Source organism: Mesoplodon mirus (assembly GCF_964341445.2).
Source record: "Mesoplodon mirus genome assembly, chromosome: 9".
NCBI lineage: Eukaryota > Metazoa > Chordata > Mammalia > Artiodactyla > Ziphiidae > Mesoplodon > Mesoplodon mirus.
The window spans coordinates 79044747-79188925 of NC_138985.1; the positions used below are offsets into that span (position 1 = coordinate 79044747).

General features: G+C 36.0%; 1 protein-coding gene and 1 pseudogene across 2 annotated transcripts; one reads left to right on the top strand and one right to left on the bottom strand.

Annotated features, from left to right (window-relative positions):
* Positions 1–6262: 6262 nt before the first annotated feature.
* SAMTOR (S-adenosylmethionine sensor upstream of mTORC1) lies at positions 6263–94360 on the bottom strand. Its single transcript, XM_082631830.1, has 5 exons — positions 94140–94360; positions 79658–79799; positions 62560–62730; positions 25907–26021; positions 6263–9483 (listed from the first exon to the last, which is right to left on the bottom strand). The coding sequence occupies exons 1-5, from the start codon at positions 94297–94299 to the stop codon at positions 8854–8856; spliced, it is 1218 nt and encodes a 405-aa protein (XP_082487956.1). The 5' UTR covers positions 94300–94360; the 3' UTR covers positions 6263–8853.
* Positions 10092–11740, top strand: LOC309810080 (protein-L-histidine N-pros-methyltransferase-like; annotated as a pseudogene). Its single transcript has one exon. The product of its transcript is annotated as a protein-L-histidine N-pros-methyltransferase-like (transcript).
* Positions 94361–144179: the final 49819 nt, after the last annotated feature.

A 144179-nucleotide genomic window follows, 5' to 3' on the forward strand; every position in this document is an offset into this window, starting at 1 on the left:
CTACACAGAGTAAAAAGTGGAAGTTCTTCTTCAGGACTTTGCCAAAGCCACTCCCATTCATAGAGGAAAACCGTATTACTCTCAACATGTTGGCTGTAGACTCTACTTCAAATCATAGCAGGTAGGGGGGGTGGGGGGAGGGTTGTTAAAGATGGAGGCACCTGTGCATCAACCCCAACCTCCTGAATCAGAGTGGCATGGAAGTGGGACCTAGGAAGCTGCACTTTGATCATTCTTAATCATACTAAAATTTTGTGAGTCATTGATCTTATCCTCTTTCCAAGTGTTAATAAGAATTCTTATACAAACATATAATTCTGTTCTTTGGTTATTATATTCCTACTACTGTTGTTTGACTTGCTTTTTTTTAAATTTATGTATTTTTAATTTATTTTTGGCTGCATTGGGTCTTCGTTGCGGTGCGCGGACTTCTCATTGCAGTGGCTTCTCTTGAGAAGCACAGGCTCTAGGCGCACGGGCTCAGTAGTTGTGGCTTGCAGGCTCTAGAGTGCAGGCTCAGTAGTTGTGGTGCACGGGCTTTGTTACTCCGCGGCATGTGGGATCTTCCCGGACCAGGGCTCGAACCCGTGTCCCCTGCATTGGCAGGCGGATTCTTAACCATTGAACCACCAGGGAAGCCCAAAATATGTATTTTTTAAAGCCACTAAGTTTATAGCAATTTGTTACAGCAGTAATAGAAAATTAACACAGCTTGTAATTGTATCTGTGTGCTCTCCAAGTTTGAATTAACTATAACTGAAAGTTTCCTCTTTCTTTTTGAACTCTTGAGTTCTTTTTGAATGCTTTGGAACAGATTTTAGAAAATATCATTCATAGAAGTTTGATAAAACTCACCTGTAAAACTACCTGGTTTAAAGGTTTCTCCTTTTTAAAGGAGAAAATATTTGACTCAGTTTTCAATTTCTTTTGTGGCATCCCATTTTCTACCTTGTATTATAATCTTCATGTATTTATTTTGTCTTTCCTGCTAGACTGGAGGTTTTTTGAAGGCATAATCTGTCTGATTTATCTTGGTATCAGAACTCAGAATGTAAAAGTATGCTTTGCATAATGTAATGCAAACACTTGTATGCATATCTTATTCAACTTTGCATCCCCACAGCACCATATACAGTGCCTACTCCTTATGAAACTAGTTTCAAAATTATATAGTCAGTCAGACAACCACATTTATTAGGCACCTCAGGTAATGTGGTGAAGGAACATAAGATTTGAAGTTAGACCCAAGTTACATTCTGGCTGAGCCACTTTTCTATCTATGTAACTTGAGACAATTGCTTAATATTTCAAAGATTATTTCCTCACTAGTACAATAATAATAATGATAATAGTACTTACTTTGTAGGCTTGTTCAGAGGATGAAAGGCTTGTTGAGGCAATGTTTGTGGAGTGCTTACTTAGCATAATACCTGATATGCAGTAGTTTCAATAATGCTTGTTATTGTTATAATGACTATTGAAAGGATTTTTTTTAGAACTGAATGGCATTTTTTAAAAATGTGTCTTTTCTGTGGCTCCTGTTGTAATTTTCTAGACTGTTGTCATGTCAAAAGTGGGTACCAAGTCTCCAGTTTGTTCTTGTGTACAAGGCCTTTGCGGTTCCGGAGCTTTAGTTGGTTTTCAGACAAGTACTCTCCATGAATGAGGTTACACTCATAACTTGGGATGTGATAGAAGCAACAGTAGGTGTGCTTTTGTAGAGCTAGAGAAGTCGGCACTTTAGCAACTGAACTATGTTTCAAAGGTTTTCTTCCTGTTTAATGCTGTAATATCCCTAATCCCTTCCTACTCTTAAATAAATTGGCGATTCTCCTAGTTCATATTAACTGCCATCATTTATATTTATGGAAACTCCTTCGTGCTTAATGATTAGACAGTTGAATCAAACATACTGAAGTGGTTACCCATCTTTATGAAATCATATTTTAAAAAGACAAGACAATCTTGTGTTGAGATTTGTTTTGTGGTTTCCATTGAAACCTTGCAGGGTAGGTTATAACAAACTGGGTATCTTCTATGTCATTTGCTGGGAATTCATAGGGGAGAAAATCCAATATAAAATTAACACTATTTAACTTGCTCAGTTGGTTCTAAGGAATGGATATCAAGATCTTGAATCGAGTGGTGATGGTGGCTGTGAAATGGTTAATGTGTGTGGAAGGCACAGAACAGGCAAGACTAAGAGAAAGTAACAGGGCTTTTAAAGCCTATTTGCTAAAACAAATAATACTATGTGTTATATCCCTACTATGTGACAAGATTGTGTTACTTGCTTTATATAAATTGTTTTTAAACCTATCTTCAACACAGCAAAATGTGTGGATTAAGAAATAAATCCTGAGGAAATTTTCCCAAGATGTCATAGTATTTAATGGTGGAAACCTATCTGGATATAAAGTCATTGGGCAGTAGTTGGAATAATGTATCCCTTACACAAATTAAGAAACTGCTGGAGTACCACTTCTCTTGTGGAGCTGAAAGATATCAATTAGCTAAATCTTCCTTTTTATTATGTAGTAAAGGTAATGATGGCTTACAAACTTAAATTATTTTATTGGCAATGAGAGAGAGGTGGGGGTTGGATGTCACAGAGACATGGTGAGAACGGATCTGAGATTAAGATACAAGAAATCTAAATGGGTAGGAGTAAGCAAGCGGGGGGAGGGGGAGAAATTACTTAGTATTGATCTAAGCTACATTTTATACAAACCAATTTAGACTTTTCTGAAGTATAAATTGAGCTATATGCTGATTCTGAGAATACATTAAGTAATAAACAATATAAAACAGACCTAGACCTTCTCCCCTCCCCACCCCCCAAAAAATTCATAAACTAAGTATTGGTAGTGAAGCTGTGTCATCTCGCTTGCATTCTATAAAGTAAAATGAATTCATCTGCAAATATTTATTGATCACCTGTTTGTGCAAGGCACTTTTCTCAGCTGAAGATACAGAATAGGATGGAAGAGGGCCTTGCCCATATATATAGACAAACAAGGAAAAGGATAAACTTCAGGTAGAGTGATGCAGAAACTACTTTAGATTATGTGGACTGGGGAGATCCTCCTGAGGACGTGACATGCAAGCTAAGATCTGATAAGCAAAAATCAGCTAGCCATGCAAATCCAATATAAGAGGGAGAAATTCTAGGCAGAGGGACTAGCTGTTGCAAAGGTGAGCACAGGCTTGGTTCTCCCTTGCCCCACCCCCAGGGGGTTAACATTGAAGGTGAAGTAGAGAGTGTAGGAGGTTGAACTGGGAGAGGCAGGAAGGGGCATCATTTATATTTGGTACTTCCATGACAGATACCCATATTTAATTGCATCTAGATTGGTTATGAACAGTGTGCCATAATCACATGAACAGATTTCATTGATATGTATCACCAAATGCAGCAGTGCCAGAATATACTATTCTTCAATTTTAAAGTTTTTCTTGTTTCATATTAATGCAAATGTATTTCTTTTTTTTTCTTGTTACATTGTTAGCTCTGAAGAGCACAACAGACACCTATTCCTTACAGTACCTAGGCTAGTGTAATAGTGTAGTAATGAAGCCTCAAATGATGAATCAAGCAGGACTAAAGAGATGGTTTGTGACATTCTAACTCCCATTCTATAGCTCATTCCAATTGGCATCATTCTCCAGGCCACTGGGGTCCCTCCTACCTTGATAATACTTCTGGTCACACAAGATCCAGACCTTTTCCTATCAAAATGTTAACTTTTATTAAATTCCCAGGTCTCTATTTTTCCACAGTAACCTGCACTCTGGTACTTTAATCTGTGCTAATATTTCAATGGGGTCGAACAACATAAAAGCTCCTTTTTACAGTCAAGCCATTAGACCCTCTTTCTGCCTCAGGTCTGTTTCCTAAGCATCTTTCTACTTGCAGGCAGGCTCCAGGGATTTAGCTTGCTTACCTCTCTTCCTGCCAGCAATTATGCATCTACTTTACTTCTAGGCCTGGCTTTGGGAATGTTATCTCTTAGATTCCTAGTGAAAAAAGGCCTGTGGTGATTTAAAAACTATAATTGTTTCTGGATGACTTTATCTTTCCTACATATTTTAGCCTGTCTCAGCAAACTCTCTCCAAACAGGGGATATGTTACAGGACAAGAGTTTGAGGGAGAACTAAATTAATACTGGCCATGGCCATGTTTGTATTCTTTTTCCTTGGTAGAAGGCAATGGGAATAGCTGGAGTGGCATTAGTTAACTCTAGGAAAGATTTGTAGGTCTAGGGAATAAATGTAAATGACTTACATGTGGATTCCATAATAGCCTCATGTAGACTGTATCTGTGACAAGTCATATTCTTCTAGATATCTGATTCCCCCCACACCAGCTCAAAGGTATATGGAAAGAATGTTATTAGGAGATTATTGATTTACTTGGTTGTGTCTGCCTTCAATAGATAAGACATACAAGCAATAAAAATGCATGTACATTCTCCTGGCTATTCTCTGTAAAGAGGTGCAAATAGGCCCAGTGCCAGGAAATGCTACCAGGCATTGTTTTGTCTTTTGAGTAATGCTTCCTACTACTTTTATCGTTTACATGGGTATTCCAACCCAACAATATTAACAAATTTATGTTTTACAGTCTTATTGACAAATTCAAGAAACAATCCTGCAGTCAACGCCTATGACCTAATTTTTTGTATTTTCCTGTAAGTTAAAAAACATAGGTACCATCTTTGGTACTACTGATGGGCCCAATCTTAGAAATTGTTAAAATCTATAGTGCAAAACAGTTATCAATATATTCAATTACTAAAGACAAGCAGTGACATGAATAACAAGTGCTTTATATTATTGCAAAAAGTGGAATAGCTATTAATTGAGCAAAGGTGTTCTGTTTAAAAATAAAATTCACAGTTGAACACTGCTTATGTAGACTCAAAGTTACCACTCAGTAATGCCATCTGTAACAAATTCTTATCTGAAAAATACATACTAAACTACCAAGCTCATTCTGAAACAAATTTGGGATAAAACATACATTCAAACTTGAGTTTAAAATAAATTAAGAGATTCCAATTATTAAGGTTTGAATATAAGACAAAATAGGGTTTAGAAAACCTAATACTTCTCTCCTTTTTATAACATTTAGAGGTCTTGTTAGCTATTGTAGCATGCTTGTTTATTTGGGTATTATGTAATATAGGCCACCACTAATAATTTTGGGGAGCTTTGTGTTCAGTTGATCATGGACATGAATTTTTTATTGTGAACTATCATGCAAGTTACTGCAAATCAAGTTTTTGGAACAAATAAAATAATTATAATACAAACATTCTTTGTAATAAACGTTTGTATTATATGTTTTTTGGGACTAGTAATTTAGAGGTATTTGTTTTTCACCTTTGCTAACAATTCCCAACACCAAGAAGGAGCCAGATCTTAAGTCTACATTCTACTTACCTAGTATGTGGACTCTTGAAGAGGAATACCATTGCAGCACTGTGCTCAGAAAGTGTGGGAAAATGGAGCAAAAGCTCAATTCTATTTTTTCCCTGCCTTTAACAATCAGAATTTTTTTCAGTTTGCACTTTTCTGGAGGGATGAACAATACATCCCTCGTATCTACAATGTGTTTGTGATTTGCTAAACAGTTTTTGTTGTGTTTAAAAATTTTTTTGCCTCCTGTTCTATTTAGCAAACAAATTAAGGAAGTTAAGCAGGAGCAAAGGTATAGGATCAGTAGGCAATCATTCCTAGATACAGATGTTAACTGCATGTAGAATGCTTGTCGTCTTCATCAGATCGTAAGTTCCAATGAAAGCAGGGGACTGTGAACACACCAAACCCTGCTGTTTCCCCAGCATATTGCATATTTCCCCAGCATATTAGAATTCAAATATCTGTTTAATGAATAAAGAACTCTTTCACATCATGAGAAAGCCATCTGCTGCCCTAAAATAACTGATATGCTTAGGTAAATTATCTTGGATGTAATTAACTTTCAAGGAAAGCAGGGTATGATATAGTTGACATATAATGAACTAGAATTTGTTTGTTGTCCTTGTTCGTTGGTAAATAGCATGATAATGGGTAAGTCACTTGAGCTCTCTGGATCTCAGTGAATGACTTTATGAAATTAAGGGACTGGACTAGATGAAACCAGATAGAAAATTCTAAGTCATTTAAGTTTTAAATTGCTTCCCAATTCTGAAATCACTTAGTGAGATTAGGTCAAGACCACAAAACTTTCAGTTCGTAAATAACAGACAAGGCATATTAGAAAATTTAAAATTTTTAATAAATGTGCTTTGTTCACAAAATGTGAAAAAATACAACAAACACAAACATACATTTTCAGGTAAGCCACCTCCCACCACTTGGCAACTACCATATAAACCACTTGATCTAGTCATAATCCTGAAGAAACCAAGCAAATGATCATTTATTTGTTTTTGAAACATCAAATTATTTTGGAGAATACTGTTGTGAATGTGACAGGAGGCCCCTTAACTTCTTCATATCCAAACAAAATCATTCTCAAGAGTACCCATACAGTATTAAAGGCTCTAATAACTTCTTGTGTCATTACATATATAATCTGGCACCAAGCCACATGACTGCTTATATTTTAACATTTATATGTTGAATTGGCTTTGGTGGAATATGTATTAGTTTAAATCCTGCGCCAACCTAATTTTGAAGATGAATTTACAGTAGTAACAAATGAGATTTATAAATCCAAACAAATTTATACTAAGTGAGAGTATAGGTTTTTATAAAGAGATTTTTTTCTTTAAAGTACTACTTAAAATACATCATGCACACTTTGGAGCATAAGCAGAATCAACATCTGTAAACAATCAGAAGAATTTATAGCACCAACATTTTAGCTGTAACACATGGGCTAACTCCAAGGTCATATATCAATACTTACACCAGCCTCTCAAAAGCACTGTTTTCATTTACTTTCAAAGCACTTTTGTTTGGTATGTTGCTTTTCTTTGCCTTTAAGATAGCATTTAGCCAAATCACAGAAAACGGACCGTATGGTAAAGGAGGTACTAACAACACACATTTCTATGTTACCCTGAACACAGTGTTTTTTTTCTTCTTTTGGGCGAGTTACAAGACTTGACCTGTAGTTCTTAATTGGAAAGAAAGTCCTAATTATTCCTTATTATTAAGTAATCTTATGCTATTGAAAGTAAACGAAAAACTTCAAGTTACTTCTGGCAAATTTGAGCAACCAATATTTATTGCATTTACTCAACTTTTAGGTTAATTACAATCTTGTTACTTTCATTAATTTAGAATGTGAAATTTAATTTGAAATATTGGGTATACACACTCAACCATTTATATCTTAAAGGGTAAATTTTTTATTTCTAAATAAAGTTTGACATTCAGAGTTAACTACAGCAATTCACAATAAGCACAAAAACACTTTTATCAGAGTAAAGTTCAGTTTATGAATTTAGGATCAACTATTGAAAATGCAAATTTCCTTTAAAAACGCACACACACAACATTAACCATGAAATCTGAAACTGTGATATTTCAGTGCAAAAACCTCAGTATGAGGTAATTTTAATGTAATAACCACTTGAAAAAAAATCCACACAGTGGCACTCTTAAAAATGATAGTTTACATGACAATTGCTGGCTGACAAGACAATGTGGACTAAATGTTCTTAGCCATTTAAACTAATCTTGTCTTGTTGGACATATATTTCTCCTTAATCATTTGCTTCTGATTCAGAAACACAGAAAGGCATTTATCAATGTGGAAAGGGAAAATTCCCACAGCCAACTAATGGTTCATATATTCAAAGAAAAATTTCTTCTAGGATTTAGATAGAAATTAGAATACCGAAACATCAAAACCATTTTATGAGATTACCAGCAGAGGGTTAATTTAAAATTTTTCTATATAATTCCAGACTTGTAGTGCAGCACCTCCTTAATGGAAAGGTGAGGACCCTATTAAGGTTGGTCTAGGTAGAACATAAGCTCTCTTACAAGTGCAAACCCTTTCACAAATGTGTTTCGGGTCAGTATTGAGTATTATATTGTTCCTTGCTTAAATAGAAAATTTTGTAAATGAAACCTAAATGTAAAAAAGTAAAAGTGAATTCTCACCATTAAATATACTTAACACCAAGGCCCAAATCAACAAGAAAGATATGAAAACTCTATTTTGGCAATGGTGTTTACTGTACTATGCTAATCAAATTAGAATACATACTTTGGGGGAAATATCTCCCCAATGTCTGATGCTGCCAAATGAGCAAGCAAGAAAGAATAAGAATTATCAATTCCAAAAAGTTTGGGGAATGTTCAATCATCAGACAAAACTGAGCCAAAATGGCTTTCTATAACAGGTAACAATTTAGTTAGAAAAAAGAATAAGTGCATCACAAAACTACTAAACCAATCTATCTCTGTCACATTTAACTTGTGAGTCATCAAAGTGCAATCTACAGCTTTCTACATATCTTAGTTTCTCATTGCAATGGTTTAAAGTCAACACTGAAAAGATGAAAATAAGAAAAATACATAGCAAATTATGCTTCATTTTTCACAATAGCACTAAAGAGAAAAAGGTACCTTTCTATAATATCTTAGTGCTAAATGCTAAAATAACAGTGGTTTCTGCTATGACAGGAGTCACTCTACGTGAAACTTTAAGCTTTCTATATAAGAATAAATTTTAAAATCCAGAAGTAGAAAAAAATAGCAAACTCTGTAAACCTTTGCATTTCTTCTATGCAAAGCAGGTTTTAAGTACTGAGTTCATGTTAGTATTTCTGATTAGTGTAAGCAATTAAGTTTACGAGTCTGGACTGAAAGGGCCTTTTGCTTTTATATTAACTTAAAAGTAATATGGGATCTTCTAGCTCATAGAAAGGAATAGAGCTGGATTGACTTTCTCCAGAATCTGAGTCGTATGGAGCATCAGGGAGCTCTGTGAAACCATATGCTAGCTGTTCATCTTCTATATCTGATCGAACGTAGCAGGAAGGGTTAGAATATTCCTCATCTTCTATACTGTTGAAATCTTGAGGAATATATAACATCCCTGGGTAGTTCCTACTAACCAAGTCACTTGTGGTTTTTAGGGAGGTTTTTCTAAATGCCATCAGATGCATATGTGAAAATTTTGAATACTTGAAACGTTTAAAGCCCAGGGACTCTATAGCAATCTTCCAGCTTTTCATCATCATAGCGTGACGGTTCTGATGGGAGGAATCAGGTGTGATGATAAGCAGTAAACCATTTAACACTAACAGTTCATGGGCTTTCTTGCAGCAAATCCATCGCTGGTAAGGTGATGGAAAATAGGAAAGAAGGAGAGAGAAAACAACCACATGGAAAAGTTCTCCAGGAAGAGAATCAATAGGGTTTTTTAGCTGCTTCAAAAAGGCATCTATAGCATCCTGTGCAAGCTGGAGTGGTTGCTGAAGCTGCAAATTCAGGAAGTCACATTTATACACACTCTGCAGAAAGGGAAAAACAAGAATTTTAAGATTACCTCCACCTAATTACATAAATTTTAAACCAAGCTATTTAATTGCATTTCTATATAATTCAAGCTTTAATTATGTACCTTTCCCTTATAAATATTCCACTTGCACAGACTTATTCAACCAAAACTTTTACTCAGAAAAATCTCAGAGTAATTAAGCCCAAAGAATTTCTGTCATTATTTTAAAAAAATATTTCTGAGTAACACTTAATTAAAAATTAGAAATAATGTTTAAGTATATATATTTTAAAAATAATAAGAGTTTATTTAAAATCTTATTTGGGTAAGAGCTTACAGGGGCGATTTATTTCTAAACTTAGTCATATTTATATTCACTTAAACATTTATAGTTACCAAAAAACAGGTTTATATAAAAATAACTTTAAATAAGAAATACCATGAAATAAAGATGAATCTAAGAAGTCAAAGAGGATAATGAAAGCAGTTATAAATGTATAAAAGCAAAATACCAAAACTTTTTAAGGTCATGAAAAACATCTTTTCAACCATTAACTTTAACCATCTCAAAAGTAATTTTAATAATATATTGATTCTATTAAATAGCGAATCTCCGGCTTGAAACAAACTATGTATTAAATTTAATTAACTGAGTCAAATGACCATGAGATACACTACAAGTAAAGAAACAAACAGCACTGTATCATTTGCTGAATATTAAAACTCTATGGAGACCCTCCGCCTCTGCCCTGAAGGGGCTGGATGGGCGAGTTTGGCGCGATGGCTCGGTCCTGGGCGGCAGCGGCAGCGGCGGCGGCGGCGGCGGCGGCGGAGGCTGGAGATGGCAGCGCGTCCTCCTCCCTGCCCCGGCACCGGCGGTGACCGGAGCGAGTGGCCGCGGCCCCCGATGAGACTGCTAGCGGGCTGGCTGTGTCTGAGCCCGGCGTCCGTGTGGCTGGCGCGGAGGATGTGGACCCTGCGGAGCCCGCACACCGGCTCCCTGTACGTGAACATGACGAGCGGACCGGGGTGGGCTGGCGGCGGCCGCAGGAGGCAGGAAGGACCACCAGTGGTTTGTGTGCAACAGAGAGAAACTATGCGAATCACTCCAGTCTGTCTTTGTTCAGAGTTACCTTGATCAAGGAACACAGACCTAAACAACAGCACTGAGAAATCGGGCTGGCTATTTATCCAATTATATCACTCTTTTGTGTCATCTGTTTTTAGCCAGTTTATGTCTAGAACATCTATCAATGGGTTGCTAGGAAGAGGCTCAATGTGTTTTCACCAGATCAGTTTCAGAGACTGCTTAAAATTAATCCAGACTGGAAAACCCACAGACTTCTTGATTTAGTCGCACAAATCATGAGCCCTCATTCTGAAGAAATTTATGCCACTGAGCTGTCTGAAACTATAATATGGCAGCTTCAGAAGAAGAAATACAGAGTGCTTGGCAGAATACAGGGTTCCAGTATGATATCATCAGCTGCTTGAATTTGCTGGACCGCTGTGATCAGCCCCCGACTTTGTTAAAAGGTATCAGAAGTGTCTTGGAACCAACGAGAGGCAGGGTCATCCTTGCTCTGGTCTTACCTTTTCATCCCTATGTGGAAAACATAGATGGCAAGTGGGATAAACCATCAGAAATTTTGGAAATCAAGGGATAGAACTGGGAAGAACAAGTGAATAGTCTGCCTGAAGTTTTCAGAAAAGCTGGTTTTGTTACTGAAGCTTTCACCAGACTGCCATACCTGTGTGAAGGTGACATGTATAAAGACTACTACGTTCTGGATGACGCTGTCTTTGTTCTCAAACCAGTATAAACATGTGGAGGTTGAAGTCTTCAGAGCCCACCCCAAGAATGTATGCTCCGGAAGAGGGTCTGTATTCTCAATTTTGTGAAGGGAGGACGTTTGGGGACTGCCATTCTAAATATCATGCAGGAATTTTAAAAGCCAAAATACTGATTATTTCTTTGTAGTGTGTAAAAAATGTTTTTGAAAAACAAAAACCCAACTCTTTGAGGATTTTTATTAACTCTTTACTCTGTAATGCAGGTCACACTCCGATTATGGGAGATATATGTATTTTTTTGAATTTTTGAATTTTATTTATTTTTTTATACAGCAGGTTCTTATTAGTTATCCATTTTATACATATTAGTGTATATATGTCAATCCCAATCTCCCAATTCATCACAGCACTCCCCGCCCCCAGCCACTTTCCCCCCCTTGGTGTCCATATGTTTGTTCTCTACATCTGTGTCTCTATTTCTGCCCTGCAAACCGGTTCACCTGGAAGATAATTTTTTTATACTTAACTGCAGTAGGGACTCATTCTCAGGCAAAGCAACAGTCATGACTTCACATGGAACCAATAAATATGGATTGTCTTTAATAAAATGAAGACTGGCAATAAAGCTGTCCATCCAGTTGCAAATACTGGTTATAGGATATAGCCACTGATACTCTTTTATGTTTAGAAATTCTATTATCCAAAAAATGTTTTTAATCATGCTAATGAACTTTTTTGGAGATGGAAAAAAAAAAAAAAAAAACTCTGTGGAAATAATCCAGAATAAGAAAGCAGTTTTAAAATTAGATAAAAATTAGTTACCCTTATATATAACAACAGTTAATTAATTACCAAAGATATGAGCTTAATACCTTAGTCCCTCAGTTCTGTTAGTGTGTAGACAAGCTGGTCACATAAGCATCTGGACTATCTATTAGGAAATGCGACACAAAGTTCTACTACGTGGAACTACGTGGAAAAAGGTTGTTTTTCTTCTTCCTTTTGCTCCTTTTGGGGTAGGGGGATAGTATAACTGATGTACAACCTGAAGTATAACTGACACACAAACATTTAAAGTGCACACTTTGGTAAGTTTTAACATTTATACACTCATGAAACCACTACTACAATCAAATTAATGAATAGATCCAACACCTGCCAAAGTTTTCCTGTGCCCCTTATATAGTCCCTTCCTTGTACCCTCCCTGTTTTTCCCCTGCCATTAGGCAATCATTGATGTGATTTCTGTCTCTATAGATCAGTGGGTATTTTCTAGAATTTTATATAAGTGGAATAATACAGAATAATGTACTCTTATTTTCATACAGCACAATTATTTTCAGATTAATCCATTTTTTTGCTTGTATTGATAGTTTATTCCTTTTTAATTGCTGAGGTAGGCTACTATATTAAGATAAACCTTTCATAGATAACTTGGTTGTTTCTAGTTTTTGGCTATTACAACTAGAGCTGCTATGAGCATTCCTGTTTGTCTTTGAATGGACACGTTTCATTTGTCTTGGGCAAATACCAAGGAAGGGGTGGCTGGATCATATAGTACGTGCAAGTTTAGCTTTTAACGAAACTTCAAAACTATTTTCAAAAGCACTTATACTGAGTTTTACATTTCTACCAGGAGTTTATTGCAGTTCCAGTTCCTCCAAATCCTCATAACACTTGGACTGGCCAGGCTTTTAAATTTTAATCATAGTCACAGGTGTGCAGCAGTATATTGAAGTTTTAATTTGGATTTTCCTAATGAGTAGTGATGTTTACCTGGGTATCTTCTTTGGTGAAGTGTTTGTTCAATTTTTTTGCATAGTGAAAAATGACTGGGTTGTTTTAAATGTTAAAAACCTATTTTCTTATTGAATTTTGAGAGTTCTTTATTCTTCATCCAAGTCCTTAATCTGATATATAACTTGAAAATATTTCTCTCAGGTTATGGCTTGTCTTTTCATTCTTTTAACAATGTCTTCTTTTTTTATTGAAATATGGTTAATTTATAATATTAGCTTCAGGTGTATAGCCCAGTGATTCAGTATTTTTAGAGATTATACTCCATTAAAAGTTATTATGAAATGGCTATATTCCAGAGTGCTGTACAATATATCCTTGTTGCTTATCAATTTTATACACAGTAGTTTGTATCTATTAATCACATACTCCTATCTTGCCCTTCTTCCTTTCCCTCTTCCCACTGGTAATACTAGTTTGTTTTCTATATCTGTGAGTCTGTTTCTGTTTTACTATATACATTCATTTGTTTTATCTTCTAGATTCCACATATAAGTGATATCATATAGTATTTGTCTTTGTCTGACTTATTTTACTAAGCATAATATTCTCTAGTTCCAACCATGTTTTTGCAAATAGCAGAAATTTCATTCTTTCTTTATGGCAGAGTAAGGTTCCATTGTGTGTGTATGTATGTGTATATACCTGTGTGTATGTGTATATATGTGTATGTATTTTCTTTATCCATCTGTTGATGACACTTAGGTTGCTTTCCTATCTCGGCTATTGTAAATAACGCTGCTATGAAAACAAGGGTGCATTTATCTTTTTGAATTACTGTTTTCATTTTCTTCTAATATATACCCAGGAGTAAAATTGCTGGATCATATGGTTGTCTATTTTTAGTTTATTGAAGAACCTCTATATTATTTTCCTTAGTAGCTGCACCAATTTACATTCCCACCAACAGTGTACAAGGGTTCCCTTTTCTCCAAATCCTCTCCAACATTTGTTATTTGCAGACTTTGAGGACAGCCATTCTGAGGTATAAGGTGATATCTCATTGTTGTTTTGATTTGCATTTCTCTAAATTAGCAGTGTTGAGCATCTTTTCATGTTCCTATTAGCCATCTGTATGTCTTCTTTGGAAAAACGTCTATTCATGTGTTCAGCCCATTTTTCGACTGGGTTGTTTGTTCTGTTGATATTGAATTGTATGAGTTGTTTATATATTTTGATATTAACCCCTTGTCAGTCATATCATTTGCAAATATTTCCTCCCATTCTGTGGGTTGTCTTTTTGTATTGTCGATGATTTCCTTAGCTGTGCAAAAGATTTTAAGTTTAATTAGGTCCCATTTGTTTATTATTGCTTTTACTTCTTTTGCCCTAGGAGACAGATCTGAAAAAATATTGTTACAATTTATGTCAAAGAGTGCTCTGCCTATGTTCTCTTCCAGGGGTTTTATGGTATCATGTCTTATGTTTAAATCTTTAAGCCATTTTGAGTTTATTTTTGTGCATGGTGTGAGGGCGTGTTCTAACTTCACTGGCTTACATTCAGCTGTCCAACCTTCCCAGCACCACTTGCTGAAGAGACTGCCTTTTGCCCATTTTATATTCTTGCCTCCTTTGTCATAGATTAATTGACCATAGGTGTGTGGGTTTATTTCTGGGCTCTCTATTTTGTTCCATTGATCTATGTGTCTGTTTTTGTGCCAGTACCATGCTGTTTTGAATACTGTAGCTTTGTAGTATAGTCTAAAGCCAGGGAGCATGATATCTCCAGTTTTTTTTTTGTTTTTTTCTTTCCCAAGACTGCTTTGGCAACTTGGGGTCTTTTGTGATTCTATATGAATTTTAGGATTAATTGTTTTAGTTCTGTGAAAAATGTCATGGGTATTTTGATATGGATTGCATTAAATCTGTAGTTTGCTTTGGGTAGTATGGCCCTTTTAACAACCTTAATTCTTCCAATACAAGAGCACAGGATATACTTCCATGTTTATGTGCCATCTTCAATTTTCTTCATCAATTTTTTATAGTTTTCAAAGTATAGGTCTTTCACCTCCTTGGTTGAGTATATTCCTAGGTATTTTATTCCTTTTGATGTGATTTTAAATGGGACTTTTTTTTTTTACTTTCACTTTCCAATAGTTCATTACTAGTGTATGGAAAAGCATAAGATTTCTGTATATTAACCTTATATCCTGCAACTTTACTAAATTCATTTATTAGTTCTAACAGTTTTTTGGTGGAGACTTCAGAGTTTTCTATATAAATTATCATGTCATCTGCAATTAATGACAGTTTTACTTCTTCCCTTTCAACTTGGATGCATTTTATTTCTTTTTCTTGCCTAATTGCTGTGGCTAGGACTTCCACTACTATGATAAATAGAAGTGTGAGAATGGGCGTTCTTGTCTAGTTACTGAATTTAGAGGAAAGACTTTTAGCTATTCACAGTTGAGTATGAAGTTAGCTGTGGGTTTGTCATAAATGGTCTTTATTATGTTGAGAAATGTTCCCTCTATACCAACTATAAGGACAGTTTTTATCATGAATGGATGTTAAATTTTGTTAGATGCTTTCTGTGTCTATTGAGATGATCATGTGACTTTTATCCTTTTGTTAATGTGGTGTATCACATTAATTTGCAAGTATTGAAATATCTTTGCATCCCTGGACTATATCCCACTTGATGATAGTGTATGATATTTTCAATGTATTGTTGGATTTGGTTAGTTAATATTTTGTTGAGGATTTCTGCATCTATTTTCATCAAAGATATTGGCCTGCAATTTTCTTTTTTGTAGTGTCTTGCTGTTTTTGGTATCAAGGTAATGGTGGCCTTGTAGAATGAATTTTGGAGAGTTCTGTCCTTTTCAATATTATGGACTAGTTTGAAGACGAAAGGTATTAGCTCTTCTTTGTATGTCTGGCAGAATTCCTCTGTGAAGCTATCCAGTCCTGGACTTTTGTTTGCTGGGCATTCTTTTAAATTACAAATTCAGTTAAACTACCAGTGATCAGTCTGTTCAAATTGTGTTTATTCTTGATTCAGTCTTGGCAGGTTGTATGTTTCTAGAAATTTATCCATTTCTTCTAGATTGTCCAATTTGTTGGCATATAACTGTTCATAGTATTCTTTTATTTTTCTTTTGGTATCTCTGTGGTATCAGTTGCTATTTCTCCTCTTTCGTTTTTTATTTTGTTAATTTAGGTTCTCTTTCTTTCTTGGGTGACCCTGGCTAAAAGTTTATCAATTTTGTTTGTCTTCTCAAAAACCAGCTCTTGGTTTCATTGATCTTTTCCATTATTTTGGGGGGTTTCTATTTCATTTATTTCCTCTCTGATCTTTATTATTTTCTTCCTCCTGCTGACTTTGGGCTTTGTTCTTCCTTTTCTAATTCCTTTAGGTGGTCCACGATTAGGTTGTTTGAGATTTTTTTTCTTGAGGAAGGCCTGTATTGTGATAAACTTCCCTCTTAGAATTGCTTTTGCATCCAATAGATTTTGGGAAGTTGTGTTTCCATTTCCATTTGTCTTGAGGTATTTTCTGATTTCCTCTTAGATTTCTTAATTGAACCATTGTTTTTTTTAGTAGCATGTTGTTTTAGTCTCCCTGTTTGTTCTTTTCCCATTTTTCTTCCTGTAATTGATTTCTAGTGTAATACTGTTGTGGCTGGAAAAAATGCTTGATATAATTTCTATTCTCTTAAATTTGTTGAGACTCGTTTTGTGGCCTAGCATGTGATCAATCCTAGAAAACATTACACATGCACTTGAAAAGAATGTGTATTTTGCTGTTTCATGATGGAATGTCCTGTAGATATCTATTAAGTCCAACTGGTCCATTCTGTCATTTAAGACCACTGTTGCCTTACTGATTTCCTATCTGGGTGATCTGTCCACTGATGTCAGTAAGGTGTTAAAGTCCCCTACTATTACTGTATTCTTGTCAATTTCTCCCTTTATGTCTGTTAGTTATCTGCTTTATATATTTAGGTGCTCTTGTGTTGGATGTATGTATGTTAATGAGTGTAAAACTTCTTGTAGTGATCCCTTTATCATTATATAATGCCTTTCTTTGTCTTTTGTTATACACTGTTAAATTCTATTTTGTCTAATATGAGTATTGCTACCCCCACTTTCTTGTCATTGTATGAAATATCTTTTCCATCCCCTCACTTTCATTCTGTGTGTCTCTTATAGGTAGCATATAGATAGGTCTTGTTTTTTAGGCCAATCAACCACTCTATGTCTTTTGATAGGAACATTTAGTCTATTGGCATTAAACTGATTATTGATAGGTAGGTACTTATTGCCATTTTATTACTTGTTTTCTGGCTGTTTTTGTAGTTCTTTGTTCTTTTCTTCTTTTGTTTCTTCCCTTGTGGTTTGATGAACTTTCTTTAGTAGTAAGCTTGTGTTCCTTTCTTTTTAATTTTTGTCTATCTATTTTGTTTTTTTATTTGTGGTTACCACAGTGTTCATATGTATTGACCTATAATATATCTACTTATTTTAAACTTACAGTCATTTAAGTTCAAACACATTCTAAAAGATCTACATTTTTAATTCCCCACCCATTTGTGTTTTTTTTTTTTTTTTTTTTTTTTCTTTTTGCGGTATGCGGGCCTCTCACTGCCGTGGCCTCCCCCGTTGCGGAGCACAGGCTCCGGACGCGCAGGCCCAGCGGCCATGGCTCACGGGCCCAGCCGCTCGGCGGCATATGGGATCCTCCCAGACCGGGGCACGAACCCGTATCCCCTGCATCGGCAGGCGGACTCTCAACCACTGCGCCACCAGGGAGGCCATTTGTGTTTTGATGTCATATTTTACATCTGCATGATTCTCCCTTAACTGTTTATTGCAGTTACAGTTGCTTTCACAACTGATTCTCTGTCTTTACTATATATTTGCCTTTCCTAGTGGGATTTTCCCTTTCCTGTAGATCCTTACTTCTTTCCACTTAGAGAAGACCCTTTAACATTTCTTTTAGGGTAGGCTTAGTACTGATAAACTATTTTTCGCTTGTCTGGGAAGTTCTTTATCTTGCTTTCTATTCTTTTCCTTTTTAAAATTTTTTTATACAGCAGGTTCTTATCGCTTTCTATTCTAAATAATCGTTTTGCTGGGTATCCTAGTTTGCAGGTTTCCCCTTTCAGCATTTTGAATATATCATGCCACTCCCTTCTGGCCTGCAAAATTTCTGCAGAGAAATCAGCTGATAGCCTTACAGGAATTCCCTTGTATATGACTCTTTGTTTTTCTCTTGCTGTCTTTAAATTCTCTCTTTAAATTTGCCATTTCTATTATGATATGTCTTGATATGGGTCTGTTTGGGTTCATCATTTTGGGACCCTCTGTGCTTCCTGTACCTGGATATGAGTTTATTCTCTTTCAGATTTGGAAAGTTTCCAGCCATAATTTTCTCAAATACATTTTTGATCCTCTTCCCTCTTCTTCCTCTGGGACCCCTATAAGGGGTTTAGCCCTATTTGTGGACTCTCTGTTATATTTCATGGATAATCTTGACACTAATACCACACTGTTTTCATTACTATAACTTTAAAATAAATTTTGAAACTCTCCAATACTATCCTTTTAAAAAGTTGTTATTCTAGGACCTTTGGATTTCCACACAAATTTTAGAATACCTTTTTCAATTTCTACAAAAAAACCTGCCAGAATTTTGATCAGGATTGCACTGAATCTATAGATCAATTTTGGGAAAATGGATGTGTTAAAGATATTGAGTTTTTCCACTAATAAACACAGTATATATCTCTACTCATTTAGGTCTTCTTTACTTTCTCTTGATAATTTATAGTTTTCAATATACAGGTTTGCCATATATTTGTCAGCTTTATATTTCATATAAATATATGTTCATATATTAAATACTTCATATTTCTGATGCTATTACAAATGGTACTATTTTTAATTTCTAGTTGATTGTGGCTAGTATATATGAATTGATTTTTATATGTTAATCTTATATGTTGCAACCTTGTTAAACTCACTTACTGGTTCTAGTAGCTTCTCTGTAGATTCCACAGAATAATGTAATAGATGATCAATGTCATCTGTGAACAAAGACAGCTTTATGTCTTATTTTCCAATTTGGATGCCCATCATTGCTTTTTCTTGCTTTCCTGCACTGGTTAAAACCTCTAGAGAATGCTGAATAGAGATGGTGAGAGTAATCTTATCTTGTTCTTTTTTCAGTTTTTATTGGAAAAACATTTTTCTTTCACTATTAAGTATGATGTTAGCTGTAGGTTTCACTTTTAGTGTATTACTGTGATGAAAAAAATAAGTGGGTTTTTTTTTATGGTATATGTAATTTTATTTTTAACCATTTTTAAACTGAAGTATAGTTAATTTACAATGTTGTGTTAGTTTCAGGTGTACAGCAAAGTGATTCATTTATATATATATTCTTCTTCAAATTCTTTTCCATTATACATTATTGCAAGATACTGAGTAGAGTTCCTTGTGCTATACAGTAGGTCTTTGTTATTTATCTATTTTCTATATAGTAATGTGTATATGTTAATCCCAAACTCCTAACTTATCTCCTCACCAAACCCATCCCCCACTATCCCCTTTGGTAACCATACATTTGTATTCTGTCTGTGAGTCTGTTTCTGTTGTGTAAATAAGTTCACTTGTATCATTATTTTTTAAGATTCTACATATAAGTGATATTATATGCTATTTATCTTTCTCTGTCTGACTTCATTTAATATGATAATCTCTAGGTCTATCAATTTTGCCACAAATGGCATTATTTCATTCTTTGTTATGGCTGAGTAATATTCCATTGTGTATATATACCATATCTTCTTTATCCATTCATCTGTTGATGGACAGATAGCCATGTCTTGGCTACTGTAAATAGTGCTGCTATGAACACTGGGGTGCATGTATCTTTTCAAATTGGAGTTTTCTCCAGATATATGCCCAGGAGTGGGATTGCAGGATCATATGGTAACTCTATTTTTAGTTTTTTAAGGAACCTCTATACTGTTCTCCATAGTGGCTGCACCAATTTACATTCCCATCAACAGTGTAAATGGGTTCCTTTTTCTCCACACCCTCTCCAATATTTATTATTTGTAGACTTTTTAATGACGGCGATTCTGACTGGTGTGAGGTGATGCCTCACTGTAGTTGTGATTTGTATTTCTCTAATAATTAGTGATATTGATCATCTTTTCATGTGCCTGTTGGCCATTCATATGTCTTCTTTGGAGAAATGTCTATTTAGGTCTCCTGCCCATTTTTTGATTGGGTTTTTTTTTTGATACTAAGCTGTATGAGTTGCTTGTATATTTTGGAGATTAATCCCTTATTGGTAGCATTGTTTGCAAATATTTTCTCCCAGTCTGTAGGTTGTCTCTTTTTGTTTTGTTGATGGTTTCCTTTGCTGTGCAGAAGCTTTTAAGCTTAATTAGGTCCCATTTGTTTATTTTTGTTTTTATTTCCATTACTCTAGGAGACAGATCAAAAAAAAATATTGTTGCGATTTATGTCAGAGTGTTCTGCCTGTGTTTTCCTCTAGGTGTTTTATAGTATCTGGTCTTATATTTAGGTCTTTAATCCATTTTGAGTAGATTTTTGTATAGGTGTCATAGATTATTTTTTTTTAACATTAAACCAATCTTACACTCCTAGAATAAATCAAACTTAGCCATGATGTATTATCCCTTTTGAAATACTGTTTGGTTCAATATGCTAGAATTTTGTAGACAACTTTTCTGTCTATGTTCATGATGGATATGGTCTACAAGTTTTTGTTGTTGTTGTTCTGTAATGTCTCTGGTTTTGGTATTGGGGTAATGGCCTCATAGAATAAGTTGGGAAGTGAAGCCATTTGAGCCTGGAATTTTCTTTGTGGGAAAGTTTTTAACTGCCAATTCAAATTTCTTTAATACATTTAGGGCTACTGAGGTTATGTATTTCTTCATGAGTGAGCTTTGGCAGTATGTGTCTTCCAAGGAGTTTGACCATTTCACTTAAGTTGTGGAATTTATTGGCAAAAATTTTTTGTAATATTTATTTTCCTTTCTTTTAATATTGGTAAAATATACATGATGTCACACCTTTCTCTTTATTTCCTAATCAGTATGGCTAGTGATTTATAAATTTTATTGATCTTCTCAAAGAGTGTTTGCTTTAATCAGTTTTTCCCTACTGTTTTCTGAAGGTTTTCTATTTCATTGATTTCTGCTGTAATCTTTATTGTTTTCTTTCTTGTATTTTGGATTTAATGTGGATTTGTTTTTCTTCCTAGTTGCAAAGTTGATGTCATTACTTTGAGACCTTTCTTATTTTTCTAATAAAGGTGTTTAGTATTGTAAAATTTCCTCTAAGTACTATTTTAGTGATTTTAGTGGCATCCTATGCATATCTTATGTTTTTGATATCATATGTTTTTATTTAGCTTCATTTGAAAATATGGTCTAGGGCTTCCCTGGGGGCACAGTGGTTGAGAGTCCGCCTGCCAATGCAGGGGACACGAGTTCGTGCCCCGGTCCGGGAAGATCCCACATGCCACGGAGCAGCTAGGCCCGTGAGCCATGGCTGCTGAGCCTGCATGCCCGGAGCCTGTGCTCCGCAACGGGAGAGGCCACAACAGTGAGAGGCCTGCGTACCGCACAAAAAAAAAAAAAAAAGAAAAAAAAGAAAATTATGGTCTAACTTTCCTTGTGAGTTCTTCTTTAACCAATGTTTTAATTGTTCCATCAGTTATTGAGAGAGGGGTAATGATATCTTCAACTATAATTTTATAAATGTCTATTTGTAATTGCTACTTTATCAGTTTTTGGTTTACGTATTTTGAAGCTCTGTTATTAGATGCATATATATTGAGGATTGTTTTGTACTCTTGATGAATTGACCGTTTTATCATTATGAGATGGCCATCTTTATTGCTGGTAATATTGCTCTGACATCTACTTTGTCTGACTGTAATAGTGCCACAGTGCCTTTCTTTTACACATCCTATTTTGTGTGTTTATAACTGAAGTGCATTTCTTATAGGCAACATATATTTGACCCTTGCTTTTTTAAATCCAATCTGACAATTTCCACCTTTTAATTGGGGTATTTAGGCCATATCTATTTAATGTGATTATTGGTAAACTTAAGTTTAAATGTATGATCTTGCTATTTATTTTCTATGTTTGCCATCTGTTCATTGTTTCTTTCCCTTTTCTGCCATCTTTTGGATTAAAGAAATTTCTTTGTAATTCTATTTTATCTCCTTTGCTGGCTTATTAGCTGTAACTCTTTATTTTACTGGTTGCTTTAGAATTTATAGTCTGCATCTTTAACCTATCATAGTCTACTTTCAAATAGTATTTTACCACTTCATATATATTATAAAAACCTATTACTATACATATAGTGTATTTCCCTTTCTCCCCTCTTGTGCTTTTGTTATCATACATTTTATTTTTATATAGAATATAAACTCTACATTACAACTGACTCTTGAACAACACGAGTTTGAACTGCATAGGTCCAATTATACATGGATTTTTCCAAGAAATATACACTTAGTCCTCTGTATCTGTGGACATGGAACCCAGGGATATGAAGAGCCAACTCTAAGGACCTGAGCAGCCACAGACTTTGATATCTGTGGTGGTGGTGGGCTGTCCTGGAACAATTCCCCTGGTGCCAAGGGTCAGCTCTACTATTAGTTAGCTTTTATCAAGTTCAGAAAAATTCTGACCATTATTTCTTTCATTTCTTTCTGGGGGGGACTCTAATTATGCTTATATTTGGCCATTTGAAATTAACTCACTGCTTGCTGATGCTTTTCCATTAAAAAAAAATCTCAGCTTAATTTTGGGTAGTTTCTATTGCCATGTCCTCAGTTTAACTTTTCTTCTTCAATATCTAATGTACGGTTAATCCCATCTAGTACATGTTTCATATCATAGATCATAGTATCCATCTCCAGAAGTTAGATTTGGGTATTTTTAATTATCTTCCATGTCTCTACTTTACTTTTTGTTCATACAGAATACAGTCATAATGTCCCTATCTTAATGTCCTTGTTTCCGAATTTTAACATCTGTGTCAGTTCACAGTTGGTCTCTGCTGGATGACTGACCTCCTCATTGTGGGTCCTATTTTCTTGCTTCTTTACTTGGCTGATTACTTTTTTTTTTTTTTTTGAAAGAAGATGTTGGGGGGCTTCCCTGGTGGCACAGTGGTTGAGAGTCCGCCTGCCGATGTAGGGGACACGGGTTCATGCCCCGGTCCAGGAAGATCCCACATGCCACGGAGCGGCTGGGCCCGTGAGCCATGGCTGCTGGGCCTGCGCGTCTGGAGCCTGTGCTCCGCAATGGGAGAGGCCACAACAGTGAGAGGCCCGCGTACCGCAAAAAAAAAAAAAAAAGAAGATGTTGGGGGTAGGAGTTTATTAATTAATTTTTTATTTTTGCTGTGTTGCGTCTTCGTTTCTGTGCGAGGGCTTTCTCTAGTTGTGGCAAGCGGGGGCCATTCTTCATCGCGGTGCACGGGCCTCTCACTATGGCGGCCTCTCTTGTTGCGGAGCACAGGCTCCAGATGCGCAGGCTCAGTAGCTGTGGCTCACGGGCCCAGTTGCTCCGCGCCATGTGGGATCCTCCCAGACCAGGGCTCGAACCCGTGTCCCCTGCATTAGCAGGCAGATTCTCAACCACTGCGCCACCAGGGAAGCCCAGCTGATTACTTTTTTATTGGATGCTAGGCATGGTGAACTTTACTTTGCTGCATCCTGGATGACTTGGTATTGCTATAAATATTCTAACTTTGCTCTAGGATGTAGTTAAATTATCTGGACACAGTTTGATCTTTTTGGTTTTTGTTTCAAGATTTGCTAGGTGGGACTAGAGCAGCCTTCAGTCTAAGGCTAGTTATTCTCCACTACTGATGCAAGGCTTTTCTGTGTACTCTACCCAGGCTACTGTGATTCTTGAGGTTTCCAGTGTGGCTGGTGGGAAGGGTGCTACTTCCAGCCTGTGTGAGTGTGCTGGGCACTATAACCTCTAGATCTTTGAGGTGGTACTTCCTGCAGTCTCATGTAGTTTCTCACAGACATGTACTGATAAGTACTCAGCTGAGTACTCAGGGAGGATTCTTTGCAGACCCCTGGAGTTTTCTCTCTGTGCAGCTCTCATATCTTTGGTACTTTGTCCATGAGCCCTAGCTGTCTTGGTCTCTCAGGACTCTCATCTCTGCCTCTACAACTCAGTACCAGTTGGACTCTGCTTGGGATCACCTGTTTGTGCCACACATTGGAAACTGTCTGAAGGCTGTATGCTGGTGCAACCATATGGCCAATCTCATTTGTTTTCCATCTCCTGGGGATCACTGTCCTTCATTACCTGATGTCCAGTGTCTTGTATATTATTTTGAATATTTTGTCCACTTTTTAGTTGCCGCAGGCAGGGGGAAAGAGGATCAGTCTGGTCCCTGTCACTCCATCTTGACTGGAAGTATAAGTTTCTTCCCTTTGTTTTAAAATTAGTTATAGTGTACTGGAATTATCAAAGTCTGATTCTACTACTGAACTCACGTATAGTAGTTCTTTTGCCTTCTCTAATGGCTTTACAGTTGAAAATTTATAGCCCTATCTATAAATAAGCTTAATATTTTAATATTTGAGCTTTAGGTTTAGATCAAATGGTCATCATGTCTTACCAGTCCTTGAAGGACATCTCTAATGTGTGTCTTGAGGAAGGAAGGGGAGAGAATCCATGTACAAATCCACCTGCACTTTAAAAATATAGCTTCTAATGGCCCAGGAGTTCTCTGCCGTGGTAAGCTAAGAACAGCTGTTTTACCGTACAGCAAGTATCTGTCTACCTTTAGGAGATAAGAGTAACGCTTTTAGCATTTTCTTATTTGTCAGTGTTAGTCATATAGATTCAATATAGACAGTCAAGCTCATAAAAATTAAAGAATAAATTCATATGAAAGTTGACTCTTCATGCAGGAACTTTTCAATAATAACAGCAAACATTTCTTTAGCGCTCACTATATAACAGGTGCTTTGTTAGGTGCTTTAAATACTTTTTCTCAAGTAAACATGACAACAATCTTATAAGGTATAGTCCATTACAAACCCCACTGCACAGACGAGAAAACTGAGGCTCAGAGAGTCAAATCAAGGTTGAAAATAAGATTTCATTATTTTATTCAAGAAGTATTTCATGAGTACTTAGTATGCCAGGCACTCCTCTAGGTACTGGGAATATAGCAGTGGAGGAAAAAAAATCTCTGAGCCTGAGTTTATACTCTACCACAATCTCTTTATAGCAATAAAAATTTGTAAAAAAATTTTTGTGTCTGGTGCCATATCAAAAGTAAAATGGCAAATGTTATAAACTTATGTCATTGAGGGAAAAAAATCTAATTTTAAAAGCAGAGGAAACATTCTTTGTAAAGTTAAGTAGTTTTATCTACTAAGTACAAATAGCTGGGATTTAATAAAGTTTTGGCTGTCTCCAAAGCCCCTGCTCTTTCCACTATTCCATAATAGCTCAACATCAGAGTACATTTCAGAAAGAGATGCATTAAAAAATAAAATAAGGAATCTTTGCAACTTACTGAAGTTTCTTGATTGAAATGATAGATGATAAACAGGGAACAAAACAAAATGAAGACAAATATGGTACTGGTCAAATTAATATTAGTTAACTAAATGCTCAAATTTTCACAAAATATACTTTTAGTTTTGAATAGAAATAGTCTCTTATCAACTTGTACACAAGAAATATATTTGCTATTTCAGGAATGTAAAGACAGTGCTTTCCTTTGTGTATATATATATGTAAAATATGTAAAATATTATATATGTAAAATATTCAACTCAAAACAAACAGAACTATGCATACCTCTACAGCAGGTACGATGTCTATGCCAACAGTTAGAAATTCTTCAAACTTCAGAAATGGGTTAAAGCAGCTGCCAACATCAAGTAATCTGATCTTTCCTGAGGTTTGTAGCAACCTAAAAATAGATAATTTTCATTATGCTTTTTATAAGATGAAATAAAATATAAGAAAAAAGCAAACATTTGAGAATAAAAAAAGTCATATAGATTATTGGCTCTCTTTTTGGTCTCATGATCCCTTTACATGTTTAAAAATTACTGAGGGCCTAAAAGAGCTCTTTTGTTTATGCAGTTTCTATCAATAATACCATATTTGAAATTAAAACTGAATGGTTTAAAAACATCAATTCATTTATAAAACAATAACACTATAGTATACGCTAATGTAAATTATAGTTTCTAATGAAAATCTAGATTAGAAAGATAGTAAAAGTGAGCTACTGTTTTACATTTTTTCAAGTCTCTCTAATGTCGGGCTTAATAGAAGACAGATGGATTCGCATGTCTGCTTTGCATTCAAGCTGTTGCAAAATCACATGCCATGAAGTTTCTAGAAAACTCAACCCTACACTCAAGAGAGCAGGAGAGTAGAAAAGGCAAACGATATTTTAGTATTATGATGAAAATAATTTCCCCCCCACAGAGACCCTAGAAGGGTCTCAGATCCCCAGACCACACTTTGAAAACTGTCTTTGTAGATGAAAGAATCCATTCACTAATTAATTCTCAGTAGTCAATATAATGATGTTTTTGGACTTAACTTGAATTTGTCTCAATGATTTAAAAGGACCAAAGAGCAAAGCAATGATAGAATAGTATTTCTTAAGTTATGAAAAATTTTATTTTGTGCAGGAGCGTTCTTTGTGTCCAAAAGTAGTAGGAAAAAAGAAGGTAAACAAAACCGGACATGACCATTTAGTTAGTCAAATGCAACTATTGATAATATGGATCTACATAGCAGCAAATAACGATGAAGGAAGACAGTGGATTTTTGTTGGTCTGAAGCCTATAGTCCTAGTGTTCAGACAGTAAAGCAATAATAAAAACCAACTTAAGACATATGCCATTTTATTGATATTAAGACAATTTTTCTGAAAAAAAATTATGAGTAGATACTGGAAACATAAAGGAAAGAAATATAGTGAAATAACTGGGTAAAAACAGAATCTTGGTTCTTTAAAGCCTATAAGGCAGAGAAAATCTGCCCAGCTTCTGTTCCTTTTACCTCAGCTAGCATATTGCCGTAGTGTCCATTAGAGAGGTGTTAAACTACAGACTGTAGTTAAGCTCCTGGAAAAGACACTGTAAGTCAAAATAAAATAATATAATCTAAAGTTGATTTTGTTTTTTCAGAAAAGGAATGCAATAAATAGGGGTTACATTCTTTACCAAGAGCCTGATGTCCTAACATTTTATAGAAATGAACATAATCACCATTTGATTATAAATAAACTGTATACAGGACCTGTTTAATACAGTACATGGCATTTTATAGTACCATAAAAACAATATGAACCAATTAAAAGATTTCTGTCAACAAAATTTTATTTAAGAACTCATCCAAAGAAGGGGTTATGAGGGTATAAGGAAATAAAAGGAATAGCTAGAAACTCCCTCAGCAATAAGAGCTGATCCTAGGGCTCAAAAGGTAATTTTCTGTACTGCAGCCAAATCAGGAAGCAGATTATTACGTAGTTTGGGTGATGTGTATAACAAATAATCATCTGTAAAGTTGAATTAAGTTTAGCGATACTTGAAATATCACAATACACTAGCTCTAAGGAAGAAGGAGGCCAGAGAACTACTGTGATATAGGTTCCAAGTTGCTAAACAGAGCAAAAGATCCAGTAGATAGGTACCTTGAAATGCCTGGCATATAGCTGACATTTTCTGCTGAATTAACAAATCTGAATAGTCAAATCATAACCAGTTTGAATAAATGAATCTATAACAACATGTAATACTAAGTACACTACTAGATTGCCGTTCTAATCCTTATGTGGGGCTATGGTTAAGAACAAGAGTTCTGGAACCAGAGAGACTAAAATCAAAACCTGATTCTGTCCTTTACCTGTGTGATATGGGGACAACAATGGTACCCACACTTAAGGGTCGTTTCTAGGATTAAATGAGATAATGAGTTTATAATTCTTGCTCTAGTATCTGGTACATGGTAAATGCTCAAAAAGTGGTAGATATCATTGTTAGCTATTAATATCATGTTATATATAAAATCTTTTGTGGTTTGTCCACTAATGATCTTCCTGAACATGGTAAAAGCAGAATTTTACTATCTTCCTGAACATAGTAAAAGCAGAGTACTGGTAGATGCTAGTAAATTGGGTAACAAAAAATTTCTGATAGTCTTTAAAAAAGTGCTTCTTAGAAATTAACCTTTCTACCTGGAGTATTCCAAATCATTCAACTTAATTCAACTTTAAAATATAATTACCAATAACTTAATATCATGGATTACCTTAATAACATCAACTCTCAGTAATACACTTAATCCATTTCAAATTCTTTGGTTGAGCTCTGTAATTTTTTTTGCATCAAACATATATTTAGTTTAAAGACTAATCACAAAGTGAACAGAACATCCAAGTAATTATCACCCAGGTCAAGAAATAACACATTGCCTGCACTGCAGAAACAGGATCCTCCCTGACATCCCCTACCCCTTTCTGTAATGGTAGCCACTATCCTGTTTTTAGTGATAATCATTCCCTTGATTTCCTTTTATAGTCTTGCTACCTATGACTGAATGTCTTCTGAATAACATAGTTCAGTTTTACACTACACATTTGCTTTTGTGACTTTCTTCTTTCATTTAAGTTTGTGAGTGTCATTTGTGTTTCTGTAGTTAATTCATGTACATGGCTGTGTGATAGTACCTTTATACAACACATCCCATTGTGATTTTGATTAGAGTGGCACTGAATCTAAAGATCATTTGGGAGAATTAACGTCTTTACAATATGGACTCTTTTAATCCATGGACATGGCATAGTTCTCCATCTATTTAGTTCTTCATTGTCTCTCAATAGCTTTAACAATTTCTCTTAAAAGGTTCCATGTATATTTTGTTGGATTTGTATTTCGTGTTAACTCATATTTTTTGGTGCTGTTACTGCTTTTCCCCTATGGATAAACCTTGTTATTTTTTAAAATTTGATTTTTCATTGTTGGTTACAGAAATGCAATTCATTTTTGTACAGTGATTTGTATCCAGCAGCATTACTAAATTCCTGTTATCTCAACTGCTTATCTGTATATTATTTTGGGTATTCTAGTCTAGGTACATAGTTATATAATCTGTGAAAAATAATATTATTTCTTCTTATCTATCCATCCACCCACCCATTCATCTATTTTTTGCCTCGCTGCTTTGCCCAGGACTTCTAATACAATATTAAACAGGACTAATACAAGCAGGTACTATTTTGTTTCCAGTCTCAGAGGGAACATTAAGTATAATGTTCACCATTAATGTATAACTCACCGTTAAATATAATGACTGTTGTAGGTTTTATATAGAATCCTTGATAAAGTTGATGAAGCTACTTTTATATTTTGCTAGTTCCTTTTAAAAAAAAATTTCACACAAGTCTATGTTGGATTTTATCAAATGTACTCAGCTACTGAGATATGACTTTTCTTTGATCTGTTTATGTGATACAGTATACTCATTAATTCTGTAGTGTTAAATCAATCTTGCCTTATTGGGAAGAATCTAATTTGGTTTTGATAAATTATTGTCTTCATAATTTCAAGGATTTGTTTTATATATGTATATATAGTTGGTTCTATCTGTGATGGGTCTGGTCTATAAAGTCACCACAATCACCGAACCATGCTCCTAAGGGAAATACAAGACTAGGCCTCTGGTTACAATACTTTCAACACCAGAGCAACACATAACTTGGATTTATGTGTATTTCTGTTTAAAGGTAACTTATTTAATATGTATTATGATGCATCAACACTGAACTCACAAACAACACCATTATAACTCATGCCTAAGGGAAGCATATCTAATACACTATTTTCTCTGTAAGGCATAATACAGCATTCCTGTGCTCAGACAGGCTTGATAGAACTTTCTAACATTATGCTTAGGGGCCATTTTTAAAGCAAAATAGGGCTTCCCTGGTGGCGCAGTGGTTAAGAATCCGCCTGCCAATGCAGGGGACACAGGTTCAAGCCCTGGTCTGGGAAGATCCCACATGCCGCGGAGCAACTAACCCCATGTGCCACAACTACTGAGCCTGCACTCTAGAGCCCACGAGCCACAAGTACTGAAGCCCGCCCGCCTAAAGCCCATGCTCTGCAACAAGAGAAGCCACTGCAGTGAGAAGCCCGTGCACCGCAACGAAGCAGTCCCCGCATCGCAACGAAGTAGTCCCTGCATTGCAATGAAGTAGTCCCCACTTGCCAAAACTAGAGGAAGCCCGTGCGCAGCAATGAAGACCCAATGCAGCCAAAAATAAAATTTAAAAAATAAACGTAAAATCAATAAAGCACAAAAAATGTGATATTAAATAGACTGAAAATGGGACATTTTTATACTTGAGAGCTGAAACAATAAGGCAGAGCTTGCATTGTTCGACTTCAGCTGGGAAGGTGTGTGTCAGATGACATATTTTTCACCACCCTCAGCATGTCCACAAATGAGTCTGAAAATTCCATGAGTACTGACATTGGAGTTGAATTTTAGTGAGTAGGTGAATTTGCAGATATGGAATTTTTGAATAATTAGGATAAACTGTGTGTGTGTACAGATTTTTGCATCTATGTTCGTGAGATCAGACTATAATTTTCTGTGCTAGTACTGTCCATGATGGGTTTTAATATCAAGGTTATGCTAGACTCTTAAGATGAGTGTGGGATAATTCCTTTCATTCTGTTTTTAAAGAGTATGTGTAAGAACAGAATTCATTTTTCCTTAAATGTTTACTAGAACTTGCTGGTAAAGCCATTTAGGCCTGGAGTTTTATTTCTGAGATCTTTAACCACTGATTTAATTTCTTTAATATTATTACAAAATTCCAACTTTTATCTCTGACTTTTTCTATCTTCCTGCTCTTTACTATTTCCTTTTCATTTTTTTTGGAGGGGGAAAGGGCCTTATTTGCTGAGTTATCTTTAATTTCTTGAGATAGATTCTTAGTTCACTAGTTTCAGCTTTTCTTTATAATATATGCATTTAAGCTATAAATTTTCCTTTAAGTGATGCTTTAGCTATATCCACAAGTTTTAATAAAAAGCATATTTGTAAGATTTTTTGACAAAAAATTTCTTCACAAAAAGTATCATTACTATTTAGTTGAAAATATTTTATTTTTATTATAAATTTTCATCTCATGGATTTTTTTTTTGGAAGGTTATTTACTCATTTCTGAAACTTTGGGTATTTCCTTATTGCAGTTTGGTACCAATTTTTAGCTTAATAGCATTGTCTACATAATTCAACCCTTTGAATCTTACTAGTATTTGACTTATAAATTTTTATAAATTAAATAATATCTTAAATATTTAATATAATTTTTTAAATTTATAATTTTTTTTTCCAGTTGGCGGGCATCTCACTGTTGTGGCCTCTCCCGTTGCGGAGCACAGGCTCCGGACGCACAGGCCCAGCAGCCACGGCTCACGGGTCCAGCCACTCTGCGGCACATGGAATCCTCCTGGACCGGGGAACGAACCCGTGTCCCCTGCATCGGCAGGCGGACTCCCAACCACTGCGCCACCAGGGAAGCCCCTAAATTTATAAATTTTTAAAAAACATTTTTATAAATGTTACCTGTATGGGGCTGAAATGAATATTACTTTGTAGTTTTGGGGTACACTATTCTATATATGGCTATTAGATTGTTAATTATGTTGTTCAAATCCTCTACAGTCTTACTCACTGTGAATGCTTGCTCTGTTATTGAGAAGGTGTGTTAAAAATCTTCCAACTTTTTTTTAAAGCAGATAAAGATCGCCATAAATTGATTTGAAATGATAGTTATTGAAATTAAATAATTCTGAACACAGTATTCTGATTATAATCACATCAATGGGTGAAATTTTAAGGACAAAAAGCTGCAAAGAAATCCTGAATTTTACTTAGTATGTTGTTGTGGTACTAGTGCAGCCATTTAAAAATTATTTTGTGTGTACTGAAGGGCTGAGCAAATAGGGAAATAAACTAAAGTTGCTGGGAGATACAAATTCAGAATGACGGAAAGGAGAGAAAGAATCCTTCGGTGATAGACTAGAATTAGAGGTTTCATATGAAAGGGAGTAGATGCAATGACATCCAAGTAGCAGTGAGGATACCTAATGCCAGAATTTGGTCCCTTGCTAAAAGGAATCTGCACGTCTTACAGGAAGGCTTATTCCAGGGTTGAAGCAGAGAAAGTACAAGGTGAGCTTCAACTATCTTGTTGTACAAGAAAGTAAGGTAACGCTCAAAAACTAATAGGAATATATCAAAAGGTCAAAGGAGCTAGCTTACAGTAGTTTCCACTGGCCTAATTTGAGATGATTTTAGCATCATAATAATGATAGGAATGAATTATAACACAATGAATTTTTAAAAAAATCTATCAGTCTACAGAACTTTAAAAAAGAGGGGGAAAAGGGAAAGTTCTTCTTTATAGAAGAATACCAACCAATCAATGTGTAAGCAAGCTAGAAATAGAAAAATCACCTATTTCCAACTATTATAGTAAAAAAAAAAAAACCAAAACAAAACTTGATTCAGGCAAGACCATGTTAAAGTTACAGTGAAAATTGTCAAGGAACAGGAAATTGTCTCGATCTTCATGTATAACCCAACAGATTAGAGATTAAAGGTGCCTTTACAGTGAAGAAATCTGGTGGATACCAATTTAGTCAAATGATGAAACTTAACATGAATGATAATGGACAAACTGACATATGCCCTCTTAGTGATATACTGAGAACACAGTATCATCTATACCTATCAAAAATATTTAACATGGATCTATCATGGGGAATTTTCTAGATTAATCAAGCCTAAGAGATATTCAACTAAATACAATATATAATATTTGATTAGATCTTGGATCAAGCTACCAACCCACAGTTATAAAGAAATTAGAACAATCTGAAAAATTCAAATGTGAACTATGTAAACATGTTAACTATATCAATGTTAAATTTCCTGAATGTGATGACAACTGTATTGTGGTTATGTAGGAAAATGTCCTCAATCTTTGGTGATACATGATAACGTATTTAAGGTTGAAGTAGCTCAAATGGTTCAGAAAAGAAACAAAAAGAAAAATGTGTCAATATATACACGCATAGATTTATGGAGTAAATGTAGCAAAATATTAACTGTTAATGAATCTTGGTAACAAACATCAATGAGGGTATTGGTTGTACTACTCTTAAAATCTCCCTTAGAGTTTTGAAACTTATCAAACTTTAATGCTGGGGGGAAAAAAAAAACTCCTCCTCAAAACAACTGTAGGTTTGTCTGTCAATTTTTGCTTTTTGTATATTGAAGCTATACTATTAGGCACATACAAATTAAACACATATTCTGTTAAATCATATCTTTTATTATTATGAGAAATATACTTTATCTCTAGAAATTATATTTATTCTACCATCTTATATTTTGGATATGTCTCTCATAAGCAACATAAACTGGATTTTTATGACAATAAAAATTTTCTTTTAACTAGAGCATTTAGATCATTTACTTTTAAAGTGATTTACTAACATATTTTGATTTATATATAGTATCTTACCTTGCACCTTCTATCTGCTCTATCTGTTCTATGTTTCTTTTCCTCTGCTCCTTGCTTTCCGTAGAATCACCCTGGGAGCTTCAAAATTACTTAAAGACTCTGATTTAATTGGTTTAGGATGGAGCCTGGGCATTAGGGTTTTTAAAAGCTCCCCAAGTGAATGTATCGTGTAAGCCAAGGTTGAGAATTGGTTTTAGATTTTTCCTTTTAAATTTTAATAATTCCATATTGTTTCATTTTACTGATTTCCAAAATTTATAGTTTGTTATTTTAGAAAAATGTATACTTAATTATTGAATAATCTTAGCCTTCTCTCAAACCATACAAATGCTTGAGACCACAATTCTGTTGTGTGGTTATGTTAGTCTTTTTGTGTATTCTGTTTTATAAATGTTTGTCCATATTTACTTTTTTGGTTGTTGTTGTTGTTCATTCTTTCTTTCACTTCAGACTTTCTATCTAGGATCATTTTCTTTCTGCTTAAAATACGCCTCTAGAATTTCTTTTAGTAAGAGATTTCTCTCTCCCATTCTTTCCTCTCCTTCTGCAACTCCATTCAGAAGTTAAAACTTATTTTATCTTCTTTGTCTTTAACCATTTTAATTCATTATTATTATTTTTTCTTGTCCATATGTGGCATTCTGGATAATTTCATTTACTCTGTCTCAGTTCAATAATTTCCTCTTTAATTCATGTCATACACTGAGTTATTTTAATTATTTTATTTATCTATTCTTGATACCTGCTGATTTTAGATCATGGTTCCTTGTTTCCATACATGCTTCGTAATTACTTCTTACTGTGAGCCGTTTTTCTTAAAAAATTATTTATGAAGTTTCTTTGAGCAGAAGTATTTATTTTTGCCCTGTTAGGCAATCTGGGATACCACCAGTGCTGGACCACTTTCAACCAAATAAACAGGGTTTAAAGTTTTTTAGACCACCCTTGTGATGTGAATTTAGGAGATTATGCTTGGGATGTCCTATAGTTTCAACCTGTCAGACTCTGTCATGCTGTGGATGAACGGGGTAGATTTATTCTGGTTCACCCTTAAACTGAGAAAGTAATTTTCAGAGTTGAGGCTCCAATCAGTGGAGTATAAAAACTAAAGTTGAAGTCTGCAGTTTGGAAAAATGCTCTCAAGGCAAAAGAAGCTTTGTGCTCTGCCTCCCTTTCTGGGTTCCTGCCAGCATTTGCATTTGGCCCTACCAGTTCTTTGGTGTTTTTAAGATTTATCCAACATTTTAAAAAAATTATTCTTTTCAAGTTTGAGAGATTAGTTAGAATATCCTGCTAGCATACTCTAGTTAACTTTCAAAGTAAACATATAAACAGATAAAATTGATTTAGTCTAGTTGGTCAGCATAAAATCAGTCTGTGACAAAAAGATTCAATAATTATAAAAGGAGTATAAGAAGTATTTCATTATTGTTCACAGATATGAAAATACTTATTATGTGAATACATTAGGTGTGTTAAGAGCAAAAATAGCCTCTGAATAATCTATCAAATGACGTTGAAATTTCTTAATCAAAAAAGGCCAGAGAGCCAACCTTAAGTGACCTTATATGACAGACTTTATAGTTAAAATGCCAAATACAGATATGACTAAAATGACTGAATTACCCAATTTTCTCACTTTAATCACTATTTCTAATTTTTCTGCAAGAGAAATAAGCAAGTCTTTTATGTTAATACTATGTAAAAGCTATGCTGGTCTCTCTCAGGTTTACCCTTAATAAATTCTTATGGGATTTGTAATCCCATAGTCCAAAATAAATAAAATTTATAATGACTACTGTCACATCAAGATGACTTTTATTGATAATGACTAAATCCTGGCACCTATATTTCTGTATTTGAAGCACCAATACTTCAAAATTAAGCAACAAACATTATTACTTATGCAAATTCTCATATTATAAATTTACTTGGGGGAAAAGCCCCTTTTATTTGCAAGTTAAATGATGGGTAAGGTGGTGGTTAGGTATCTGGAATTCAAAACACTGGCCTCAGCAAAGTAAGAATAATTCATTTAACAAAAGAAATACTTAAACAGTATAATAAGGTGTTTTTCTTTTTTTTCTCAATAGTACCAACAAACTACTCTTCCTCACTGAAGCTGAAAGATCTTGAAATTCCAGTATCCTGGCACCCAAATTATATTTCAGAATACCTTTCATTCACAGAACACAAAAACAAAACAAAATCTTTGTCAGATCATATGCTCTAATTTTTGATGTGGAAATGTAAGTCTGAAGCCTCAAGGTTCTAAAATCAGAAATAAGATTAGATTTTGGAAGGAAAATTTCAAGTTTATACTAAATAGCTATAATCATAAATATATAGTTAAGACTGTTTAATCTTAGTTTAGAAGTTGTTTTAATTTGAAATTATTCATCGAAACAGTATTTCAAATCTTCTACAAAAAACCTGAATACCTTTAGTATCATTTTAAAAAATACTTTAAATGTATACATAACTATAACTTGACAGATACTTATTGAATACTTATTGTACCTGTCTACCTCTGTTTAGGAGCTTGAGATTCCCAAGTAATTCAGTTCAGTAAAGAAGACACACATGCAAATGCAACATGAAAACAATGCAATGATTGTATAGCAAAGGAGTGTATAAAATGTTATAGGAGCAGAAGAACAATGGTAGAAGAGAAGGGATATCCACATCTGGGACCTGCAGGATAAACAGGCTTCTCCCAGGAGAAAATGGGAAATGGGGGGTAAAGACTAAAGGGAAGGACTGTTGAGGTAGGTGACTGTCATTCCAGTAAGTGCAAAGGTACATGTTTCCAAGTAGGTGTGGACTTTCCATAAAATCTGTGAAACTCATAAAGTGCCTTTTGAAATGTCCAGTAACTGATTTCACTGTATTGTAGTTTTTAAGTCCAGAGTGACAATTTTTTGTTCTTTTTGCCCTTAACGTTTTTAAAACTTTGAATTTTAAAAACAAGCAAACAAACAAAAAAGTCTCTAAACACATTTCCTAGAAAACAGAGAAGAATATTATCTGAAATGGCTCTTTCATTGATTTATCCAAGACTTGAAATCTAATTCCACTACCATGAATAAGCACATATATGTATATGGCACTATTTTTCAAACTGACTTACATATTTTAATAGAACATTCACAATGTAATTTCCCCAAGAAAATTTCCCCAGAAGAAATAGTTACTAAAATGCCAGTAATAGCACCTTCTTCATAGTGTTGTATAAACATTAAATGAGTTGACTATGCATCATAGATGGGGACAAGGAGTAAAGAAGTAATAATTATCAAAAGTTTGGTACAGTAAAAAAAAAAAAAAAAAAAAAAAAAAGGCTCTTGAGACAGTCAACAGAACTCCAGCCTCACTTGTGCTTTACTACCAAGTGACCTTAGAAATTTTACTTACCCTTTTTGTGTCTCAGTTTACTCATCTGTAAAATGAAAGGCCATTCTAATTCTAAAATTCTAGATCAGTTCTTGGTAGAACAAAATACCACCCTCTTGCAGGTTTGAAACCTGTCTGTATCAATGTCCCATTGAAAATAATCAAATAAACAAAAACTAAGACTTCTTAAAAAAATTACTACCTAGTGAATTTTCTTGAGGTCCAAATTTCATGAAAATCTATTTTGTCAGATTGTTAATAGACATCTAACAGCAGCAAAGCTCTAAGGGGCATCTTTTTCAACGTTCCATATATAGGATAAAAACTGGCATAATTATGGCACTGTCAGATGCAACAATAATGAACCAAAGTCTTTCACTGCCTCAACATGGAGGCAAAATGGAAAGGGACTCTGTCACTTAGGATGCCTCTGCATGAGGCTCTCTACCAATAGTTCTTAATCTTTTTGGGTAACAAACTTCTTTGAGTATTTGATGAAATCTATGGCCTTTTCCCCCTAGACAACAATACACATATGATACACAAATCACATTTTTATATAATTCAGGGTGGTTCACAGACTCTGCTTGGATTATCTGAGTTTCCATGTATGGGCAGTGATGATGAAGATAAGGTTTTATAGAATCATTGTCTTGGTCTGGTATAGTTTTGTTGCAAGGAACAGAAAACCACTTAAAGTAGCTTAAGTAAAGTCAAATTTATTTTAAATATGAAAAGATATCTCATGGAATTCAACTTTAAGAAGCACAGTTGGTCTTCATGGGAACAGAAAAGTTACCAAGGAGATAGTCTTCTGTCTCCTTCTTCTTTCCAGAAAGCTGCCTCCGTTGCCTACAAAAAATTTCTGGACTTTGATGACAAAAATAGACATGGTCCTATATCCCTGAACTATACTATTAAAGTATAATTATTTTTCACTTCAGTTTAGAGTAGTTAGTATTTACATACACAGTCAGGATATGAGCTAGATTAATAAAGTAGTATTTGTGAACTCCTCTCTGAGTTAATGTTTAGCATTCTTTGTTAGGATGTGCTCTTTAAATCCCTTCCAAGACACCTGTAACTCTCAGATAGCCCTTCTCAGATTATACTTTTCATGCTTTATCTCTCTTCCCATAGCAACCTAGGACTTATTACAGCTATATCATTTTCTACTGAAACATCTCTCCAAAAATTAACATCAAACTCAACCACAATAGACAATTTGCCACCATTAAGAATGTTTAAAAGAAATGCGATGTAGGAGTTGTAACTTCATTAAACAGTTGTAATAAATTTTGTGGTCTACGGCAGCACTGTTGGAACATGTTAGTGTTCTCTGGAGACTACTCTGGGGCATTTGAACACATTTTTCTAAATGTGCACTAGGCCATATATAAGCCTTAGATTTTAAAGCCTTTTTTTGACACGTAAAATGTGATTCCAAAGAGATCAAGGCAAAGAAAAAAAAAGTCATTATACCTTATGAGAAACAAAACAAAAAGGAATGGCTGAATTTACTAATGTTGGTAAGGCAAATATTTGGAAAAAATTAGTTTTTCTGATCAGGAAAATCTTTATAACAGGTCAACAGTCTGACTAGTCAGGAAACAAATGGTTTTCTAAAGGACAGCTAATTGAAATACAGTTAGATTGGTTCCTAATTTCAGCATATATGCACTCACTTATTTACATTCTGTAAAGTGATAAAACATACTGATTAGAAAACAAAGTTTAGCTAGAAAGTTTGTAATGCTTCCCTCTACATTTTAATGCCTCTTTCAAATGTTCATTTACATTCCTCAGTAAATTTTCATTTTGCTTCTTTAGACAGATTTAAGCAGAGAATCTTAAAATTGTATTATTTAAAAACATTTTTAAAACTTAAGAATTCATAGTCTTCTAACTTCATTTGCAGTTTTTCAAGTGTTAAGAAAAAAATCTTATATGTAAAAAAAATGTATAGGCTGGTCAAATGCTAACTTTCTATTTAAATTTCCCATGTTGGTGTTTACTCAATATTGTCTTTGTTCTCTTTTCCAAAACAGTTATAGTAAAACATCACATTTCTTTACTCTCTCCCCCTCAATTCCCATCCATTGGTTAAGGAGTTTAGTAAGGAAATGCAGGATTTTATTTCCTACAAAATTTTCTGTCTGGCATGCTGCCAGTGTCAACAACAGCATCTTGAACTCCTCAAGACATACTAAGAGGGAGCTGTAAACTCTAAGTAAAATTTTTTGCTCATTACATAAGAAAATCTGGCAATATTTACCCAAGTATGCAGTTTTCAAAGTGCTCTCTACAAAGCTGTAGGTATTTTCCAGAGTCCATTCAAGGGCCAACAAAGGCAGGTATGGGAGATATCTGGAGGCTACAACTTCTATACCCTTTGACCGTACCATAAAATGTTTCCTCTGAAGAAAAGGTTCTATGGTTAAAATGGTTGAAATCAATGATCTAGGCCTTATTAATTATCCCTGCTGGTTTGATGTAGAGGAAGGGGGAAATTGGATTTCCATATCTTATCTTTTTGAGAAGAAAAAGGAAGAAAATGCATTTTTGGGAGTCAGTATGTAAAACAACAGCACTGTCACTCTGACTCTGAATTCATGACAGTCATATATACGGAAATTTTTCTAAAGCCAACTTTTAGGGCTGCCAGATGACAAATAAGTGGGGTAAATTTATTACTAGATACCTTGGATCATATAAAAATCCTTAGTTCCACCTATCCTCTTGTCTCAATCATTCCTTCAAGGAACAGCAAAAAAAACAGTTAAAATAGAAAACTTCTGACTCTGATGACTTGGTTTATTACCATTTATTTAGCAACTCATTCTTAGCATTGTACATAATCCATTTCATTTCTATAAGTATCACAAATCCCTGAAATGACGCTAACGATTATTGATTTTGATGGCAATGTGTAAAGCCAGACAACAGCTTCCCCTCCATATTTTGGTAGTAAAGAACAAAAAATATATTGGAGGGAGATTAAGTGTGTGAGTAAAGGTTGTTTATAGGCTAAATAATCTGCACTAAGTAGATGAAGTCAGGCTTTAACAAGGAAAAGAGAAAACAAGAGTTAGCTCATGGAGCTGATTTATATCTGAAGGGACAGTTTTTCCCAAAGTGCATTTCATGAAATAGTCTTGCAGGTCACTTCCTTGTCAATAGGTCAATGAATGTGGAAAATATAATCTCTTTTTGAAGAGCTACAGGCATGTAACCATATAATAGCTCTATAATTAAGAAACTCAATTTAATTTTAATGTCCAAATTTATTTTGTTGACAAACTCCCTTTCAAATTGTCTTACTTATTTTACAGAACTTCTCTGGGAAATTTTTGAGACGAGATAGGGATTCATGAGAAAGGCATGGATATCTAGTTTTTAAGCAAAACATCTGAAAAAAACTGAAAGGATAACCCAGAAAATCCATATACAGAGATCAGAGAAGGGTATAAAGAACTAAGTGAAAAGATCTCAGCATGGTTTCACATGAATGCCCAGATTCCCGCTCTTATTGACAACATTCTTTGTATTGCCATCATGGTGATCATTGTAATCATATAACAATGGTCACTATATCGGCAATATAAAATTCTTATGAGTAGGTACTACTACTCTCATTTTATAGATGATGGGAATGAGGCTTAGAGAAGTTAAATAACACATGGAAGGTCATATGCTAGTAAGTGATTTCAGGTGGAATTAAAATGTCTAACTCAGCAGCCTGAGCTTTTAACAATTATGCTATGTTTAGCATAGAAGGAAGTAGCAGTTTGGATACAAATTAACAGTTGTCCATGCATAAAATAAATATGCTATGGAAATATATACTATAAATGTAGTTCTTCATTTTGAATACAAGCTAATCATATGTATTAGTTTTCTATTACTATGTAATACACTACCACAAAGCTAACTTTAAAATACAACCTAATTCTATAGGTTAGAAGTTCAGGTATGCTTGCCTGGTACTCTGCTCCGGGTGTAATAAAGCTGAAATCAAGGTTTCAGCAGGCCTAGGCTCTCATTTAAGAGTTTTGTGAGGGAAGAATCCACTTCTAGGCTCATTCAGGCTGTTGGCAGAAACCAGTTCCATGTGAATGTAGGACTGAGAGCCTTGTTTTCTTGCTGGCTGTCTGCTCAGCTTCTAGAGGCCATCTGTATACCATGGCTCATGGCCCACTCCATTTTCAAAGCCAACAACAGCATACTGAATCCTTCTTATGCTTCAGATCTCCCTGATACCCTCCTTTTCCCCTCCTCTTCTGTTGCATTTGGAAAAAGTTCTGTGTTTTTAAGGGCTCATGTGATTAGATTAGGTCTACCCAGATAATCTTTCCATCTTAATCAATGGATTAGTAACCTTACCAGAAAAAAGACTAAGGTCACATGAGGAAGAGGGAATTCTGCCTCCAGACTACTTTTAGACTCAAGATGCAACATTACCACTTCCCTGGGTCTCTAGCCCGCTTTCCTGCCCTGCAATTTTGGACCTGCCAGTCCCTACAATCATGTGAGCCAATTCCTTAAATCTCTGATCCTCTACACACACCCACATACTATACTGGTTCTATTCCTCTGGAGAACACTGACTAATACACACTCCTCAAAAGAATCCCTGTATCTGGTGGTCAAGCTTCCTGTTTTTGTGTAGGGTTACCTGGGAGATGAGAGGGAGTTCCAAAACACGGAGGAATACCAGTGGCATATCCCTGCTATATGTTCCCTAGCAGCATACCACAACATATTGAGTTTCCTTGCTCCCAGGTAAGTCAATAGATGACTGAATTATTGGTTTTAATTAAACTAAGCCTCATGAAAGAGTAGCTTATCAAGATTCCTGGCAAAGAAGCTTAAAGGTTGGGGCTTCCCTGGTGGCACAGTGGTTGAGAGTCCGCCTGCCGATGCAGGGGACACGGGTTTGTGCCCCGGTCCGGGAAGATACCACATGCCGCAGAGCAGCTAGGCCCGTGAGCCATGGCTGCTGAGCCTGTGCGTTTGGAGCCTGTGCTCCGCAACGGGAGAGGCCACAACAGTGAGAGGCCCGTGTACCACAAAAAAAAAAAAAGAAAAGAAAAGAAAAAAAAAAAAAAGCTTAAATGTTGAAGATAATCTAAAAATGGAAACGCAAGGGAGTTACAAACAAAACAAAACAGATCTGACACTTCGATTCCTAGTAAATACATTTATTAGCTAGACTGAAGCAAGCAAAAAAAAAAAAGACTAAATCAGATCTGGCAAGAAATTGGAAAAATTCAAAATTATAAAGTTAATTGAAATGCAGATTTATATTCACTCATGACCTTGTCCTAAGTGATATTTTAAAACACTGTTTAGGGCTCCCCTGGTGGCACAGTGGTTAAGAATCCACCTGCCAATACAGGGGACATGGGTTCGAGCCCTGGTCTGGGAAGATCCCACATGCAGCGGAGCAACTAAGCCCGTGCACCACAACTACTGAGCCTGCGCTCTAGAGTCCGCAAGCCACAACTACTAGCCTGCGGGCCTAGAGCCTGTGCTCTGCAACAAGAGAAGCCACCGTGATGAGAAGCCCATGTTTCACAACGAAGAGTAGCCCCCGCTCACTGCAACTAGAGAAAGACCACGCACAGCAACGAAGACTCAATGCAGCCAAAAATAAATAAAATAAATTTTGAGAATAAAAAAAATTTTTTTAAATACTGTTTATTTCAACTTTTTCACCTGTTATTTATGAAATAATTTGTTGGTAACCTACACTTCAGTATTTTTTAACAACTCAAAATTTTGTGATAGGGCATGATTCTTTAAAGGCAAGGATCTAGTGCTTGAGTGACAATATATTTTATATGTAATGGAAATCTTTTAAGAGTTAATATAGTCTTACCTGTCTTCTTAAAAATGACTTGAACATTATCTTTTCTGGACATCAGAGGTATTCATCATGACCATTAATCATTTTTATAGATATATAAGACTCTGCCCCTCCAAAAAATTTGCCTGTTCCTAGAATTATTTGTTGCTTTTCTTTAAGATAGTTGGTCTTTTCTCTGTCACATTTTGTTATTATGTAAACTGACTCTTCTGTTTTCTTAAGGTTTCTAATCTACTATGCTTTGAAAAACTCTCTCCTTTATTTCCTCTTCTTCATTTTCATTTTTGTGTATGAAGGCCTAATTCCATGGCAATTACTTGAACTGATCTCATCTTTATTCAGGGTGGTTAAATATAAGTCGGCTAAAACTAGATATACTGTCTTTTATTAACCAGGGTAAGAAGCCAAATAGTAGAGATATTAGATTACCAATGTTTTCTGAAGATATAAAGTGTCACACACAACACCCCCAACATCTGCACCCCGTTTTTAAAACCTTTTCTTGGTCTACTTCTAACATTTTAATCCTTTGTTGCTTCTCCTTGGGATCACCCATAATCTGCTGTATTTATGGCTCCATCCTACTCTAAATACTTTGGGCCAACATCACCATACTCAATGGTATACAGAACTGAAAAGATATTCTAGGGATAAAAAGAAAATAAAGGAAACAGAGTACTACTAATTTTCCCTGTTTCTAACCCCGATTAAGTCATCTTTGTTCTAAAGTCACAGTTAACTTAATCATGAGATTCGCACTATTTGGGGTTTTGGTTAAAATTAATTTTATAGTCCCTTCTAACAGAATTCATTCATTCACCGATTTACTGTGTTCCTTTATGTGCAAGGTTACTGTGTTAAGCCCCCAAATTATAGCAGAGAATAACAGAGTTTGAACATCTGTCCTCATGATGCTTTATACATTAGTACATGGTTTGGAAAATTATAATGGTTAGGAAGATTATAATGCCCCTTGGGCCAGTTACTAAAGTGAATAACTTAATTCTTTTAGAATTTTCTAACCCTTTTTTAAAGTTCTCAACTACTATTAAAGCCTAAAGAAAACCTGGCCTTTAGACACAGACACAAGTTCTCTTGTGATTTTATGATAGAGTAGATTATTTTACTTAGATTAATTTACTGTGAATTCTGTCAAACATAAAGACTTTGCCAGGTTTTTAAAATTGTTTCTACCTTTGAGAATATGTATTCAATCTAGAGTTAATCCATAACAGTACAGAGATCTTGGGAGGAATAGGCTTTTCCTCTAAAACGGTTCTTAAAGCAAATAAACATTGCCTAAAGGCTTAGAGATTGAGTGAGGTAGACAATGTCATTCTGAAATACCTTACTACTCTACACTCAAATTTATAGTTTGAGTTCTAGGCTGTGACCTCTATCACTGTTGGCTTAGATAAAAATTAACACAGGTAACATTGTTTCTTTGAAAACCATTGGTTTGGAAAACTGAGGTAGAGAAGCATCCAGCTCGCTAAGGTTCTTTAACAACTTACATATTTCACAGAAGGCTTCCACCTCAGATTCACATTTCATCTCTGGTCATGTTCTTAAGGCCACATTCTTAATTTTAAAATATTCTCCAGAAGTAAAGCAATTATGCTCATACTTTCTATATTAGATTACTCAATTGTTTCCATTTTTCTTTCATTTATTCAAATATATACTGAGTACTTATTGTATGCCAGGTATTCTGTAGGTACTGATGATACAGTGGTAAGGCAAACTTACTGTCCTTAAATTTACACAGCAGGAATCTAATTTAGGTAAGTGCTGTATAAATAAAACATCATGAATTATTTTCATATGGCTTTCTATAAGTAGAGCTGAACTGAGTGAGAATGGGAAATACACACAATGTAATAAATATATAGTACTACATGAGGACCACCACTTCAAAAAAGAGTCATAAATAATATATGATTTGGGAACTGAAGTGTCTATTCACTCCTCCATATACAGTTACTCAGTATCACTAATTTGGCTATTATCAGTATAGTAAGAATAAACTTAGTAACAATGTGTTATTAAATTTGGTGCAGGGAAACATTTCAGAATTCTGTGCAACACTGTGACTAATCTAAAGACTCCAGCTCTGACTTTGGCAGATCCGCAGGTAGGCAGTCTCCATGGGCCAAGTGAAGCACGGAGAACGGGCGAGAATCAAGGAAGGAAAGCTATCGGGCGAGAATCAAGGAAGAAAAGCTATGAGCTACTTGCTGCTGCCTGGGGAAACAGAAGAGGTCAGGAGGGAGTGGGCTGAAACCCAGGAAGGCGGCTGTTTATTGTTTACAGAGTTTCAGTTCCCATTTTATCTCTAAATAGCAGCTTTCCCACAAGCTTTATGGTTGAAGGTTTAGAAAGCCAGACACTAGCTCTATTCTTCACTATAGATCTCAAACTATAGATCCTGTCTAGGCCTAAGTACTAGATCTCAGAAGAGCTTTATAAAATCTGTAGAGTACTATCCTTAACCATGACAGTTATCACAGCAATATTTTGACACTTTCATATCAAAATGCTGTGACAAAGACTGAGTTATATTTATCAAAAGGCAAGTGACTGAAGAAAAAAAATGTCAAAGAAAACATAAGTACCATCACTTTCGAACACTCCATATAAAATTAGTGAATGTTTTCTAAGGTTCAATACCAAAAAACCAAGTTATCCTAGTTAACTAGGAAAGGTAGCACTAACTAATGGAAAATCCATTCTCTGAATGTAATGAATGATTTTTTAAATTACGGACCAGAAAGACTTACCTACAAATGAGGGGGGGATAAGAACAAAGCTTTCAAGTGAAGCATTTCTTTTGGAGAAGTACTAAACAGGAGATTTTTATTAAGAAAGTGATTCTCCTAGGGATAAGAAGGAGGTGATGATTTAAAGTTGCAGCACAAACAACACAATTTACTCTTCAACCCACTCAATTCTATACATATACATACATCTTCTGTTCCTTGACTTTAGCCAGTCGCTTGTATATCTCCATCCTCTAATTTAGTTAATGCTGTTGTATTAGCATTAAAAATAAATCCGGTTAAATTCTTATTTAGATGATTCAAGATAATAAAAAAATTTACTCTATAGACTTACAAGTACAAATATGTGTGTTGTAGTCACTTGGGGAGAACTCCTGAATTGCCCTAAAGACATTATCCTATCTTAACCTTTTCACTTGTTATCATGCTTCTCTTTAGAGTATCATTAGTCTATAAACCCCCTGAAGAACATCCTCTCAATCTGTATCCAATTAATGATTGTCTTCCTAACTCTTACATTCATTATACCTTCCTTTTCATTCCTGTTATACATAAGCATTCCCTAAAGTTCCATAATTAAGGTTTCTCTCTTTCCTTCTCTCTTTCTACTTTACAATTTTTCTCCAGACTGATTCAGGTGATATTCTGTATATCCAGATGATATCATGTACTTCCAACAATCAAAATAATTCCCAAATGCAGATGATACTTCTATATCTACTTTCTGATCAAAAAAATTTTTTTTCTTAGCTCTAGACTCACATTTCAACAATATGCAAGATAATAATAAACACATGCTGTTGAATTCAGTAATTTAACAAGTATCTATTGGGGACCTTGTATGTATTGGCACTATGCTAGGAGCTGAGTTACCCACAAGGCAGACATGGACCTTATCTTCACAGGGTTTACAATGTGGTCTAAGAGGAAAGACAAACCATAAGCAGAATAAGGAAAATATAGTGAGTTAGAGCAGGGGTTTTCAAACTTTTTGGTTTCAGAATAACTTTCTACTCTTAAAAGTTACTGAAGACATCAAAGAACTTTTGTTTATGTGGGTTATATCAATTGATATTTACTGTATAAAAACTATAGCTGAGTAAATTTTTCAAAATTTATTCATAAAAATGGCAATAATAAAATCATCACAGGCTAACTTTATAAATAGTATTTTTGGAAAAAATGATATTTTCCAAAACAAAAAATTAATGAGAAAAGTGACACTGTTTTACAGTTTTTTTTGCAGATCTCTGTTGTCTAGCTAAACAGATAATAGCTGGATAATCATGCCATCATGCTTTAGTGTGCATTTTGTGTATTTCCCATTTCATCACATGACATATTAAAAAGACAATTACTCAATAGTTAAGTTTAATACAATTTATAATTTTTATTGCTTCATCACCAATAATCAAGTTGAAACTGGACTTTTTGTTTTTTAATTGTGGGTGCATGGCGAAGAATACGACTATTAATATAATTTGGTTTCACTGCCTTGATTTGTGCTAAGTAAGATGTCAGCAATTTTATCCACCATTGCTTCTGAACTATCAGTACAAACAGCAACATGGTAAAAAAGGCAAATAATATTTTAATATTAACATGGAAATACTTTGAACTCACAGACCTCCCCAAAAGGGCCTCGGAGACTCCTAGAGATCCATGGATCACACTTTGAAATCGGCTATGTTAGAGGATTCTGTAGCCTTGTTGATGATACCAAATCTAGAAGTAAAGGAAGTTCCTCCTCAGAGTGTTGAATGTTTAAGACTATATGTAAGGATTAACAGGAAATTATCCAGGTGAAGGGGTTGAATGATGGGTTGTGAGAGGATGTTCTGGGCAGAGAGAAAAACACCAGGCCGAAGCTGGAGTTCTACATGAATAAAAGAAAGATCAGTATTATTAAGTCATATAGTTAAAAAGAAAAGGTACTGAGGAAATGAGGGATGCCTAGGTCAATAATGAAGGATTTTCTGTGTTATGTTAAGGAGCCTGCATTTTATCTGAAGAGCAAAAGAAAATCCCTGAACAGTTTTAGGTAAGAGAGCTGGCATTATCAGGTTTATGTTTCAGAAAAAAATTCTCAGGCTGAACTGTGGAGAATGAATTGCAATAAGACTGGAAATAGAAGTCTATTGTAATTGCCCTGGTGGGAGAAGAGGACAGAGAGATGTAGACTGACTGAAGTGATATTGAGAACTTAGAAATGATAATAGGGCTTGGTGATTAAATGGATGTGGGGAGTGAGATAGGGAAGGAGTCAAGATAAAATCTTTAAGTTTCTAGCTTGGGCATACAGATGTATTTAATGAAACAGGGAACATTGGAAGAGGAAAAAATTTGGGTGATTCAGAGAGTAGGAAAGGGGAGAATATTAGCTTGCTCATGATACAAGGGTATCTCACAGGCACAAACGCAAACAGAGTTTAGTAGGCACCTAGATATATGAAGCTCAGATCAGAGCTCTGAACTGGAAATACAGACTTGGTATCATGGGCATATACGTGGTAACCAAAACTATGGAAGTAAATTAAGCTGCCATGAGAGGATATGAAAATGAAAAGTAGAAGCACAGGACCAGCATTTAAGAGGCAAAGAAAGGGGATGTACTGCTATTAAGAAATAACAAGAAATGGACTGATAAAAGGACGTGTCCTTACAGCACATGTATTAAGATGAAGACATTTATTTTTTAAAGATAACACTGCAGTCATAAGGAGAAAAATACGTAAGTTGATTGTTAATAACCACTAAATTACCATTAAGACTCATAAAATAGGTAATAGCACATGCCTCTGCCACCCCCATAAAATGAATAACATTCATTGATATTTGTTTCAGGACGAGTTTTATTAGGCTTTAGGTAACTCACTAGAAAATGGTAATCTGTTAGCTAAAACACCAAAGACTCTATTTCCTAAATTATATTTATATAATTCCATGTAAGTCTAATTAGCTTTATATTTTTTATTAGATCAAATTAGATTCAATTCCAGTTACCAAAATAATAAACAACTTGTTTTAGATAGTAAATCTTTAATTTACTATCTGTTGAGGACATAATATACAGAACTATATTAAAAATCTTATAAACTGAAGTTAACAGAATTTTGGGGGTATGCTTTAAATCTTGCTAAGGAAGCACATTTACTTTAAGAATTCCTCCAAACAGGGACTTCCCTGGTGGCACAGTGGTTAAGAATACACCTGCCAGGGCTTCCCTGGTGGCGCAGTGGTTTAGAGTCCGCCTGCCGATGCAGAGGACACGGGTTCGTGCCCCGGTCTGGGAAGATCCCACGTGCCGTGGAGCGGCTGAGCCCGTGAGCCATGGCCGTTGAGCCTGCGCGTCCGGAGCCTGTGCTCCGCAGCGGGGAGAGGCCACAACAGTGAGAGGCCCGCGTACCGCAAAAAAAAAAAAAAAAAAGAATACACCTGCCGATGCAGGGGACACGGGTTCGAGCCCCGGTCCAGGAAGATCCCGCATGCCATGGAGCAACTAAGCCCATGAGCCACAACTACTGAGCCTGCGCTCTAGAGCCCGCAAGCCACAACTACTGAGCCCACATGCCTAGAGCCCATGCTCTGCAACAAGAGAAGCCACCACAATGAGAAGCCTGTGCACTGCAACTAAAATTAGCCCCCACTCACCGCGACGCGACTAGACAAAGCCGCTGTGCAGCAATGAAGACCCAACACAGCCAAAAATAAAAAAAAAAAAAAAAAAAAAGAATGCCTCCAAACTGAATTTTTCGTAGAAAATATTTTTTGGTCATCATTTTCCTTTATATATACAGTCAGATTATAGAGGTCTGGATCATGGTATTCTTATGATGATTTGCCCATTGTGCTATTGTTACCCAAATGATGCTTTGAACCTATATAAGCATCATTACTTTCATTCTCAGCATCTAGTACTTTGGGTCATTATCTGAAAGCTCTGATCTTTGGGGTTTTTATACATAGTTCTTCCTATTTTTTTTTAACAGTTAGAAGACTATACAGCATTATTTTATTTTTATAAATAAAGGGTAACTCAGGAATGTTAGATATTTTCCCAAGGTTATTCTCTAAGCCAGTGTTAAAATTGGGAAAGGAACTATCTAACGTTTTAAAAAGGAGCAACTGATAAGCACGGATTATTAGCATTCAGCTTATTCATAATCTCCAATATATATATATTTTAAATGAAGAAAACCTATGGAGGAAAACTTTACATTTTTAATTGGTAATTAATACACATTGTTTCTGTAGAAATAGTTTTAAAATATTATACATGGCTTTAAATGGGACTTAATATCTTCTTTTTTTTAACAAAAGGCATCAGCCACCATGTCTGTCTCTTTTTTTTAATTTTATTTATTTAGTTATGTATGTATGTATGTATGTATGTATGTATGTCTGTGTTGGGTCTTCATTGCTGTACGCAGGCTCTTCTCTAGTTGCAGTGAGTGGGGGCTACTTTAGTTGCGGTGCATGGGCTTCTCATTGTGGTGGCTTCTCTTGTTGCAGAGCACGGGCTCTAGGCGCACAGGCTTCAGTAGTTGTGGCAACAGGCTTCAGTAGTTGTGGCTTGCGGGCTCTAGAGCGCAGGCCCAGTAGTTGTGGCGCACAGGCTTAGTTGCTCTGCGGCATGTGGGATCTTCCCAGACCAGGGCTTGAACCCATGTCCCCTGCACTGGCAGGCAGATTCTTAACCACTGCGCCACCAGGGAAGTGGGACTTAATATCTTAATATTTCTAAAACTCCATATTTGATACCTGTAATCACAATTTTATCCATTTAGTGTTTCAGTGAAATAAATGAAGAATTTTACTCTCAGGTTCAAATTTATACTTGTATATATGCTTTGATTAATATGTAATGCATTTCAAACTCAAAGCAAAACACCTGAAAAGCACTACTGAAACAAATTTTTCATTTATATACTGCATTATGTTCAAAAGACATTTAACTTCCTCCTTTACTACTGTAATATCTTTTACTTACTAGGATAACCTTCAACGTTAAAAGCCAAAGAAAATACAAAGAATGCTAAAAACTGAATAAAAATCAACTGCTAACTAAAACTTTGAAAAAAAAGAACATTAAAATGGTATTCAAAACCACTATTTAATTATTATAAACTGAACTCTCAAAACCAGCATTAATATGTCGAATGAGGTCCTCTTTATTAGATATTACCTATCATCATGTATTGTATTCTCTTTCTGTCACAAGCCTTTTAAGAATATGTCCAGGGGCTTCCCTGGTGGTGCAGTGGTTGAGAGTCTGCCTGCCAATGCAGGGGATGCAGGTTCGAGCCCTGGTCTGGGAAGATCCCACATGCCGTGGAGCAAATAGGCCCGTGAGCTACAACTACTAAGCCTGTGCGTCTGGAGCTTGTGCTCCACAACAAGAGAGGCTGCGACAGTGAGAGGCCCGCGCACCGCGATGAAGAGTGGTCCCTGCTTGCCACAACTAGGGGAAGCCCTCACACAGAAACGAAGACCCAACACAGCAAAAATAAATAAATTAATTAAAAAAAAAAGAATATGTCCAATATCTTACATCCTAAGGCAGTATTCAGGTAAGGTCCCTAAGACTCTTGGATTGGCAGTGACCATCTAATAAATAGTCTTTCCTTTTGCTCAGTGCCACCTCTTCCTTTCCCCTTTCTCTACCAATTAACTAAATCTCAAGTAGATGATTAGAAAAACCTGATTCTACTGTCCTAAATATGTCTTTCCTTCTTTCATTTCCTTCCATCCATCCATCCGTCTGTCTGTTCTTTTATCCATGAAGCATGTGTTAAGCCCCCACTCAAATCACTATAAATGTCCAGTAATATCCTGAGTACTAAAGAGCTCATACAAATTGACAGACTTAAGATCATAAAACTTAAGTGAGCAAATGACATGAACAGACAATCCTTAAAAAAAAAAGAAATAAAAAAATGATCCTATTCGAATCCTTGGCTTAGATGCTAAGAAACTTAGAGTCAAAACTGTGTGTTCTATTTGTAACAACAGTAATGGAAATAAATGGCAGATGAGTTTCTTCTCTTATATTGACTGATTAATTGGAAACAGCTTCTTAGAGTGCTGTGTAAAAGGGATTCTGAGGCCAAGTCCAGGCTCTGTAGGAAAGATCCAATGACCAACTACCTACATTTATCATGGATATTGGAAAGTATTACGAAAGCATGTATGCCATGTTTCTACCATGGCAAGTACTAGAACATCACAGAATGAATTTTATTTTTCTGATTTCATATGATTTTCTTTTATTTAAAATTTTTCTTTTTTACTTTAGATTGGGAAATGGGAAGACTGGTTTAACATCTTAAATTACATTTTGCTGGCCTCACAGAATGAATTCAGAAGTGTTCCCTCTAATTCTATATTGTGGAACAGATTGTAGAGAATTGGTCTTTTTTTCCTTAAATGGTAGATATCACCAGTGCAACCAACTAGGCCTGATGCTTTCTGTTTTGGAAGACTATTCATTATTGTTTTAACTTCTTTAATTAATAAAAACCTATTCAGATGATCTATTTCTCTTTGTGTGAGTTTTGGTAGATTGTGTCTTTCAAGAAATTTCATCTAAGTTATTGAATTTGTGGGCAGAGTTATTCATAATATGCCTATATTATCCTTTTATTGTCAATGGGATCAGTAGTGATGGCCCTTCTTTCATTTCTAATATTAGTAATTTATCTTTTTTTTTTTTTTTTTGGTTAGCTTGACCAGAAGTTTATCAATTTTATTGACCTTCAAAGAACCAGCTTTCAGTTTCACTGATTTTCTCTATGGCTTTCCTGTTTTCAATTTTGTTAATTTCTGCTCTAAGTTTTATTATTTCTTTTTCTCTGCTTATTTTGGATCTAACTTGCTCTTGTTTTTCTAGTTTCCTAAGGTAGAAGTTTACATTACTGATTTTACATTTTTCTTCTTTTCTAATATATGCATTCAATGTTAAAAATTTCCCTCTAAGCATGCTTTCACTACATCTCTTCAATTTTGATAAGATGCATTTTCATTTAGTGCAATTAGTGCAAAGTATTTTAAAATTTCTCCTGAGACTTCTTGTTTGACCCATGTGCTAATTAGATAATCTATAAATATTTTGGGATTTTCCAGTTCTTTTTGTTATTGATTTATATTTTAATTCTATTGTGGTCTGAGAGAATACTTTATATAACTCAAATCATTCTAAATTTGTTAAGGTGTGTTTTATGGCCCAGAATACAGCCTATCTGGTAAATGTTTTGAAAAAATAATACTTTTTAAAAGGAAGCAAAGTACTTATTTTGTATCATTTACAAGTATATATGTACAACATGAAGGAGGGTCGGGACACAGCTATCTTAGTATTAGAAGGAATGGTAGTAATTGGGGCTTGGGATAAAATTTCCAGCAATCACATTATATACAGATTCAAAAAGTGTCACATCTCAATTCTGAGCTATAGATGACTTTAAAAAGTGACTCTAAAGAGGAAATAGGCAGTCTACCTGAAAAAGAATTCAGAATAATGATAGTAAAGATGATCCAAAATCTTGGAAATAGAATAGAGAAAATACAAGAAACGTTTAACAAGGACCTAGAAGAACTAAAGAGCAAACAAACAATGATGAACAACACAATAAATGAAATTAAAAATTTTCTAGAAGGGATCAACAGCAGAATAACTGAGGCCGAAGAACAGATAAGTGACCTAGAAGATGAAATAGTGGAAATAACGACTGCAGAGCAGAATAAAGAAAAAAGAATGAAAAGAACTGAGGACAGTCTCAGAGACCTCTTGGACAACATTAAATGCACCAACATTATAGGGGTCCCAGAAGAAGAAGAGAAAAAGAAAGGGACTGAGGAAATATTTGAAGAGATTATAGTTGAAAACTTCCCTAATATAGGAAAGGAAATAGTTAATCAAGTCCAGGAAGCATAGAGAGTCCCAGGACTCTGGGACCTATAGGAAAAATCCAAGGAGAAACACCCCAAGACACATATTAATCAAACTATCAAAAACTAAGTACAAAGAAAACATATTAAAAGCAGCAAGGGAAAAACAACAAATAACACACAAGGGAATCCCCATAAGGTTAACAGCTGATCTTTCAGCAGAAACTCTGCAAGCCAGAAGGGAGTGGCAGGACATATTTAAAGTGATGAAGGAGAAAAACCTACAACCAAGATTACTCTCTCTACCCAGCAACGGTCTCATTCAGATTTGACAGAGAAATTAAAATCTCTACAGACAAGCAAAAGCTAAGAGAATTCAGCACCAACAAACCAGCTTTACAACAAATGCTAAAAGAACTTCTCTAAGCAGGAAACACAAGAGAAGGAAAAGACCTACAATAACAAACCAAAACAATTAAGAAAATGGGAATAGGAACATACATACCGATAATTACCTTAAATGTAAATGGATTAAATGCTCCCACCAAAAGACAAAGACTCGCTGAATGGATACAAAAACAAGACCCATAGATATGCTGTCTACAAGAGACCCACACAGACTGAAAGTGAGGGGATGGAAAAAGATACTCCATGCAAATGGAAATCAAAAGAAAGCTGGAGTAGCAATTCTCATATCAGACAAAATAGACTTTAAAATAAAGATTATTGCAAGAGACAAAGAAGGACACTACATAATGATCAAGGAATTGATCCAAGAAGATATAACAATTGTAAACATTTATGCACCCAACATAGGAGCACCTCAATACATAAGGCAAATACTAACAGCCATAAAAGGGGAAATCGACAGTAACACAATTATAGTAGGGGACTTTAACACCCCTCTTTCAACAATGGACAGATCATCCAAAATGAAAATAAATAAGGAAACACAAGCTTTAACTGATACATTAAACAAGATGGACTTAATTGATATTTATAGGACATTCCATCCAAAAACAACAGAATACACATTCTTCTCAAGTGCTCATGGAACATTCTCCAAGATAGATCGTATCTTGGGTCACAAATCAAGCCTTGGTAAATTTAAGAAAATTGAAATCGTATCAAGTATCTTTTCCGACCACAACTTTATGAGACTAGATATCAATTACAGGAAAAGATCTGTAAGAAATACAAACACATGGAGGCTAAACAATATACTACTTAATAGCCAAGTGATCACTGAAGAAATCAAAGAGGAAATCAAAAAATACCTAGAAACAGATGACAATGGAGACACGACGACCCAAAACCTATGGGATGCAGCAAAAGCAGTTCTAAGAGGGAAGTTTATAGCAATACAATCCTACCTTAAGAAACAGGAAACATCCCAATAAACAACTTAAACTTCCACCTAAAGCAATGAGAGAAAGAAGAACAAAAAAACCCCAAAGTTAGCAGAAGGAAAAAAATCATAACTGTCAGATCAGAAATAAATGAAAAAGAAATGACGGAAACAATAGCAAAGATCAATAAAACTAAAAGCTGGTTCTTTGAGAAGATAAACAAAATTGATAAACCATTACTCAGACTCATCAAGAAAAAAAGAGAGAAGGCTCAAATCAACAGAATTAGAAATGAAAAAGGAGAAGTAACAACTGACACTGCAGAAATACAAAGGATCATGAGAGATTACTACAAGCAACTCTATGCCAATAAAATGGACAACCTGGAAGAAATGGACAAATTATTAGAAATGTACAACCTGCTGAGACTGAACCAGGAAGAAACAGAAAATATGAAGAGGCCAATCTCAAGCACTGAAATTAAATTGTGATTAAAAATCTTCCAACAATCAAAAGCCCAGGACCAGATGGCTTCACAGGCGAATTCTTTCAAACATTTAGAGAAGAGCTAACACCTATCCTTCTCAAACTCTTCCAAAATATAGCAGAAGGAGGAAAACTCCCAAACTCATTCTACGAGGCCACCATCACCCTGATACCAAAACCAGCCAAAGATGTCACAAAGAAAGAAAACTACAGGCCAATATCACTGATGAACATAGATGCAAAAATCCTCAACAAAGTATTAGCAAACAGAATCCAGCAGCACATTAAAAGGATCATACACCATGATCAACTGGGGTTTATCCCAGGAATGCAAGGATTCTTCAATATATGCAAATCAATCAATGTGATACACCATATTAACAAATTGAAGGAGAAAAACCATATAATCATCTCAATAGATGCAGAGAAAGCTTTCGACAAAATTCAACACCCATTTATGATAAAAACCCTGCAGAAAGTAGACATAGAGGGAACTTTCCTCAACATGATAAAGGCCATATATGACAAACCCACAGCCAACATCATCCTCAATGGTGAAAAACTGAAACCATTTCCACTAAGATCAGGAACAAGACAAGATTGCCCACTCTCACCACAATTATTCAACATAGTTTTGGAAGTTTTAACCACAGCAATCAGAGAAGAAAAAGAAATAAAAGGAATCCAAATTGGAAAAGAAGAAGTAAAGCTGTCACTGTTTGCAGAAGACATGATACTATACACAGAGAATCCTAAAGATGCTACCAGAAAACTACTAGAGCTAATCAATGAATTTGGTAAAGTAGCAGGATACAAAATTAATGCACAGAAATCTCTGGCATTCCTATACAGTAATGATGAAAAATCTGAAAGTGAAATTAAGAAAACACTCCCATTTACCATTGCAACAAAAGAATAAAATATCTAGGAATAAACCTACCTAAGGAGACAAAAGACCTGTATGCAGAAAATTATCAGACACTGATTAAAGAAGTTAAAGATGAAACAAATAGATGGAGAAATATACCATGTTCTTGGATTGGAAGAATCAACATTGTGAAAATGACTCTACTACCCAAAGCAATCTACAGATTCAATGCAATCCCTATCAAACTACCACTGGCATTTTTCACAGAACTAGAACAAAAAATTTCACCATTTGTGTGGAAACACAAAAGACCCCGAATAGCCAAAGCAATCCTTAGAAAGAAAAATGGAGCTGGAGAAATCAGGCTCCCTGACTTCAGACTATACTACAAAGCTACAGTAATCAAGACAGTATGGTATTGGCACAAAAACAGAAATATAGATCAATGGAACAGGATAGAAAGCCCAGAGAAAAACCCATTCACATATGGTCACCTTATCTTTGATAAAGGAGGCAAGAATATACAGTGGAGAAAAGACAGCCTCTTCAATAAATGGGGCTGGGAAAACTGGACAGGTACATGTAGAAGTATGAAATTAGAACACTCCTTAACACCATACACAAAAATGAACTCAAAATGGATTAAAGACCTAAATGTAAGACCAGACACTATAAAACTCTTAGAGGAAAACATAGGTAGAACACTCTATGACATCAATCACAGCAAGATTCTTTTTGACCCACCTCCTAGAGAAATGGAAATAAAAACAAAAATAAACAAATGGGACCTAATGAAACTTCAATGCTTTTGCATAGCAAAGGAAACCATAAACAAGATGCAAAGACAACCCTCAGAATGGGAGAAAATATTTGCAAATGAAGCAACTAACAAAGGATTAATCTCCAAAATTTACAAGCAGCTCATGCAGCTCAATATCAAAAAAACAAACAACACAATCCAAAAATGGGCAGAAGACCTAAATAGACATTTCTCCAAAGAAGATATACAGATTGCCAACAAACACATGAAAGAATGCTCAACATCATTAATCATTAGAGAAATGCAAATCAAAACTACAATGAGATATCATCTCACACCAGTCAGAATGGCCATCAACAAAAAATCTAGAAACAATAAATTTGGAGAGGGTGTGGAGAAAAGGGAACCCTCTTCCCACTGTTGTGGGAATGTAAATTGATACAGCCACTATGGAGAACAGTACGGAGGTTCCTTAAAAAACTAAAAATAGAACTACCATATGACCCAGCAATCCCACTACTGGGCATATACCCTGAGAAAACCATAATTCAAGAAGAGTCATGTACCACAATGTTCACTGCAGCTCTATTTACAATAGCCAGGACATGGAAGCAACCTAAGTGTCCATCGACAGATTAATGGATAAAGAAGATGTGGCACATATATACAATGGAATATTACTCAGCCATAAAAAGAAACGAAATTGAGTTGTTTGTAGTGAGGTGGATGGACCTAGAGTCTGTCATATAGAGTGAACTAAGTCAGAAAGAGAAAAAGAAATACTGTATGCTAACACATATATATGAATCCTAAAAAAAAAAAAGAAAAAATGTCATGAAGAACCTAGGGGCAAGAGGGGAATAAAGACACAGACCTACTAGAGAATGGACTTGAGGATATGGGGAGTGGGAAGGGTAAGCTGGGACAAAGTGAGAGAGTGGCATGGACATATATACACTACCAAACGTAAAATAGATAGCTAGTGGGAAGCAGCTGCATAGCACAGGGAGATCAGCTGGGTGCTTTGTGACCACCTAGAGGGGTGCGATAGGGAGGGTGGGAGGGAGGGAGACGCAAAAGGGAAGAGATATGGGAACATATGTATATGTATAACTGATTCACTTTGTTCTAAAGCAGAAACTAACACACCATTGTAAAGCAATTATACTCCAATAAAGATGTTAAAAAAAAAAAGAAAATGTGATACACACACACACAATGGAATGTTATTCAGCCATAAAAGAAGGAAATTCTGCCATATGCAACAACGTGGATGAAACTTGAGGGCATTATGCTTAGTGAAATAAGTTAGACAGAGAAAGACACTTATGATCCCACTTAAATGTGGAATCTATAAAAACCAAACTCATAGAAACAGAGAGCAGATTGTCAGGGGCATGAGGTGGAGGGGGAGAAAATGGTAAAGGTGGCCAAAGGGTACAAATTTCCAGTTATAAGATGAATCAGTTTCTGGGGATGTAATGTAAGGTAATGTTCTGTACGTGAATATAGTTAACAATACTGTATTGTATATTTGAATGTTGTCTAAGAGAGATTTAAAAAGTTCTCTCCTCAGAAACACACACAAAATTGTAACTATGTGAAGTAATTGCTGTATTAACTAACCTTATTGTTGTAATGAGTAACATATGCATGTATAAAATCATTATGTCGTAACCTTAAACTTACACAATGTTATATGTCAATTACATCTCAATAAAGTTAGAAGAAAAAAAAAGTGACTCTAGTAGTAATAAATTTTTGCTTTTCATAAAATGTAAGTTAAAAAAACCCAAGGTATTTTTGCTATGTGAGCCCTCACTATCTGAACCCAGAAATCAAAATGACTTGATTTTGTGGTGAGACCGGGAAAAAGATAACCCTTGCTAGCTACACTTGCTATCCAAAGTCGGAAGTCAAACAGATTTAGATAGTAACAAATACATATCTTCCTACATAATAATATCTATAAATAAAGAGAGTAAACATCTGACCTTTGACTGTTTCATCTACCTCTCTAGAAGTGTGTATGTGTAAGAGAGTGAGAAATTCTCTTTGGAAAAATTGATTATTATTTTGTATGAGTATCACTTTATATTTAGACACATAAAGTGGTAGATATTTATGATAAAATATAATGTAGAATGAATGTTTTAATAGCACAGGAAGAGCAGTTTACACAAAATTTTTTATACTGCACGGTCTCTATTGTGTAAGAAAACAGTGCCTATTAAAAAGACTGGAAAGAAATATACCTAAATGTAACCAGGATTGAGTAATAATTTTTCTACGCCTATAATCTTCTCTACATGCAAATTTTTCATACTGTTATCTTATTTCATTTGCAGTCAGGAAAATATACAATAGTGATTTTAATACAATGTGATAAGTACTGTAATAGAGATATTAAAAGTTTGATATTGGTACCAGAGTACCAATTCTTTTGAGAAGTTCAAGTTAAGTTCTGGAAGGGAAGATGCTTCAAATATAGCCTAATATAATACAGCAACAGTTGATCAGAAAGAGGATATATTGTACTTGCAAATGCCAGAAAGTGAGAACATGCATACGCCACTAGGGGAATTTAAACAGTTCCATAAGACTAGAATACGGGCTGCAATAATGGTAGGAGGAGCGGGAGGGATAAGTCTACATACACATATTGGGGCCAGATGCTATACAAAGTAGTTTCTAGAATGAAGAAAATCTGAACCTAGCCATCCTAGGCTAAGATGTTTCAATGCTTAATTTCAATACAAAGTAAGTCCTGACCTATAACAATCATATTTCCTTTAAATACTTAAAACTACTTTTTCTCCTTTAAAATTAAATCAGAGACTAAAATTTCTAAATTTCTAAAATTTCTAAACTAAAATTTCAGCAGGGGAGAGGCTGGCAAATCCACTCCTCAGTAAACAACTATAACAAAGAACACAATCATCAAACACAACCATTTCAGGGCTCAAACCTAGGCAAACACGTTGCAAAGTGTTCATTCATGAAAACCAGCTAAATCTTAGCTAACAACAGTGGGGATCCGTGGTGTCTTTGCCTGAAGCCACTCTCATCATCCCCACCCTTTGCTCAGTTGGTATGCAAGTTCTTTGAGGACAGGGCTGGCTGTGAGAAACAGCAACTTCCCTGCTGGAAGGGGTTAACAGGATTTGGAGCAGAGGGTGAAAAACCCACAGAACAATGTCAGTAAAAGTAACAAACATGGTAAGAAACAAACAGGGCAAGTCAGCAGCTATGCTAGCTTCAGGCTGCAGTTTTGGTTGGCCAGAGCTGTAGACTGGAAGACTGGTCAGAAATTTAGAAATTCCAGAAATATCCTGGAAATGAGAGAGGCACAGAAGGGCTAGATAAGCTTTCCACATAGCCTTGGCTGATTGGGAGGCTAAATGAACATGCACGGAGACCCATAAGGGCCTGATAAAAAGCAAAAAGTGAGGCAGACTTGGAAACTGCCTGAATTATAAATGTACTCCCAAATCAACACACATCCACTGGCAGAGGGTGGGAGCCTTACAGGCTGGAGAGGTGTTTGAGCACAACCTCTGACCTATCATTGACCCCTAATCTGTGCAGACACAGGTACAAACCATAGGAAACCAGCCTAAAAAAATAAAAATAATAGTAATGTACGAACTACCAGGGAAACAGACCCCACAGATTAAGTGCAGGGAGATTACTAAAAACCATCACCACCACCACCACCCTCCTTAGGGAAAAATCCAAAACAAGAGTTTCTATAACTTCAAAAATATATTGGACAGTTTTCAACAAAAAATTATGAGACATGCAGAGAAAAACAGGAAAGTGTAGTCCATATTCAAGAAAAAGAGCAGTAAATAGATTCTGAGTGAGCCCAAATGTTGTATTTAGCAAAGACCTCAAATCAGCTATTATAAAAATGTTCAAAGAATTCAAAGAAACCACGTTCAAAAGAGTAAAAGGAAAATATGACAATGACTTAATAAACAAGGTAATCTCAACAATGAAACAGAGACTATAAGAAAGAACGATATAGAAATTCTAGGGTTCACATTTTCTATATGTACCTGTTTTTGATAGCACTGTTAACTATATAATTTCTTATGCTGGTCAATATTTTAAAAATATTTAAGAATGTTCGTAACACCTGAGTTATAAGATGTTTAGTAACTCATTATGCTTTGTAAGCTTTGTAGTAACCTTTGAATAAAGGTAAAGATCTTTTCCTACAGAACTAATCAAAGGTATATTAATTTTTGAATGAAACTGCTTATACCTAACTAGATAATATTTCAACATGGTATAAAATCAAAGTAACCAAAGGTAATGTTATGTTGACATCTACAGGTTTGGAAATGTTTTAAGAGGTTAATTTAATTTTATTTCCATGGTTAGCCTGCAGTGTCTATTAGAAATGTTTCTAGAATTATTTGAGCTTAACATTTTCAAGAGAGTAATACAATATATTACTTGATTCCACAAATTTATTCTGGTACTAAGGTATATAAATAATTTTAATACTATTAATAATTAATTGGATTATAATACATACACAATGAAATATTATTTAGCCATAAAAAAATGGGAAATCCTGCCATTTGCAACAATATGGATGGACCTTGAGGTCACTGCACTAAGTAAGTCAGACATGAAAAGACAAATACTGTATGATCTTACTTCTATGTAGAGTCAAAAAAAAAAAAAGTCAAACTCATACAAACAAAATCAGATTTGTGACTGTCAGATCACAAATTTAGGGATTGGGTGAAAGGTACTTCCAATTATAAGATAAATAAGTTCTGGAGATGTAATATCCAGCATGGTAACTATAGTTAACAATACTGTATTGTATATTTGAAAATTTCTAAACATTCTCATAAGGAAAAAAAATAGTAATTAGGTGAGGTGAGGGATGGTTAACTAAACTTACTGTGGTAATCATTTCACAATATATACATATATTAAATCACTTTGTTGTATGTGTTAAACAGTGTTACATGTCAATTATGCCTCAATAAAACTGGGAAAATACTCATGTACTTATTAAATAAAATTTATGCCTATATGCATATATATATATTACCAGCAGGCAGATTTTTATATTGAAAATACAATAATGGGAATTGGTTCTATTAATAATCTTCCATTAATTCCTTATTTGTGATTTGTCAGTGGATAGCCACTTTAAATTTAATTTAATTGGATTTCACTGTTTTGATTCTTTGTATTACCATAAAATGTAACATTTAATGAATGATTCTTTCTCATTTTTAGTGAGAACAATCGATGTTATGGAACTACTAGTTTCCCAGATATCCCCTAAAATTTTATGCTCCTTTCCTACCTAATAATATTACAAATTAATATTTCTCAGACTTACATACTACCAGAGAAGCAAGCAAAATGCTCACTACTTGGTGTAAACCATTACACTATTTTACATTATTAACACAGCTATCCAGGATAATGTTAATAATCTAAGTAGAAAAGTGTACTTACTCAGTTATAAATTCAGGGTTTGTAAAGCTGAGGTTGGTTAAATGACCTTCAAGTTTAGAAGATTCATGCGTATTTAAGGCTGGAGTGGTCTTAGTGGCGAGTACAGCTCTTTTTTCATCTTTTTCAAGTGCTTTTCTCTTCCCACCATTTTGGAAATATTCTCTGCATACACTACAAGGCAAAATAAAGTTATATTTTAAAACAATAGGTATAACTATAAAATAAAATGGGAAAATATTAACCTTTATTAATCAAAATGGGAAATTTTCAAATTATAGTGTCCTATTTTTAAAATGTCACATAGAGGTAAGTTTGAGCACCTGTAGCATTTTCAAATTTTTAAAATTACCATACAACAAAGCATGATCATAGATTATGTTTAAAAGTGTTTTTTCAGAAGTACAATGTGCCTATATGTTTTGCTGAACTTTATTCTTAGCTAAAACATAAGTTCCTCCAGAAAAGCTTAGATAACTCTGTTATTCAGTGACAGAATCCAAAAAGAATAGTAGTCACAGTTAACTCTGAGCCAGCTCTGCTGGTAGTAGACAGTCGTTTTTCAGATCCCTCCTGGTTTATAAAAACAAAGTCACACATATATACACTAATATGTATAAAATAGATAACTAATGAGAACCTGCTGTATAGCACAGGGAACTCTACTTAGTGTTCTGTGTTGACCTAAATGGGAAGGAAATCCAAAAAAGCAAGATATATGTATACATATGGCTGATTCACTTCAGTGTACAGTAGAAACTACCACAACATTGTAAAACAACTATACCAATAAAAAATTATATATATATATGTATAGTTATCACACAAAAGAGAAGCTCTATTAAACTATATCTAATTGCTGTTAAAAAAAAAGTCACAAAATCAGGTTGCCAACATAATAAGAATCATGCTATTTGCTCTGAGAGAAAAGCATAAAAATCTGGTTAAGGTAAAAATGGTATCATATTATAAAGGTATACATTCAGAGAGAACAAAGGTTTGAACATAACAGTGATTTTTATAACGCTTGGAAATTATTCCTGTCCATCAAGAGACCACTATTGTTTGTCCCAATTCTTATAATATAAATGGATATTAAAATGCAGATTTTTCAAGATGTATTATTTCAAACTCATTTAGTTTAGCCCATATCAGGTTGTTATCCATAATCATAAACTGATGACTGGCATTAAGATTAAACAATTTTCTTCATACCTAATACAATTTTAGGGTGAAAATAGTAGGGTACCGTGCCTGGGTATGTAACAGGACAATAAACATGAACCACAGAATCAACTCAAAACACTTACTATCTATTAAAGACAAGAAACTTAAAGGAGGGCTTCCCTGGTGGCGTAGTGGTTGAGAGTCCGCCTGCCGATGCAGGGGACACGGGTTCATGCCCCGGTCCGGGAAGATCCCACATGCCGCGGAGTGGCTGGGCCCGTGAGCCATGGCCGCTGAGCCTGGGCGTCCGGAGCCTGAGCTCCGCAACGGGAGAGGCCACAACAGTGAGAGGCCCGCGTACCGCAAAAAAAAAAAAAAAGAAACTTAAAGGAAGAAAGACTGGTATGATCTGCCTCTGGCCCTTGAGCTTACAATATGACAGGAGATACATACTTAGACAATTAACTGATATACTTATCAAAGCTTAAAGTGAATGTAGATGGAAACTAAACAAATTTTCTTTCTTTTTAGATTCTTAAACTACATTATTATTCCATATAGCTCATACTCTGAACAAGCTAGACTATTTTTCTCCATAGACACTGCTTGGTGCAGTTTCAAAAACACATGGCTAGAGAAGAACTGAAAAATTAATTTAAAACTGATTTCAGCAAGTAGAACTATGGTGTCTAACGAAACAATGCCCATTTCTCCTCACAATTAAAGGATGCTATTAGTTCAATTTCAGTTTGTCTAAGTATCTATTAAAGACTTCTTTAACTTATCCTATGGAGATTTAATTTTAACTCAAATTATATACAGGAGTTGAAACTCATTTATCATTAATCAAATTTATTAAGTACCTATCATGTGCCAGGCACATAGGTGATGGAAAAACAAATTGAAGAAGGCATTGCTGCCCTCAAGGAGCTCAGACTAGTGAAGGAGACAAATAATTATATATTGGGTTGGCCAAAAAGTTTGTTTCGGTTTCCAAAAGAAATTTTTGGCCAACCCAATAGTAAAGAAAATAAAATTGATAAATACCTAACGCCCAATCTAAAATCAATAGTATAAGCTGATTTTAGGAAGATAAGTAGGAATAAGTCAGGCTAGGAAGAATGTTAGTTAAGAAGGAAAGTGCTTTCCTGGCAGAGAGAACAGCATGAGCAAAGGCATGGAAGAGAAAAGCATCATGGATCCCGCAGAGATAGACATCAGTTCAAGGCATGTGAAATTTAAACTGCCAGGCAGAAAATGGATGGATGGACTCATAAGTGAAAAGCCCCTAAGGCCAACACATATATAGAGAGGAATGATAGACACATGACACTGGAGAGGTAAGCAAACTTCAGATCATGCAAGACTGACAGGCCTATTTAGGAATGTGGCCTTTTTTAGAAATCTAATCTAATGACAGAAATGGTTTAGTGGTTTCTTGGAGTGGGGGGTGGGCTGACTACAGAGGTATACACTAGAGCTTTTTAGAGTCGTGGAAAAGTTCTGTATCTAGACAGTGGTGATGGTTACACAAGTGTAAACAACTGTCATTACTCACTGAACTGTACACTAGAATGGGTATATTTTATTGAATATTAATTAAACCTCAGTAAGGTTGATTGAAAAATATAGCCTGAATCACCTTGGAATTAATACTAAAAATAATACCTTTATCATATAATATTTCACTAAGGCATGAAACACAAGGGTAAAGAGATTGCTTACGTTTCTGTCAGGTGGAACCACAAAGAGCTGCTGATATTCAGTAGTTCTCGACCCACAAAAATTGCAATTTTATGTGGTTCAATCTCAATGTTACCTAGAGACTTGACTGCAAAATACTTAAAGGGCTAGAATTCCAGATACTCATAGGATAATAACCACCATCTAAACCCCAATCTCCCTACAAAACTTCCAAAAAATATACAAATCATTAGGAAGAGCAAATAAAAGCACACACAGTTCACACCTATGGCATAACTAGGAAACAGGAATAGCACCTTATTTTACATGTAATTGGGGAAATAAAAATCTGAGGCCAACTGAGTTGGCTTTGGAGCTACCCAAAGTACAGAGTCAGATGAGGACTGTGTAAGAGAGGAAGGTATGATGGGGTCTTACAGGTGGCACAGAAAAATCGATAATACCAGCTAAGGTTCACCACAGAGAGAGTCCAACTCTGAATGGAGAGATCTTAAGACTTATGTGACGTAGTGAAACAAAGCATTAGGCACAGGAAGACCAAAAGGAAAAAGTTTGGAAAGTATATGGGAAGGGCTGTCACCAAAGGTGAGAGCTCCGTAAAGATATTATTTCTGAGGGAGAAAGGAAGCACCTTGAAAAAAGGGGGTATCTCTGGAGATGTGTTGATAAAGGGAAAGAATGAAGCAATTAAGAATAAAGAGCATATTGACATAAGTTAAACCTATTAAAAATTCATAAATCAGCCAAAAGAGGACAATATTTATTAAAGGAACTCCACTTTCATATCTGTAGCAATCAAGCAAGGATCTTTGGAATTAAGAAACAAAGCAAGCGCCCAAACCTCTACCTATACCTCTAGAGACAGTCCAACATAAAAGACAAAACACATAAAAGAAATGTCCAATGAATCCAGCAATCATACAAGTTTCTATTAGAAGGGAAGAGAAAGATATCAAAACTTTTCAGTGGATGAAAATTCTCAAAAACACAGAAAATAACAGCTATAAAAGAGAAGAAAATTGTAACATAACACTTCAATTATACATAATTAAGCAATGCAGATATGAAAAACATTTCAAATTTGAAATTAAATAGAAAACTGAGGATAAAGAAGAACTATATAGGGGCTTCCCTGGTGGCACAGTGGTTGGCAGTCCGCCTGCCGATGCAGGGGACACGGGTTCGTGACCTGGTCCAGGAAGATCCCACATGCCACGGAGCGGCTGGGCCCGTGAGCCATGGCCGCTGAGCCTGCGCGTCCGGAGCCTGTGCTCCGCAACGGGAGAGGCCACAGCAGTGAGAGGCCCGCATACCAAAAAAAAAAGAGAGAAAAAAAAAAAAGAAGAACTACATAAATTGATATTCCATGAATATGAATAGGAAGACTCAATACTGTCACTATGTTAGCTCTTCCCAAATTGATTTATACATTCAACACAATCCCAATCAAAAGCACAGCAAAATATCTTATAGATAAAACAAATGGATTCTAAAGTTTACATGGATAAGCAAAGGACCCAGAATAGCCAACACAATATTGAGGGAGATGAACAAAGTTGGAGGACTGACACCATCTGATTTCAAGACTTAATATAAAGCTATAACTATACTATTATATTATTAATCAAGGACAGTATGTTGTAGGCAGAACAATACACAAATAGATCAATGGAACAGAAGAGAGAGCCCAGATATAGATCTATGTAAATACATTCAACTGATCTTTTTTTTTTTTTTTTTTTTTTTTCTTTTTGCGGTATGCGGGCCTCTCACTGTTGTGGCCTCTCCCGTTGCGGAGCACAGGCTCCGGATGCGCAGGCCCAGCGGCCATGGCTCACGGGCCCAGCCGCTCCGCGGCATATGGGATCCTCCCAGACCGGGGCACGAACCCGTATCCCCTGCATCGGCAGGCGGACTCTCAACCACTGCACCACCAGGGAGGCCCATTCAACTGATCTTTGACAAAGGAGCAGTGGAGTAATACAGTGGAGTAAAGACAGTCTTTTCAACAAATAGTGCTGGAACAACTGGATATCGACATGCCAAAAAATGAACCCTGACACAGACATTACACTCTTCACAAAAATTAACTCCAAATGGATCACAGACCTAAATGTAAAACACAAAACTCTAAAACTCTTAAGAGAGTTTTATAAATTTTTAAGAGAAAATCTAGATGACCTTGGGTGTTATATCTAAAAAGTCATTGCCACATCTAAGTCACAATCCTTAAAAGAAAAAATTGAGAAGCTAGACTTAATTAAAATAAAAAACTTCTGCTGTGCAAAAGACAATGTCAATAGAATGAGAAAACAAGCCATAGACTAGGAGAAAATATTTTCAAAAGATATATCTGATAAAAGACTGTTATCCAAAATATATGAAGGATCCTTGAAACTCAACATTACGAAAACAAACAACCTGATTAAAAAATGGGCAAAAGACCCAACAGACACCTCACTGAAGAAGGTACAGATATCAAATAAGCATAAGAAAAAGATGCTCCATATCACGTCATTGGGAAAATGCAAATTAAAATAGCAATGAGATACTACTACACATTATTAGAATGACTGAAAACCAGAACACTAACACCACCAAACACTGGTGAAGATGTGGAGCAACAAGAACTCTCATTCACTGCTAGTGGGAATGCAAAATGGTAGAGTCACTTTGGAAGACAGTTAGGTAATTTCCCACAAAACTAAATATACTCTTCCCGTACAATCTAGCAATCAAGTTTCATGGTATTTCCAAAAAGAGTTGAACACTTACTTCCACACAACAACCTGCACATGGATGTTTACAACAGTTTTTTTTTTTTTTTAAGATTTATTTATTTATTTAATTTATTTTTGACTGCTTCGGGTCTTAGTTGTGGCACACAGGATCTTCATTGAGGCATGTGGGATCTTTCATTGTGCCACACAGGCTTCTCCCTAGTTGTGGCATTTGGGTTTTCTCACTCTAGTTGTGGCTCACGGGCTCCAGAAAGCATGGGCTCTGTTGTTTGTGGCACGCAGGCTCTCTAGTTGAGGCACTTGAGCTCAATAGTTGTGGTGCACAGGTTTAGTTGCCCCGTGGCATGTGGGATCTTAGTTCCCTGACCAGGGATCGAATCTGTGTCCCCTGCATTGTAAGGTGGATTCTTTATCACTGGACCACCAGGGAAGTCTCTACAGCAGTTTTGTTCATAACTGCCAAAATGTGGAAGCAACCAAGATATCTTTCAGTAGCTGAAAGGATAAACAAGCTTTGGTCCATCTAGATGATGGAATATTATTCACCACTAAAAAGAAATAAGCTATCAAGCCAAGAAAGACATGGTGGAACCTTAAATGCACATTATTAAGTGAAAGATGTCAATATGAAAAGGTTAAATACCGTAATTCCACCTACATACATTCTAGAAAAGGCAGAACTATGGAGACAGTAAAAAAGTCAGTGGTTGCTGGGTGCAGGGGGAAGTTGGGAGGAGAAGGAATTAACAGTTGGAGCACAGAGGATTTTTAGAGCAGTGAAACTGTTCTGTATGATACTATAATGGTGGATACTTGTCATTATATATTTGTCAAAACCCATAAATATATAATACCAAAAGTGAACCCTAATGTAAACTATGGACTTTGGATTCTAATGATGTGTCAGTGTGGGTTCATCAACTGTAACAAAGGTAGCACTATAGATGGATGTTGACTGTGATGTGACTGCCCATGTGTGGGGTCAGGGTGTATGGGAACTACCTGTATTTTCTGCTTAATTTTGCTGTAAACCTAAAACTGCTCTAAAATAATAATGACTATTTGAAAGAAAAAAAAAAAAGAACACAGAATAGATCATGTGCCTCTTGATGTAGTACCCTGAGAAGGATACAATATAACCTATGTGATATTCTTGCTAATAATATGCTTAACTTGAACCTAATCACAAAGAAACAACTATACAAATCCAAACTGAGAGACAGTCTGTAAAACTTTGACTTTACAAAATGTCCATGTCATAAAAGACCGAGAATTTTCCTCAATTAAAGAAGACCAAAGAGGGATAACAACTAAGTGCAATGATACACACTGAAGGATTCAGGAGCAAAAATCTTGTGATTTCTGCAACTGACTTTCAAATGGTTCAATAGAGAGTGAAGGGAAAAGGCGAGGGGGGTGGGGTGGGGAGAAAAGGGGGAAACGCTACAAAATGAGACTAAAATAGAGCAACATTTTTTTTTTTCAAAACTGAAAGAAAGAAAGTGTGAGTCAAGGATTTTATATCTAGCCAAGTTATGCATCTTGTAACAAAAATATAGAAAAATAGCTTTTGGTATGTAAGAACTCATAGAATATCACAGTTGCAAGATTATTAAAGCATGAACTTCATCTATGATGACTGGGAAATGTTGAAGAAGAGGCTGGTAGAGAATAAAAAGCATTAAATGAATTAAAAAAGGATACTTTATCATGCTGAAGACCACAATTCCCAGTGAAGCCATGTACTATGTATCATAGCAGCCATCTCACAAAGCAGAAACTCCATGAGATGCATGGAGAAACAGGCAAAACTAAAAACAGGGAACTTTAACACACCACTCTCAATCAAGTAAATGAACAGTAAGTAAGGTTGCAGAAGCTCTAAAAACATAATAAGGTTTATCTTATCACTGCATAACAAACTTCACTCTATTCTTTTTCAAGTGCACATGGAATATTCACAAAAATTACCATATACATGTATTAGGTCACAAATAAAACCACAGTAAGAGCCATAGGAAAAATAATACAGACAAAATCATCCAATCTCAATGCAATAAGGCTAGAACTAATAACAAAATAAAACAAAAAATTCATTTCACCTGCAAATTTTTTTAAAAATTAAATAACTCTGGAGTCAAAGTACTAATAAAAATCACAGAACTTCTAAAAAACAATAACAAAACCACCACAAGTCAGAATCTAAGAAATGCACTAAAATAGTGACCTGAGGAAAATTCAGACCTTTAATATTTATATCAATACAAATGAAAGAATCAAAATAAATAAAATAAATATCCAACTCAAAGGATTAGGAGAAAAAAGTAAACAAACAAAAAAAAGGGACTAAGATATTAATGTTAGGAAAAAACAGAACCAACAAATAAATACATAAACTGGTTCTTTAATTTACATAACTTTATACAAATAAAGCTGAAAACTTAGATGAAACAGATAATTTTTCTAGGTAAGTATATTAAATATAGGATATAGGAATATATGAAAATTTATTAAACTTGACTCTTGATTACTGGTAGAATTAATAAACTGCAGTTAATTTTGCAGTTAAATTGCAAAATTTAAACAAAACCAAAATTCATAGATGAAATAAGAGAAAGTTATCAAAGACTTGCTTCACCAAAAAGCATCAGTATCCACTGAGGAATTCTACCAAGGCTTCAAAAACCAGATAACCCCTGTATTTATGAAGCTTTTAATTTTCTGTAACTTAGGATGTTCTGATATCTGGGAGGGCCTTACAGACCCAGGGAGAAACTGCCTCTCCCAAGGCTAGCTAATTCTAAAGATAATAAACAACTTACTTGGGAGCGTGCCTCTCATGTGCAACCCAACCATTTCCTTTAACTCTCACACAAGTCCATGTTTCCCATACCCTAGATTAACCCAGGTCCAGGTACCAGACAGTTAGGGACAGCTCCTATGTTCCAAAGCCCACCAAAATTATTCAAACTAGCCAGTCCTATACTGTTTACCCTGCTTTGCCTTTCCCATGTAAACCCTATAAAGGATCAGGTCTATTTTTTCCCTTCACTCCTGCTTCTGCCTCCTGACCAAATGTGGTGCTTCCCTGTGTGACGTGGCATACCCACTTCTCTCAGGACATGTAAGTAATAAATTCTTTCAATGGCAATGACCTCTCCATGCCATCACTCAGTCACCTCTATAAATAAAACACACAAGTACAAATTAGGCAACGCCAAAACTGTTTCAACAGTTCTAGACCATATAAACAAAGGAAAATTTTCTAAAGTCATTTTTTTATGGAGCAAATACAATGATAATTAGGTGTGAGAATGTCTACAAAAAATACAGAAATATAAAATACAAAAATAAATATCAATGTAAAATATGAAATAAAATTTTAACAAACAGAATCAAACATGACCAAGGAGTATGTATCTCAGGAATATGAGGATTATTCAATATAAAAAATCCTTCTATATAATTCACTATATTCACAAATCAAGGAGAAAACTTATTCATTTCCATAGATGCTGAAAGGACATTCAACAATATCCAACAGCTATTCCTAATAAAATCAATCAATCAATCAGAGCTTGGTGAATACTTCCAAACAGGTAAATTGTATCTATATATCAGCCCAAAAAGCCAGCAACTTACATAATGGGGACATACCAAACACATCACTGAATGAGTAAAACATAGCTAAGGTAATAGACAAGAGAAAAATAATTAGTCAATGAATTGGAGAGAAAGAAATAAAACTCTATGTATACACAGATATGATAATATACCTAGAGAATCCAAAAGAATCAATCACAAAGTAATACAAACAGTAAGAGAATTCAGTAAAACAGGATGTAAAACATACAAAAATCAAAAGCCTCCACATGTATACAAACAATAGCCTGTTAGGATATACAACTGAAGGAAAGATTTCATTTATAATAGCAACAAATGATAAAGTACCTAGGAATCAACATAATAAGAAATGTGCATAATCACTATACAGAAAACCTTAAAACACTACTGAAAATTCAAAAGTGGACTAGAACAAATGGAAGGATATATAACTTTTTCATGGATACAATGACTCAACATTATAAGAAGTCCACTTTTTTCCAGTTATTAAAAAATTTAATGTAATCCCATTAAAAATACAAACTAAAAAATGTAGTTAGACCAGTTGATTCTAAAGTACATATGGTGAAAAAAAAAAAAAAAAACAAACAAGAATAACCAAGAAAATCCTGAGAAAGAAGAATGGTGGTGGGGAGGGGGAAGAATGTTATAGAATACCATGGATTAAATGATATAGACAAGGAATCATTACAGGAAGTCCTAAAACAGAATCAATTATGTGGGGAAACTTGGTATATCACGTAGGTATATGTCAAATCACTGTAGAAAAGGTAGACATTTTCATAAATGATGTTGGAGAAATAAATAACTATTGGGGGGGGTTAGATCTATACTTTGCAACAAACACTGGAATGAATTCCAAAGAGGTCAGAGGTCTAAATGTAAAAAAAAAAAAATGATTACCATAAAAGTACTACAAGAAAACATGAGTGAATTTCTAATAGGAATTCTTACAGTCTGGGAATCAGAAAAGCTTTTCTAAGACAACTGGAATCTGGAAGCAATAAAAGAAGAGACAGATATATCTGATTATGTGAAAACAAAAACCTTCTGCATGGCAAAACAAAAACTTGCATGACAAAAGATACAAACTCAAAGAAAAAGGGCACATATCTCTAAATTATATAAAGAGCTCTAAAAAAAAATCAAGAAAAAAGGGACCAAAAACCGTTAGGAAAAAAAGCATCAAAAACACAAACACATAATTCACAGGAAAAAAAGGCAAATATTTCCTAAGTATATGAAAACGTACTCAACATCATTCATAAGAGACACGTAAATTAAAATCACACAGAGATATCAATTCCCATCTATCAGACTGGCAAAAATTCAACAGGTAGGCAACATACTCTGTTGGTAAGATTTTGGAAAAACAGGTATTGTCATTTTTGCTGGTGGAATTAAATGATATAACCTCTATGGAGGGTGATGTGGCAATATCCAACAAAATCACATATGCATTTACTCTTTTACTCTGCAATTCCACATCTACAAATCTACAAAGATACAATGCCAAAAATACAAAATGAATACGCACAAGGTTATTCATTACAGCACTATTTGTAACAGAAAAAGCTTGTATGTAACTTGACAAAATGAGGAAGACATCTATATACTTGTGATGGTCAATTTATGTGTCAACTTGACTGGGCTCCGGGGTGCCTAAATATCTGGTCAAACATTCTGGGTATTTCTGTCAGGATATTTCTGGATGAGACTAATATTTAAATGGGTAGACTGAGTAAAGCAGATTGTCCTCCTTAATGAGGGTAGGCTGTATCCCATCACTTGAAGGTCTGCATAAAACAAAAAAGCAGACCCTCCCCAGAGTATGAGAGATTCTTCTTGCCTGACTGCCTTTGAACTGGAACACTGAATTTTTCCTGCCTTGGACTCAAACTGAAACAGCAGCTCTTCCTGGGTCTCGAGCCTGCTGGCCTCAGGATAGGAATTACACCATTGGTTTGGATCTCCTGGGTCTCTGGCGTGTCAACTCATCCTGCAGATCTTGGGACTTGTCAGCCTTCACAAACACATGAGCCAATTCTCTGGAGAACCCTGATTAATACAATATCAAATAGAATGATCTCCATGACATAATATTAAGTAAAAATGAAATGTACAAAAGAGAGTATATGACATGTACCACTTGAAGAGATAAGACAGGGTGGATACATGTATATACATTGTATGAGTTTGCTTATTTCTGCAAAGAGGAGAAACAAGAAACAAATGAAGAAAATGGAAGGGAGCCTATTTTGAGTATACCTTTTTGTAAAGTTTTGACTTTTGAACCATGTAAATGCCTTATATTCCCCCAGATTAAAAGAAAATAAGAAAAAAAACCATAAAACAAAGTAAAGTGAAACAAACTGCATAGTAAATTGGTAACATAACCATACACAAAAGAATTGTTTCAAGTAACTTTTAAACACAGTATTCTGACCCTTAATGAGATATGTTCTAAAGACGAAAGAACTAACTGCGAAGAAATCTTAAACTTCACTCAGTTTATTGTTAGAAGTAGAATTGGTACTGTAATTTTGAAACCATTTTATGTGAACTATAGAACAAAGCAAATATGTTGATGTTATTCCAAACTAAGTCCTTCAGAGTAACAGAAGAGATACTATACAAATATAAAACAAAGAAGTTAGGCAAAAAACCTGTAATGTTACATTTGAATAGCAAATATCAATCATGAATTTAAGACTATATAATATTTCTGTTCAGTGAAAAATTCTAGAAGAAAGGACACCCCAGAAGCATATCTAGTGCCCAGATCTTAATTTCTATTTCTCACTACAAGAAACTAAGGCTCCTTGATTATAGGTCTTGACTGGGAAGGTAAAGCTTATCTTGTAGTAGAGAGCAAGAAGTGCTCAAAGGTGATGTCAGAACCAAGAAGCCAGCTTTGAAGAGGCTCCCACTGGCTAAATACAGATTAATTTGAACACAAACACACACTCAAACACAAATCAAAGACTGATGGGAAAAAGTGAATCCAAGAGACTACAGTGATATTCCAAAAACAAACAGACAAAACCCACCAAAACAAAACCAACCAAACAAACAAAAACTACAAAACCACAACTCACTTGTCACAATTGGAAATGACTATTACACCAACTCCTTACTCTAAAAATTGCTAATTAAACAGAAAGAATTACATGTATATGTTTACTTTTACCTAACCTTTCCAGAAAACATGTAATCATTCCCTGTTCATAAGGGAAAGTTTTTATTTACAGAAGAATGACCGCTAATAAATGCAAGGAATGATACAATTAAAAAAATCATTTTACCACCCCAAATTTATTTAATAAATGGAGTAAACCTATTAGTTGAAAGATTGTTGGGAGACAGGATTGATCCACAAGCCAAAAATATCACTCTACGTATGACTTGCTAATTACAAAAGGAAAACATAAGTTTACAATGGAAGGATCTAGTAGTTACCACCTTAACCAAATGGCAAAATTGATCATCTCTAATAGTGGAATAACCTGACAATAAGAAGTTGCTAACATGATGCAATGTGAAGTATGCAGATTCACCTAATAAATATTTTGGCAAAAATCTGGGACCTGAGTCAACACTTTAGACTCAACGTTCAGTTTATAAGAAATAAAGGAGACTGATGAAGTAGTTAAATGGCACCATGATAAAACAATCAAATAAATCCAAAACAAAGACACAAAGCTAGTTTTGGATTAGGATACAGATAATCACAACAGACCCCTGGTTGTGCTATAACTAGGAAAAAAGAAAAAACCTACACAATCTAAAAAATAATGTATTAAAAAGAAATCAAGAGAATTGAGTATGCAAAGAGGTCTAATGGAAGGGATCACAGGCACTTTGTGCATTTGCTGAAAAGGAGCATGAGTGAAGGATCAAGCCTTCCAAGGTAGAGGAATTTTGTTCGGTTAAAGGAAAAGCAGCAGAGCTTTCAATGGCTGCTTAGAATGGAGTGACACACTGGAAACTTTAAGAAACCCAAATGCAGAGATTGTTCTCCCCATTCTCCTGCCTTCCCCCATCGGTCTTTTTCCAAGTAAGAAAAAGGTTGGGGAGGGGGGAGCACTGGAGACTTGGAGTGGGATTAAAAAAGCAAAGAAAATTCTCTGCACTCTTCCATGGGCTTAGGTCCCAGAGTCCTGCTACAGGTTGGTACCTGTAATATACACAGAACAGGACTCACTCTCAAGGCATTTGAAGCCAGATGTGAACTGAAACTATCTAAAGTGGTAATCCAGCTTCAACCCAGCCTAACTCCTGATTAGATCAAAGTGTTCAATCTCTCATCCCAGCTGCCTATCAGAGAAAAAACCATGCCCTCTCTGGGAAAATAATATTCACCCCAGTCTCTTCTAAACATAATGTCAGTATATATGGGTTGGCCAAAAAGTTCGTTCGGGTTTTTCTGTATGCTGTTATGGAAAAACCCGAACAAACTTTTTTGGCCAACCCAGTGTATTTTTAAAAATTACCAGACATACAATGAAGCAGAAAAAAATGATCCATAACCAAAAGAAAAAGCAGCCAAAAGAAACAGAACCACAGATTAATTTTATGTTGGAATAAGCTGACAAGGACATAAAATAACTATTATAAATTTTTTAATAGAGAAAAATATTAACTGAATAGATGAAAATATGGAGAACTTCAACAGAAAAATGAAATCTTTAAAGAAGAGCCAAATTATTATAGAAAAATTAAGTAAAATGGAAACATCTCTTTTGGTAACTGATAGAAGGCCAAAAAGAAGAATCAGTAAGGATATATAGAATATTTGAACAATGCTACTAATCACCTCGAACCAACAATCACAAAATACAGAATGTGGTATATTTTACAAATCAACTGACATTTCTCTAAAAACAATGCAATGTTAGGGAAAAAAAAACAATAACCTAAAAAATTTAACCACCAAAGCATAAGACTTGATTTAGGGGAAAAAAATTATAAAGCATGTTATGGGGACAATAACAAAAATCGTAATTTTATGAACTAGATATTTTAGGAAATTACTGTTAATTGTCTTAATGTGTTTATAGTATTGTGGTTATGTAGGAGATGGAGATGAAATGTCATGTCATCTGCAATTTACTTTCAAATGGTTCAGGAAATGGTGTGTTTATATGTTCCTCTGTGTGGAGAGTTAGAAAAGGCAAATTCTTTTATTAAACATGCAACTATAACTTTATATTGGGTTTTGTTTCTAATTTAAATACTTCATATTACAAATAAAATTTTACTAATTTTTAGAAGGAAATCTTATGTATAATTCTTCAAGCTAAACAGTCAACAAAATCTCAGCAAGGTAATGTCAGTAAGACTTATTTCACATATCAAATTCCTCTAAAGTTTTAAGTATAACTACTGGAAGCGAACTTTTGTCAAACCCCTTTTAAAGCTGATTTTAGCTTTTCAGAGTGACACTGCTCTCTTAGAATTGTCAACAGGGAAAGGAAATACATATAACCCAAGTTAGAACTACAGATAACTCATTTCAAAATTCAATATTGCTTTGAAGCCTTTTTTCCCCAACCTAGTTTTAAGTTTAAAGTAAAGACACTATAAAACTTCTCTTGGGATTACTTTCCATAGTAAAATCTTTTTACCATATTTTGCCACTGTTATTTTTCAGCAGTTTGACCTAAATTCTTATTAATGTTCTTTTTCAGCAGTTTGACCTAAAAATAACCTCTTTCAGAACACATGTAGATACAAAAACTAATGATAAAAGCACAAATCTGAGGAAAAAGAAAGAAGAGTGAAGTATGAGGCATATTCATTATTCAAGTGGAAGGTACAAGCAAATGCTCCTATGAGAATACCACATATCAAAGTGGTATTTGAAATAAAGTCTGAGAGCTTGCCTATGTATTGGAATACTAATTTAAAAGCAGTGCTGCTAAGAGCAAAGAACGTTGGTCTTAAATAGCGATGGTACTGACTTCCTGATTGTATTACATTATTACTTTGTGTCACAAGAGAAATATTTGGCTCAGTAGTATGCCTCAATTTGCGTTTCTTAGCTTGAAGGAGAAATGTATACTCCGTAGAACAGTCACATTTATAACCATTTTTTTCCTAGAAAAAGCAAAAAAAAAAAAAACCAAACATTTTAATCCCAAGCATCTCATTTCTTATTATTCTGGCTCCTTCGTTTAGTTCCTCAACTCCACAATTCTTTGGCTCCACAATCCACTGATAATACCAATCTTTTCACTGTTCCTCACCTACCGCACATTTTCAGCTCACTTCTTACATATCATCATAATCCCACCATGTATACATCATCATCTCCCCTGCTCCTCTCTTAAGTCATTATACTCATTTGAGCATTAATCCTACCACACCATCTGTCCATTCACTCTCTCCTTCTCCAAGAAAACTGTTTCACTATAACTTTGTGCCTTGATTACTGTAGCAGCTTCCTAACTGGTTTCCTTACTAACATCCTTGCCTTTTCTATAGTCTATCTTAACACTACTACAATTAGTTCTTAAAAATCCTTGACACATTTCAAAAGATTAGTAAGATCCTGTTACTTCTTCTTAAAACATTTAATGACTTCGCATCTCATGCAGAATAAAGGCCAATGTCTTCACAATGGTCCACAGATCCTACAAAAACTAGCTGTTTGTTATCTTATTTTCTATCACTCTCCCCTTCTCATTCTGTTCTAGCCACACTGGTCTCCTTGCTGTTTCTGAAACATGCCAGCAAGCTCCTATCTCAAGGCCTCTGGACTTGTTAAGGCTTGCTCTCTTACTTCCTTCATGTCTTTTACACATCACTTTAGTGAGGCCTTCTCTGTCTACCCTATTTAAAATTGTTTTATTTCTCCTTGCTTTATTTTTCTCACAGCACTTACCATTATCTGACCTAGTGTATATTTAACTTATGTATTGTTTCTTGCTTCTAACCCTCACTAGCATGTAAGTTCAATGAGAGCAAGGATTTTATCTGTTTGGTTGAGTGCTATACTCACAGTACCTATGATGTGACTGGTACACAGTAGACAATCATTTAAAATTATTTATTAAATGAATAAATAAAAGAACGAAGTAAAATACATATTTTTCTTTGGATTATTTGTTGAATAAATGAAATAGGCACTATTACATAACTTTTAAATGAAATCAAAACAGAAATTTTGAATAAAAAATAATTGAAATGAAATATAAACCAAAAGTCACCATAAACTTATTGTCCAAGCAGAAAGATAATGTTTTGTTTTCTGGGAATTGATTTTTAAATTCAGTCAATATACAAATTCATTCTTATTATTTTACCACTTGAGAGAAATGATCAGCAGTATTCCATTTTCTGATGTTTTTAAAATTAGAAGCTCTGCTATGAGAAAATAAACATTATCCAAAGTCAATATAAGTGCTGGAATACCCTGAATCACATATAAAAATTCATGATTTGGAAACTTTTAAGATGTTTTCAGCTTTAAAGAATGGAAAGTATTCATTTTTACTTGAATCCAAATATAATTATCTAAAGAAATTTCTATACTATAACTTATTAATGATGAGTCAAGTACTAAATCTCATATTTTAAATGTACCAATGCTTAATTAAACATATTAAATGTATTTAAAGTTATACGTTTAAAAAGTTGAAACAAAGAAATTTAAGTTATATCAAAGAAAAACATTTTGATTAAAAAAGGTGAATGAAATAAACATAGAGAAAGTGAGGCAATGGGGAGAAGCTATGTAAAAGACATCATCTGTTTTAAAACATTTCTCTTTTGGTACAATGAATCATATACAGCATTACTTAGACTTAAGAATTTAAATAATACATTAGAAACCAAAAATGTTAATTCATAAAAACACTCACCTACAACACCATTCAATACGACCTTCGCCCTCACAAGTTTTTGCCCAATGATTATCTGCCAAATTTTTCATTGCAACAGCATATTCACAAAGTGTTTCCTCATCCTCACAATGTTCTCGCCAGATCTTATCAAAATCTCCCACTAAAAACAAGGAAAAAATTAAATTAAGTTGACTTAAAATACGTCAGGCTCTTAAAAGCTTCAGCATAATCTACAATTATTTAAAGATGAATAAAAGCAAACTCATGAAGTAAAATTCCATGAAGTTTAAACTTCATAATTTTCGAAGTTCCTTTATGCAAATGGATTCATCATTTTAACCATGATGATTTGATAACCAAATAAATTTTACCATTTTAAACAGATGGATTTGTGAAGCTGAATAAAACTAATAAATATAAGTAAACATATACAAGTTATCAATTTATAAACCAAAAACATCCTGGTAGTGGACAAGTATGGCTGGGCATTCAAACATTAATTGTCCTGCTACCATTGGGCAATATGACCTCGCAGCAACAGAGAAGCCACTTAATCCTTCTTCTTGTCTGTTATTTTCTTGGATCTCTACAAATTTATCAGTTTTCTATATTAAAAGGGGTTGATAAGTGAGATGGCAACATAAATTAGCATGCAAGTTAAATGGTTGTGTATTGATACACTTGGACTTGCTGTAGGCATACTACACTTAAAAAATTATAATCCTAGTGCAAAAACATTGCTAGAGAAATTACCTTGGAAACCTCTCCAAAGTTTTTAGTCTATAAGATGAATAAAAATTATAAGCTGACTATATTATCTGGCCACAGCATTACTTCTAGCTACTACCTTTTTTCTTTTTTAATTAGATCAGTCATCGTATTTAATTTGAAAAATCAATGTGAGTTGATAAAGAAAGGTATGAATATGCCACAGCCAAATAAATAACATTTACATAATTGTAAAGGTAAAAGAGTAAACAAAAATTATCAAGTTGGCTTCAATCAATGTTCTTAGACATAATTTAGGTTCTCTTGCCACATGTTCAAATATAGGCAATTGTTTAGTGACAGAATAAACTTAAAAACATAAACACAATAACCAAATTTGGGGATGATAATTATATTCAAGTTCTTTCCCCAGATGAGACAATTAGATTCCAGTATTTAAGAGTTGGGTTTTTTTTTAACAGAAAAGGAATTATAATAGTTCAAATTTAACAACACTTACCTATTCAAAATTTGAAAAACTTTACTGGTTATTTTAAGCGCTTAGCCCAGCACATACTGAGCTGAAAACCAAACTATTAGCCTTCTAGTTTGACCAATACCAGAAAGAGTAATAAGGGTACAAATATGCCCTCACACACACATTGCTCAGTTAAGATGAATATGTATCAGTCTCAGCCTTGGTCTGAATATTGACTTTAAACCCCAAAAGGATGAAAAGCTTTCTCTTTTTTCATGGTTATGTTCTTATACAATAATATTTTCATTAATCACTAACATTTGTGTAGTGACAGGGCTCTCAATTTGTTATACAGCAGGTTGGCAATAACTGTCCACTGAAAACAAGCAGGCAAACAAATTTTTCTACATTCTCAGAGAAAAACCCCTCAGTTTTAGTAACATCTTTCAGATGTAGTTATTTATCAAGTATCTAAGTAGGACTACAGGAAGTAAAGTCTTTAAAGCAAATATTTTGGTTAATGATACCTTAATAAACCAATGATGTTCATAAGACTATTCCTGACTTTACTCATCAGACTTGATGTCCAATGATTCATTAAGGTACAGTATTATTATTATTATTTTATTATTATTTTATTTTATTTTTTTTTTTGCGGTACACGGGCCTCTCACTGTTGTGGCCTCTCCCGTTGCGGAGCACAGGCTCCGGACGCGCAGGCTCAGGGGCCATGGCTCACGGGCCCAGCCACTCCGCGGCATGTGGAATCTTCCCAGACCGGGGCACGAACCCGTGTCCCCTGCATCGGCAGGCGGACTCTCAACCACTGCGCCACCAGGGAAGCCCTAGATACATAAATTTACTACATTTTCTGGTAATAGAAGTCATTCAAACAAAAGTTCTATGATCAAATATATTTGGGAAAAGCTATGTTTAACATACTTAAACAGATTTCCTTTTTTTAAGACTTCTTAGTTTAGATTCTACAGAAGGTACAACTTAAGACAAGGACCTGGGTTCAAGTAGTCTATTTAGGAGGGAACCCTATGAAACAGGAGGAGAACAAGTTAAGGGAGGAGAAAATGCTAATACAAGGGTGCATTACTGAGCCTGCTGCTGTGGGCAACACAGAAGCACACAGAAAGCCTCTGGAATTGTATGCCTAAAGGATGGGAGGCTGGAGCATTTATCTATCAGTTACTGTCCCCCATTAACTGAGGGCTGTTAACAACCTGTACCTCTAGTCTACACTTAGGAACTGAAAAAGGGGATGCCCTCAGTGGGCTCCATCAGTGTTGGGAAAAGGTGAAAAGTAGAAAAGAAAGCAACACACATTTAAAATGGGACTCGGTCGGGGTCAAGTGCCTCTGAGCTCAGTGTTTGTCCACCACACCCAAGGACCAATGGTATGCTATGTGAGCCGCCAAAGGCATCTACTATAAATTCTCAGAGTCCTTACTATGACATTGTATACTGTGAAACTCAATTTACTCTAGAATTATTCTACTAGTTATGAGATACAAAGACGAGTTTATATATATGTGGAAACCTATCGCCCTTCAGCTTTTTAGATGACCTCTAGTTTCTCACACTCAAAATTCTCTTTAAATACTTCAATTTTTTATGTAGTTTTAAGGCTTACTATCTGCTCTACTAAAGTTTTGAGGAAGGATTCATATTTTGTCTGTAAGCCTATCAAGCTGATTGCAAACTTCAATTTAATGTTTTCACTAACATATAAGAGTCTCCAGGGCTTCCCTGGTGGCGCAGTGGTTGAGAGTCCGCCTGCCAATGCAGGGGACACGGGTTCGTGCCCCGGTCCGGGAGGATCCCACATGCTGCGGAGTGGCTGGGCCCGTGAGGCATGACCACTGAGCCTGAGCATCTGGAGCCTGTGCTCCGCAACGGGAGAGGCCACAACAGTGAGAGGCCCTCGTACCACAAAAAAAAAAAAAAAAAAAAGTTCAATCAATTAGAGGTCTCAATGAATTAATTAGCTTTATAATGATTTTTATATATTGGTATTTGTGATGACTCAAAATCATTGTGATTAATCATCTATTTTCTTATTTCTTACAGGCATCCTATAAAAATATGAATGTATCTTAGTTAAAAAGAGAGACAGAGAGAGAGAAAAGGGGGGGAGGAGGGAAGGGAAGAGAAGGGAATGGAGAGAAGGAGAGGAAAATCTCTAATTAATGCATACATTCGACTTTGCCCTAACACAGAGAATTTGGGCAATTAAAAAATTATATTTAGAAAACACAATTAAGTATATATATGTCCTGCAGCCTAACTTGAAATTAATAGTTAATAAACATTTTTTTTTTTTTTTTTTTTTTTTCTTTTTGCGGTATGCGGGCCTCTCACTGTTGTGGCCTCCCCCGTTGCGGAGCACAGGCTCCGGACACGCAGGCCCAGCGGCCATGGCTCACGGGCCCAGCCGCTCCGCGGCATATGGGATCCTCCCAGACCGGGGCACGAACCCGTATCCCCTGCATCGGCAGGCGGACTCTCAACCACTTGCGCCACCAGGGAGGCCCGTTAATAAACATTTTATAGTCAGACTAAAATAATAAATCTAGAGAAGAAATCAGTATTCATTTGTTCAAATACATCGTTTTAAGATCAACTTAAAGCTCTGCCAGGTCTTAAAGATAAAGTCACCTGATGGCCTCATAAAATTCTAGAATGAAGTTCACATTAACATGACTTCTATTCATTATATTCTCTTTACATTTAAAATTTTTTAAACACTAATTAAAAAATTAATAATTCAAAACACAAGTGATGCCAACTTAAAGTTGCCAAACCAAATTCAGTATGGAAGTCGGATGAACCAAATTATTTTAAAGCTTGGTTCTACTGTCAGGATAATACCATAATTATTGACTAAACTCACCTTCACAAACATATGCAACAACTAAAGAATAAATATAAGTTACTTCCTATGAAAAGACAATAACTAGGAAAAAAAATAGCACATTCATTAGTTGATTAAAAAGACAAAGTTCTATGGAATCTAAGAAGGAAAAAAAAAACCAAACAGCAAGCTCATAGATACAGAGAACAGACTGGTAGTTGCCAAAGGCAGAGGGTAGGGGAGTGGGCAAAATATGTGAAGGGGGTCAAAAGGTACGAACTTCCAGTTATAAAATAAATACATCATAGAGCTGTTTTTAAAAAAAAGAGTTCCATTTTTAAGAATTTTGTGATTAGTTTAAGATATTATTACTTCGACTGCAGCTGTCTTTGTAAGAACCAAGTATAATAAGTTAAGGAGTTATTTACTGTTGCTCAAGAACAGCTGTATTACAGGTCAAAACTCAGGTGAACCAATGGAATCTCTAAACTGTCTCTTTAGAATGGATACTATTCTTCCTTTTTGAATTAACCTCTCTCATGCGATCTGGTATAGCAATTTTCTTTCCTTCAAAACATAACTGAATTCCCATGTTCTTCAAGAGGATTTACCTGCCTCCCATTTGATCATCTTACAATTCCCCCTATATGCATTTGCCATCCTTATAGTACTCTGTCACTTGTTTATATAAAGAGTTTTCTATTAAAACCAGGTGTGATTTTTCCCATTAGAACGTATAAATTGAAAGGTAAAGACTACTTTTGATTTATAACTTATATAAGCTATAGAAGTTAATCATGGTGCCCCATTAATGGGGGACAAAATATTTAAATTTTCACCGTGCTCAAAAATTATAAGAAACACCAAAAATTACAAATTAAATAGCTGCTAGAGTAAAATTCAAATTACAGTTCATAACTGTCAATAGATAATAGTGATGAATAAGCAGTAAAATTTGAATACTTCAAACAGTGTTCTCAAAATATTAGTTACGAGACATTTAGGAAACCAATAGGTTCAAAGTCAATTTTCTGGAGATTCTCTCCACTGTTTTAAGCTAATTTATCTTTTTTTTTCACTTCACATTATTGTCAAAAAAAAAAAACCACCAAACTTGCAAGTGGAAATGCAATCACATCTATTAAATTCTTTGATTATAGTACTTGGGTCTTTTTGAAAAATCTATAAGGTTAAGAAGAAATTATTGGTAACACATTACATAGATAAAGAATTACTTGTAAATGAATAAATGAATAAGAGGTGCTAAGGTTCATGCATTTTTACATGCTGGGACCATTTGATGTTTAGAAGGACATTAGAAATAATATTATTTTTTCAATAACTCTATTCTAACTCTCAGTATAAAAAGACAGAATATAGGGGCCTCCCTTGTGGCGCAGTGGTTGAGAGTCCGCCTGCCGATGCAGGGGATACGGGTTCGTGCCCCGGTCTGGGAGGATCCCATATGCCGCAGAGCGGCTGGGCCCGTGAGCCACGGCCGCTGGGCCTGCGCATCCGGAGCCTGTGCTCCGCAACGGGAGAGGCCACAACAGTGAGAGGCCCGCATACCGCAAAAAGAAAAAAAAAAAAAAAAAAAGACAGAATATAAAGCACAGAAGATAAGACATTTAGCAAGTGTAAATCTGAGGCCAATTTAAGATAAGAATAGCATGTCATTCTTGTCAGTTTAGCCTTGTGAATCACGATACCAAAGATTAACATTGCACTATGGTGGTCCTTAAATGGTGTACAATGCAATGGAGAAGGTATCACATGATTCCATGTATATAAAATTCTAAAATATGAAAACAAATCTACAGGGACAAGAGATCAGTTGGACCAAGAGTAGAGTGAGAGAATGACTGCAAAGGAGCACGAGGAAATTTGGGGGGCAACAGAAATGTTCTGTGTCTTGATTGTGGTAAAATAATATAGGGTGTATACATCTGTCAAACCCAGTGAATTATATACTTTGTGTGTAGTTTATTGTATATAAATTGTACCTCAATAAATTTCATTTTAAAATATGATGTGCTGTGAACACAGCAAAAGTTACAAAATAAAAACTGTATTTCATTAAATTTGAGGGTCATCAAATACTCTGAAAACAAAAACAAGGAGTTACCTTGAGTATCACAAACAAGTCTTAAACTTTTAGAAATTCAGAAAATTTTCACTTTTACTTAGATATATTACCAAATAGATGACCAGATTACCAAATTCAAGTTCAAAGAACATTTAAAGGTCATTTTCTCTAATATGAAGTAAGCAGAGAAACTCATGACCAAGTGGAAACAAGTTCAGCAGCCATTCCAAGACATTAAAACAAAGTGATCAGGACAAGATTGTCTCACGAACATAGTTAAACCACACACAGACCAGCTTTCTCGGTATTCTTGAGCATCTGATATAGTGACACACATAGAGGTGGGACAAAAACATCCAAGATGTTTGGTGTTGAAGCAGCTCCTGAGAATCAAACAAATGAACCACCTGAAAACCTGCATCTTACACCTAACGTGTTGCGACTAGTCATTTCTCTGATAAAGGGAAAAACCCAGTATTCTAATGTGCTAAAAAAGGCTGGACCTTTCACATAAAAAGTTAGAAATACAAAAAGCAAAGGGGGTCAAGAAAAAAAAGAAAAGAAAAGAAAAAACACTACAGCAATCCTAATACTGAAGAAGAAAGACACTATAGAACAGTCTAGATAGAAATTCCAGAAACCATTCAATCTTCAATGCCCTTAATGCATCCAGGTGGTAGCTACAGATACACCTTTAATTTTTAAAGTTATGTATTTAACACAAGCAATGCTTCCTATGTGCCAGATACTGTTTTAAGTACTTTACAAATATTAATTCATTTAATTCTAATACCAAGCCATTGAGGCAGATATTTTACTTTACAGATAAGGAAATTGAAGTATAGAGAGATTAAGTAACCTTCTCAAAGGCACACATCAAACCTGGCAGTCAAGTGCCAAAGTGCACGCTCATAACCGCTATACCACCTTGCCTCTCTTTATGAGTTTTTAATTTATGAACTTCCATAGATATGAACAAAGCTTTGCACTAAAGCAAAGTACACTGACTCTACTAGCCACAAACAAATGGTCTTTTGTCAGTCAAATGCAGTTATTTAGTCTCTGCAACTGCATTATTTGTTAGATTTCTGGCAGTGATTTCAACTCTGGCTGCACACTGGAATCACCTAGAAGTTTCATTTAATTGGTTTGAAGTGGGAACTGGTCATTTATTTCACTGCTCCCCAAATGAATCCACTGTGCAGCCATGGCTTAAAGCCATGGGTCTATGGCAAGACTGTAAACTCAAAAGTCTGGTGAAATAATACACAGAGCAATTGAGACTTGGGGCAAACTGAAGAGTCAAATTTAATTAAAAAACAAAACACTGCATAGATAAAAGTTCACATTTATAAACACAGTTTGGCCCATGGTGCATCTTCTGTGCATGGAGCACACTCTTACTATAAACATATTTATGATAAAAACAGTTAACTGAAATGTAAAACTTTGAACACATCCTATACAAGAGATGGAAAAGAATCAAGAGAAGTTAGAAATAATGGCATCAGTATCTGTTATTCCCCTGTGAAACAACTTTACCGAAATGTGTACCACCACACAGATCTCTTGTTTAGTGTAAGCAAAGGACTTACGGAGAAACTTCTGGGACTTAAATTTTTACATAAATGGGAATAGGAATTTCTATATAAGTAGAGCAATTTCTGTATAAATGAGAATAGGGGATACTCAGATGTCCCTCTAAAGGCATGGGGGTCTAAAATAACCCTTGCAATGAGCATCAATATATCTACACTTAAAGCACAATAAATTAGTACAGTTTAGATCAGTGGTTCTCAGATGTTTGGATTTTACAACGAGTACAAATTTCACCTCCAAAATTTAGGCAATTGATATTGGGGTCACAAAATTTTGTGTGTGAAATTAGAGTATATAATATATATACACATACACAAAATTATCATCTTCTAATACCAACACACACAGAGACACATTATACCACACACAATATCCTTATTAGTTCTCATTTTCTGAGAACAAAAATCTTTTTAATCTATATTTGCTATTATTTACAGGTTTTTTTAATAAAAAAATGGAATGATACTAATGATGATAATTTGGACCATTTTCAAAAGGTTAAATTAATCTAATATACTCACTTAAAAAGATATGACCATAAATTCATTACAAAAAATTTGTATCCAAAGTTAAAATTTATAAGTTATGAATACAAAAAGATTAGACTCAAACTATAAGGAAATATGTACATCAGCTTCTTTCTTTTGTGTGTGTGTGCCTTAAATCTACAAGGCAAGGTGCTAGGTACTAGGGATACAAAGATAAAAGGCAGAGTCCTACTCAAGTAACTAAATTCAGTGAGAAAGACAAGTGAACTGGTAAGTGATAACTATGATAAAAGCAAGGCAATTGTGCCATGGGAGCATACAGTAGAATGGGCAGTACTTATGTAAAACTGGACACTACTGGTATCTTCCAAGGATCTGTCCTCAGTTATACATTACCATCACTCCATTGGGTCATTCATCTGCCCTCAAAGCTACAACTTCAAGAGAGAGCTTCCAGTCCTTCACTTCCAAGGGATACATTCCAAACTAAATCATTACCACTATCCCTATGACAAGCCAACCTGCCTGTCTACTCTTTTCTCCCTGCTCCCACCTCAACACAGACATTTCCAAACTGGATGGAAATGGCTATTTATATTTTTCCAGGCAAGAAATCTTGGCATCATCATTGACTCTTTTCCCCTTTACTTTCATTAAAACTGCTCACTCTGACTTTGACTTATGTTTGACTATTTGACTTATCTTTCTGTATTTTCATGATCACTACTGTTATTTATGCTACTATTCACCTTTAAAAAATAGAGTAGTGTAAGAGTCTCCTAGCTGGTCTACTTTCTTCTAGATTCCTTCCTACTCCAATCTATAGTACTTTAGCTAGGTGTTCCTCAAGCCTTTTGTCCACTGTATAATCTATGGAGCTTTTAAATAATACAGATGCCTGTGTTCCACAAAGTTCCAGAGATGATACTGATGTGGAATCAAGGCTAATATCCACTGCATTTGTTGTTATATTTTTTCCCACAAAACAATCAAAGGATCTATACCAATACTTTTTAGTTTTACCGTATCTTTTGAAATACAAAAAATTCCTAAAAAGATACAAAGATGACTAGAAATAACAAAATCAAATAGTTAATATACTATGTGTACCTCACTGAGCTGACTGTTTATCAATGTTCCCTTTATCTTTTAGTGTTACTAATTATTAAACTCTTTTCATTTTTTTCCCCCTGCTAGAATGGCAGTTCAAACTCTCCTACGGCAAAGTTAACAAGCATTTCTGTGGAAACTTTTCACCTTATTTTGTTGATTAAGCAAAGATTCTACCATAAAAACCAGCATTTTCAGATTCTATGTCAGAATCAGAAAAGCCCATGTAAAGAAAAAAGGGTAAAACTTCACTTGATAAAAAAGTAAAACAAGGAGAACCTGTGAAAAGTGCCTTGGGGTCATGGAGTTGGTCAGTATTTTGAAACAGTTTTGAAAGCCACTGAAGGAAAAAAAAATTAGAAAATTTCAATTAGAAACACATAGTCTGTTATCCTAATTTTAAAAACAATTTCAAAACTTTGTTTCAGGAAAAACTCTAACGATACCTTTATTCTTTCATTTTTAGACCTTTTGGTTTTAGTTTAAAATTATTTCTAATTCAGGGCCTCCCTGGTGGCGCAGTGGTTGAGAGTCCGCCTGCCGATGCAGGGGATACGGGTTCGTGCCCCGGTCTGGGAGGATCCCATATGCCGCGGAGCGGCTGGGCCCGTGAGCCATGGCCGCTGGGCCTGCGCATCCGGAGCCTGTGCTCCGCAACGGGGGAGGCCACAACAGTGAGAGGCCCGCATACCGCAAAAAAAAAAAAAAAAAAAAAAAAAAAAAAATTATTTCTAATTCAAAGGTTTTTTTCCTTCCCCCCTACAATTCTCATTTTAGATGTATGCTAAAGAAAACTCAATCACAAATGTATTTTTCAGCTTATCCTAAACTGCTATTCTAGCTCACCCTTTGTCTCAAACAAGGAAGAATAATTTCAATAATCAATAAGAATTAAACATCTAAACTAGGCTATTTAGTAGTTGACTCTTAAAATGCTGCTCACAGCTGTTAACCTTTGTAACACAATGTTTTCCAGACTTAGTCTACAGAACCAACCTACTCTGTGTTCTCCTTTTCTGTTTCAGTATCAGTAATCTGTCTTACTTACTCTAACCACCTTTATAATATTATCATTGCTACTAATAAGATTGATTTTTTTAAATGTAGAAAAGTGTAATAAAGGTCTCCCATTAAACCATGACTTTGAGAATATCACTGTTAACAGGGTAACGTGCATTTTTTTATTTTTGTCTGATAACCTACACGGGTTTATGTGACAAACTTATTTAACCTGTTCTGGCATATAGAATAAGTAAATTCAGAGACTTAATTAAGTTGATGAAAATTACTAAAGTAAAGACATTCACAAGATAAGTTAAAAAATCAAAACTAAGGAACAGGGATCATACTTTTATTCCTAACAGCTGTAGTCTTTACATTTTCTTGTAGTTTTTACACGGATACTTTCAGTTTAAAAAGAGATGCCAAGCATAATAACAATCATTACAGGAATAAGATTATGTGACTAGGATTATGGAAAAAATCATACAAAGTCAACTGAAAATACACACGGCTCTACTTCAGTTATCAATTAGATATGTACTTATCAGGCAGATTTGATTAAACAATGCCTCCCTGCTCCAAACTCCCTGTTTGGAAAGAAAAACTAGCTGTTTCTTATTTAAAAGCTGTCTCCAATCCTATGATATATTTTTAAATATTTTTGGCTTACATCAAGGCCATTATTTTGAAAATTCTGTATAGCAAAGATAGAAAACACCTACATCTGCAAGCATATTTCCATTTATATAAACTCAGTCTAAAAGACTGTCCCTTATCTATAAATGGTTGACACCAGAAACACCCCTTCTCATCACCATTGCTAAACATTTCCCTACCATTTCCTTTTGGTAACTACTTCAGATATCAGCACTGCCTGGAACACTGACGTTTATCTCCAGTTCTCACTTTACTCTTATACAAATAGAGAAAGGATCTCTAAGTGGTGACACAGGCAGTAAAATGGAGCAGAGAGGGGAAAAGTGGTAAAAGAGTGCATTAAACTTACCTGCTAGTCTTTACAATCCTATCCACTACCCTCTACGCCAAGCCTGCTCACTGCCACATCAAGCATCGGTTTGGACAAATGGACTGGGAAGGATGGAGAGAAACCTTTTTCTACCACATCAGAAAAATCTTATTTTCAATCTTATTCCTGCTTCATGTTCAATTCCACTACCAGAGATAAGGAAAGGGAAAACTATATTATCCAACCCTACACTCATTATCCAGGTCTCACTCCTGTCTTTACTATCCAGTGAATATTTTGCCTCCTTCTTTATTCTACCCCAACTTATTTCCCTCTTTCCCATAACTCCCTAAGAAACCCACACCTCACATAGCCTTAACTCAGCGAACCATACCTATCCCATGGATTGCCCCATTCCCGTCAGTTTACATCCTCTTACCCAACACAAATTCTAGGGCTACTTCCTGCTTCCCATTTTCCCTACCACTCCAACAACATTTGGAGACACCATTAGGCTTTGAATTGGAAAGAAAAACACATTATTCCCATAAAATATGTTCTGTGCTAATGATAAACTATCCAAACTTCAAGCAAGTTATTTTACTATTTTTAGGATTCAGCTCACTCATGTGTAAAAAGGAAGGAAGTAGTTTAGATTACCAGTCCAAAATCTGGCTGACCAATTTCCAAGCACCACTGATAAGGATTCTGAAACTGTACCTCTGAGGTGGAATGGAGTAATTTTCTAAAAGGCACCCATATAAGTCTACTGTTTATCCATGTTTGGGAATCACTGATAAATGCTAAAGTTCCTTCTAGTTTAACATTCCAAGATTCTAAGCTGGAATTTTCACTGCATTTTCTGACAGGAATATTGTTATAAAAGGAGTAAAGTTTCCATAGTTATTGGTGTTACAGTGCAGGCATGTTACTGATCAAATAGGCCTTTGTAACCTGACCTAGAACCTAAGCACCATTTATATTATTATTTTATAACCAGAGATGACTTTGCAAATGATATTATAATGATACTAAGACCTCAAAGGAAAGCACTAAAAATTACTTCTCTGGTATTATTATGTGCATAATCAGACTTTTTCACAGATGGCTTTTTCATGGATTTTTGTCAATCACAACTAAGATTTGACCTACAGGTCAGAAATAAAGGTAGAAAGGGCATGCTCTTTAGGATCTTTTACTTTGCTAATTCACTGATGGGGCTTTGTATATCATTAGAGTAAAGCCTAGAGAAGTCTAGATCACTGGTGGAATTCAGGGCATTAAAACGCCTAAAGAACAGTCTCATTCATATGTTTACAGACTGCCAGGGCTTTACCTGCCCTAAATCACACTAGATCATTCACTTATGTACTACATGTATCTATTCTAGCTCTCAGAACTTCCAAATACTAATTCTCGTTATGAACAAGTGTTCCCTTGGTTAATATTCAGGCTTGAAGACATGTTTCAACATGTGAGAACTAAGCAAATATAAACAGCTCTTGAAGACATGATGACACATTAGCAGTATATTAAGTGGAATCTATTCATTTATGAATAAGTTAATAATAATAATTATAAAAAGGTAAAAATGGAAATTGAATTATATGCTACCCATTTTTCTTTAAAAAGATGTACTTGCTTAAGTTTATGCAAAATAGCATGATAAATTAAAGTGTGTCCGTTTTATTTGCTCATTTCTCCAAACAACACAAGAACCTACACTGAATGCCATTACGTAAGTGCACTCTCTGAATATCAAGAATGATGCAACGATTGCTATGGTAACTACTCATTTTATTGAATAAATTGTGGGTTGGGGTTTAAAGCATTCTTTTAAAAAACAAATTTTAACATCCCAGTATGCCCGATAAGTCTCTTTCTATTGCTACCTAGTAAAAAATAACTATAGGCCAGCTTTCAGGAGGACTATTTAAGCAGCTATTTAAAAACTGAGGCTTGAGTTGCCAAGGGGAAAAAACTCTGAATTTAAAGTTTGAAAAATGAAACACATCACCTACACTCAAGAGAACAAAAGACACTTAGTTTTAATCTTCCAGAGTAATTGAAAAGTGTTTGTAACTCAAAAGTAACATGATCTTACCTATCTGTTCCTTCACTGTCATAATTTTGCTTCTAATCCTAACTTAACTAAGTATAAGACTGCCGACTTTTGTTTGCAATTAAGCTAAAGACAGAAGAAAGTTATCCCTCGTTTCGATCTTTAGAAGAAATGTCTCATAAGCGCATGAAAAAAGTGGGAATTTTCACTGTTAGTTTCTTATAAAATAGCTCTGTAAAAAAGCCTATATTTTAAAATACCAAGGATAACTGTAGATCCCAACTATAAACCTTCCTCAGGCCCACGCAAAAGCTACTATGGCTTCTTCCTTTGCTCAAGACCTTCCATAAGAGGGGTTCCCAGCGACGGCCGGCTTCACCGGGGTCTGTATCCTTAGGAGGCTTGGTAGTTACGGATTAGTCAAATCTAAACAGTATTTTGAGAACCTGCCCCAGATCTCTTCCTCTCCCGCCTAAATAAACCCTAAGGTGCAGCATTTGAAGAATGGGGGGGGGGGCAAGGATGGAACCCCTCCCCCTTTTAACAAGGTGAAGTCTAGTCAGCTCTAAGGCCTGCTGACTTCGCAGCCCTGGAAGCCAATGCGAGGAAGCTCCGGCCCGGGCTAAAGCCGCAGGAATTAGGTACTAGGAAGGGGGTCTGACGGGGCAGCAAATCAAACAGGCTGATCAGGCGCGAGGCAGCGAAGGGTAACTCGGGCTTCTTTCAGTTCGTCTTTCTCGAATGGATTCTACCTGCCTTCGTGTTTTAGCTTCATGTCTCTCGCAGCGAGAGAACTCCACCTCCTGTGTGAGGATCTACGTGCTTGTGTGTGTGGTGACAACAATCTCAGCACCCCGGCTGGGGACAGGGGATGGGGGAGGTGGGCACTCGGCTCCTCCACAGGCCTGGAACTCTCCTGAAGGGCCCTCGAAGAAAAGGGGGCGGGAGGAGCACGCCTGACGCCGACCGAGTACTCGACCGAGAAGGGGGCGTCCGGACCTGGGAGAGCGGCCCTAGCAGGGGCTGACGTGCAGCTCCTTCAGGTTGTAATGGTGGCCCCTTGGGGGGAGGGGAGCGGTTGACAAGGGGCTGGGGGCGACGAGGCCTCCCCTTCCCCCCGCTCAGCTCGCTGTTTACCTTCCCGGTACTTCTTGCGGAGCCGCCGGTGGACGCTCTTTACCACCCCGGAGAGCTTCTCCTGCTCCAGCTTCCGCTCCTGCTCCCTGGGCGGCGGAATGCTCGGGGGCCTGGCCCCGTGCCCGCGAGCAGCGCTTCGGCCGCCGGCCCCCGGCTCCATATCGCTGCCGCCGCCGCCGCCCCTCGGGCCCCCGCAGCCGCCCGCCTGACGGAGGAGGTGGGGAAGGAGGAGGCAGCAGCGGAGGCAGCAGCGGGAGGAGGCAGAGGACCTGGAGCGACAGCCTAGGAGGTGGCCACTTACCCAAACGCACAAGCTGATTGGTGAACTCTGGAGGGCTGGGCGGAAACGGAAAAGGCCAAGGGCCAATGGACGGAGAGCGCCAGGGACGCACCCGCTTGTTTGGGAAGGCGAGCAGCTGAAGGAGGCGGAGCTTGCAGGCTGGAGTTGCCGAGGCGGTAGGAGCGCCAGGCCCGACTGCTCCTCTCCTCTCCCCGCAGCTCCGGGGATCCTGTGCGCAGGCGCTGTGGTGAGGCCACGGAGACGCGCCGTGAGCCACGCGCGCTTGCGCGTCTGAGCTTGCTTAGGTTGGGCATCTTTCTACCGCGCAGCATTCTTACGTCTTCTAGCTATTCCCCCTTTTGCGAGTTATATTCTGGTGTGTTGCAGCCAGGGTCCTCTACTTGAGCCCCCGCTGCACCTTGTCGGTTGTAGGTTCCCTTTAGCTGTGTAGCCCTGAGAAGTGCTTTAGAGGTGACTTGGCAGCACTAGAATTTTACACTTTAAGGAACCCAGGCATGGGTGCTTTGGTGGGCGCAAGAGAGGCCTGGCTGCCAAATACTGGCTTAATTCACGGGCCAACAATGGTTAATACCTCTAGTGCTAGTGCTGGGTGAAAAACACAGAACTTGGGGAGAGGAGAGGGCCAATGAAAACAATATAAGATGGAAGAGAGGAAAGGAAAGATGGGGAATCCACAACAGATGCCCTCAAGAACTTTCGTGATGGCCCGGGTGTCAGAGAAAGCCTGCCTTGGTCTAATTTGCGTCAGAACTCTGAGCGCTTTTAAAGTTGGCTTGGGTGACCTCCCGCCTTTTAATTGGTAGGTTAATCTATGCGAACGCCTAAGTGGGTTTGGCAACCTGTTCTACCTCCCTCCTCTTCTATCTTCTCATGGGAAGCTTATGGAGAATATGATTACTGACTTCTGCCCCAGAAAGGTGGAACGCTGCTTCCCAGAGGGGGGGGGGAGTAGAGACTGCTGGAGTGTCAGAGAGTCAACCAGCTGAGAGCCCTTAATGAATTGTGTTAGGTTGTAGCCCCCGCACTCCACCCACCGCACTGCAGTTGTTGGTTACATGATGTTGTTTGGAAATTGTTGTAGTTACTATCTGATCAGTAATTTTATAACTATGAATGAAGCCTGCGTTATGTAACCGTTTTGTATGGCACCTTCTGAATAAAGAAGACCCTGAAGAATATAGCATACACTTTTGAGAACATAGGAGAAGCAAGAGGGAAGAAGTGAAGGGAGAAGACTGGTGAAATTTAAGATGGAAGACTATGTCCCTACCAGCACAGAGAAGCAGATGAAACACAGATAAACTTCATAAGAACTAATTGTAATTATGAGGAGAAATTACATGGACATGCCTAATAAAATGAGGATATGCCTCATGAGAATATGGGGTCATATTTGGGGGGATTTCATTTGGGAAAAAAGGGAGCTTGAAAAGACATACCTCGTTTGGCTCTTACATATTTTAATATTTATCGGAGGCAGAAAGAGGTGCAAATATTTGGAAGTTATAATCATAGTAAAGAGAGCATTAAATTTCATTTGTACTGAATTGTAGTTAAAAAAAAATTTTTTCCCTCCATGTGACTACTAGCACATGAATTTTAAAGTCCTTTTAAAAAGTAAAGATTACACTGAAGGGCTTCCCTGGTGGCGCAGTGGTTGAGAGTCCTCCTGCCGATGCAGGGGACACGGGTTCGTGCCCTGGCCCAGGAAGATCCCACATGCCGCAGAGCGGCTGGGCCCGTGAGCCATGGCCGCTGAGCCTGCGCGTCCGGAGCCTGTGCTCCGCAACGGAAGAGGCCACAACAGTGAGAGGCCTGCGTACCGCAAAAAAAAAAAAAAAAAAAAAAAAAAAAGATTACACTGAAGGGCACCTGGAAAATACAGAAAGGAGTAAAAAAAGTAAAAGTGCTAAAAGAGTAGATCTTAAATGTTTCCATCACAAAAAAAGAAGTGGTAACTGTGATGGGATGGAGGTGGTAGCTAATATGGTGGTAATCATTTTGCAGTTTATAAAAGTTTCAAGTCAGTTGGATGACTTAAACTTATACAATGTTATGTGTCAATTACATCTCAATAAATCTAGTGGAAAAAAAGTAAAAGTCACCTGGAAACCCAGCATTGAAAGATAACAGTGCCTTTTTTTTTCCCTTTGCTTGTACATACTTATTTCAAATGAGATATTTCTTATGGCTGTGTGATAATCTATTATATGAGTAGCCTATTGTTTTAGTAGCCAATTCTCAGCTATTGTATATTTAGTTTTTTTCCAGTTTTTCTGTATTCCAAGTAATGCTTTGATGAACACCCTTGTACACAAATGCTTGTCCATTTCTTTAATTATACATTTCACTAGACTAAATTTCTAAAAGTTGAATTTCTGAATCAAAGGATCAAACATGTTAAGGTTTTTTACGTATATTGTCAAATTGTCTTTTCTGAAAAGTGGTAGCAGTTTATGTCACCTCCAGCAGTAACTGTGAGTGTCTATTTGATTGCACCCTTACCAACTATAGGTAGTACAATTTACAAAGTCATTAATGAGATTTTTTTAAAGGTCTCTATTTTTAAGAAACATGTGGGAATTTTCTGCTGTTTCTTAACTGGCTATTCTGGTTGGCATAATTTTTAACACTAAATACTAATATAAGAGCAAGTAAAAGGAACTTATTTAAGACTATCTTGTTATTTTTCAAGCAAATTGAAGAGCTCCAAATTTTTAATTTGTTTTTTGATTTCATATTTTCTCGAGAAGCAACTCAAGATTAGAAACTAAACAGCTGGATTTTATTCTAAATTTGAATGAATTCACATAGGGCAAAGGCCAACATGTCCTGAGATACATCAGTACTGAATTTTCTTTGGAGGGCTATGGCAACCAGCCATAGACCACAGTATAAAAAGGAGTTTATAATCTTCCTCCAGTGTGATTAGTAATATTGGGAAAAGCTTTCTGGCTGTTAAGGTAGCAGAAGAATGGTAACAAGATTTTCCATTTAAGTAAAATAATTGTCCCAATTGCTGGTAAGAAGAATTCACTGCAGAAAGTAGGTTTGGTGCCATATTCAACGAGCATATCCTAGGCTCAGGAAAATATCAGCATCTTCCCCCTACCCTCTCTATGTGTGACAGAATTTCATTTACTGTAAATATCTTTAAATTTTTTTTCTCATTATTATTTTAAATGGCTGTTGGGAAAAGGGATGTTGGAATAATACAGTATTCACTGAACGGGGCAAAACAGTCTGGGAGGAAGAGACATTCCTAACGACTGCACTAAACCCCTGATAACTAAATTTCTCATCCTCATTCTTTACCTTACCTGATGGACTTTTGCACCCTTTCCCATGCACATTTGGTATGTCATAGTAAGCTTCCTATGTCAAAGAACCACTCAGTATAGGAAAATATCCTTGGCAAGAAAAATACCGTGTCTTCTTTGTTTGCAGCTATATTCTTTGTAAGGAAAACAAGTTCCCACAGGCAACAAGAAGAGTCAACATGTAAAAATAAAGTGCATTCTATTTTCAGTATGAGTTCAAAACATATTAACTGGTGATGAAAAGTAAACTTGTAGAATTCATATCAAAATCTGGGTGGTGGCACTGAGTTAGCAAATAGAAAGATTCTGGGTGCACTTTGCAAAAGTGTTGTACTTTTCATTGCTACATTTATTGCGTTTTCCTGTAGGAGGGAGAAGCCTACACAATGGAAATTGGGGTTCTTTGATTATCTAAAGCATTAATCATTGGTATTTTTTACTCCTCTTTGACCCTCTTTATCATCAAAATCTTAAAAGCAATTAGGTTTTAATGTGTAATAGAAGTATTTATATTAAATTTCTGTTTATAAAATACACAGTGGTGTACAACAGAGCAAAAAGACTTAATGAACCTCTTTATTATTGAAGATAGAGATATTGCAAGCTGGCTAAATCTTTGGCTCATGGCTATTTAGAAATAGAATTTTAGAAATTCAGTTAAAATGAGGCCTGGAAAAGTAAAATCTATATTATTTTTTAAAATATTTATATATTATTTGTATAACTCTTACCCATTAATATAAAAATATCCATGAAGTTTAAGTACTTTGTTTCTAGTAATTCAAATTTTTAAAGTGTAGATGTATCATTAATTGGGCACATTTAGAGAAACTGTTGAGAAGCTTTTGTTTTTCAAATCATAGAAACTTTTTTTGGAATATGTATTTAATGTTTTGAAAGAAACAAACATAGCAGAGAACTAGCAAGAAAAGAAATATTTTCATTGATATGTCTTCATTCAGTATGGCAGATTACAACTTTAAAATTCCTTCTATTTATTGAAAATAAAATTATTTTCTTTAAAAATTTGTTTATAGTTACTAGTACAATGTGTCACCTGCAATTCTTAACACATCTGCCAACATAAAAATCTTTAAAATAACAGAGGTTAGCTGTTTTTCCAGAGTTAAAATGCAGAATGGTGTTAAGACTAGTATTAACTACAGCAAATGGTAACAATTATCTACTGCCTCACTCCAAATGCAACTATAAAATTGACAATATTTTTCTGATTTACTAATTATGAAATACATTTAATTACCACAACAAGGCTAATGTAGGAGAAGATCTACATAGGAAATGGGAAGTATTCTTCTAGGTGATAGATAATGTCCTTATAATGCAGAATAGGACTGAGAGATTTTCTGCATCTTGATTCCAGCTTTATGCTAACCGCCAGAGCAAGGTACTTGATTTCTCTGAGCCTTATTTTTTCTCCTTTAAATGTAAAATGAAGAGATTGGATTAGACTAGCATTTTTCAATTTTTTATATTCACCACAACTCACAGTAAAAAATACATTTTACATTGGGGCTTGGGATGTATATCCCAAGCCCCAATGTAAAATGTATATATATATGTACTATATATATACAAATATAAATATGTATGAATACATATATATTGTACATATACATATATATAGACATGTAGACACACATATACAATTAGGACAAAAGTTTCACCAGATGGTACTTACCTTCCCTAAGTGCAATCCATGGTGATATTTTCAATTCTATTTTAATTTTTAAAACTATGGAGCACAGTACATTGATTTTTATGATGTTCTAATGAGTCATGGCTAAAATTTGGAAAATACTGGCAATTTAAAAGATCCCTGTCAACCCCCAAACCACTGTCATTCGGTGACTCACACTGATTTTAAGAATGCTTTGTGACATGTACCTTGCCATGTTGAGGCTATTCACTGCCTTTTAAATTTCATTTTTATGTTTGGGGAATTTCCCCCATTATGAATGTAGGCTCAAATACGTGACTGGACTCTGCTAATTGTATTCTCTGGAGTGACCTGTCTGTTCAGAAAAGGGCAGAAAAATGAAGCAGAAGCTACAGGGAAACTTTTGGTTCGTTGAGCGAGACTGTGCTGGTGTGGGTCTTTTAGGGTCATAGTGACCGAGGTCCTGTCTTCTAGTGTCCAACATTTGTCCTTTAAGCCAAAAAACAAAGATAGTGCGGTCTGACCTAGCACATTAGTCACTGGGTCTGACTTAGGTGTTGATCTGGGCTGGGTAGTCTGCAAGTCTGCCTCACTGGTCCTTCTGGAGATTAGGGGGACACCTAACATCCTTTAATAAATGCCTTTTCTATTTGAACAGCTAGAGTGAGTTCTATTTTTTGCACAGAAGTGTCTAATGAAGAAACATCTCAAAAGAGAATTAAGTGACCTGAAAGTAGTTTTCACTAGCTCTCACTGTGACTTTTGGTGATCTGTTATCTGCTGGGCTCCTCAATTTCCTCAGCTGCCAATGATGGCGACTTGTCATTCTTACTTCAAAAGTTGTATGAATAAAAGAAAATCATGAACTGAAAGTGTTTTGAAAAGTTAAAAAATTACAAAAGCAAATCAAAGTGATAGGTATTATTTGTTTTTAAGGGGCCTGAAAAAGTGAAATTGCCTGGATGCAGGAAGCTAAATCTAGACTTTCTTTTTTTTTTTTTAATTTTATTTTATTTTATTTTTTTGCTTTATAACAAATTTAATCAGTTATACATATACATATGTTTCCATATCCCCTCCCTTTTGCGTCTCCCTCCCACCCTCCCTATCCCACCCCTCCAGGCGGTCACAAAGTACCGAGCTGATCTCCCTGTGCTATGCGGCTGCTTCCCACTAGCTATCTACCTCACGTTTGGTAGTTTATATATGTCCATGCCGCTCTTTCACTTTGTCACAGCTTACCCTTCCCCCTCCCCATATCCTCAAGTCCATTCTCTAGTAGGTCTGTGTCTTTATTCCTGTCTTACCCCTATGTTCTTCATGACATTTTTTTTTCTTAAATTCCATATATATGTGTTAGCATACAGTATTTGTCTTTCTCTTTATGACTTACTTCACTCTGTATGACAGACTCTAGGTCTATCCACCTCATTACAAATAGCTCAATTTCATTTCCTTTTATGGCTGAGTAATATTCCATTGTATATATGTGCCACATCTTCTTTATCCATTCATCCGATGATGGACACTTAGGTTGTTTCCATCTCCGGGCTATTGTAAATAGGGCTGCTATGAACATTTTGGTACATGTCTCTTTTTGAATTATGGTTTTCTCAGGGTATATGCCCAGTAGTGGGATTGCTGGGTCATATGGTAGTTCTATTTGTAGTTTTTTAAGGAACCTCCATACCATTCTCCATAGCGGCTGTACCAATTCACATTCCCACCAGCAGTGCAAGAGTGTTCCCTTTTTTCCACACCCTCTCCAGCATTTATTGTTTCTAGATTTTTTGATGATGGCCATTCTGACTGGTGTGAGATGATATCTCATTGTAGTTTTGATTTGCATTTCTCTAATGAGTAAAGATGTTGAGCATCCTTTCATGTGTTTGTTGGCAGTCTGTATATCTTCTGTGGAGAAATGTCTATTTAGGTCTTCTGCCCATTTTTGGATTGGGTTGTTTGTTTTTTTGCTATTGAGCTGCATGTGCTGCTTATAAATTTTGGAGATTAATCCTTTGTCAGTTGCTTCATTTGCAAATATTTTCTCTAGACTTTCTTTTATTGAATGTTCATCAGTCTCCCTTTTAGATTTTAGTAGTTTGTCACCAAATCACGATTTTCTTTTTCTAAAGGTAGATCATGCTCCAAAGATCTTGTATTAGTTCTGAAATTACAAGGTGTTATATGTCAAAGAATGAAGCAATTACAATACATTTCCTAAAGTTGACCATATATCCCCCAAATTTTAAAAGTATAATTAGAATGTTTTTTGAAAAGCCAAATCAAAATTTCCTGCCATAACATTTTAATAAACATGATATTTCTAATTTACCTAGAGCTTCTGGAAATTCTTTTTTTTTTTCTGTACATGGGCCTCTCACTGTTGTGGCCTCTCCCGTTGCGGAGCACAGCATCCGGACGCGCAGGCTCAGCGGCCATGGCTCACCGGCCTAGCCGCTCCACTATACGTGGTATCTTCCCGGACCGCGGCACAAACCCGCGTCCCCTGCATCGGCAGGCGGACTCTCAACCACTGCGCCACCAGGGAAGCCCTGAAAATTCTTTATTCTAAAACTGAGCTTCAACAATTCTTCTTTTATCCCTTAAAAATGTATTCAGCCATGGGTCAGAAGACTCAATGTTGTTAGGATGTCGATTCTCCCTAAATTGATGTAAAGATTCAGGGTAATCCCAATCAAAATCCAAGCAAGCCTTTTTTGTAGAACTTGACAAGCTGATTCTAAAGTTAATGTGGAAAAAAAAAAAAAACAACTCAGAAGATTCAAAACAATTTTGAAAATGAAGAACAAAGTTGGAGATCTCAAGATTTAGTATATGGCCACAATAATCAAGACAGTGTGGCAGTGGCATAAAGAGAAACAAATCAATGAAACAGGAGAGAACATTCAGAAATAGACCCACACATGTATAGACAACTGGTTTTTCCACAAAGTTGCAAAGCTTATTGTTGGAGAAAGGATAGTGTTTTTGACAAATGTTGCTGGAAAAATTGGACATCCATATGCAAAACAATGTTCTTCAGTCCCTGCTTCATGCCATATATAAAAACTAACTCCAAATAGAACACAGACCTAAATATAAAACCTAACAGTGTAAAACTTTTAGGTGAAAATCTTTATGACCTTGGGTTGAGCAAATAGTTGGCAAAAAGTGTGTGAAAAAGTGCTCAATATCATTAGTCATTAGGGGCAAGCAAATTAAAATCACAATGAGATACCACTACACATCAGTGCTAATGACTAAAATTTAAAAGTTTGGCAATACCAAGTATTGGCTTGAACATAGAGAAAGGAGAATTCTTACACAATGCAGGTGCAAATGTTAAATGGTGCGACTACTTTGGAAAATGGTTTGACACTCTTAAAAAACTAAAAATACACCTACCATATGATCCAGCCATACCACTCCTAAGTATTTACCCAAGAAAAATGAAACTGTATATCTATATAAAGACATACATGAATGTTCACAGCAGCTTTATGTGTAACCGCCCCAAATGAAACAACCTAAATGTCCCTCAGCAGACGAATGGATAAACAAACTGTGGTTTAGCCATACAACAGAATACTAGTCAGCAATAAAAAGAAATAACCTATTGGTTCACACAACAAAAATTAATCTCAAAATAATTAAGCTGAGTAAAAGAAGCTAGACAGAAAGCAAACCATACTTTATTATTTCACTTACATAGAACTCTGGAAAATGCAAACTAATCTATAGTGACAGAAAGTGGATCAGTAGTCATGATAGGAGGGATTACAAAGGAGCATGAGGAAACTTTTGAGGGCAATGGATATGTTTATTATCCTGAATTTGGTGATAGTCTTATGAGTCTGTACAGATGTAAAAACTTGTCACACTGTACACTTTAAATGCATGTTCTTTGTTGTATATTAATTGTACTTCAATAAATCTGTTAAAAATAATATATTCAGCACCTATTATATGCCAGGTATTGTGGTTTCGGTGGCAAAAAAAAAAAAAAAAGAGAGAGAGAGATTGTCTATATTTTCATGAAGTTAGCATTTACTAGTAAGAGGATGCAAACCAGTGGAATTCTTATTTATGTACTATTTATAAAATAAAGTAAGTGGAAATTTGATACAAACTAGTTACTTATTTTGCTACCTAGATAAATTTAGTGTAAAAATAGCAAGGACTTAGCATATCTGTTAAATGAGAAGATATATAAAACTGAAAGAGAGATATCAAATAATTCTTGACTATATCTCTTAACAATGTTCATAACTTTAAAATAGAAAGTGATAGACAAAGTTTTAAATTCTTAATTTGGTTTAATTCCCAAAAGTCGATAGTGATAGAGACCGGATTTTTGTGTTGAATTGAAATATGTGCTACTTAATTTTAGGAGAATATGTTTTCTTAAATGGAAAAAGAAAATTCCCATTAAAGTATCAGACTAGTTAAAGAGAACTAGTGGCAGACCAGTTGAAGAGAAGTATAATACATTTTTGTTTTACTCTTTGGTTCACTTTACATGTTTTAGAAAAAGCATGAGATGGGGAAAATCTTTTGTTTGTTGATTATTTTAAAATATTTATCTGTCGGGCTTCCCTGGTGGCGCAGTGGTTGGGAGTCTGCCTGCCAATGCAGGGGACACGGGTTCGGGCCCTGGTCTGGGAGGATCCCACATGCCGCGGGGCAACTGGGCCCGTGAGCCACAATTACTGAGCCTGCGCGTCTGGAACCTGTGCTCCGCAACAGGAAAGGGCGCGATAGTGGGAGGCCCGCGCACCGCGATGAAGAGTGGCCCCCGCTCGCCACAACTAGAGAAAGCCCTCGCACAGAAACGAAGACCCAACACAGCCATAAATAAATAAATTAATTAATTAAAAAAAAATTTATCTGTCAAGTTGATTTTAGCCTATAATAAGTTGGCATATGAGGTTTATAAAGCAATCATAGTTAGTAATTAACTTTTCTCAACTGAAAAAAAAACTACAGAAGTGACATACACTTTTAAGTAGAGAAATGAAGCAAAGAAAAATTGTGATCTATATCTATATCTATATCTATATATATATATATACTTTTCCTTTTCTGTCTTTTTCATTACATTCCCACCCTACATCCTTTTCAGCACTTGCATCTTAAAGATATTCCTATCTGGGACTTCCCTGGTGGCTCAGTTGTTAAGAATCAGCCTGCCAATGCAGGGCACACAGGTTTGAGCCCTGTCCGGGAAGATCCCACATGCCTTGGAGCAACTAAGCCTGTGCACCACAACTACTGAACCTGCACTCTAGAGCCTGCGAGCCACAACTACTGAGCCTGCACGCCACAACTACTGAAGCCCACGTGCCTAGAGCCTGTGCTCTGCAACAAGAAAAGCCACTACAATGAGAAACCCGTGCACCACACGAAGAGTAGCCCCTGCGCGCTGCAACTAGAGAATGCCCGCATGCAGCAACGAAGATCTGACGCAGCCAAAAATAAATAAATAAATGAAAGATATTCCTATCTTCCTTTGTTAAAAGATAAATAACATTAGAAGGAACATTCTGTCCATGCCACTCTCTCACTTCGTCCCAGCTTACCCTTCCCCCTCTCCATGTCTTCAGGTCCATTCTCTACATCTGCATGTTTATTCCTGTCCTTCCCCTAGTGGCATGGACATATATACATTACCAAATGTAAAATAGATAGCTAGTGGGAAGCAGCCATATAGCACAGGGAGATTGGCTTGGTGCTTTGAGACTACATAGAGGGTTGGGATAGGGAGGGTGGGAGGGAGATGAAAGAGGGAGGGGATATGGGGATATATGTATATGTATAGCTGATTCACTTTGTTATAAAGCAGAAACTAACACACCATTGTAAAGCAATTATACTGCAATAAAGATGTTAAAAAAAAAAGAAGGAACATTTTGACCTTTTTTAAAAATAAATTAACCAGTCATCATATGATATGGGTTTTGAGGATAAAGATTTATGCTACATGGTAGAGAAGACAAAGTTGGGAAAGTAAATAATACTGAAGCAAGAGATCTTCACAGATAAATTTTGCTTGTTATAATTTTAACCCATATCAAGAAAAGAGGCAGTGATTCATTCCAAAATTTAATGATTTAAAATAGTATCAATCATTTATTTGCTCAAAATTCCAAAATTTAGGCAGGGCTGAGCAATGGTATCAGGTAAGTAGCTCAATTGCTCCTAGAAAACCCACTTCCAAGGTGGCCTCACTCATGTTTCTGGCATATTGGTGCTGTCTGTTTCAGCTGGGGATTCAGGGGCCAGTGGCCTCAGGTCTCTATGTGACCTCTCCACATGGGTAGGTGGGGCTTCTCACAGCATGATGATAGACTCAGGGTAGTTAGACTTTATTCATGGTGGCTAACTTCCTCCAGAACACAAAAGACACTTGCAGGCCTTCAGGGCTGATTCTTCAGCAATTCTACATCTCCTCTGGATCATTGTTTAAGTTGTGTCCTCTGCCTATAATGTCTTCCCCATGCCTTTTTGCTAGCCTACGTCTTATACTTCCTCCAAGATCCAGCACAAGGAGCACTTCCTTCATGAAATCTTTTCTAAATTATTCCATATCGGTATGCTAATACCAATATGGAATCTGACAGCTCTTATAATCTGTAAAATTCATTTGTCACTGAAAATATACTGTCTTATATTATTATTTACTTTCCTGTGGATAGGATATTCTTTCTCCTCAACCCACGATATGGTTCTCAAAAACACAAACCAAGGCCCATATCTCTATATCACAGTGACCACCATGAAACATGTACTAAATAAATGTTTGATAGAAAGGGCAGCTGAATACTGGGGCATCTTAGATCTTTTTAGGAGATGTTATTTTGCTTGAAGTAATGTATGTCTTGAACTTATTATAGATGCTTTGTAAAAAAAATCTATTTGAAGAGATGTTTACCTGTACTACCAAAGAAGATTTTTAATTACTCATTAGGTATAATGAGTTTGGATCATTTATCTTATTACATTTTTTTCAATCTTGTTTTTTTTTTCTCTTCGTGTCTCTCGGTCTTTCTCACTGATCCAAAGTAGCAATGGTTTTTTAGGATGTTTAACATCAGTGAGGTAAGCCAAAAAATGCAAAGATAAAACTAGTTAGCATGCAAAACTTTAATGAGATTGGCCAAAAGGTCAGGTGTCTGAGAGCTGAGATGGAGTAAAAAGGAATGATAATGGGAGAAATCATTAAAGACCATGGCATGAAAACCAGTAAAAATACAGATGAGATATAGTACCATTGGATCTACCTCTCTAAGAGGCCACAGAGTTAATTTATTTAAAGATAAAGTGATCTCTAGATAGTTGGGAGTAAGGAGTCCCTGGTTCAATTGGAGCTTTGTCATTGATTTAGTTTTAGTTCAATCCAAAATAGTGAAAAAATAAGTTTTAATAGAATAAATCATTCTATACTGGTATATATTCTAGTTTATAGGCAACTTTTGGAAAGAGCAGGTCATAGGCACTGCCTCCACTTCCTCTTCTCTCAGTCACTTCTCAAACCACTGCAATCTGGCTTCCACCCCCACCACTCTACTGAAATTGCTGTGAGAAAGGTTAGCAATCATGTGATTGACAAATACGTTAGCCTCTTTTCAGCTCTCAGCCTATATTTCCTTCCAGCAGAATTTGATATCGTTGATCTTTTTTTTTTTTTTCCTGTAAAGCTCTTTCTTGGCTTCTAAGACACAGTTATCTCTTATTCTTCCCTAATGTCTCTGACTGCTCTTTACTTTTCTCCTAGTTCCATCTCTTCTGATGGAGTTTCCCAAGGGAGTTACTATCTTTTCTCACTTTACATGATCTTACTGAATGATCTCATGCAATCCTAACATTTCAACTATTGCCTTTGCATCTCTTAAATACTGATTTTTCAACTCTTTCTTGAGCTTTGGATCTGTCACTGGATTTACTGTAACTCTTCAGTCTTGATATTGCCCCCTCAAGCCTTGGTGGGGTTTTTTTGTTTGTTTTGTTTCTTGTTTTTCATGTCTCAGTTATCAGCAATCATATTTACCCTGTTGCCCAAACTAGAAATCTTGGAGTAATCTTTTCTTTTTCACCATTCCTCACTGCTTATATTAAAGTCTGGTCCTTTTTCACCTTTCCTCACTGCTTATATTAAAGTCTGGTCCATCCAATCTCTGAAATGTGTCTGATATCCATCCACGACTTTCCATTGCTACTACTGCTATCCCAAACCGAGTTCGTTTTATTTTTTTGCTTGGCATTTTTCTTAATGGTTTCCTAACTTGACTCACCTTTCTGAATCTAGTTTGTCTCTGTATCTATGTATTCTTTATATTGCTGCCAGAGTTATCTTTTTAAATGTTGGGTTTGATCATTTTACTTCCGTATTAAAAAATCCTCCCATGTCTTGATGATTTGAGGATTGCCTGCTTAACTTCTAAAAATATTATCTTCTATGAGCTCAGCTACTGATCCACAGGAATGGGTTTCCAGAAACCATATTTATTCAGTGACAACCCACTCTCCAGCCATAGTTGATTGAAACAGAAGTAGATACCTGAACTGGCTCAATCTCTCTCCCTCCTATAAAATCTTATGAGCAATGGGGTCACCATATTCTAATATATGAAATGGAGAAGAATTAAACAGACTGGAAAAGAAAAGAAAAAGAGAAATGAGTGACAATAAACACACTATATTCCAGGGCTTTCCATGCCATTACTTCTTTTTCATTCTTGAATTCTGTAAGACACCTATACCCTTATTTTAAATATCCCCTTTCATTGTAGATACCACCCAAGTAGATATCTGTTATTTGCAACTCAAAGAGTCTTAATAATTATGGTTGTTAACAAATTAAGTTCAAATTCTTTGGCAGGCATGCAGTATGCTTCAAAAACTAGCTTTCAAGTTTCATCTCTTTTCACTGTCTCCATTCTCCATAATAGCCTCAGAAGACAATACAACATTCGCTCAACCTTATGTCTCCGTGGGGTCGTCCTCTTCCTTTTCCAAGCATGCTTCCTTCTCAGAAGGTCAAGTATTCATTGCTCTTTCTAGCTTTCTTTATTTTTTAATTTATATATTTTTTAAGCTTTCTTTATTCATAGCTTTGTTTAGCTTTCATACCCTCTCCCCTCCTTGTCCAACTTAGATTCCACAGGTCATCATTCTCTCAAGGACATCCTCAATTACCATGCTCCTTCCTCAGACTTCTTTATTAATACTCCCTCTTTCCCTGAACCATCAGTCTCTTTGTACTAGAGCATCCCCATCAATGTACCAATATGCTCTGGTATCTCCTCTTGATTCAATACCAACTCTCATTCCATTTTTCTGCTTCCCTTTGAAACTAAACTTCTTGAAACTGTTGTCTACTCCTGCTTCCTCCATTGCCTTCCTTCCCATTTACTCTTCAGTCTTATTTCATCTGAATTTTGTCCCAATAATTCTACTGAAATTGCTTTAATCAAGATTGCAAACAACCTTCATTTTTCCATATCCAGTGGATACTTCTCTGCCCTTAGCCCCACTGAACATATTTGATCACTTCTTCCTTCTTGAAATATTCTCCTCTTCTAGGGAGATTTTTAGATTCTGAGATACCTCATGCTCTAGAGTTCTCTGCTCCCTCTCTGGTTATTCTTTATTCTTCCTTGGTTCCTTTTCTATCCAAACTTTAAATGTTGGAGTTGACCTATTCTTCCCCATCTATGTACATATTTAATTGATCCTCCCATTCTTGTAAATCAGAAACCTATGGGTCATTACTGATTCTTCTCTCTCCCTCACTCACATTCAATTCCTCACCAAGTCCTATCAAATCTGTCTTCGGATATATTCAGAGCAGCTCACTTTTCTCCATCTGCACTGGAATCTCTGTAATTCACTGTCTCTGTCATCACTCACCTGGACTTCTGTAAAATCTTCCTAACTAATATTCACACCTCTGTTTTGTCCACCTTCTAATCTATTTTACATTTGGAAAAAGATATCTTTTTAATCTTTTAAATATATAAATTGTATCATGCCATTTTATTGTTTAAAACCATTTAATAGATTCATATTGCCCTTAGAATAAAATCCAAACTTTCTACCATGGCCTACAAGGCTGTGAATTTAATAACCCCATCTATTAATCCACTTTCAACTTGTTCTACTTTCTATTTATGTTCTAGCCATTGGATTCTTTCAGGTCCTTGAACATGCTAAGCTCTTTCCAACCTCAAGTATTTTGAACATATTTCTTCTGCTAGAAGCTCTCTATGCACTTTGCATTCTTGGGTTCTCATCATTAAAGTTTCTCCCTAGAGAGGTATTTCCTGACCATCCAATACAAAACAGTGCCTTTTACCTGACCCAAATTCTCCATCACAACATAATCATTTCCTTCATAAAATTTATCACAAATTGTAATTCTTTTTTTTCTCTTGTTTATTATCTTTCTCCCTCACTAGACAGGAGGAGAGCTATCCTATTTGCCTTGTTTACCACAGCATGTACTGGCACATATGTCCATGATGCAGAGTAAATACTTAATAAATAAGTGTTGAATGAATGAATAAATAGACATATGTTTTTGTGCTAGACTTTCTCTTTACCACTAATCTCTAACAGACTGGAAGCTTCTCAAATGCAGAACTATGCCTTATTAACATTTGTATACTTTACTCTGAGCATAATTCCTGATACATAGGAAATGCTCAATAAATGCTTAGTATAATAATTTTCAGCTAAAATGAATACACATGAACCCCAATGTTCATTGCAGCACTATTTACAATAGCCAGGTCATGGAAGCAACCTAAATGCCCATCGACAGATGAATGGATAAAGAAGATGTGGTACATGTATACAATGGAATATTACTCAGTCATAAAAAGGAATAAGATTGGGTCATTTGTAGAGATGTAGATGGACCTAGAGACTGTCATACAGAGTGAAGTAAGTCAGAAAGAGAAAAACAGATACAATGTATTAACGCATGTATGTGGAATCTAGAAAAATGGTACAGATGTACCAGTTTTCAAGGCAGAAATAGAGACACAGATGTAGAGAACAAACTTATGGACACCAAACATATGGACATATGTGTGTGGGGGTGGTGGTGGTGGTGGGATGAATTGGGAGATTGGGATTGACATATATACACTAATATGTATAAAATAGATAGCTAATAAGAACCTGCTGTATAAAATATAAACAAATAAAATAAAATAAAATAATAAGAACCTGCTGTATAAAATATAAACAAATAAAATAAAATAAAATGAAATCATCAGACATTTTTGTAAAATAACTTCTTCACACTGCTGTATTCTTTATTATCTAGAAGAATTCTGCCATTTTGAACAAGACCAAAATTGTCCTTGGCTTGTAATAACTTGTTTACTCCTCACCAGTTCATCAAATATCGAGAGCATACTAGTGCCAGGCACTGTTCTAAGCTCTGGGGATATAAGAATGAACAAAAGAGAAAAAAAAATCAAAAAACAGCTCTTCCCTCGTGAAGTTTTATTTCAGTGAGAATAATAACTCAAAGATTCTGCTGTAATTAGTGAGGATTAAGACTTAGTATTTATTATTTTACAATCTGCCTAGGTTATTCTAATGTACAGCTGGAGTTGAGAACCATTGCTTTAGGATGACATACTCCTTTAATGCCTTTTGTTTGTTTGTTTTTTGACCATGCACCACTAGTGACAACTTTTTCTATCAGAATGTGAGTTCACTTTCAATATGTCACTGTTTTTTTAACTTAAAATATTTTTTAACTTAAAATATTTTAGGATAAGATAAATACGCAAAATATTTTTTAACTTAAAATATTTTTTAACTTAAGATAAATATGCAAGATAAAATGCCATGTTATAAAGAATTATTCTCTTTAGCTGGACACAGAATCTATTCCAGAGGAGTGGAACAATTTGAATTCTGTCTCTCTTAAAATGTAAATTTGAATCCTGAAGGCAAAAAGGGTCTTAACAAGGAACAGGAAATATCTCTGCAGTTTCCCTTTCCCAAGTAAGCACTGTTTTGTAAGTTTGGAAAATTTCTTGTTCCTTTTTTTCTTTTTCTCATTTCTTTCTATATTTAGAATTTATATTTGATTGCATGGAAAACTATATATAGTGATAACTATTCATGGAGGATAATTATATGCAATAGGCCCATATTCTCTAATGGTATTGAGGAATTTAAATTTTATAAGTGAATATGTAGTCTACAGATACTTTCTGATACCTTTTTTTTTTTTTTTTTTGTGGTATGCGGGCCTCTCACTGTTGTGGCCTCTCCCGCTGCGGAGCACAGGCTCCGGACGCGCAAGCTCAGCGGCCATGGCTTGCGGGCCTAGCCTCTCCGCGGCATGTGGGATCTTCCCGGACCAGGGCACAAACCCGTGTCCCCTGCATCAGCAGGCGGACTCTCAACCACTGTGCCACCAGGGAAGACCTGATACCATTTTTATTGAGAAAAATGTACAGTTTACAACAGATGAGTTACAACAGATGAATACGATCATGTAAGCATCAATTCAAATAAGATTTGGAATGTTTTTATCACTCCAAGAAATTATACTGTGCACCTTGCATTCAGTCTCCACTCCCCATATACAACTGATGTTCTGATTGTGTCACCATAGGAATGTTTTTCCTGTTCTTCAGCTTCTTATAAAAGGAATCATACAGTAAATATGCCTTTGTGTCTGGCTTCTTTCAAATCAAGCCTCCACAAGTTCATGGTTATCAGCCAGTAACTTAATTGCCTGGTCACACTAAAATCAACACTTCTCAGAGAAATATAATGAAATCTGGAGTCTTTACAATACATCATCCACAATATTCAGTGTGCAATCAAAAAGTAATAGACATACCAAGAAACAAAGAGTATAATCCCTAGTCAAGAGAAAAAAGAATCAATAGGAAGAAATCCCAAGTTGATCTAGATGTTAAAATTATCAGGCAAGTACTTTAAAGAAATAATTATTAAGATGTTCATGACTTAGGAAAAAGATGATCAAAATGAGTGAATGGATAGGCAAATCTCAGCAGAGAAATGAAACCATATAAGAGAACCAAATGGAAATTCTAGAACTAAAAAGTACAATAAGCATATGAAAAAGTGATCAATTTCATTAGTTATCAGGAAAATGCAAATTAAAAACACAATGAAATACCATTTCATACCCTTAAAATAGCTAAAATTTAAAAGATGACAATACCAAATGTCAACAAGGATGCAGAACAACTGGAACCTTCATACATTGATGGTGGGAGTGTTAAATGATAGAGCCACTCTGGAAAAATTTTTGGCAGTTTCTTATAAAGTAAAATATATATGTTCTATGACCTAACATTTCTATTTCTAGGTAATTAATCAAGAGAAATGAAAACATATGTCCACATAAATACTTGCAAACAAATGTTAATAGCAGAAACAATTCAAAATCAACAACAGTTTAATAAACTAATTATGATCTATTTATACGATGGAATACTACTCAGCAATAGGAAAAAAATGTCTTAAAATGTATTTCCTCTAGATTGTGTTATAATGCCTCTGTATTCTTCTCCTGGGCGTAAAGGCTAAAATCATAATATGAGAATACTGAGATGTTCCTTCTAATTGAGAATAAATTTCTTGCAATTGTCACAATTAATAAATATCTTATGCCAGTTATTCCTAGCTTGACCTAAAGTAGAGAGAGAAATATTTTGAGGGGTTTCCAATGGATACCAAATATTATAAACTGAGCCATGTTCCTACAAAGCTCTTATGTTAAAAGCCTAACCCTCAGGGATTTCCCTGGCTGTCCAGTTGTTAAGTCTACGTGCTTCCACTGCAGGGGGCACGGGTTCAGGGAACTAAGATGCCACATGCCGCCTGGCCTAAGATACCACAAGCTGTATGGCACAGCACAAAAGAAAGGAAAAAAAAGCCTAACCTTCAATGTGACTGTACTTGGAGATAAGGCCTTTAAGAAGGTAACTGAAGGTAAATGAGGTCATAAGGGTGAGGCTCTAGTCCAACAGAACAAATGTCTTTATGGGAAGAGGAAGAGACACCACAGCTCACTCACTCTCTCTGCACATACACACACAGAGGAAAGGCCATGCGAGGATACACTGAGAAGGTGATTCTCTGCAAGTCAGGAAGGGAGGTCTCACCAGAAACCAAAAATTGCCAGTGCCGTGCTCCTGGACTTCTGTGAGAAAATGAATTTTTGTTGTTTAAGCCACCCAGTGTGTGATACTTTGTTATAGTAGCCCAAGAAGTATAATACATCAAGATTGAAATCTTCTTGACTATTCATTATTAAACTCATGATGTTAATTACTAGGGTTTCTAACTGAAAGCTATTTAGATTTCTTTGACCAGGTAATACTATTATTTTCCTTAAATTTCTTCTCCCTATGCTTTATATTTTGAAATAATTCATATTCACAAATAAGAAGATAGGACCTGATTCTTATGATACTTTGCATGATTCTGAAATTCTCTAGAAACATGGAAACTGACAGTGAAATGCAGTATTTCATTGTATTTGAAAATGTGGCATCAAACTTACTTTAGATTCATATAATGTCAAATGTGTCACTCAAGATTATCTTCAGAGGTAGGCACCACTGAAATCCAAACATTAAACAAACAGAATAAGGAATCTTTCATCATTCCTGTGTGTACTCTTGACAAAGTGGTGAGGGGGATTTTTACTTTTTCCAGTTTAGTTCATTTTACTACGTTGCTATTATTGCTAAACAAAATAAATATTTTATCATAAGAATCTATAACCCAATACCATAATTGATTTTTTATAATTTTATAATAGTAATGTATGATGTTTTACTTACTAAGCGTTCCAATATATGGTATAATGCTGATTTATTGTCAGTTTTTTTTCTAGCTCTAACCATACAAAGGAAATAGTTCAAAATTTAAGTGGGAGAAAAGAGCAATTACATGGATTAGACAGTTGCAACTTCATAGAATGTCCACGTATGTCATCTTTAAAATTCTGAATACTTTATAGCAAGCTGATTAGGCTTACCATAGTGTCTCTCATATTGCATGTGTTATAATTTTATAATTAGGCTATCACTTCGTTCTTCTGTAGATCTGCCACCATAATGGGAAAATCTCATAATTATACCTTTATGGACCTTTCAGAAATGAATGTTTATTAAAAACCTGAATTTAGTAAAGCAGCATGAAAGGGGAGATGCATTTGCTGGCTAACAAATTGCTGGACCATATTATTATCTGATTATATTACCATGATATATCATGGGATAGACATTAAAGTGGTATTTTAATTTCCTGTAATTAGAGTTTAGGTTATATAGTTTAGCATCCCTGTTATACAGATGAGGAAAGAAAGTTCACAGAAGCTGATCACTGAGATTCATTAAGGAAGTGAAAAAACATTTTAAAATTGACATCTTTCATTCTCCCATATCTGAATTCAGTTGATAATCATTTTTCCAAGTGTATCATGTCTCATGCATGTAGAAACACATAGTTTTCTGTTTGCAAATGTTAAATGTTTATTTCTGGTACTTGAAAAGAAAAAAGAGCCACACTACAAGAGTGAGAAATGGGATTGCATTGACAGTGCAGACTAGATAGCAAAAATAACTTAGAGTTTTTTAGAGAGGGATACTTAAAAGCTCAATACAACATATATGATCAAATAAAAAAGAAAATGCGAAACTAAATCTTTAAAAATTTAATCAGCAATAACTTAACAATATTTAGACATTTCTAAGTTATTGTATATGTTAACTCACTAAGTTATTTTGCACCTTGAATGGCTCTAACAGATGTTAGATTTCGTACATAATTTGGTAGATGTCAACCTTGCTTTTTCTGGGTAGCGTACCCCATATTATCACCATCATTTCTGATGTTATAGAGTCAGTCAGTCATTTGGATACAATACCATTCAGGTTCTTTGCCAATTATCAGAAAGCATTAATTATATATAACTGAAAAATTACCTTGGTTTCAGAATGGAAGAACCCATTTTACAGTCTCATTCATTTATTGACCTATTTGTTCATCCTTTGTCAATTCATGTAAAGCTAAAAAAAAGGACAAGGAAAAAAGTTGACAGTTTTAGGGTTAGAAGCAACATTATTACACAACGAATGGAACATGAAAAAGATGCTTCAGGAATGGCTCAATCAGAGCAAGAGCTTAAGGGTTCTTAACTTTATGTGATGGCTCCAAAGAGAGGAAAGAGAAATAAGACTATGGTCCTCTCCACCTCCTATAATCTGGGAATATAAAGAAGAAAGTATAAAAGAGATAGTATTTTTGTTGTTGTTGTTAAAAAATGTCAAAGAATTAATGTTTCTATTCCTTAGGGTATTTTTCTAGACCTAAACAATAAAGCTTGAAATTTCCATATAGATTTTATTTCAACTTCACCATATTTCCACTGCTGAAATGTTGGCTTTTAGTGATTCAGACAATTGAATAAGGAAGTGGTGGGAAATGGGGGAAATGGTCTAAGGGAGTTTCCCTTGGGGGAAATGGCCTAAGGGAGTAAGGAAATTTAGGTTCTGAATAATTCAGCTTTGACCCTAAGTTGATGAATAGCTGAGAGACTTGCTAAACCTCTCTGGGAAACACAGTTTACCTCTAAAATAAGGATGCTGAACCAGATATCTCAGAGAACTTTTACAGATTTTTTTTCTAATAATTGTTAGACATCTGTTTTCACAGATATCAGGTGATCTGAGAGTGTAGTGAGCTCATGGCAAGATATGGAATGAACTGTTTCCAGATGAAAAGATTAAATTTGTTTTGTTAAGGGACATAGGGAAGGATGGTATGAGACTGAAGAAACTCTGATTATAATTTGAATTAATAATGCTAGAGATTGAAACTTGAGGTGCCAAGATTGAAACTATCCGTCAAATACACAGAAGATTTAGATTTGCAAAGGTAGGGCATTCAAATTTCTGTGAACTATTCTAGAGACTACATTAGATTTTAAGAAAAAACTTTAAAAATAGACCTAAATGAAATTCCAAGAGTTGATTAATAAATGTACAAAGGATTAGATAATTTAAATTTTTGTATGGGGAATTAAGAAGTGACACATACCTATAAAGTTAGCACGAAAATAAACTTTGCCCAAATGTTTATTATTTCAAATAATTCAGGTAACCTGGCAATTCTAAATGTGGACAAATGGAATGAAAACAGAGAAATTTACATTATGAAGGTTCTATTTTTACTGTTAATTCAGAATTTTTTCAAGTCAGCAGAGTTTGTCAGGGCTTTCAGCAGAATGATCAAAGGCCCTAAACAAGCCCTTGGGTATTGCAAATTCAGAAACCAGCAGAATGCTTAGCATATCTCCAAAGAATAGTTGGTAATACACCTGGCAAAGAGGCTCATTGGGGTGGAGAATTGGGAATATAATAGTGACATAGAAAATGGAGGATAGATATCTCTATAAGCTTAATAAAGAGATACAAAAACCCTTATCAAAGCCACGATTAAATCTTACATTTTGAATTCTATGTCTATATTTCTGGAGACTAATTATGATAACTGGGAGGGAGGATACCATGTTGAGATTGTTTCCAAGCTTTCTCCTTCTCAGAGCTGCCACCCCTAGACCCCTGTTATAAATGTGTTGTAAATTGACCTAAGGTAATTTGGTCATTCATAATAATTAAGCTTCTGGGGTAGATAAGTGGAGTGACCTCCCTTAAAAGTTAGGTGAGACTGTAGGTCTTCTCCCCCATAGCTTCACCGTAAGGTGAAATGTCATAATGAAAGCAAGCCCAAATTTGCCACACATACAAACATTACATAGCAATGTTTATTGGGAAAAGTCATCATGCTCTATAAACTGCATCATTTTAGGCACTCTGACAGAATCTTGCATACAAGCTTCAATATAGATGAATGTGATTATATTTTCATGTTAAATATAGCTAACATTTTAGTTAGAGTCAGTTGAGAAAATCTGTCATTAGGCAGCCAAACAATTTATTTATAAACCTAAATCAGTGCTTTATTCTAAAAGGTGTAGGGTATTGGATTGCTTAGATACTAAGTTATTCATTCAAAGGTATGAAAACCTGTACAATATTTCTAGCCAATGCACATATCTTAAACACTATTCATTTCACGGTGACAAATTACTTCTAACATATATCAAAGCCTCTTGTGCTGATTGGAGATAAAGATATTTGAAAGGCTGGTGTAGGTGTTTCTGGATTGTTTTAGTTAGAGCTATTCAAAGCCAGTTAACCACCCATGAAGTGTATGTTCCTGATTAGGACACTTCAATGATAATTACCTGCTCCTACGGTAAAATTAAATCGAAACTCATATAATATCTCTCCACTTACACTGGGGTATTCTAAAGTAAATTACAGACAATATAGAGCAATTTCCTTAAAATGTTAAAAATAACAATAATATGGGTTTATTTATAAATAAATAAAATAATGAAAATACATACTGGCCTAAAATCCCATCACCCAGGTAATATGTTGACATGTTAAATGAATACATACTTGAATATAATTAGAAAAATCCATGTTGTAGAGAAAGACACAAACTGAAAGGTAGAGCCTCTTTTTCCCATCTCTCTCTAAACAGCTTCACTCACAACCACAGTCTTTTTTGTGTAAAGTAATGATAGGCACCATTTTCTTGCTTTTTTCCAGAAGAAAAAATCAACTCATTCCTCTTATTCTCTCTTACAAAATGATTCTTTCTTTCCTTATTAATTTATATGAGTTCTTTGTAAATTAATCCTTTTTTAACATGTTACAAATATTTTTCCTTATGTGTTCATTAACTTTGTTTACAGTTATAATTTTAGTTTTAGCCATACAGAAGTTTTTCCACATCGATGTGAAACACAATTTTAATATAAAGGACATCTCTGTGCTTCCTGCACACTATTTCTTGACTTTGTTCTGTTTCATTGATCTATTTCTTTTCATGTTCCAATCTGTTTAATTATGGAAACTGCATGATGTCTTAAGAGCTAATAGGGCTAGCCCCACTCACTCTTCCGTTTTAGAATTTTCTTCAACATCTTTGTGTGTTTATTTTTCCAAATGATCTTTAGTATAACTTTGTCCAGGTGCAAGAATCATCCTTTTGGTGTTTTGTGACTGAATTTAACCTATAGAGTAATTTAGAAAGGAAATGACAATATTGTCTCCCTTGTATACAAGTGGATAGTGTGCATAATAATTTTTAAAAATCTTTTTATACACTCCTCAGTGTAGTTTTAAAGTTTTAGGAATAGAGATTCTGTAAAATTCCTGTAAGTTAATATTTAGACATTTAATCTTATTATTGTTCTTGTAAAAGATAATTTCTTCCACTGCAGATGGTATCATTGTTGCTTAAATATTAGAAAGCTAACATTATTTTTAATATTAGCTCTGTAACCCATGGACATGAATTTTCTTATTATTTCTAATAGTTTCAGTTACCCTTAAATACACACACATTCCCTGACGTGGAAATTGTCAGTAGAGATATGGACATATGTACGACATTTTTTTTTAACTATTTTTTATTATAAATTTATTTATTTATTTATTTTTGGCTGCGTTGGGTCTTCGCTGTTGCGTGCAGACTTTCTCTAGTTGCCGCGAGCGGGAGATACTCTTGGTTGCGGTGGGCAGGCTTCTCATTGCTGTGGCTTCTCTTGTTGCAGAGCATGGGCTCTAGGCATCCGGTCTTCAGTAGTTGTGGCGTGCAGGCTTCAGTAGTTGTGGCTCATGGATTCTAGAGCGCAGGCTCAGTATTTGTTGTGCACGGGCTTAGTTGCTCCGCGGCATGTGGGATCTTCCTGGACCAGGGCTCAAACACTTATGCCCTGAATTGGCAGGTGGATTCTTAACCACTGCACCACCAGGGAAGCCCCATGTATGACATTTTGAATCTCCACAAAATTCAACGCTAAAAGGGTAAAGTATCCCATAAAATTTATTTCCACCTTAAGCAGAATGGACAGACCAGATACGTATATTTTATTTAGGTAATGACTATATTGGATAAAAGAGAAAACGAATTGTGCCTATTTACAGCATTGTTATTGTGGCTGAACTCTTTGTCTGAAAGGCCTGGGATTTATAACTATGATTGAAACACTGCAATTCTGTGAACAGTTTGAGGAAAAGGTAATAGGTTAACCAATTCTTCAGACTTTCTGACATATTATTTCAAGATTTAAGTCTGACAACATAACCTAATCTGTCCATTAGCCATTAGCCTTACTCTAGGTTTTTAACTGAACCTTTTGAAAAAAAAAATTATTTGCTTTTATCATGGGCAAAGGGGAAAAAATGAGCAGAAGATGCAAACACCCAGGTCATAACTGAAAAGAGGGCAGAAACAGCTCCTTCCATCTCCACCAAATAGATCTATAATGGGGAGCAGCAATTTTCAGGCCAGAAGTGACTGAGACCGAGGTAGAGGCCTTTGCGTTAGGAGTGCCACCCAGGTAGCCTGGGGTATCCTGGGGTAGAAGTAGGGACCAGGAAGTAAGCCCCAGTCCTGGAGAGTCAGGTAGTAGACCTTTGTAAGGACCACTCCTCACCAGAATATAAGAACATAGGATTTTTTTCTAATTTTAATTCTTATACAATATTTTTAAAATAAATTTATTTATTTATTTTTGGCTGCATTGGGTCTTTGTTGCTGCGTGTGGGCTTTCTCTAGTTGCAGTGAGTGGGGGCTTCTCATTGTGGTGGCTTCTCTTGTTGCAGAGCACAGGCTCTAGGCACTCAGGCTTCAGCAGTTGTGGTGCACAGCCTCAGCTATGCCACACGGGCTTAGTTGCTCCGCAGCATGTGGGATCTTCCTAGACCAGGGATCGAACTTGTGTCCCCTGCATTGGCAGGCGGATTCCCAACCACTGAGCCACCAGGGAAGTCCTTATACAATTTTTAAACAATTTTTAAAGGTTACACTCCATTTACAGTTATTACAGATTACTGGCTATATTCCCCATGTTGTACAATACATCCTTGTAGCCTATCTTACACCCAGTGGTTTGTACCTCCCACTCCCCTACCCTTATATTGCCCCTCCCCCTCCTCCCCACTATAATCACTAGTTTGCTCTCTGTATCTGTGAGTCTGCCTCTTTTTTGTTATATTCACTAGTTTGTTGTACTTTTTAGATTCCACATATAAGCAATGTCATACAGTATTTGTCTTTCTCTGACTTATTTCACTTAGCACAATGCCCTCCAAGTTCATCCACATTGTTGCAAGTGACAAAATTTCATTCTTTTTTATGACTAAATAGTATTCCATTGTGTGTGTGTGTATATATATATAGATATATATATAGATAGATAGATATAGATAGATATAGATATAGATATAGATATAGATATAGATATATACCACATCTTCTTAATCTATTCATCTGTTGATGGACACTTAGGTTGCTTCCATGCCTTGGCTATTGTAAATAGAGTTGCTATGAATGTTGGGGTGCATGTAGTATCTTTCTGAATTAAAGTTTTCACCAGATATATGCCCAGGAGTGGGATTGCTGGGTTATATGGTAGTTCTATTTTTAGTTTTCTGAGGAACCTCTATACTGTTCTCCATAGTGGTTGCACCAACTTACATTTCCACCAACAGTGTAGGAGGGTTCCCTTTTCTCCACATCCTCTCCAGCATTTGTTATTTGTCAACATTTTAATGATGGCCATTCTGACTGGTGTGAGGTGATACCTCATTGTAGTTTTGATTTGCATTTTTCTAGTGATTAGCGATGTTGAGCATCTTTTCATGAAGGCGCATAGATCTTGAAGTGTATGTCTTCTTTATATCTTTTCCCAAATTGTATATTCTTTTCTTAGTGAAAATTTCTAAAATAGGTCTTAAAATCAGGCTTTGTTGCTAGAATGCTTGGCAGTGCTTTGTCTTTTATTCTTCCACATTCTCAGTAGAAATCAGAGTTCTCTCTTCCCTAAGTGAAGGAGAACCCCTCTAAGGTTTTGAGCAGAGGAGAGCAGATTAATGTTTTAATGTCTGTGTTGAAGGCAGACTATAGGAGAGAAAGTATAGAAATAGAGCAGTTGTGAGGCCATTATAGTCCAGTCATCCCTTGGTAACTGTGGGGAACTGGTTCTAGGGCACCTGCAGGTACCAAAATCTGAGGGAGCTCAAGTACCTTATATAAAATGTTGTAGTATTTGCATATAACATACATACATCCTTCCATACTTTAAATCATCTCTAGATTACTTATAATGCCTAATACAATGTAAATGTTATGTAAGTAGTTGCTGGCCCACAGCAAATTTGTTTTGCTTTTTGGAACTTTCTGGAATTAAAAAAAATATTTTCAATCTGCAGTTGGTTGAATCCGTGGATGCAAAACTGGTGCACATGGAGGGCAGATTGTAATTCAAGGTGTAGTAATTCATAGTGGTCTAGAGAGGTGCTGGCACTGCCATGGGAGGTGGAGAGGAGTGAGAGATGGTCAGATTCTGATATACTTTGAAAGAAGAGCCATCAAAATTTCTTGAAGATTGAATGTCAACTGAGGATCAAGGTTGACTCCAAAGGAAATGATGTAGATGTTTTCAAAAGAACTTATCTTCTGTAGCTCTTATGGCTAATATATTATAAAAACTTTTTTACCTTATCTGGAGGCCCATAAAACAGTGTTTCCATGATACATCTAATTCCAAGGGTTAGAAAGTCTAAGCTGACAAATAAATCTTGGAAGATTCCTCAATTAATGATGATTAGATGTCTACACTTCAGGGTTGCTGAACAAGCTGCCTAACTTGGGCAGTGTCAAGTTTTGCAAAAATCTTCCCCTTCACTAAGAATGGAGTTGATTGACTGTAGGAAATGGTTATGAGAGTTGCCTAAGGACATTATTTTTGTCCAACTGTAGTCTTCATAAAGGCTTAAAACATTAGGCTTGTACAGACATAATTTATGTAATCCACTGAAAATTAGAGACAGTGTACTAAAGGCTAGAGTGAGATGATCTTACAACTAGAAAAATTAAGGTGAAATTCTAAGAGCTAAATAACTAACACCTTCATATAATTGACTAAATTAGCAAATCTGTGGGTCAAGTTAGGAGAATTGCACCTAGAAATATATTTAAAAGTAAGAGTAAATGTGAAAGAAGCTAGAGCCTAATGATATTAACACATATCTGAAGATAGATTGGTTTACAGAAGAGGGAAAATTTGAAGTGGTCTGGAGAACAGGAACAAGAGTCTGTGTGTTTACTTGCACACTCTGCTCACTCTGATCAAAGCATAGGCACAGTTTTACAATTGCTTGTGTGGGAGAATGGCTACTCACTAGCTTGAAGAATAAGAACTAGTTTATCTAAAATCTTCTCTTTTGGGGTTCTTAGACCCAATTCCAACTTGTGTATGTTGGAGAAGGGTGTTCCCCACACCAACAAGGAATGCTCAGGTTACCAGGTGGGTGTTCTTTAATTCTGACTCTATCTACTGGGAGATAGCATCAGATTCCACAGGTTAAGGGCTCAGTCTTACAAGATCACTCCTCCTCTCATCTGAGATGCCAATCAGTCACAAGTGCAAGTTTTTACCTGTGGTTCTGACAAACTGGCTACAAATTGGAGGTTCCAAAAACCTCCTCCAACTCAGGATGCCAATCATAAGCTCTGGTTATCACCTGCATGTCTGACCAACTGGCTATAGATCAGAGGTTCCCATGACTCTCTCCTTGGGTTTGATTAATTTGCTATAGTGACTCACAGTACTTAGGAAACCTGTTTACTCACTAGATCACTGATTTATTATAAAAAGATATAATTCAGGAACAACCAGATGGAAGTGATGAACAGGGTAAGGTACAGGAAAAGGGCTCAGAACATCCACGCTCTCTGGGAGTTCCACTTTCCCTGAATCTCCACATGTTCACTAACCCAGAAGCTCTCCAAACCCCATACCTTTTTGAGTTTTTTGAAGGCTTCATTACATAGGCATGATTGATTAAATCACTGGCCATTGTACATTGAACTCCAGCTCCTCTCCCCTCCCAGGAAGGTCAGGATGTACAACTGAAAGTTCCACCACTTTAATCACCTGGTTGATTCCCTTGGCAATCAGCCCCCACCCTAGGTACCCAAGGGCTTTCCAAAAGTCACATCAAGAACATAACAAAAGACACCTTTATTGCTTTTGTCACTTACGAAATTCCAAGGGTTTTAGGAGCTCTATGACTTTAATGGGGATAAAGACCAGATATATGTTTCTTATTATAAATCACAATATCACACAGCCCACTCAGAAGTTTCAGCCAAAATAAATACTCAGTGCCTTTGAAGAAGAAAGGGATACCTGCACATTTAGATATTGCAGGCATTCAAGATTTCATAGACGCTTGTTTCCTAGCCCTGGTCCTAAAATAGGTTTAAGCTGAGTGTGTTCTTCCTCAGGACAGCCTGGTCTGATAATGGATAGGATGCTAATCACCCCATTGAACTATTTTCTAATTTTCTGGATCACATTCTTTGTTTATTCCTGCTTCCTTGGAGAATATCTTGTAAAATTTATTTACAACTATTTGTAGTTTGGCCAAACTAAAAGTATGAATATGTAGGACACAAATTCATAATTAGCGGAACCAGTGTTCCCCCCAAGATTTTTAACCTTGACTTTGAAATGGTGAAAACACCTTCACAAAGGAGCAATGCTATATATGGACAACTTTCTTTCCTCTTGTTTCAGAGAAAGAAGTACTTTGCTTCCCTTATAGGTTTTACCATTCTGCCTGTTTATAATCTCAATAATGATTTTTTTTCATTAAATGTTTATGTGGCAGTATTTTATTGATATAGCGGCTATTTTGCGAGATCCTGAAAATATAAAGGTAAACAGGAGATGTTGCTTACTCTTAAGGATCTTACAGTCTAGAAGGAGATATAGACATATGTGAGATGACACATATGTTTATAACATAATAAAAGATAACAAGTGTTTAGAAAGAAGTGTGGACAAAGACCTAGGAGATCACAGATAGTGCTATAAAAAATTAATACAAGGAAACCTCAGTTAAATAGAGTCAGGGAATTCCCTGGCAGACCAGTGGTTAAGATGCCATGCTTCGGGCTTCCCTGGTGGCGCAGTGGTTGAGAATCTGCCTGCCAATGCAGGGGACACTGGTTCGAGCCCTGGTCTGGGAAGATCCCACATGCCGTGGAGCAGCTGGGCCCGTGAGCCACAACTGCTGAGCCTGCACGTCTGGAGCCTGTGCTCCGCAACAAGAGAGGCCGCGACAGTGAGAGGCCTGTGCACCGCGATGAAGAGTGGTCCCCACTTGCCATAACTAGAGAAAGCCCTCGCACAGAAACGAAGACCCAACACAGCTAAAAATAAATTAATTAATTAATTTAAAAAAATGTTTAAAAAAAAAGATTCCATGCTTCCACTGCAGGGGTCCCGCGTTCAGTACCTGGTTGGGGAACTAAGGTCCTGCAAGCTGCTGGGTGTGGCCAAAAAAACCAAAAACCAAAACAAACAAACAAAAAAATACAGTCAGGTGAACAGAAGGGGGAGCTCTCATGCCTTATGACCAACAATGGTGGGAGCCCAACAGGAAGAAGACTTCTTCCTCCTTCCTGGCAAGAGCTCAGCCAATGAGAGACAGTCACAATTCAGCCAATGAAAAGTCATGGAGTCTTTGCTTACTATAGGCCTCCCAAGTTCCTTTTCCCCTCTATGAAAGAATTCTTCTCTCCATTTTTTTCTGGGGACTTGCACATGGTTCGCCATGGTTACAGAACCTAAATTACAATTCTTTTTTATTTAATAAATAGGTTTTTTTCTATTTTTTTAATACAGCAGATTCTTAATAGTCATCAATTTTATATACATCACTGTATACATGTCAATCCCAATCACCCAATTCATCACACCACCACCCCCACAACCCTGCAGCTTTCCCCCCTTGGTGTCCATACGTTTGTTCTCTACATCTGTGTCTCAATTTCTGCCCTGCAAACCAGTTCACCTGTACCATTTTTCTAGGTTCCACATATATGTGTTAATATACGATATTTGCTTTTCTCTTTCTGGCTTACTTCACTCTGTATGACAGTCTCTAGATCCATCCACTTCTCAACAAATGACCCAATTTTGTTCCTTTTTATGGCTGAGTAATATTCCATTGTATATATGTACCACATCTTTTTTATCCATACATCTGTCTGTCGATGGACATTTAGATTGCTTCCATGACCTGGCTATTGTAAACAGTGCTGCAATGAACATTGGGGTGCATGTGTCTTTCTGAATTGCAGTTTTCTCTGGGTATATGTCCAGTAGTGGGATTGCTGGATCATATGGTAATTCTATTTTTATTTTTTAAGGAACCTCCATACTGTTCTCCATACTGGCTGTATCAGTTTACATTCCCACCAACAGTGCAGGAAGTTTCCCTTTTCTCCACACCCTCTCCAGCATTTGTTGTTTGTAGATTTTCTGATGAAGCCCATTCTAACTGGTGTGAGGTGATACCTCATTGTAGTTTTGATCTGCATTTCTCTAATAATTAGTGATGTTGAGGAGATTTCATGTGCTTCTTGGCCATCTGTATGTCTTCTTTGGACAAATGTCTATTTAGGTCTTCTGCCCATTTTTTGATTGGGTTGTTTGTTCTCTTAATATTGAGCTGCATGAGTTGTTTATATATTTTGGAGATTAATCCTTTGTCCATTGATACGTTTGCAAATATTTTCTCCCATTCTGAGGTGGTCTTTTCGTCTTGTTTATGGTCTCCTTTGCTGTGCAAAAGCTTTTAAGTTTCATTAGGTCCCATTTGTTTATTTTTGTTTTTATTTCCATTACTCTAGGAGGTGGATCAAAAAAGATCTTGCTGTGATTTATATCAAAGAGTGTTCTTCCTATGTTTTCCCCTAAGTGTTTTATAGTGTCTGGTCTTATATTTAGGTCTCTAATCCATTTTGAATTTATTTTTGTGTATTGTGTTAGGGAGTGTTCTAATTTCATTCTTTTACATGTAGCTGTCCAGTTTTCCAAGCACCACTTATTGAAGAGGCTGTCTTTTCTCCATTTTATATTCTTGCCTCCTTTGTCATAGATTAGTTGACCATAGGTGCGTGGGTTTATCTCTGGGCTTTCTATCTTGTTCCATTGATCTATGTTTCAGTTTCTGTGCCAGTACCATGTTGTCTTGATTACTGTAGCTTTGTACTATAGTCTAAAGTCAGGGAGTCTGATTCCTCCAGCTCCGTTTTTTTCCCTCAAGACTGCTTTGGCTATTCAGGGTCTTTGTGTCTCCATACAAATTTTTTTTTTTTTTTTTTTTTTTTTTTTTTTTTTGCGTCATGTGGGCCTCTCACTGATGTGGCCTCCCCTGATGCGGAGCACAGTCTCCGGATGCACAGGCTCAGTGGCCATGGCCCATGGGCCCAGCCGCTCTGCAGCATGTGGGACCCTCCCGGACTGGGGCACGAACCCGTGTCCCCTGAATTGGCAGGCGGACTCTCAACCACTGCGCCACCAGGGAAGCCCTCTCCATACAAATTTTAAGATTTTTTGTTCTAGTTCCTTAAAAAATGCCATTGGTAATTTGATAGGGATTGTATTGAATCTGGGTAGTATAGTCATTTTCACAATATTGATTCTTCCAATCCAAGAACATGGTATATCTCTCCAACTGTTGGTATCATCTTTAATTACTTGCATCAGTGTCTTATAGTTTTCTGCATACAGGTCTTTTGGCTCCTTAGGTAGTTTTATTCCTAGATATTTTATTCTTTTTGTTGTAGTGGTAAATGGGAGTTTTTCCTTAATTCCCCTTTCAAATTTTTCATCATTTGTGTATAGGAAAGCAAGAGATTTCTGTGCATTAATTTTGTATCCTGCAAGTTTACCAAATTCATTGATTAGCTCTAGTAGTTTTCTGGTGGCATCTGTAGGATTCTCTATGTATAGTATCATGTCATCTGCAAACAGTGACAGTTTTACTTCTTCTTTTCCAAATTGTATTCCTTTTATTTCTTTTTATTTCTGTTTCTTCACTGATTGCCGAAGCTAGGACTTCCAAAACTATGTTGAATAATAGCGGTGAGAGTGGACATCCTTGTCTCATTCCTGATCTTAGAGGAAATACTTTCAGTTTTTCACCATTGAGAATGATGTTTGCTGTGGGTTTCTCGTATATGCCTTTATTAAGTTGAGGTAGGTTCCGTCTATGCCTACTTTCTGTAGAGTTTTTATCATAAATGGGTGTTGAATTTTGTCAAGAGCTTTTCCTGCACCTATTGAGATGATCATATGGTTTTCCTTCTTCAGTTTGTTAATATGGTGTATCACGTTGATTGATTTGTGTATATTGAAGAATCCTTGCATCGCTGGGATACATTCCAATTGATCATGGTGTATGATCCTTTTAATGTGTTGTTGGATTCTGTTTGCTAGTATTTTGTTGAGGATTTTTGCATCTATATTCATCAGTGATATTGGTCTGTAATTTTCTTTCTTTGTAGTATCTTTGTCTGGTTTTAGTATCAGGGTGATGGTGACCTCGTAGAATGAGTTTGGGAGTGTTCCTTCCTCTGCAATTTTTTGGAAGAGTTTGAGAATGATGTGTGTTATCTCTTCCCTAAATGTTTGATAGAATTCACCTGTGAAGTCATCTGGTCCTGGACTTTTGTTTGTTGGAAGATTTTTAATCACAGTTTCAATTTCATTACTTGTGATTGGTCTGTTCATATTTTCTGTTTCTTCCTGGTTCAGTCTTGGAAGGTTATACCTTTCTAAGAATTTGTCCATTTCTTCCAGGTTGTCCATTTTATTGGCATAGTGTTGCTTGCAGTAGTCTCTTAGGATGCTTTGTATTTCTGCAGGGTCTGTTGTAACTTCTCCTTTTTCATTTCTAGTTTTATTGATTTGAGTCCTCTCCCTCTTTTTCTTGACGAGTCTGGCTAATGGTTTATCAATTTTGTTTATCTTCTCAAAGAACCAGCTTTTAGTTTTATTGATCTTTGGTATTGTTTTCTTTGTTTCTATTTCATTTATTTCTGCTCTGATCTTTATGATTTCTTTCCTTCTGCTAACTTTGGGTTTTGTTTGTTCTTCTTTCTCTAGTTCCTTTAGGTGTAAGGTTAGATTGTTTATTTGAGATTTTTCTTGTTTCTTGCGGTTGGCTTGTATGGCTATAGACTTTCCTCTTAGAACTGCTTTTGCTGCATCCCATAGGTTTTGGATTGTCGTGTTTTCATTGTCACTTGTCTCTAGGTACTTTTTGATTTCCTCTTTGATTTCTTCAGTGATCTCTTGGTTATTTAGTAATGTTGTTTTTAGCCTCCACGTGTTTGTGGTTTTTATGTTTTTTCCCCTGTATTTCATTTCTAATCTCATACCTTTGTGGTCAGAAAAGATGCTTGGTATGAGTTCAATTTTCTTAGATTTACTGAGGCTTGATTGGTGACCCAAGATGTGATCTATCCTGGAGAATGTTCCATGCGCACTTGAGAAGAAAGTGTAATCTGCTGTTTTGGGATGGAATGTCCTATAAATATCAATTAAATCTATCTGGGGCTTCCCTGGTGGTGCCGTGGTTGAGAGTCCGCCTGCCGATGCAGAGGACATGGGTTCGTGCCCCAGTCCAGGAAGATCCCACATGCCATGGAGCGGCTGGGCCCATGAGCCATGGCCGCTGAGCCTGCACATCTGGAGCCTGTGCTCCACACTGGGAGAGGCCATAGCAGTGAGAGGCTCGCGTACCGAAAAAAAAAAAAAAAAAAAAAAAATCTATCTGGTTTATTGTGTCATTTAAAGCTTCTGTTTCCTTATTAATTTTGTGTTTGGATGATCACCCATTGGTGTTAGTGAGGTGTTAAAGTCCCCCACTATTATTGTGTTACTGTCGATTTCCTGTTTTACAGCTGTTAGCAGTTGCCTTATGTATTGAGATGCTCCTGTGTTGGGTGCATATATATTTATAATTGTTATATCTTCTTCTTGAATTGATCCCTTGATCATTATGTAGTGTCCTTCTTTATCTCTTGTAACATTCTTTATTTTAAAGTCTATTTTATGTGATATGAGAATTGATACTCCAGCTTTCATTTGATTTCCATTTGCATGGAATATCTTTTTCCATCCCCTCACTTTCAGTCTGTATGTGTCCCTAGGTCTGAAGTGGGTCTCTTGTAGATAGCATGTATATGGGTCTTGTTTTTGTATCCATTCAGCAAGCCTGTGTCTTTTGGTTGGAGCATTTAATCCATTCACATTTAAGGTAATTATCAATATGTATGTCCTTATCACCATTTTCTTAATTGTTTTGGGTTTGTTTTTGTAGGTCCTTTTCTTCTCTTGTGTTTCCCACTTAGAGAAGTTCCTTTAGCATTTCTTGTAGAGCTGGTTTGGTGGTGCTGAATTCTCTTAGCTTTTACTTGTCTGTAAAGCTTTTGGTTTCCTCATCGAATCTGAATGATATCTTTGCCGGGTAGAGTAATCTTGTTTGTAATTTCTTCCTTTTCATCACTTTAAATATATCATGCCACTCCCTTCTGGCTTGTAGAGTTTCTGCTGAGAAATCAGCTGTTAACCTTATGGGAGTTCCCTTGTATGTTATTTGTCATTTTTCCCTTGCTGCTTTCAATAATTTTTCTTTGTCTTTAATTTTTGCCAATTTGATTACTATGTGTCTCGGTGTGTTTGTCCTTGGGTTATTCCTGTATGGGACTGTCTGTGCTTCCTGGACTTGGGTGGCTATTTCCTTTCCCATGTTAGGGAAGTTTTCAACTATAATCTCTTCAAATATTTTCTCGGGTCCTTTGTCTCTCTCTTCTCCTTCTGGGACCCCTATAATGCAAATGTTGTTGCGTTTAATGTTGTCCCAGAGGTCTCTTAGGTTGTCTTCATTTCTTTCATTCTTTTTTCTTTATTCTGTTCCATGGCAGTGAATTCCACCACTCTGTCTTCAAGGTCACTTATCCGTTCTTCTACCTCAGTTATTCTGCTATTGATTCCTTCTAGTGTAGTTTTCATTTCAGTTATTGTATTGTTCATCTCCGTTTGTTTGTTCTTTAATTCTTCTAGGTCTTTGTTAAACATTTCTTGCATCTTCTCGATCTTTGCCTCCATTCTTTTTCCGAGGTCCTGGATCACCTTCACTATCATTATTCTGAATTCTTTTTCTGGAAGGCTGCCTATCTGCACTTCATTTAGTTGTCTTTCTGGGGTTTTATCTTGTTCCTTCATCTGGTACATAGCCCTCTGCCTTTTCATCTTGTCTTTCTTTCTGTGAATGTGTTTTTTTTTTTCCAAAGGCTGCAGGATTGTAGTTCTTTCTTCTGCTGTCTGCCCTCTGGTGGATGAGGCTGTCTAGGAGCCTTGTGCAGGTTTCCTGATGGGAGGAACTGGCAGTGGGTAGAGCTGGGTGTTGCTCTGGTAGGCAGAGCTCAGTAAAACTTTAATCCACTTGACTGCTGATGGTTGGGGCTAGGTTCCCTCCATGTTGGTTGTTTGGCCTGAGGCAACCCAACACTGGAGCCTACCTGGGCTCTTTGGTTGGGCTAATGGCAGACTCTGGGAGGGTTCACGCCAAGGAGTACTTCCCAGAACTTCTGCTGCCAGTGTTCTTGTCCCCACGGTGAGCCACAGCCACCCCCTGCCTCTGCAGGAGACCCTCCAACACTAGCAGGTAGGTCTGGTTCAGTTCAGTCTCCCCCAGGGTCACTGCTCCTTCCCCTGGGTCCCAATGTGCACACTACTGTGTGTGTGTCCTCCAAGAGTGGAGTCTCTGTTTCCCCCAGTCGTGTTCAAGTCCTGCAATCAAATCCCACTAGGCTTCAAGGTCTGATTCTCTAGGAATTCCTCTTCCCGTTGCTGGACCCCCAGGTGGGGAAGCCTGACATGGGGCTCAGAACCTTCACTCCAGTTGGTGGACTTCTGTGGTATAATTGTTCTCCAGTCTGTGAGTCACCCACCCAGCAGTTATGGGATTTGATTTTGCTGTGATTGCACCCCTCCTACCATCTCATTGTGGCTTCTCCTTTGTCTTTGGATGTGGGGTCTCTTTTTTGGTGAGTTCCAGTGTCTTCCTGTTGATGATTGTCCAGCAGCTAGTTGTGATTCTGGTGTTCTCACAAGAGGGAGTGAGAGCATTTCCTTCTACTCTGCTATCTTGGTTCCAATCCCCCTGAATTACAATTCTTTGCTGAATTCAAATAAACCCATTTTTGATGGAGAAATGACCTGAAATCTATTTGTTTTAGGTCAGCAGTGCAATGCAATAAGTAATTCAAATCTAGTCGTTAATGATGGCTTTATATAGTACCTTTGATCTGGCCTTGAAAAATAATACCAAATCTGTAAAATGTGAAGAAAAAACTCAACAGTATTTCAGGCAGATGGATATAATAGCAGGCAGGAAAGGGTTAGTAGAAAGTAAGGCTGAAAAGGTAAATTTTTTCCCATATTATGACAAAGTTAGAATTTTTTCCTGGTGAATAAAGGAAACTATCAAAATTAAAATGTTTTAATTAACAATGGAGAAGACTATATCAAGTTTACTATTTTTAGAAACTATAATTTTACTATTAGGTGCTATCTAAATAGGAATTTAAAAAATAATTTATCTACTGAAAATACAGAGTTTATTTCCAATGACTGAAAGTGTCTGGTAAGCTAGTGTGGGATCACAGATATTTTATCTCTTTCCAAATATGGAACATTATTTGTTTTATGAAAAGTTTAATATAGTCATATCATTAAGAAATATGATGAAATTTCTGAATTTGTAGTTTGTTTTCAAGGAACTCTGAATTAGGAAAATGTTGTAGTTGATTGAATCTGTGCTTTAGAGCAGCTGTGAGGACAGTTTATTTAGTTGGCATAGAGAAAGAAACAATTTTATATATCTGTTTAAATGTATGTTATCTTCTGTTTTGAAATGGAAAGGCCACGCTCTTTTAAATAACAACAAAAACAAGTAGATTTATGAGTGATCTAAAACCTCCTGTACCCATTACCAAGGGACAATGCAATATGAGCCTATGTATACAGTGCAAAGTTGGAGTTAAACCAGTCCTGGCTTCATAAAGGAGGAAGAATGGGCATGAAAAAGAAATATGTTCAGAAGAGGAAATTTTTCTGCTGATTTGAAAAATGCTGTCACATGGAAGTTATACTGGGAAATATAGGACATATTCAACCTTGGGCTCTTTCTGTCAAATCCTATAAGGAAGGAAAAGTTAGAAGTCGGAGGCAAAGGGACTTAAACCTCTGGGGAATTCACTAGCTAAGTCAAAGGTAAGCTGAGATTATAGATAACTATTAAAATGAGAAAAGGTGCAGTAAAATTTTAACTCCAACAATTGAGGAACTTTGGACTTCCAAAACTTGAGAACAACAATACTCTGTTTAAATCTGTAGGGAATATAATTGGATTAAGATTCATAATTGTTACAAGTTAATGAAGATGCTCTCAAATTTTGCCCAATTAGGACTTCCCTGGTGGTCCAGTGGATAAAACTTCACGGTGCGGCCAAAAAAATTTTTTTTTGCCCAAATATTTGTGCTTTTTCAAAATTTGATCTAAATTATCTAATCTTTAAAAACTATCGTTTTCATTTTATCATTTGTTCTAACTTTGTAAGCTCTAAGATGTATCATTATTTATTTTGGGCTATTTAACTATAATATGCTAAAATATTATTTCATTTTGCATATTTAGATTTTAGTGAGTTTGAACATTTTTTCTAGTCATCATCTTAGGTGAACTGCTGATTCATTCATGCCCTTTCTCATCTGTTATTGTGATTTTTGTGACTTTTCTTACTGATTTGATGAATATATTTGTAGGAATGTTAAAACTTTGCTATATTTACTGCTGAAATATAACATCATAATGTGAGTAAATATTTTATAGAATTAACATAATTGAGTATAAATAAATGTTTTATTTTCATTATACAGTAATGGAAAGTCAGACTTTTTGGATCTGGAGGCCATAGCCTAGGTGTTCCAATTTATTGGCTGGCTAATTACAGGAATTTCAGGTATGTAACTTAGAACTAGAGTTGTTTTTTTTTTTTTTTAACTGAAGATCTTTAGAGTGGTAACTAAATTTAGAGCATGAAAAGTCAATCAGCTTAAAAAATATTAATAATCTCTGTGCAAAATAACCTAAAATAAGAGCATTAGACCCCCCCAGGAAAATTAAACATTCTCTAAAAATTTTTTACACCTTTATGATAGCATGAAATAAGTTGTTATTATTATTATTATTTATAGTAAGTCCTTTGAAAATGAAACTCATTCTGCAAATGAAATTTTTGAGGATAGTGTTTAGGATCAAAGGAATGAGATAATATGCTTCACAACCCACCCCTCAACTTGCTAAAAGTTCAGGTCAAATCCTAGTATAAAAAGACCTACATAGGGCTTCCCTGGTGGCGCAGTTGTTGAGAGTCCGCCTGCTGATGCAGGGAACACGGGTTCGTGCCCTGGTCCGGGAAGATCCTACATGTCGCGGAGCGGCTGGGCCCGTGAGCCATGGCTGCTGAGCCTGCGCGTCCGAAGCCTGTGCTCCGCAGCGGGAGAGGCCACATCGGTGAGAGGCCCGAGTGCCGGGGAAAAAAAAAAAAAAAAAGACCTACATAAACACTGGTGCTTAATAGTGACACTGAACCAGATTTCCCCCTCTGTCTAAAAATAGCACACCAGTCGTGCTTAAAGGCTGAATCACATTTTTTAGGCATCAGAGAAATAAAGTTAGATACTGTGGAACATTTCAGAGCCCATATAAGCACACTTTTCAGTCTAACTGATAAGATCCAGCTTATCCTCTTAATAGTTCTGATGCTTCTTTATCTGTCACACTGTTGTGCAGGCAGCTTGCAGCAGATGTATTTGACAACTGTTAGGGTATACTGGGATCACGATTGCTTCTGACACCAAGTACATGGATAGAACTTTATCATTTCCAAATACAGGCTGACCCCTAACCAAGAAAATTTGTAATTTTGGGGCATCCTGACTTACAATGAGGACTCAGTTATGTTGCCATCAACTAGCTCATTTGGCTATGCCTTTGGGTGACAGAAGAGAAGTGTTTGTTTTAAATGTTTGGTTGCATAGAGTTGGTAGATAAGTCTACCCTTATTTCGGCCTTTCTCTCTCTAGTGCTCTCTTTCTCAGGCAGAAGATATAACCTTTCCACCCAGCTAGAGGGGAAACTCAGAACATTCTGCAATAATTTATACTTCTATTAATATTTTGACTTTTGCAATGGAAGTATGTGCCTCCCTTGGTTGAAGAATTTCCATTTTAAAGTTGCCAGGAGTAAATTAGGGGGTTTTGCCACCTGTGACTCTCTTTTTCCTCTCTCTCAAGCTCCATCCCATGGTTAGAATAGTCCTTTTCCTTTTCTTAGTAAATAAGTAGTGGCAATTAATTTCCATATTCTCAAAAGTCATCATTTTTGTGTTTTTTCCTACAATACGTATTTTTCTTAGACCAAGTTTTATATGTCTGTGTATTTTTGGGGACCAAGATAAACCTAAGCTTTAGGCAGCTCAGCTACTACACATAGCAGGAGGTTAGAGCAAATGAAAAATTGAAAAGAATTCAAGAGATGATGGTTATATTGGTAATTGAGTCAGGGCAAACTACTATCATGCAAAAAAAAGCAAAAGAGGATAATTTAAGAAACCTCGATTTCCTTTATGCCTCATGAGTAGTCGGTTAAAGCTCAACTGATTTTTTTTTTTTTTTTTTACATAACAGGATGCCGACAAGCCTTGTTAATAATGCGTCACAGAAAAACATTTACCCAATGTATAAAGAGCTGATAAAACTTGAAATATATCTACCTGCCAAACATCGGGGTTTCAAGGTCTCTAAGCCCTTGCTTTGCAGCAGGGAGTTGTATTCATTACTTGAAAGAGTGACCTGTTAACAGCATACAGTGGTATTAGCATCTGACATACAACCTAGAGATAAAATTGAGCGAAATGGGTAACTTTTTGAAATGAATACCAGGGTAGGAAAAAAGATACTCTCTATAATTATTGAATAATGTCAATGTTTTCTGTCTAGGGGGATTTTGTTATATGTTAGTAATTGTTCCTGAAAACAGCTTATGAAATTGACCTTAAATATTTTTCATGCTTATACTCACCTCTATGAGGTATATGTGTGTGTGTGTGTGTGTGTGTGTGTGTGTGTATTTAAACCAGAATCTAATTTCTATTTCCTATGGGATTTTAAAGGCTGTCTCCATAGTGATGGCCAATGAGCAGAGAGAATTTCACAGGTTTCTTTCTCAGTACATGTGGCACAGTCATCTCTTTTTATGTCCTTCTGTTTGTTCCCTGCACACCATTACTGGCTGCCTCCATGGCAACAGCCAATGAGCTCTTGCACATACATCAATGCACCCTCTGTGTATGCTCTTCTGTATGTGCCCTTGTGTACTCAGTGATATCATAAAGCATCTGAGAGCCATACATGTCCAGTCAGTTGGTTTTGTTTCCCTGGCAACCTCCTTTTCCATCCATACCCTCAGGATAGCACCAATTATAATTGTCTTAAGAATTGTACCTGTTGAGTTGTCCATCTGCATCTGATGCACATTAATGTTCTATGACCTAGGTTTCATGGATATAAACTGTTAATATGTTTAGAGATGGAGCTTATTGGCTTCATAGTTATGGAAGAGCCCTAAGTTGTAAAATATCAAGTCTCAGTATGATAGCTGTTTAAGCCTAGCAGTATTTTTTTTCTAGTCAATGGTATGTCCTCTATTCATATTCTTCAATTCTTTTTCCTTGGCCCTTTTCATCAGTGGACACACAGCTTTGCTAAACATTTTTCACATATTTTTCCATATAAATATTCCATCAACATATCTGCCATTTTTAAATTTTTATTTAATATAACTTTTTATACAGCAGGTTCTTATTTGTTATCTATTTTATCCATATTAGTGTATATATGTCAATCCGAATCTCCCAATTCATCCCACCCCCACCCCCACCCCCAAGCCTAGCAGTATTTTCACATGAAAGGAGACATTCTATTCATACATTTTGGCATTTCATGCTATTTCTTACTAGAATTTAAAACACTTTAGCTTCAAATTTTTATTGTTTTATTGTTTGACTGACTTCTCTCTATGTGGTATTTTATTTTACAAGGAAACATTAAATTGCCCTCAAGAAGCTTGATTGTTTTGACAATCATCTGATATATCTGCCTTGATGAGATAAATGCCTTATAAGAAGAGTTGATGGTGATCTCAAGCAATATATGGATCCACCAACTAACTGACTCATTAAAAAAATCTGGCCATGAGTGCAGGTAACTGAAAGTGTATATTCTTCTTTTTTTTTTAACAAGAGAGGGAAAAGAATAAAAATGAAAAACAATTTGATATAAAGTCAATTTTTGTGAAAATAAAATAATGTTATTAGTAGCATATTAAATAATTACTGCTATTCCTCACCACACATATTTGGGAAATGTATAGCTGAAAGATATGATTCTTTTGAATTGATCTAAATTATTCATGGATAAATGATTTGATGGCTGCAATAAACCAAAGATTGATTACTAAAGCTTCTTATGTTGATACCTTAATTTGGACTGATGAATTTGATTTAGATCAAATGACATTAATCATAAAACATTCCAAATTAAAAATATTTGGCTCAGAATAAAGTTATGAACCACAGGATAAAATGAACCCATACAATTATTAATTATTCTTTCAATTTATCTTAATTGCTTTCTTAGAGAAAATTTTTACATGCTCTCTCTAAGCTTTATGATGAACTGTAGAAAATGCATATTTACTCATTTGGTACTCTGGGGCTTGGATCCTCATAAATATAATTCTGTTATCAATTATCTCAGAGTAAAGACCTTTGTAAATAAGAGCAATGCTACTCATTCAAGGTATGAAAACATTTTTGAAGATTCCTTAACTTCAAGCACAGATTAAAAGATTTGCAAAAATGTGAAAGTGGAAAATTTTAATATCTAAATATTACATTTAAAATTTATTTTAGGTCAAAAGAGGCAAAAAATTAAAGAAAACAGAAATGTTGATTAATAGCTCAGAAGTATAAAGATGGTATATATATTTAAAACATCAATATGAGGGACTTCCCTGGTAGTGCAGTGGTTAAGAATCTGCCTGCCAATGCAGGAGACATGGGCTCGAGCCCTGGTCCAGGAAGATGCCACATGCCGTGGTGTAATTAAGCCCGTGCACTATAACTACTGAGCCTGTGCTCTAGGGCTCATGAGCCACAGCTACTGAGCCTGCGTGCCACAACTACTGAATCCCGTGTACCTAGAGCCTGTGCTCCGCAACAAGAGAAGCCACCGCAATGAGAGGCCCGTGCACCACAACGAAGTGTAATGCCCACTCGCCACAACTAGAGAAAGCCTGCACGCAGCAAGGAAGACCCAACACAGCTAAAAATAAATAAGTAAATAAATAAAAATTAAAAAAAACCCAACAACATCAATATGAGATTAAACTAAAGAGAAGACTACTCTGGTATTCAGATGTTTTTGTTATTTTGCTTATTTTTAACTTTTAGATTTCTTATTGAGATATTTTAACCCTAAGATCATCATTTAATTTGAATCAATTTGGAGTTTGGGAGCATAGTTTAGACTGTTTGAACTTGATCACATCCAGTGATTTTCATCACTTTGTGTTTTTTAAAAAGTTAACAACAAATATTGCAATTGCAATAATATATTTCAAACTGGTGATCAAATGACAATAGAACTCCTTGTAAGGAAATGCTCCAAAGACAACATTCTCATGAAGGATAGGAACCTGTTGAATTGGTTGTCATCCACTGCATGGAAAATCTGATATTTGCTCTTCACTGATTGGGTCCTCAGGTCTGCATGGCGGTCCTTCTTGAATGAACGGTTGTCATTGTCTCTCTAGGCAAAAGACATGGGCTGAAGATGTAGTAGACAGGGGAAGATTAAAGAATCACATTCAAGAGTAAGTCCTAAGGAGCAGAAGTCCAGTGGTTCTTCCAATGACCACTCAGAAGTCAACAACCAGAGATCAGGAAACCTAGTCATAAGAACATAATAAGGTTACTTAAACTTCGTGATTTTCCCATGCATTTTGGTTCTGTCATCCCCTTAAACCAGAAGCCCTATGTGTTTGCCTTTGGGAACAGCAAGAAAGCTTGAAGCTGCAGAGACTATTATAGTATTATTCCATCCAAAGTTCTTATTAAGCAATACTTGGGAATCCATGTTATTTGGAAAATTTTTGATGCTTTTTTTTTTTTTTGCCATATGCGGGCCTCTCACTGCTGTGGCCTCTCCCGCTGCAGAGCACAGGCTCTGGACGCGCAGGGTCAGTGGCTGTGGCTCACGGGCCCAGCCGCTCCGCAGCATGTGGGATCTTGCCGGACCGGGGCACGAACCCATGTCCCCTGCATCGGCAGGCAGACTCTCAACCACTGCGCCACCAGGGAAGCCCTGTGATGCTTTTCTGAAGCAACTTTGTATTCCTAACTCATAGATCTGTTTTAGCAATTCCTCACATGCGTCCCAATTTCCTCTATTTTATTTATCTACTCCTTAGTATCAAACTACCAATGGTGGAACATTTGCAGTTATTCTTTGGTTTTCTCTATTTGCCTAGTGTCATTTTATGTAATTGTTCAATATCAACTTCTCTCACCCACCCTGTCTTACCTGCAGGTGTTAGGTTCCATCTCACTGTTATGTAAGATATTAAGCTGTCCAGTAAAATGAATAATTCTTCTAGTGTTAAAAATTATTCTTTGTTTATTGCAAAGTTTTTCATCATGTATCCACTTTTATTCCTATTTGTTTCCTTTAACTATAGTTGAACCTAAAATTATGCAAGACCAGAGATCTCTTAATGTTTATGTCCTTGCTATAGTTATGTAAAGAAGTGGAAAGTCATTTCCAACGCTAAAATTCATTTGGTTAACAGGGAATAAATTTTTTATTCTTTTTTTATTCAGTTTTCACACTGATAATTCAATCTTATTGACTCATAAGTAAATTATAAATTTTGTGCTTTATTATTATTATGGAATCATTATTATTATTAAGAAACCTTTATATTTCTCCATTTACAAGCTGAAATGCTCTCAAAAGGATCGTGAGAGTAAAGACAGCCTTTTTCTGCAGTCTCATTTCCTACCTTCCAGTGACAACTCGAAGTAAACCACAGTATGAGTTCCTAAAGTGCCACAAAAGTTAATATGATGCTTCCAATATTAATGGTCAAGTTTATTGAGGTCTTACTGTATGTTAGACTATGTCCTAAGCAATTTATATGAATTTACTCAATTTATCCAACCTTGGAAAGCAGGTTCTTATTATCCCAACTTTATAAATGAGGAAACTGAGGCACAGCGAGGTTAACTTGTCCACAGTCATGCAGTTAGTGAGGGGAAAAGCTGAGATTGAATCTGGACCATCTTGCTCTCGGTTACCCATTATTGTACAATTCCATGATCTTCACACACATTTTTCTGTTCCTCCACTAGGGGACTCTAGTTCTAATCCTCCCATCACCTGTATATGCTAAATGGACTACAAAAATTGAGATTGGGATCAGAAAGGCTACAAGGGAAACCAATGTGTCCCCCAAAGAAACTGCATAAGCTCCATTTTTTTCCCAAGTCCTCTGGATTTTGTTTGCATAAAAGCCATTGCCTGTGAGAATGCTTTTGCTACTTTTGCTTCAGCAGAATGTTTTTGTTCTTTTAATGCGTTTATACTGAGAGGAAGAAAGGTGAAATATCTGGGAAAGCATAAGTATGAGGGATGTTAATGTAAATTGGTGGTCAAAAATTTTTTAATGATTTTTAAAATCTATTTTATTTATTTATTTATATTTTAAAAACATTTTTATTGGAATATAATTGCTTTACAATGGTGGGTTAGTTTCTGCTTTATAACAAAGTGAATCAGCTACACATATATCTATATCCCCATATCCCTTCCCTCTTGAGTCTCCCTCCCACCGTCCCTAACCCACCCCTCTAGGTGGTCACAAAGCACCGAGCTGATCTCCTTGTGCTATGCAGCTGCTTCCCACTAGCTATCTATTTTACATTTGGTAGTGTATATATGTCCATGCCACTCTCTCACTTCGTCCCAGCTTACCCTTCCCCCTCCGCATGTCCTCAAGTCCTGTATTTATATAGGCCCCATGGCCTATATATAATACGTAAATATTTCTAGCTAATCCTAGGATACCTGGCCTTGAATTGAGTGCTCCAAACAGTTTGTGTGTCATCTCACTTATCTTCCCAGTCCTCCTTAAAAGTATTAAGCATCCTCAATTAAGAGATGATACTGGGAAACTAAGAAAACACCTCTAGTGAATGTCACTCTTTCATTTAGCTCACTTTATCAACCACTTTTTTTTTTTTTTTTTTGCGGTACGCGGGCCTCTCACTGTTGTGGCCTCTCCCGTTGTGGAGCACAGGCTCCGGACGCGCAGGCTCAGCGGCCATGGCTCACGGGCCCAGCCGCTCCGCGGCATGTGGGATCTTCCCGGACCGGGGCACGAACCCATGTCCCCTGCATCGGCAGGCGGATTCTCAACCACTGCGCCACCAGGGAAGCCCCTATCAACCACTTTTGATGGTGTGTGTAGTGAGTTCTCTATCCCTGGCTGTCCTGCTTGGATTTCATGACCACAGTTTTACAAGGCACAGCCATCTCTGTTCCTGGCTGATTTGTTTTGTCTTTGGGATGCACAGAAGGCTCATCTCAGAATCCCTGAGTCTTGTTTCGGGTCTGTGTTCCAAAGAGCTCTAAAACCTACAGGGGAGTGTAATGTGAGTCTTTGGCAGAGGCAATATGACTCAGGCCAGGATGGAGAATAAGGATGGCACTTATTCCTTCCATGAGGACTCCATCCTCATGACTTAATTACCTCCCAAAGGGGCTTCCCTGGTGGCACAGTGGTTGAGAGTCCACCTGCTGATGCAAGGGACACGGGTTCGTGCCCTGGTCCAGGAAGATCCCATATGCCGCGGAGAGGATAGGCCCGTGAGCCATGGCCGCTGAGCCTGAGCGTCCGGAGCCTGTGCTCCGCAATGGGAGAGGCCACAACAGTGAGAGGCCCGTGTACTGAAAAAAAAAAAAAAAAAAAGAAAGAAAGAAAGAAAGAAATTACCTCCCAAAGGTCCCACTGCCAAATACCATCACATTGGGGATTAGGTTTCAACATATGAATTTGCGGGGGTGTCCCATAAACGTCCAGTACATAGAAATATCATTGACAAAATATACTTCTGTCTGGCAGTGTTCAATGAGCTATTTCTCAAACCTTTTCCTGGGCAGTGGACAAATGACTGTGTGTTTAGTCTGTGGGAGGTGGTGGTGAGTCTTTGTGGTAGAGGGATGGAGGAGGGAGCTTCAGCTGAAGTTTATTTAGGCCACTGTATATAACTCACATGTGGTACTCATATTTGCTTTAGTATTTGAAGTAAAAGAGAAGGAGAGGAAAGAAGAGAAGGTGAAGGAAACAAAAAGAGTCTATTTTTTTTCATTGGGTGCTTTTTTCTGCAGTCCACAGTTTTTCTGGTATCCCTTACCTTCCTTTTCGACCCATCTTTTTTTATTACTTTCCAGGGCCCTTTTGTAGTTCCTAGGCTTACATGCTTTCATTTGTACCAAGTCCTCTTCAGTTCAACATCCAGGTCTCCCATTGGTAATTATGCTCTCTCATATGCTTTTTCTCTCATCAGCAAGTCTAATTTCAGCTGGCTGTTATGAGGGCATGTGATTAAACTAACATTTACTAATGTGTGAAGAGTGGAGAGCCATTTACCCTTTCAAGAAGAATTTGTATTTTAAAGAAAGATGTAAACCAGAGGATTATCTTTTTGGTAGAATTCTATAGTACCATTCTATGGTGTAATATCTGAAGTGTAAAAAACCCAAACAAACCAGGAAATATTTTGGGCATGCAGGACAATATTCAAGCAATAAGTTCCATTTGGGAAACTGGGTTCAGGGTGTGTTCACTGTTTTCACAACTTCTTCCCTTACTCACTCTTCTGAATGTAAGGATTGTCTAAAAAAATTCTGCCTATCTGTACTTCTCCTTTTCTACATCTTATGATAGCTCACCTGGCAATAGTTCTGGGACTTTTCTGTGGGGCTGTTGATATGTCCAAATAGAGGGAGAAAAGGTAGAGATACAGTTCAGGGAATGGAATTTGTGGATCATCAGTAAGTGCTGTTTCTCTTAAGTCAGATTTGCTTCAACTGAGAAGCAACATTATTTGACATCTGGTAGGAAGTTTCAGTAATGAATTTTTTAAATTATAAAAGTAACATATGATCATTTTAACCAATCTAAACAAAAAATTTTAAACAGAAAATACATGATTTAAAAGTGATAATTCTCCTCTTTCCCCAGCTCTACTTCCATCCTGCAGAGGCAACCACTGTTAGCAATTTGGGGTATATCTTTCCACACTTTTATCCATGCTCAGCTAATTTTGGCTCTGAATAATCCTGACATTTAGCTTTTCTAGTATTCTCATGGGCTATCTTGTACCAAAAGCTAGGTCAGATTTACATCTGGGCTATGGCACATAATATTTAATAAAGGAAACAGTGCTGTAAAAGTGAACGTTTTCCATAACATTTTAGAGAGTCAGCAGTGAACATTTAGTCCTTTGTACCCATATGATAGTTTATTATCTTCTACAAAATTGTTGCTTGCAAACGTGGCTATGCCTATGCTACTAATATGTTCCTGTTTTGTTCTTATGTCATTTTAAACTTGAAGTCTTTCTTCATGTCTCTTTTCTTTGCATTCTGATTATTTGGCAATACATTTGAAATGGAGAAGTGCATACTGGTTGGAGCACAAAACAAACTAAAAAGACCCTCAAATTCAGAAAGTTTTCTGTTCTTCTCCCTATATTGATCAATGATTAATTAACACTTCTGTTTCTTCATCTATAAATGAGCATACATTTTTGGATTGGTTTGCTATTTGGAATACATTTTAAAATAATCCCTTACGTCTTAAATCTATGATTATCTTCCATTTTCTTTTCTCCAGATGGAATAATTTAAGTAATTTTCATGCCAGTTTACTGTCATCTCCAGTAATTGTTAACTTGTTTCAAATGCATATAGATAAAAACAATTTTTTTTAAGGTGGGATTTGCTTGAGAACAGAGGTCAGCTTTTGTTTTCTTATTTACATTTTTGAGGTGCTCTCTCTTTAAAATACCAAATTTACTTGAATTGTGTTGATTGTGCAACTGTTCTGCACTTCAGATACTATTTTAAAAACATAGGGCTGGCAGAAACTAATGAAAATCAGTTATAGAAGAATAGTTAATGGCGATATTGGAAAGAAACTGTAAGCTCTGGGAGTGTTAGCATACTTTAAACTGGATGTGAGTCAGCCATGAAATGCTGTTATCAAAAAAGAGAATGCATAAATGAGGTATCTATGCAAACCTGGCAACAATATGTTGAATTTATTATCATTTTATTATAAAGGATTAAGTAAGCAGTAGAATGTAAAAATGGAGAAATTAAAGCCTGTTCAATTGTTTATTTTAAACCAGAGGTAAAGGAACTCTGCAGAAGAACCACGCCTATTTGGAGACAATGGTAACATTGAACAGGAAAACAGTTTTTATCATGAATCTTAATTACTTGTGTAAAATATTTACTGTAT

Coding starts and splice junctions, on each gene's coding strand:
- SAMTOR (XM_082631830.1), bottom strand. CDS start 94,299: ATGGAGCCGGGGGCCGGCGGCCGAAGCGCTGCTCGCGGGCACGGGGCC. Junction 79,800..94,139: donor CCGCAAGAAGTACCGGGAAG/GTAAACAGCGAG, acceptor CCTTGTTTTTAG/TGGGAGATTTTGATAAGATC. Junction 26,022..62,559: donor AACCCTGAATTTATAACTGA/GTAAGTACACTT, acceptor ATCTATTTTTAG/GTTGCTACAAACCTCAGGAA.